The 121,896-nt window shown below is 39.6% G+C and overlaps 6 protein-coding genes and 1 long non-coding RNA gene across 12 annotated transcripts; 1 reads left to right on the plus strand and 6 right to left on the minus strand.

Moving 5' to 3' along the window:
- The first annotated feature begins 626 nt into the window (after positions 1-626).
- On the plus strand, positions 627-9,898 carry LOC130922140 (oxytocin receptor-like). Its single transcript, XM_057846696.1, has 2 exons — positions 627-1,581; positions 7,031-9,898. Exons 1-2 carry the CDS (start codon positions 753-755, stop codon positions 7,237-7,239), a joined length of 1,038 nt encoding a protein of 345 aa, XP_057702679.1. The 5' UTR covers positions 627-752; the 3' UTR covers positions 7,240-9,898.
- A 2,065-nt stretch (positions 9,899-11,963) lies between these two features.
- Positions 11,964-46,352, minus strand: crbn (cereblon). Of its 3 annotated transcripts, none has more exons than XM_057846677.1 (11): positions 46,204-46,352; positions 45,879-45,994; positions 45,590-45,792; positions 44,028-44,177; positions 38,066-38,225; positions 34,864-34,926; positions 34,695-34,779; positions 34,455-34,570; positions 25,738-25,802; positions 22,585-22,716; positions 11,964-12,565 (listed from the first exon to the last, which is right to left on the minus strand). In XM_057846677.1, the coding sequence occupies exons 1-11, from the start codon at positions 46,274-46,276 to the stop codon at positions 12,535-12,537; spliced, it is 1,194 nt and encodes a 397-aa protein (XP_057702660.1). In that variant the 5' UTR covers positions 46,277-46,352; the 3' UTR covers positions 11,964-12,534. The 3 variants fall into 3 exon arrangements, with proteins under 3 accessions (XP_057702660.1, XP_057702658.1, XP_057702659.1); XM_057846675.1 differs by lacking the exon at positions 11,964-12,565 and adding an exon at positions 14,207-18,988; XM_057846676.1 differs by lacking the exon at positions 11,964-12,565 and adding an exon at positions 14,208-18,988 and having other exon boundaries at positions 38,075-38,225.
- Positions 46,353-48,042: 1,690 nt separating this feature from the next.
- LOC130922130 (uncharacterized) lies at positions 48,043-49,380 on the minus strand. Its single transcript, XR_009064459.1, has 4 exons — positions 49,299-49,380; positions 49,173-49,199; positions 48,744-48,766; positions 48,043-48,352 (listed from the first exon to the last, which is right to left on the minus strand). It is a non-coding gene; the product is annotated as an uncharacterized LOC130922130 (long non-coding RNA).
- Positions 49,381-51,566: 2,186 nt separating this feature from the next.
- Positions 51,567-63,003, minus strand: LOC130922424 (proliferation-associated protein 2G4-like). The gene is made up of 13 exons (XM_057847185.1): positions 62,766-63,003; positions 61,872-62,000; positions 60,260-60,365; positions 58,716-58,785; positions 58,531-58,623; positions 58,382-58,445; positions 53,924-54,002; positions 53,702-53,780; positions 53,153-53,286; positions 52,966-53,060; positions 52,767-52,894; positions 52,480-52,533; positions 51,567-52,364 (listed from the first exon to the last, which is right to left on the minus strand). The coding sequence occupies exons 1-13, from the start codon at positions 62,845-62,847 to the stop codon at positions 52,302-52,304; spliced, it is 1,176 nt and encodes a 391-aa protein (XP_057703168.1). The 5' UTR covers positions 62,848-63,003; the 3' UTR covers positions 51,567-52,301.
- An 8,764-nt stretch (positions 63,004-71,767) lies between these two features.
- apof (apolipoprotein F) lies at positions 71,768-74,791 on the minus strand. The gene is made up of 2 exons (XM_057846393.1): positions 74,610-74,791; positions 71,768-74,413 (listed from the first exon to the last, which is right to left on the minus strand). Exon 2 carries the CDS (start codon positions 74,389-74,391, stop codon positions 73,144-73,146), a length of 1,248 nt encoding a protein of 415 aa, XP_057702376.1. The 5' UTR covers positions 74,392-74,413; positions 74,610-74,791; the 3' UTR covers positions 71,768-73,143.
- Positions 74,792-75,922: 1,131 nt separating this feature from the next.
- c1galt1lb (core 1 synthase, glycoprotein-N-acetylgalactosamine 3-beta-galactosyltransferase 1, like b) lies at positions 75,923-85,539 on the minus strand. The gene is made up of 4 exons (XM_057847119.1): positions 85,146-85,539; positions 84,750-85,040; positions 80,617-81,281; positions 75,923-79,821 (listed from the first exon to the last, which is right to left on the minus strand). The coding sequence occupies exons 2-4, from the start codon at positions 84,958-84,960 to the stop codon at positions 79,534-79,536; spliced, it is 1,164 nt and encodes a 387-aa protein (XP_057703102.1). The 5' UTR covers positions 84,961-85,040; positions 85,146-85,539; the 3' UTR covers positions 75,923-79,533.
- A 2,647-nt stretch (positions 85,540-88,186) lies between these two features.
- os9 (OS9 endoplasmic reticulum lectin) lies at positions 88,187-106,068 on the minus strand. 4 transcript variants are annotated; one of them, XM_057845139.1, is made up of 15 exons: positions 105,852-106,067; positions 105,320-105,502; positions 100,612-100,675; positions 100,464-100,540; positions 100,099-100,197; positions 99,649-99,850; positions 99,260-99,409; positions 95,853-95,968; positions 95,294-95,354; positions 95,082-95,164; positions 94,796-94,993; positions 94,330-94,531; positions 90,546-90,716; positions 89,623-89,732; positions 88,187-89,350 (listed from the first exon to the last, which is right to left on the minus strand). In XM_057845139.1, exons 1-15 carry the CDS (start codon positions 105,999-106,001, stop codon positions 89,213-89,215), a joined length of 2,004 nt encoding a protein of 667 aa, XP_057701122.1. In that variant the 5' UTR covers positions 106,002-106,067; the 3' UTR covers positions 88,187-89,212. The 4 variants fall into 4 exon arrangements, with proteins under 4 accessions (XP_057701122.1, XP_057701121.1, XP_057701123.1 ...); XM_057845138.1 differs by having other exon boundaries at positions 95,294-95,357; XM_057845140.1 differs by having other exon boundaries at positions 95,294-95,357; positions 105,967-106,060.
- Positions 106,069-121,896: the final 15,828 nt, after the last annotated feature.

Genomic DNA, 121,896 nt, shown 5'->3' on the forward strand with positions numbered 1-121,896 from the left:
TTTCTCAGAACACCGGCCCTCACAGTCAACTTTCCTTTTTTTGTTTATTGTCGCCATTTTAGAAAATTTGGGGTAAAGTGTCACACGGATTGATGTCACTCAGAGTGCTGCTACCCTCTAGTAGGTAAATGAGGAACAGCATTTAGTGAAAGCTACTTCATATGCTGCTCAATTTATTAAGTCTATGTGCGGGCCAGATGTTACGGGTTTTATGACAGAAGCTGCAGGCCGGATGAAATTTGACCACGGGCCGCATTTGGCCCCCGGGCCGGACTTTGGACATGCCTGATTTAAAGTAATATTCTGGCAACTTCATAGTGAATATGGCAGTTTTTTTTTTTTTTTTTTTTTTTAATAAAACAACACCAGTAATATTTTTAGGGGTGATTGAGATTATTTTAGGCATCAATCCTGTTTTTAACCATGAAACAGTGGGGGTAAATGGAATTTCACGCAAGGACACATTTAATGCTGTTAATGAAATGATGTTCTTGTTTCAGATTTTGAGCATGAACGGAAGCTCCACCCACGGGTCGGCGTCACATAAGTCAGAGGAGCGTGCACACGAACACTTGATGAATCAGATGAGACCTCAACTCATTCACACTCTGCACCTCAGACGACTTTTTGGAAGTGGTGCAAAGATAGCTCCAATTCTGTTCGTGCGACGACTTTTCTACACTTTAAAAAAAATATATTTGCATGCAAGCTGAGCATTTTTGGTCACATCATTTCATCGTCTAGCAGAGAAGATGTCAATGGCGATCAACGACAGCGAGCAAGCGGACCCGAGGGACGAGACCCTGGCCCGGGTAGAGATTACTCTGCTTGCCATCATCTTCGCCAGCGCAGCCGTCCTAAACGGCGTCCTGCTCCTGGTACTGTGGCGGCAGCGCAAGCACATGAGCCGGATGCGCGTCTTTGTCTTCCACCTCGCCTTGGCCGACCTGGTGGTCACTTTCTTCCAGGTGTGCCCACAGCTCATGTGGGACATCACGGACAGGTTCATCGGACCGGATCTGGTGTGCCGCCTGGTGAAGTACCTGCAGGTTTTGGGCATGTTCTCGTCCACCTACATGATCGTGGCCATGACGGTGGACCGGTACCAGGCGGTGTGCAACCCCATGGTCAAGTTCCAGCAGACGCACAGGCGCGTGAACGCGGCCGTGTGCGCGGCTTGGGGGGTTTCTCTGGTGGGCAGCCTGCCTCAGGTGTTCATTTTCTCCCGGGTGGAGGTGGCGCCCGGCGTGTTCGATTGCTGGGCCAAGTTCGTACAGCCGTGGGGGCTTAAGACCTACATAACTTGGACCACCGCGGTCATTTTCATAGTGCCCGTCACCACGCTCGTCTTCTGCCAAGTGCGCATCTGCAGGGCTATCCAACAGAATCTGCACCGGAGGGCGCGACGAGGCGTGGCCGGCCCGCTGCCCCCCAGGGCCAGCGGCGTGGCCGGCATGTCCAAAGCGAGGGTGAAGACCCTCAAGATGACCGTGGTCATCGTGCTGGCATACGTAGTATGCTGGTCTCCCTTCTTCACCGTCCAACTCTGGTCCGCTTGGGACCCGAATGCACCTAAAGAGAGTGAGTTCTACTCTATTAAAAAATGAATAAAACAATGAAATATTTATCGTGCATGGAAATGGAAAAGTAGTGTCAGAAATGTTGAGTAGAGGTTGAAATACTGAGCGTCATTTTACACAGCTGGCTTAAAGTATTAGCACCCATGAAATTCTGTCAGATAATGCTGAATTTATCCCAGAAAATGTTTGCAATTACAAATGCTTTGGTAGTAATATATTCATTTATTTTGCTTGCAATGAAAAAACACAAAAAAAGAGTGAAAAAAAAAAAAAAATCATTATCATTTTACACAAAACTCCAAAAATGGGCCAGACAAAAGTATTGGCACCCTCAGCCTAATACGTGGCAGCACAACCTTTAGACAAAATAACTGCGAACAACCGCTTTCGGTATCCATCAGTGGGTTTCTTACAATGCTCTGCTGGAATTTTAGACCATTCTTCTTTAGCCAACTGCTCCAGGTCTCTGAGATTTGAAGGGTGCCTTCTCCAAACTGCCATTTTCAGATATCTCCACAGGTGTTACGGGATACAGGTCTGGACTCATTGCTGGCCACTTTAGAAGTTTCAAGTGCTTTCTCTCAAACTATTTTCTAGTGCTTTTTGAGGTGTATTTTGGGTCATTGTCCTGCTGGAAGACCCATGACCTCTGATGGAGACCCAGCTTTCTCACACTGGACCCCACATGATGATGCAAAATTTGTTGGTATAGTCTTCAGACTTTATAATGCCATGTGCACAGTCAAGCAGTCCAGTACCAGAGTTAGCAAAGCAACCCCAAAACATTAGGGAACCGCCACCATGTTTGACTGTTGGGACCGTGTTCTTTTCTTTGAATGCCTCTTTTTTCCCCCTGCAAAATCTATGTTGATGCCTTTTTCCCAAAAGCTCTACTTTTGTCTCATCTGACCAGAGGACATTCTTCCAAAATGTTTTTGGCTTTCTCAAATAAGTTTTGGCAAACTCCAGCCTGGCTTTTTCATGTCTCTGGGACCTAAGTGGGGTCTTCCTGGGTATCCTACCATTGAGTCCCTACTACCTACCTACCTAAAGCTCTACTTTTGTCTCATCTGACGAGAAAACATTCTTCCAAAACATTTTGGCTTTATCAGGTAAGTTTTGGCACTGGCTTTTTTATGTCTCTGGGTCAGACGTTGGGTCTTCCTGGGTATCCCAGAGTCCCTTTTCATTCAGACGCCGACCGATAGTATGGGTTGACACTGTTGTACCCTCGGATTGCTGGGCAGCTTCAACTTGTTTGGATGTTAGTCGAGGTTCTTTATCCACCATCTGCACAACCTTTTGTTGAAATCACTCGTCAATTTTTCTTTTCTGTCCACATCTAGGGAGGTCAGCCACAGTGCCATGGGCTTTACATTTATTGATGACACTGCGCACGGTAGGCACAGGAACATTCAGGTCTTTAGAGATGGACTTGTAGCCGTAAGATTGCCCAAGCTTCCTCACAATTTTGCTTCTCAAGTCCTCAGACAGTTCTTTGGTCTTCTTTCTTTTCTCCATGCTCAATGTGGTACACACAAGGACACATGACAGAGGTTGAGTCAACTTTGATCCATTTTAACTGGCTGCAAGTGTGATTTAGTTATTGCCACCACCTGTTATGTGCTGAAGGTAAGTAACAGGTACTTTTAATTACACAAATTAGAAAAGCATCACATGATTTTTCAAAGGGTGCCAATACTTTTGTAAGGCCCATTTTTGGAGTATTGTGTAAAATTGTAATTATTTAGTTTTTTTTCCCATTCTCTTTTGTGTTTTTTCATTGCAAGCTAAATAAAGGAAGATATTACTACCAAAGCATTTGTAATTGCAATCATTATCTGGGAGAAATTGAGCATTATCTGACAGAATTGCAGGGGGGAACAGATAACCCCCAGAACTGCAGACCAATGGTTTGAATGATTTAAGTAAATGCCCACTAGATGTTAAACAGAAGATATATACAGTCATCCCTCGTTTTTCGCGGTTAATGGGGACCAGAACCCACCGTGATAAGTGAAAAACTGTGACGTCGCGCCCCCCCCCCAAAAAAAAATTGTTGTGTGTGTTCAATGTATTTATTCAGATTTAGTATTGGAAAAAGATACATATACGTAAGACATGTTTTTTCACTTTTTTCCCAAAATATAATTTTAAAAAAAATGTACATATATTTTGATAATTTTTTTAAGAACCCCAAATGTAATAATTATGCTAAGCTTTAAACAGGTTACTGTCCCACAAAATTATTTTTAAACAAGTATAAAGTGTAAAAATGCTTGTCTTTATTAAAAGCTTTATTGAGTGAGTCCACTCAAACTGCTCACTTACACACATCGAGTTGCCAGAGCAACTGTTTAATAAGTTAAACGATGACTGACACATGCAAGGCTTTGAAGTTAGTGGGTCTGGTGAGATCAGACCCAGACATCTGTCAACATCATTAACTTTAATAAGCAACTCCAGTGCATGGGCTGATGAACAAAGAGCAGGGAGAGGGAGGAGGGCGCGAGAGTGAGACTATGCGATCGACTCAGGACAGCACATCTGTGTTTTGTTTTTTTTAATTAAAAAAAAAAAAAAAAAGCCGCGATGGACAGAGGGCGCAAAGTTTGAAGCGCGAAGTAGCAAGGGATCACAGTATTGAAGTCAGATTTTGAAACATGTGTGCCTCATTCATTGAAACTTGTGTTTGTTGTTTGACCGCACCCTGAGACTCCCAGTATTTGTGTGTCGACTGTTTTTATTAAAGCCTCCTGAACAGAAAACGAATGCATGGCGTTGAGGGTACAAGATCGAGAGCCAACGCCAACAAATAGCCATTTTAACTGGCATATACTAGTATACTGATTTTCACAGACTGAAGGCCTGTAAAGTTGCAACTTGTAATTGTTGTTCTTCTTGTGGACACTAATTTTAACATTCCTTCTCCGCATTCGTAATCCGATCGTCATGAAACTTGTTTGCTATGGAGCATGGGCCATTTTTAATTTTGTTGTATGAACACTCATTAATTAATTGCAGACTATGGCTGTAGCTTAAGAGTTAGAAAGGAGAGCATGTGCGCTGTAGCACACTTGTAATTGTTATTAAATGCACTTGTAATCTGATTTTTTTCTTCCTGTAACTGGATACAGTCACGTTTTTGTGTACTTTTTTCTGTATTCTGTTACAGCAGCAAATCCGAAATCTGAGCTATCATTTGATCATTAGTGCTCACATACGTGGAAAAAAATTCAAACATTGGATAACGACACAATTGAACAAAATCAAATAATACTGTATATTGTTTGTAAAGGTTTAAAACTGCATGGGATCATACCGAGGTGTTGGTAGTTGCCTTGTGAGGTGAGTTTGTTTCCTCGTTTGTAAATCAAATGATATTTAAAATACCTTTCCAAAATGGCATTTACTTTTGGAGAATAGCACTAAATTCTTTTTCAAAGAATATTCGCTGATCTGATACTGCCACCAGAGTTTACACTTGCAAGTCAAAGTAAAAAATAATCAGCCAAACGATGCCAATATAACTCAGTCTTATTATGAGGCACCACTGCTGAAATCCCTTTGGGTGCCCAAAGATGTATTGTCCGATGGTGCATCCCACAACTATACAGTGGGGCGAATAAGTATTTAGTCAACCACCAATTGTGCAAGTTCTCCTACTTGAAAAGATTAGAGAGGCCTGTAATTGTCAACATGGGTAAACCTCAACCATGAGAGACAGAATGTGGAAAAAAACAGAAAATCACATTGTTTGATTTTTAAAGAATTTATTTCCAAATTAGAGTGGAAAATAAGTATTTGGTCACCTACAAACAAGCAAGATTTCTAGCTGTCAAAGAGGTCTAACTTCTTCAAACGAGGTCTAACGAGGCTCCACTCGTTACCTGTATTACTGGCACCTGTTTTAACTTGGTATAATATATTTATCGGTATAAAAGACATCTGTCCACAATCTCAGTCAGTCACACTCCAAACTCCACTATGGCCAAGACCAAAGAGCTGTCGAAGGACACCAGAGACAAAATTGTAGACCTGCACCAGGCTGGGAGACTGAATCTGCAATAGGTAAAACGCTTTGGTAAAGAAATCGACTGTGGGAGCATTTATTAGAAAATGAAAGACATACAAGACCACCGATAATCTCCCTCGATCTGGGGCTCCATGCAAGATCTCACCCCGTGGCGTCAAAATGATAACAAGAACGGTGAGCAAAAATCCCAGAAACACACGGGGGGACCTAGTGAATGACCTACAGAGAGCTGGGACCACAGTAACAAAGGCTACTATCAGTAACACAATGCGCCGCCAGGGACTCAAATCCTGCAATGCCAGACGTGTCCCCCTGCTGAAGAAAGTCATGTCCAGGCCCGTCTGCGGTTCGCTAGACAGCATTTGGATGATCCAGAAGAGGACTGGAAGAATGTGTTATGGTCAGAGGAAACCAAAATAGAACTTTTTGGTAGAAACACAGGTTCTCGTGTTTGGAGGAGAAAGAATACTGAATTGCATCCGAAGAACACCCTACCCACTGTGAAGCATGGGGGTGGAAACATCATGCTTTGGGGCTGTTTTTCTGCAAAGGGACCAGGACAACTGATCTGTGTAAAGGAAAGAATGAATGGGGCCATGTATCGAGAGATTTTGAGTGAAAAATCTCCTTCCGTCAGCAAGGGCACTGAAGATGAGACGTGGCTGGGTCTTTCAGCATGACAATGATCCCAAACACACAGCCAGGGTAACAAAGGACTGGCTTCGTAACAAGCATTTCAAGGTCCTGGAGTGGCCTAGCCGTTCTCCAGATATCAACCCCATAGAAAATCTGTGGAGTTGAAAGTCCGTGTTGCCCAACGACAGCCCCAAAACATCACTGCTCTAGAGGAGATCTGCATGGAGGAATGGGCCAAAATACCAGCAACAGTGTGTGAAAAGCTTGTGGAGAGTTACAGAAAACGTTTGGCCTCTGTTATTGCCAACAAAGGGTACATAACAAAGTATTGAGATGGACTTTTGGTATTGACCAAATACTTATTTTCCACCATGATTTGCAAATAAATTGTTTAAAAATCAAACAATGTGATTTTCTGTTTTTTTTCCACATTATGTCTCTCAAGGTTGAAGTTTACGAATGTTGACAATTACAGGCCTCTCTAATATTTTCAAGTGGAGGAACTTGCACAATTGGTGGTTGACTAAATACTTATTTTCCCCACTGTATATATTACCCCACACAACTAACAAATTTATAAAAAATAAAAAAAATTCCAATGCCATAGACAGTGATAGATGGCCAATCCAGTTCAAATGGATTACACGTCTATAGCCGCCAATGACACTGAAACAAACGGAAACTGAGCATCATCTTTGTAAGTCAAGAATTTTTGCTACAATCTCAGTACAGTATATTTTGCACATGTACCTAATGTTATGACCTATTGTCATTGCAGCTGCCACTTTCACCATCCTGATGTTGCTGGCCAGTCTCAACAGCTGCGCCAACCCCCTCATTTATCTCCTCTTTAGCGGTCCGCTTCCTCGGCGTCTCCTAAAGCCGGCGTTCCAGAGGTGCTCCTTCGCCAAGGACTCCACGCATGATGAGGCCACGCTTGTCAGCGCTTTCTACACCAGTTTGAAAAATTTTACCAATGAAAAGTGAAAGACAGGGCGGGTGGAGGCGGATGGTGTCGATGCCTGCTGCATGCCGTGCAGATGTTAATCCTCCACAATTTGTGGACTGGAAAGATATCATTTGTCAATGACACGGGATATTTTAAATACAGCATCTCTCGGCCAAGCACAAGTGGGTGGCCTGTGTGGAGAGTTGTGTTCCAGAAGCAGGATGTTAGATAATGACAAATGCAAGCAAAGGGCATCTGTGCCCGCATGAGGTGCCGGAAAAGAAAAACAGACTCCATAAATGTCGTGTTGCATTCCTTTGTTGTAGTGTCACTTGAGAAACAGAACATTTGATGGTGCACTTGCACACTAAAGGCGCGATACAATGGTGGTTTGAGATACAATTAATTTAATTTGTGTCAATGCTTACAACACAAAATACTCGTATCTCAAAATCTAAATATTGCACTTTATTGGAATATGTTGAATGTTAAAGACAGACTTCAAAATGATATTAACGGGGCACCTTCCCCACATCGTCCCACACTCCACTTCAGTCGGTCACAGTTATTCTCTAACACATGCAGCGACCCAACTAATTAGGTTGAAAAAGTACAAAAGTTGTACCGCATTCAAACAGGATGAATTGTCTCAGGAGTGATTTGTCCGAGGATTCAAGGTAATTATTATATTTTTCGTACCATACATGCATTTTGAAATGTTGTGAAAAAAAATCAATGGGAGAAATTAACCGCTATGCCATTGGCGTTATAATTCGCAGTATTTACTTAAAATAAATGCTAAGTGCCCGTTTTTTTTTTGCTTTTAACCAAGAATCGAGACTGTTTTACGTTCATATCGATAAAGAATTCAGGGATTTAAGCATGTATTCACAAGAATTTTCAACGTAAAATACTCTTTGTGGTGATAAGGCAGCGCCACAGCAGCTTAAAGACTAGTAGCTTATTCGACATATTTACGTCAAATAAATGCTAACTACCCTTTTTTTTTGCTTTTAGCCAAGAATTGAAACTGTTTTACGTCCATATCTATAAAGATTTCAGGGATTTAAGCATTTATTCACAAGAATTTTCCACATAAAAAGCGCTTTGTGGTGATAAGGTGGCACCACAGTGGCTTAAAGACTAGCAGCACATTTGACATATTTACGTCAAATAAATGCTAACTGCCCGTTTTTTTATGCTTTTAACCAAGAAACGAAACTGTTTTACACCCATATCTATAAACAATTAAGGGATTTAGGCATTTATTCACAAGAATTTTCCACGTAAAAAGCTCTTTGTGGTGATAAGGTGGCGCCACAGTGGCTTAAAGACTAGCAGCACATTTGACATATTTACGTAAAATAAATGCTAACTGCCCATTTTTTTTCTTTTCTGCTTTTAACCAAGAATTGAGACTGTATTATGTCCATATCTACAAAGAATTCAGGGATTTAAGCATTTATTCACAAGAATTTTTAACGTCAAAAGCTCTTTGTGGTGATAAGGCGGTGCCACAGTGGCTTAAAGACTAGCAGCACATTTGACATATTTACGTAAAATAAATGCTAACTGCCCATTTTTTTTCTTTTCTGCTTTTAACCAAGAATTGAGACTGTATTATGGCCATATCTACAAAGAGTTCAGGGATTTAAGCATTTATTCACAAGAATTTTTAACGTCAAAAGCTCTTTGTGGTGATAAGGCGGTGCCACAGTGGCTTAAAGACTAGCAGCACATTTGACATATTTACGTACAGTAAATGCTAACTTGACCGTTTTTTGTTTTTTTCTGCTTTTAACCAAGAATCGGACTGTTTTATGTCCATATCTATAAACAATTCAGTAATTTACGCATTTATTCACAAGAATTTTCAACATAAATAGCTCTTTGTCTGTTTCCACTCGGTCAGCTTTGACAGAGATAGGCCCCCTATTAATCATCCCCGCGTCCCGTCAATATATTATGAAGTCTGTGGTAAAGAATTGACCAGTTTGTGTATCGGGGGAAAAAAATATGTGGCTCTTTCTGTTGTGCGCAACTTGGCAACTGGGGGGGAGGATGCAGTAAAAGTCATAAGATGCAAATGATGTAGAGTATTACGACACCTCTAAGTAAAAAGCAGTCATATTAGTTGTTTTCCAACAGGGATAAAGAATATATGCCTGTGAGTATTGTTATATTACGTATCTTAATGTGTTCCTACAATTGGTGTTCAATTATCAATTGCTTTGAGTGTTAAACGGGCTGCACAAATGCCGTTTGTTAGCCTGATGATGCCGTTTTACATTGTTTGTCAGCAAGCCAAGCGTTTGACAGTATATTTATGTTGGTAATGGAAGTAAACAGTTACAGTGTCTTCTTCTTGGGGAGAATTGCGGCAAATTGTTGTTTATGGTGCTATGATTTCTTTTCACTATCGCCATACACTGTACAGACCCTAATGTTTTTTTCTTTGCCAAAAAGAAATCGGGATACGACTGCTGATATCTTGGAAAACTCCGAAGTCGGGACACTTGTATATCAAGGCACTGCTTTAAGACAGTCAATCAAGCATGAGCACTATAACCAAAAATGCTGCAATTTTGAGACAGCCTGCACTGGACTTTGTTGCATCGGCTTATAGCCCTGTGCATGATTCATTTTTGATAATTATTACAAAACAGCAATTAGACCATGACATAACACCCAAATAAAATTGTCTCATGAACTTTAAAGTGTTGCTTTTGGAGTCCTTTCTTTGTATGATTGCCATCAGGGTTAGAGAGATTGAACATTTTTATTTCTGTTACTAAATTCCAAGTATACAGGGCCTCAGCAGCCATTTTATGATTACACATTTTGATCATCTTGTCTCGGCAGTGGAGATAAAGTGGATATAAAAATTGTTATAAGTGTGATTGAAGCTGTTTGGAATCAACAAAAAACATTCAAACTCATGTCAATTCCCTTGTGTTGAATTGCGCTATATACAGTAACTAAATTTGCCTTGCCTTTACTCATGTGAAATGGAAGTCAGCAGCACCTTTTAAAGTGCCTCGTATCGAGGCAAAGTAATGTGGTCGTTTCAAAATGCTCAAGGCGTAAATCTTATTGCTTCACAGTATGTTAAGAGTAAACTACAATTAGGAGCCTGGGGCCTCTATTTTATAAGAATTGTTCACTATTTGCAGAACTGTTGCTTGTTGAGTTGAATTCACTGCCATCATACGGCACATTATCTCAAATATCGCTTGCAAGTCAAAGCAAAAAAAACATCTCTAAAAGCTAACATGTACATGTCCCTCACATTTCGAGGTACCATTGCTGAATTGTTATGCTTGGTCATTGCTGAGATTTACTTTCTTACGTACAGTGGGGCAAATAAGTATTTAGTCAACCACCAATCGTGCAAGTTCTCCTACTTGAAAAGATTAGAAAGGCCTGTAATTGTCAACATGGGTTAACCTCAACCACGTGAGACAGAATGTGGAAAAAAAACCCATAAAATAACAGTGTTTGATTTTTAAAGAATTTATTTGCAAATCATGGTGGAAAATAAGTATTTGGTCAATACCAAAAGTTAATGTAGATACTTTGTTATCTACCCTTTGTTGGCAATAACGGAGGCCAAACGTTTTCTGTAACTCTTCACTCTTCGCTTGGTGTAAAGAAATCAACTGTGGGAGCAATTATTAGAAAATGAAAGACATACAAGACCACTGATAATCTCCCTCGATCTGGGGCTCCATGCAAGATCTCACCCCGTGGCGTCAAAATGATAACAAGAACGGTGAGCAAAAATCCCATAACCACACAGGGGGACCTAGTGAATGACCTACAGAGAATTGGGACCATAGTAACAAAGGCTACTATCAGTAACACAATGCGCCGCCAGGGACTCAGATCCTGCACTGCCAGACGTGTCCCCCTGCTGGAGCCAGTACACGTCCAGGCCCGTCTGAGGTTCGCTAGAGAGGATTTGGATGATCCAGAAGAGGACTGGGAGAGTGTGTTATGGTCAGATGAAACCAAAATTGAACTTTTTGGTAGAAACACAGGTTCTCGTGTTTGGAGGAGAAAGAATACTGAATTGCATCCGAAGAACACCATACACACTGTGCATGGGTGTGGAAACATCATGCTTCGGGGCTGTTCAAAGGGACCAGGACAACTGATCTGTGTCAAGGAAAGAATGAATGAGGCCATGTATCGAGAGATTTTGAGTGAAAATCTCCTTCCGTCAGCAAGGGCATTGAAGATGACACGTGGCTGGGTCTTTCAGCATGACAATGATCCCAAACACACAGCCAGGGCAACAAAGGAGTAGTTACGTAAGAAGCATTTCAAGGTCCTGGAGTGGCCTAGCCAGTCTCCAAATCTCAACCCCATAGAAAATCTGTGGAGGGAGTTGAAAGTCCGTGTTGCCCAAAGACAGCCCCAAAACATCACTGCTCTAGAGGAGAGGAGAATGGGCCAAAATATCAGCAACAGTGTGTGAAAAGCTTGTGAAGAGTTACAGAAAACATTCGGCCTTCGTTATTGCCAACAAAGGGTACATAACAAAGTATTGAGATGAATTTTTGGTATTGACCAAATACTTATTTTCCACCATGATAAATTCTTTAAAAATCAAACAATGTGATTTTCTGTTTTTTTTTCTTCTCACATTCTGTCTCTCATGGTAGAGGTTTACCCATGTTGACAATTGCAGGCCTCTCTAATATTTTAAAGTGGGAGAACTTGCACAATTAATGGTTGACTAAATACTTATTTGCCCCACTGTAGCTGTAACAATGGACACACATCACCAAACTGTTTCATAGTGCATGAAACTGGAGGGAAACTCAAGCACGAAAACCAAACGAGACCACTCTGTACTTTTAGACCCTCATTCTGCCCCCATTTGCAGTACACCTATTGCTCCATGTGGTTACACTCTCTGCAAGATACACCACTTCAAGTCACCATAAAACACCTTATAATTCTGTCTTTGTCATGATGCAAACAAGTGAAGCGGAACCTCCACAAGTTGACTTAACTCTACGCCTCCACAGATGACTGAGTTGTCTGTTAATTGAAGAAGTTGAAGTTGAGAGGACGAAAATATTTTTGAAAAGATGCAGGCATATATTTAAAGCAGAAAGACCTCAGTTTCACCATATGGATTGTTAGCAAAGTTAAGGTAGAGTATTTTATTGTTTTTGCTTTATGTATCCTCGCAAGGCAAATTTACAATTTGAAATGACATTTTACAGTGCTAATAAAGATTTTATGTCTGCGACAGTTTGATTATTTCCTTTGGGAGACATAGTTTTAAAATGCATCCTGAAACAGGTTGTGTTTGACTGACCTTAGAGGTTCCACTCACTGAAGTTGGAAAAGCTGAAGAAAAAAAACAAGATTTTCCAGTTAGTTCTCCCGAACATACCCAACATACCATAATTGACTGAAATGTAGATTTCATTATATTGAGAGCATAATACTGTATCGCTTTGAATGAATGAAAAAAAAAAAAGAAAAAATTAAATTCTCTTCTTCATTGCCAGGCTGCCAGCCCTATCAGTTAAAATGAATCGAACCTTGCTACTGTATTACAATAAAAGGTGTACATTTAGTAGTGAACACATAGGCTAGCACTGGTTCTTTCCATTTTAGGAAGTGAGGGGAAATTCACACATCTCCAGGTCATTTTTCACATATTTTGTTTTGGAAGTCTGTCAATAAACACAGGTAAAGCGCATAGAGGTCACGTTCCGTTCTCAAATGATGATGATTATGATGACACAGTCTGACAGGGTTTGAAGTTAACTGCTGCCCGACTGCCCAGGGCAAGTAAAATATACAAATTAATAAAGGTTCCAAGGCAAGAAGACTAAACTTAGAACATGTCTGATCAGGCAAGGGAAAGAAAACATATACTGTATATTTTAAGCCGTGTGCGTACTGGCGGTAATAGAAAACAAACTAATATACACTGCTCACATAAATTAAAGGAACTAAATGTTCCTTTCATTTTTGTGAACAGTGTATACTGCACTGTAGATTTCACTCACACTCCCCACACTCCGCCTCAGTCGGTCGCAGTTATTCTCAAACACACGCAGTGATCCAACTCTTGATTTGGGTTGAAAAAGTACGAAAGCTGTACCGCATACAAACAGGAAGGATTGTCTCAGAAGTGATTTGTTTGAGGATTCAAGGTCATTGTTATGTTTTTCATACCATGCATGCATTTTAAAACGTTGTGAAAAAAATAAATTGGAGAAATTAACCTGTAATGCAACGGTATTGGCGTCATAATTCGCAATATTTACGTAAAATAAATGCTAACTGCCCGTTTTTTTGCTTTTAACCAAGAATCGAGACTGTTTTACATTCATAACGATAAAGAATTCAGGGATATAAGCATTTATTCACAAGAATTTTCAACGTAAAAAGCTCTTTGTGATGATAAGGCGGCGCCACAGTGGCTTAAAGACTAGCAGCACATTCAACATATTTACGTAAAATAAATGCTAACTGCCCGGTTCGTTGCTCTTTTAACCAAGAATTGAGACTGTTTTACATCCATATCTATAAAGAATTCAGGGATTTGAGCATTTATTCACAAGAACTTTCAACGTAAAAAGCTCTTTGTGATGATAAGGCGGCACCACAGAGGCTTAAGACTAGCAGCACATTCAACATATTTACGTAAAATAAAAGCTAACTGCCCGGTTCTTTGCGCTTTTAACAAAGAATCAAGACTGTTTTACGTCCATATCTATAGAATTCAGGGATTTACGCATTTATTCACAAGTATTTTCAACATAAAAAGCTCTTTGTGGTGAAAAGGCGGCGCCACAGTGGCTTAAAGACTAGTAGCGCATTCCACATATTTACGTAAAATAAATGCTAACTGCTGGGTTTTTTTTTTTTTTTTTTTTTTTTGCTTTTAACCAAGAATGGAGACTGTTTTACGTCCATATCTATAAAGAATTCAGAGATTTACTCACAAGAATTTTCAACGCAAAAAGCTCTGTGTTTCCACTCAGATTAATCGGCCGTACGCCCCGTGTCCCGTCAATACATTATGAAGTCTATGGTATATATATATAAAGCTGGGCACGAATCAGCAGTAACTCGATTTGTCATTTGAGTGGGAGTGGAAAAGTGATCAGAGGATCCAAAATGAGATTATTGATGCGTCTAAAGAACATGTAGCCCACGCAGTGAACATAGGTGAGGACGGCTCATGATGATTCCTTTTGGAAAAAACAAAAACACCAAAGTTGACTATGTTGTTATGGAAATATGTTAAACAGCTAATGAGCATGAATTTACTGTCGAAAAGTAAACAGTCTGTGTCCCTGACTTTCAATTCAAACAAAACAAACAAAAAAGTTGGTGCACTTGTATTTGACGCTCACGTGGACGACAAAATATAGCAAACTCAGGCCCGTGGGCAAGAATTGGCCCACAACGTAATTATGGTTGGCCCAAGTGATCATATTAAATGTGTATTAGAGCTGGCCAAATGAAAGTTGGAAAACAGAACCTTTGTAAAACAGATTATCTATTCACTAATGCAATCGACAGACTTGTCCTGTGTGCAATGTCAACATGGGTGTAACGAATGAAGCATGGGAAGGTCTTTTCTATGAAGTGAGGCCCATCAAAGTAATGATTAAAGTTAGATTGTTAATAGCGTATAAATTGGGTTTCGAATGAAATACTGTATTGGCCCAAATATAAGACGGCCCTGATTATAAAACGACCCCCTCTTTCTCAAGACTCAAGTTTGAAAAAGAGACTTTTTGAACACCAAATTCATTTTTATACAGAAAATAATTACATCCTAAACAAATAATTATAACAATATATTTGAGAGAAAAAGCATGTTATTTTGCCTCATTCAAATCTTAATGTCTGAACTAAAGATACACGATAATATCGGTCGCCGATAATTATCGGCCGATAATGGCAATTATGACGTCACACAGATAATCCAGATAATAAAAAAATTCAACCGATAATGCAATCCGATAATTATATACTTGATTTAGCCTCCAAATGTACACAACCGAAGAATTCAGCACGCCGCCTCCTCAACCCCTCCCCTCTCTGAAGCCCCTGAGGGAGGAGGGGTTGAGGAGGCGGAGTTACACGACAAGAAATAGTTGAATATTATGGCGGCTGTTACTAAAAAAACGACGCTCTCGCCATCTGCGGAACGTACCTTAGAAGTTCCACGAGGCCGAAAGAAAGCGTCCTCATTCAAAACCACTAACCCAGCTTCCATTTAAAACTGCATCACAAAGATTTTTGGAACGAATACGAGGCTGCTGCTCGCGGGAATGCTAAAGCTATTGTAAACACAAAGTTAAACTACGGGGCTTGTGACGATACAGAGTCGGGTTGTTTGGGAAAGCAGCCCAAGGCGGGTGGTAAACTCGCGTCTAAGGCTAAAAACCGGCACGACTGGAGACCGATAGTCGGCAAGTAGCCGTCTTCCGACGGAGCCCGCCGCTCTGGCCGGTCCGGCAGGCCGCCGCCGCCTCGCCGTTGGCGGGGCGGGCAGAGCCCGGTTCCCCGGCCTCTGGACCTCCGGCGAACACCCCGGTTTCTCGAGCGTTCCCTCACGCCGTGCGAGCAGAGCCAGGCCCCGAATACGCCACGGCGAACCGGCCGGTGCGAGCGGAATATCCGGTACGAATGTAGCCGCCGCCGAGACGAGACACGATTTTTTTTTTTTTTTTTACCGAAATGACCCGAGAGCCAAAGCCCTGGATAAAAAAATAATGCAGTTTATACCACCACCATTCTTCATGAAAAACATGCCAATCACATTTTCACCACGTACATTTGGAAAAGTGATGTCCAGTAAGCAAGCTTATCATGACGGCACAGTGGTTACATGATAATTTAAACATGGAGAAAACGAAGTCAGCCAGTCAATAATGCATTCAGTATGTAAAATGACGAGCGGTCAGATGACTTTGTAACGCTGCCTTTATTTTCGGCTTAACAAAACTCAGGCACAAAACAACACGCACGGAGATGCGAGCTCCAACTCCATCCAAATAGTACTGCCGTGTATCAGTTTAGCTGCTGTAAACCAAATGTCGTGAGTGCCGCAAATGTAAACAAAGCGCTGCAGGATGGGTACGTGACATCTCACTCTTTTGAGTTAATCATTTTCACAGTGTGCAACAAAGCATATAACATTAGCAATCACTTTTCAAATTAATTTAACTTATTTGTCTGCTCAATTACAGTCACAGTAGATAATCAAAACTTATTGGCACTTATTAACACTTACCAATTTAAATATGCACATTCCTGTTGTAATGAAATAACAATAATATTCTGTAGCCACAAATATTATTCAAAATCTTTTCTTCTTCCAAGTTTTTTTTTAGGATGAAGTATAATAATGTATTGCTTAAAATAAGGCTGTTAAGATTATTTTCAGCTAGCTATTTTTCTTCCATGAAATCTGAGCGAAATACACTTGAAGCGCTGGCAGATAATTTCCCTTATTTCCAATAGATTTACACTTAAAACTGACTAGTTTTAAGGAGGTATATTTTGCAGTGTATTAATGTTATATGTTAGGAATGGCTTACTTTTAAAGGCATTTTTATGCAACTTAGGTATTTACTCTAAGTAATTGTTGCCAAAAGTTTACCATTACACAATGTCAGACAATCTATCGTTATTTAGATGTTGGAATTGACAACTTGTTCATATTCTATGTTGAAAAAAAGAGCAATAAATTATATTTTTGCACAGTAATATTTTCTTTTGTGTATACTTTAAAATTTTACATAAATCTTTTAATAGAATTATCAGATTGACATTATCGGTTATCGGTTGGAATGAGGAGGAAATTATCGGTTATCGGTATCGGTTGAAAAATGCATTATCGTGCATCACTAGTCTGAACATTTAAATATGTAAACTAAAGTGCAATCACATTCGTAAATGAATGGCTTCTGGTTTTTGAAATGTAAATAAACCAATCTATTGTGCTAAAACAACAAAATTGCAATAACTGCATTAACCATCAAAGTGAAGTCTAACTGTAACTGTAGTCTTGAAACAAATCTGAATAAGGAAAAACATTGCAATAAAATAATGCAAACTGGTTAAACTGAAAGAGTAGCGGAGATCTGTCATGACAGAACATCGCTTCAATGATATCTGCCGCCATCTAGCGTCGTGAATGGGAAGAGTAGCTGAGATCTGTCATGACAGAACATCCCTTCAATGATATCTGGCGTCATCTAGTGTTGTGAATGGGTATAATGTCTAGACCGTGAATATAAGATGACCCCCTCTTTCTTTCAGTGTTATTTAAATGCAAAAAAAACACTGTCTAATATTCGGGCCAATACGGTACTCTCTTTTTGGGGTTGTTTTGTTGACGGCCTATGAAAAAGATTTCCACAACAGCCGAAAACCAATCATGTATTTCAAATTTGGTTGTGTTTACGACAATAACCTTTCCTTGTTTCCAATGCGGTCTTTAAGCAGAAGCTGTATGTTTTAATTCGAAAAGTATTAACATACTTTTGTAGCGAGAAGGAAAAGCATGCAGAATTGCTGTCAATTTAAAAAAAAAAAATTTTAGTTGAACAACCGCTTTTTACCAGTTTTTAAATTTGGCCCACTGTGAATTTGACTTTGACATCTCAAGCACAACCCCCCGCTCCCCCAAAAAACAGCATATTGACATCCTAATCAACGGGACATTCTGCATTCAGTGCAATTTTTATTAGGATACTTTAAGGATGAACACATAACCAGCATCTTGCAACACATTTTGACAATGCTGAAAACAGCAGTATTACATCCTCAAGAGAGTCCTCTTACATCATAGTTTGCAATCGCATCATTTTGCCTTTAATCAACATACTGTACACTTGTTGTTGCTTTGAAAGCCTTAATCAGTAGCAACATTTTAAATGATGGATAAATACTTACCTTCATCGAACTGAGCCTTGACCTTCAAAAAGGGTCATTGCTACCATTAGAGCACAAAGCACTCTCAATTAAAAAAAAAGGCCTCGACATGTATTTGCCCATTACTTGTCATCACCGCCTCATCTACATACAAAAATACAACCGCTTTAGTTCTGAGGTTCGAAATTATCCATTTACCGGTAGTCAGCTTGACCAGACTCAATCAAACAGTGTCCATGAAATGCTTCATAAAGCACAAATTGCTTTCTCAATGGGCATTCCGATAGACTGTTTGCACAGTACAACGGATTCTAATGAGTGAAGCAGACAAGCTCCAAAACCCTCTGCCAGGTTGGAGGACAAAGCTGGAGGGTCTAAGCACAACCCCATGAGTCTGCAAACAGCTGGCCATGATGGAGCGGCATGCTCAAACGACCACAAATGAAAGCGGGCCTCTCTGTCTTCACGAGTGCATTCACATATAAAGAAGCTTTAAGAACAACCCGTCATCCTCCTATAGCATATGCTGCTGAAGTGCCACGTAAAGGTTGGATGACCTTTCCCACTAATATGATGGATTTACTGCCAAGGGTGACAGCATGTGATGATGTGATTACTTGGAGGCGACACAACCAGACAGGAATTTGTACACAACGGGGAAAGAAGGTCAGATGTCACAGGCAGAAGAGACGAGAGCCGTCGTGCTCGTCGTCGCCCTCGCTAGTGGGGATACGGGGGAGCATGGCTGAGCGCGTCAGACCCCAGAAACGAGGCGGAGACAAGTCCTTCTTGGTCGCCGTGAACTTCCAACCCATGTGGGAGCCGCAGCTTCGGCATTGGGCTATTGTCCAAGCGTACCTGAGCAGGAGAGGTGTGTTGTATTCAGACAATGTGTTTAAAAAGCCTTTTTTTTTAATGTGCCGGTCTATACAGTAAATGTCACAAAGTTTTACTTGCTTCCATCAATGCTCGTAATCACAGTCGTTTGATTATATAAGGCTTTTTGTTCAATAGGGGGTTGGCGTGAGCGCAGACTTTGATGTGGGCAGCTGGCGCCGGCACTATGCCCTTACAATTAAATGAAGAACAGCGTAATAAATTAGTGATTTTTCCCCCTCTATCAAATTAGCGAATGAACATGATTTTGGGTTGGTGTTGTGTTGATGTTTTTGTGCAATTACATTGAAATATAAGCTATTTTTAAGACTTGAAAATGCTAATTTTAAAGATGCATGGATTCCGCTTGATGACTATCAAAGTTTGCTCAGGTTGCTTAAAAGGCACTATACAGTGAAGTAAATAAGTATTTGAACACCCTACAATTTTGCAAGTTCTCCCACTGAGAAATCATGGAGGAATCTGAAATTTCCATCTAGGTGCATGTCCACTGTTAGAGAGATAATCTATAAAGAAAAATCCAGAAATCACAATGCATGATTTTTAAAATTTATTATTATTTATCTATTTATTTGTGTGATACAGCAGCAAATAAGTATTTGAGCATGTATCAGCTAAAATTCTGTCCCTGAAAGACCTGTTAGTCCGCCTATTAAAAGTCCACCTCCACTCCATGTATTATCCTGAATCAGAGGCACTTTTTTGAGGTCAATAGCTGCATAAAGACAGCTGTCCGCCCCATACAATCAATAAGACTCAAACCTGTAACATGGCCAAGACCAAATTGTACACCTCCACAACAAGCATCTTGGTGAAAAAATGTCCACGGTTGGAGCAATCAATACAAAATAGGAGAAGCTAAACATGACGGTCAATCTCAATCGGAGTGGGTCCCCATGTAAAATATCACCTTGTTGGGTCTCAATGATCCTAAAAAAGGTCAGCCTAGAACTACATCACAGGAGTTGGTCAATTACCTGAAAAGAGCTGGTACCACCGTTTCCAAGGTTACTGTTGGTAATACCCAAGACGTCATGGTTTAAAATCATGCATGGCACGGAAGGTTCCCCAGCTTAAAGCAGGACATGTCAATGCCCTTCTTTAGTTTGCCTATGATCATTTGGATGATGCAGAGGAGTCATGGGAGCAAATTTAGTGGTCAGATGAGAGCAAAATAGAACTTTTTGGTCGTAATTCCACTAACCGTGCTTGGAGGAAGAAGAATAATGAGTACTATCCAAAGAACACCATCCCTACTGTGAAGCATGGGGTGGTAGCATCATGCTTCGGGGTGTTTTTCTATAGACCCTACCCACCGACGTCACAAAATCACGTGATCGTTGTATTGTTCCGCCCCCTTGTCCGTCATTTTGTGTCTGTATTATCAATGGCCTCAATTGATCGAGCAATTTATAATGCATTTCATGGAAGACCCGGTGCTTTTGGATGCCGTAAACTCACTGGATGCGTTGCATAAAAGGCGTTATGTGGAAAAGCTTCAGTTTATCCATTCGCCAGATCCATATTTGATGCCTAAATCGATGTTTTTCGACCCGCTGTCTTCGCCGTATTTGCCTGACATCTGCTAGCTACCCTGATATTTACAACTGTCTTGTCCACACAAAATCAGCCTATTCTCACGAAAGTTTGAAAAACTTTAAGAGCTTGGAGGCTTATAAATACTTCGTTGCTGGTTGGGTGAAACAGGTCCTCGTCCACGAAAATTCGGCAGGAATCTATCTTGTGCTTGGAAAGGTGAGTTACGAAATTTTCAATTCAAAATCTTTTGTTCTTGCTAACATCCACTGTCAAGTCTAATGTATTTCATGTCATTTGTCAATGGAGCTAGGGCTTTTAATGTTTATATGGTTTAGCAATAGCACTCTCACTACATACATACGTGTATGTTGTCGGCGATTAGCCTAGCAGTGATCTTAATTGTGGTTGTCAGCCCAAAACCCTCTAAATATATATTAAATGCATCTTACCTGATATAAAATGACTACTACATAATCTGTGGAAATCGTTTGGAGCCCAGTTTTCTCGTCGAATTGCAGCAGCCCATCTCGCTCTCTCCTCTCCGGGTCTCTCGGAATCCGGTAGAACTTCAAGTCTCTCCGTCTATCTTCTCTGTTATTGCAACCGACCGCCACACACGCCTTCACCATTTTGATTATTAATGTTAACGAGCAGAAAAACACGCCGTAAATAGGAGGAATGTACGTAGCCGTAACAGGTAAACACGATGTGTTGACGGACAATTGGGCGGCACCAGTCAGGAGGGCGGAGTTGTGACGTCACGTGGGTAGGGTCTATACATGGGACAGGATGAGTGCACTGTATTAAAGAGAGGATGACTCGGGCTTTGTATTGTGAGATTTTGGGGAACAACCTCTTTCCTTCAGGCAGAGCATTGAAGAAGGGTCTCGACTGGGTCTTCCAACATGACAATCACCCGAAGCACACAGCCAGGAAAACCAAGGAGGGGCTCCGTAAGAAGCATATCTAGCATGGCCTAGCTAGTCTCCAGACCTAAACCCAATAGAAAACCTTTGGAGGGAGCTCAAACTCTATGTTTCTCAGTGACAGCCCAGAAACCTGACTAATCTAGAGAAGATGTGCGCCAAGATCTCTCCTACAGTGTGTGCAAACCTGGTGAAAAACCACAGTAAAGGTTTGATCTCTGTAATTACAAACAAAGCCTACTGTACCAAATATTAACATTCATTTTCTCAGGTGTTCACCAAGTTGCACCAGCCATAAAATGCTCAACGAAGAGGAAAAAAACATATAAAAGTCGCACTGGAGTATAAGTCGCATTTTTGGGGGAATTTTACTTGATAAAATCCAAAACATAGAACAGATATGTCATCTTGAAAGGCAATTTAAAATAAAAATACAATAGAGAACAACATGCTGAATAAGTGTAGAGTGTGATAATGTTACATGATGCATGAACAGCGAAATGCGAACGTGGCCGGTATGTTAACGTAACATAGCTATTAAGAATTATTCAGATGACTATAGCATAAAGAACATGCTAACAAGTTTACCAAACCATCAGTGTCACCCCAAAACACCAAAATAACATGTGAAATGATATAATAATGTGTTAATAATTTCACACATAAGTCGCTCCAGAGTATAAGTCGCACCCCCACCCAATTTTTTAAAAAATTGCGATTTCCAGTCCGAAAAATACTGTACTTATTTACAGCTGTATCACTTGAATACATTGTTCTAAAAAATATACATTCTGATTTCTGGATTATCTCTCACAGTAGAGACCCCTCCATGATTTATAAGCTGGAGAACTTGCAAAATAGCAGGGTGTTTAAATACTTATTTTCTTCACTGTTCATCCAAGCTGCTATATAATACATACATGCTGTGAATGTAAACAGATTCTTGCAAAGCAACAGATTATGTGTCTTTAAACTGGTTATAGCGTGTAGCTTTTTGCTACTAAAGCTTGTCGGCACTTCTGAGTCATACACACACAAGTTTTCGTATTAATTTATCACAGCGGGTGCGGGAGCAACACAAGAGCAAGTTACCCTGGAAACCAGCTATGGAGTGTGGATGGCCTGCCGACCAGGTTGAGGTTTTGAGCCTTGTAGACAGTCAGAGTCTCATGGACGTAACCGTGTGGATTGACATAGGCAGCCATGGGGCCATACAGGGACAAGCTGGAGGATAACAGACGCAAATCATCAGGGGTATCCAAAAGCGCAAATACATTTTTAACTCATTAAGTTAATAGAGACGTGAGATACTTAAAGTCCGTTTTCTGATTATCACCAATGTTTCAATTGCCACGTTTACATGGAGCCAAATATTCCAATTACAATCGGAATATTTGTTCAAACCGAATAAATGTGTTCCATATAAACACCTCATTCGGAATGAACAGGCCCAAACCGAATGGAATTTCATTCCGATTCACAGGGGTGGAATATTCCTTTTCCCAAACCGATTAGAAGTAAAATTATATCATGTAAACAGGGAAGCGGAATGGTGTCTGGTTGCGTTCTTTCTGCGCATGCTCCGTACTGACGTGGTGACGTCACTCGGTGACGTAAGTAACGTCACTTGCAACATGGCTTCCAAGCACACGCACAGCGCACCCACACAACTTTTTAAATGAACGGCGTATCATTCTGAAGTTTTGTTTCCACTCGAAAAGTTAAAACAGCAGCTGATCTGACGATCGATCTCCATGTTTTGCAACGTGATGCTTTGTTTTGATTAATCTGCGCATGTCAGACGGCAGTTGTCAAACGTCCTTTCGGAATAAAGGCAGTCACATGTAAACGCTGGATCGGAATAGATGAAGTGACATGTAAACAGCTGATGTGAAATTTCCACTCGGAATGATTTGAATCGGTATGAATAAAAGTCAGCATGTAAACATGGCTAGTGATAAAGCAACCCGTAACACTAAATGAAGTACTCGAAATTAGTCATAATGGCAAAAAATGTGAAGAGGAGTGCAGCATTTATATTTAAAAAAAAAAAAAAAAAAGTAGTAGCTTGGTAGTATAACTTGCTACAGAATTTAAATGACCATTCCCCGCCTCCTCAAGAGGGGACCGAGCTATAACTAATGCTGTTTTTAGTGTTTTTATAGCACAACAAATCACGCTATTGACAGTGTTAATGTTGTACTTGTCCCCATCCTTCATCTTCTAGAACTATTGATGTATATTTTACAAAAAAAAAAAAAAAAAAAAAAAAAGACAAGCTCCACGTTTTATAAGAAATGTCATTAAATCTGTTCCTGTTTAAACCAAACATACGCAGTTTGTTTTTCATTTAAAAAGTGAAAAACCAACATTAAAACCACTTAGACTTGTACATTTATTTAATTCCGCAATTATCATCAGCTCCCTGGAGGGCAACCATAACTACAACGTGGCCTGTGATGAAACAAGCTTTTCACACGGCAGGTTCAAGATACAACTTCAATTTAAAAGTCAACATTTAATGAAACATATCCATCAAACACATAACCGGTCATTGAAAGCAATTATTCTGAATGGATACAAGTGCATGCAGTTCAGCCATAAAGGCTCCAGTGCATGTCTGGACAGTTTCAAAAAAAAGAGTGTGACACAAATTAAGTGTCACGTCGGCGTTACATAAGGTTGAGCTGCGTTATGATCTAACTTCAGTTTCCTGGCGAAGTAATCACGTCTGATGTTACTATAATTTGGCTGATGACAGCCATTAGGAATGTCTACCTAAAAGTGCGAAACAATTCTAAGGGAAGGCTGGTTAAAACTGACCATTAGCAGATCTCTAGGATAAAATTACCTTGTCTGTAAAGCAAGCTTTTCATATTATGGAAGAGGACTTTGTGACTATACATGCCATGTTTTTTATTTTTTTAATTTAACTGTATTACATTTTTGCTGTTGTATTCAGCCAGGTCAACATTGCAAATATGAATCAGATCTCAATCACTTTAAATAAATAAACAGGTGGGGGGGGGGGGGGGGGGGCGGGGGCAATCGATCGGTGAAGACAATTGACAACCCTGCTGCCATGAGACATGACTGGGGTACTTTTGTGTGACTTTTCGCTTCGAAAGGCGAGAATAAGACTTTGAAATGCCGCTCGCTTCTGGTTAGCATGCCAGCTGTCTAACACGTCTCCTGGTTTGTTTACGCTCTGCAGGTCAGGGAAATGACAAAAGCCGGACTAACTCCGGTGGCATAAAATATCGTTCGGGAGGTGCAAGAAGTTGACAGTTTTAACCATTATGGAGTAATTTTGCCATGTCGTACTGAATAAATGCATTTTGAATATTTCATAGTCCATTTAGCACAAGACTGTTATTTGTCATGACCATACCCTTTGTCTAGCAATTGGGGAAAAATACTTAGATAAAAAGAATATCCTGTAAAAATATTGGAGTGGAGATTTAAACAATGGCATTTTGCTGCTCTCTTCGTCACATTTTCCTCTTTCTGAATAATTCCCCCACAATGGGCTAAATTCCAAATCAGATGAAATTGTTTCACGAGAGTGATATAATGACAGGCGTAGCTAAACGGCAGATTAAAAGACCCAATTTCTCGTCATCTGCGCCTTGCCAAATTGTTGAATGTAGTCGAATCGTCTCAAAATATGATTCTAATTCACATAATAATGCTATTTTAAGATTTTTTTATGCTGTCACAGGCACTTAAGCATGACATGAAGCTAAGGAGTCAGGATTGGCAACATTTCTGCCTTAAGTATGATTATCACCGACTTGTTCCAATTTCCCTAAAAAACAAATAAATAACCCCCCCTTTCCAAATGCCTTTAGTAACATTCCATTAAAAATAATTCATGCTACACACTGTAGCATGACTGTAGCCTACAGTACTAATGTTGCAGCAGTGGCTAATATTACCTTTTTTACAGAGCGCTTAGTCCGCAACTCAAGTGTGAATGTGAGAGAAAGGTTTAAGAAAGTGAGGCTTTTTTCAAATCTGGCCAGCAGTTTCCAAACTACAAACTCCTTTAAGCGCTACTTTTGATATAATGAATAAATAAAAATGGCTTCCACTGGGAAGACTGCTTCTCTGGTACTATTAGCACAACTTATGACTTCAGGTGATGAGTAACATCTTGTAAAACCTGATCAAATAAATGTTATGTTCTGCTGTAAAAACACAATTGAGAGACTTGAATATCCTGCAAAACACATCTCGCCTCACCTGAAAATCTCTTTCTTGGTAGTGATTTCCGTGTCTTGGCACTGCTTACAGCACAGTGATGTGCACTGAGGAGAAAAAAAAGAACATGTCTTTTAAAAAAATTGCTATCTTTCATGCGACATTCAATAATGTCCCCTTGGATAATACACAATAAGAACTTGAAGTTTGAACAAAATACAAAAGTATTATTTAAGGTTACAGTGGGGAGAACAAATATTTGATACACTGCCGATTTTGCTTGTTTTCCCACTTGCAAGCCATGTAGAGGTCTGTACAGGGTGACCCAAAAAAAAGTTTACACTCAGTTGACTGCTTGTTTAAAAGCCATTGAAACACATCTAAATAGGTTGTCATGCTTAAGTGATTCATTAAGGTCACTCAATGCAGCTGGTAATCTCTCGTCTCCACAATTCCTGTGCTTCTGCTGAAAATGAAGAAAACTTTAGCTGTACCTGAATAGCTGCGTGCCGGTCTGACACCTACTGAGATTGCAGCAAATCTGGGAATATCCAGATGTGCAGTCTACAAAATTAAAAAGAAGCTGAAAGATACTGGAACAGCCTCACGAAAACCTGGGTCTGGACGTGCCCGATCTGTGCGGACCAAAAAGTTGATTGACAAGGTCAAACGGCGCATCAAGACAAATCCTGTGAGGTCCATGAGAAAGATGGCACGTGAGCTTGATGTGAGCCGCTCATCAATGCAACGGCTCATCAACAATGATCTGAACATGAAGTCCAGGGCCAGAGTAAAGGTTCCACTGCTTACTGAGGCGCAACAAGAAAGTCGGTTCAGTCGGTCCAAGGTGTTGTTGAACGATGTCAAGCATGCTGCAGCAGGTCGTGCAATCTTGTTCTCAGATGAAAAGATTTTCACTGTGAATGCAATCCTCAACCGCAGAAATAACCGATGGATTGGAGGTGGTCCTTCAGATGTCCCTGATAATGTAAAGTATACCAACACTACAAAACACCCAGCTTCTGTCATGGTTTTTGGCCTCATCTCATCAGATGGAAAGAAGATGCCTCCAGTGTTCATTCCTTCAGGAGTGCGCATCAACACAGACAAATATCTGGCTATTATGAATGATAAAGTCAAGCCATGGATCCTTGCCAACTACCTGGATAGGAATTATGTGTTCCAGCAGGACGGTGCACCAGCACACACCTCCAAAAGGACTCCGGAATGGTTGGATGCCAACTTGCAGGCATTCTGGTCCAAGGATATGTGGCCACCCCAGAGTACAGATCTCAATCCCCTGGATTATAGCATATGGGCAACTGTGGAGGACAGTGCCTGTAAGAAGCCACACCCTTCTGTGGCAGCCTTGGAGAGGTCCATTGTTAGATCTTGGGAAAAGATGACAGCATCCTACATAAAGAAGACCTGTCAAGCGTTCCGCAGGCGCCTGGAGGCTGTTGTGACACTTAAGGGAGGACACATTGAAAAATAGAGTGTACTGTAATGTTCTTTACAATAATGTATAATTTGTGATTAAATTCTAATTCTAAGATTAATAAACATGGCATTTAAGTTGTATTATGGCAGTGTAAACTTTTTTTTGGGTCACCCTGTAATTTGTATCATAAGTTCTCTTCAACTGTGAGGGACGGAACCTAACACAAAAATCCAGAAAATCACATTATATAATTTTTAAATAATGAATTTGTATTTAACTGCATGAAATAAGTATTTGATACATTACCAATTAGTAAATATTTCGGCTCTTAGTTCTTTTTTAAGAACCCCTCCTGTTCTCCACTCATTACTGGAAGTAACTGCACCTGTTTGAACTAGTTACCTGTATAAAAGACACCTGTTCACATGCTCAAACAAACAAACTCCGACCTCTCCGCAATGGCCAAGACCAAAGAGCTGTGTAAGGACATCAGGGATAAAATAATAGACCTGCACAAGGCTGGGATGGGCTAAAGGAAAATAAGCAAGCAGCTTGGTGAGAAGGTAACAACTGTTGGAGCGATTATTAGAAAATGGAAGAAGTTCAAGTTGACGGTCAATCTGCCTCATTCTGGGGCTCCATGCAAGATCTCACCTCGTGGGGCATCACTGATCATGAGGAAGGTGAGGGATCAGCCCAGAACTACACGGCAGGACCTGGTCAATGACCTGAAGAGAGCTGGAACCAGTCTCGAAGAAAACCATCGGAAACACATTACATCCTCATGGATTAAAATCCTACAGCGCGCACAAGGTCCCGCTGCTGAAGCCAGTGCATGTCCAGACACGTCTGAAGTTTGCCACTGACCATCTGGATGATCCACAGGAGCAATGGGAGAAGGTCATGTGGTCGGATGAGACCAAAATGGAACTTTTTGGCCCAAACTCGGCTCGTTGTGTTTGGAGGAAAAAGAAGGATGAGTACAACCCCAAGAACACCATCCCAACCGTGAAACATGGAGGAGGAAACATCATTTTTTTGGGGCTGCTTCTCTGCCAAGGGTACAGGACGACTGCACCGTATTGAGGGGAGGATGGATGGGGCTAATGTATCGCCAGATCTTGGCTGACAACCTGACTGCACCGTATTGAGGGGAGGATGGATGGGGCTAATGTATCGCCAGATCTTGGCTGACAACCTCCTTCCTTCAGTGAGAGCCCTGAAGATGGGTCGTGGTTGGGTCTTCCAGCATGACAACTTGCATGACATGCAGCAGGCAGCAGACAGCACACCCAGATGCCTTCCTCATCCTGGCTGGGGATTTCAACCGCGTGAACCCCAAGAGTGTATTTCCGAAAATACACAAAAACATAGACTTTCCAACTCGTGGCAATAACATCTTGGACCAGGTTTACACCACCCAGAAAGGAGCTTACAAGGCCCTCCCCCTCCCCCACCTCGGTGCCTCTGACCACATAACTGTGATGCTAATTCCAGCATACAGACCACTGGTTAAAATCACCAAACCAGTCCGGAAAGAGGTGCGTGTCTGGCCAGAGGAGGCAGTGGAGGAGCTCCAGGACTGTTTTAACACCACAGACTGGGATGTGTTTAAACAGGGTGCCACTTACAACAACATCACAGACCTCCAGGAGTACACTGACGTTGTCACTGCTTACATCACAAAATGCATTGACGATGTGACAGTGACAAAGACCATCTCTGTTTGGGCCAATCAAAAACCATGGCTGACAGGAGCGTTCCACAGGCTGCTGAAGGCTCGTAATGCTGCCTTCAGAGGAGGGGACGAGGAAGGCCTGAGGACAGCTAGGGCTAACCTGTCATGTGGAATCAGAGAAGCCAAGAAACAGTACGTCAGGAGGACCGCTCATCACCTCAGTGAAAGCAGGGATGCACGGAGCCTGTGGCAGGGGATACAGATGATCACGGACTACAAGCCCCCATCACAGACCTGTGACAGCTCCACTTCTCTGCTAAATGTTCTAAATGACTTCTTCGCTCGCTTTGAGGCACAAAACAACACGCCGGCACAGAAAACATCACCTCCTCCTGGCGAACAGGTGTTAACACTGTGCCCTGACGCCGTGAGAAGGACACTTAGCAGAGTCAACGCCCGCAAAGCCTCTGGTCCTGACAACATCCCGGGACATCTTCTGAGGGACTGTGCTGGTGAGCTCACAGATGTCTTCACAGACATTTTTAACATCTCCCTGAGCCAAGCTGCTGTTCCCACCTGCCTCAAAACCACCACTATCATCCCGCTGCCGAAGAAGTCATCGCCCTCAAGTTTCAATGACTACCGTCCGGTAGCACTTACTCCCGTCCTTATGAAGTGCTTTGAATGGCTAGTGCTGAAACACATCAAAACTGTCCTCCCACCTTCCATGGACCCCCTCCAGTTCGCGTATCGGTCGAACCGCTCGACCGACGACGCCATCACCACCACCCTCCACTCAGCCCTCACCCATCTGGACAATAAGAATGCCTACGTCAGAATGCTGTTCATTGATTTCAGTTCAGCATTCAACACAATCATTCCCCAACAGCTCATCATTAAACTGGACCAGCTGGGGATCAACACTTCACTTTGCAACTGGCTGCTGGACTTCCTGACTGGGAGACCTCAGGCAGTCCGGGTCGGCAGGAACACATCCAGCACCACCATATTGAACACTGGGGCACCCCAAGGATGTGTGCTAAGCCCCCTCCTCTTCACCTTGCTGACACACGACTGCACAGCACTGCACAGCTCCAACCTTCTCGTCAAGTTCGCCGATGACACGACTGTGGCGGGCCTCATCAGCAACAACGACGAGACCAACTATCGGAGCGAGGTGAGCCGCCTGGCCCTGTGGTGTGACCGCAACAATCTCTCTCTAAACGTGGAGAAGACAAAAGAAATTGTTGTGGACTTCAGGAGAACACGCCCTCAGCATGCACCCCTGACCATCAACGGTGCTGTGGTCGAGAGGGTGAGCAGCACCAAGTTTCTGGGGGTGCATGTCACTGAAGACCTCTCCTGGACCACCAACACCGCATCACTGGCCAAGAAAGCCAACCAGCGCCTCTACTTCCTCCGCAAATTGAGGAGAGCCAGGGCCCCGGCCCACATCATGCGGACCTTCTACAGAGGTACTATTGAGAGCATCCTGACCAGCGGCATCACTGTGTGGTACGGAGCCTGTTCCAGCTCCTGTAAGAAGGTCCTCCAGCGCATGGTGAGAGCCGCTGAAAAGATCATGGGTACCTCTCTCCCCTCTCTTGGAGAACTGTATACCTCTCGCCTCACCCGCAAAGCCCTCTGCATTGCGAGAGACTCCACCCATCCATCACACAGCCTCTTCAGCCTGCTGCCATCAGGCAGGAGACTGTGGAGTCTGCGAGCCAGAACCAGCAGACTGAGGGACAGTTTCATCCACCAGGCTGTCAGGATTCTCAACTCTCTCCCTGCTCTGCCCTCGCTCCTCACATCCGCTCCATCTGGACTCTGACTTCCCAGTCCCACTTCACAAGCAACAGTCATTTTGCACGCAGTCACTTTATAATAGGCACCTTAAAACAGTTACTTTATACTCACTTTATAATAGTCATTTATAAATAGTCATCTAGTCACTTTATATAACCCTTTTTGCACAATCATACATGTTGGTATGTATGTATGTATGTATACGTGTGTGTGTGTGTGCGCGTGTGTGTGTATAGGACAAAACATTTGCACTATTGCAGTCTGCTACTTTTCCAGTACCTGTTTTTATTTCGTGTGTTTCACATTGTCAGATTGTACAGTTGTCTATTTTTATATATATTTCTTTCTTTTATTTCATTTTTACTGCCACTGAGGTTAGAGAGTCACGCAATTTCAATTCTCTGTCTGTCCTTGCACATGTGGTAGAATTGACAATAAAGCAAACTTTGACTTTTGACTTTGACTTTGATGACAACGACCCAAAGCACACAGCCAAGGCAACTAAAGAGTGGCTCGTAAGAAGCATCTTAAGGTCCTGGAGTGGCCTAGCCAGTCACCAGATCTGAACCCAATAGAAAATCTATGGAGGGAGCTGCAAGTCCGTGTTGCCTGGCAGCAGCCCCGAAACCTGAAGCCTCTGGAGAAGATCTGCATGGAGGAGTGGGACAAAATCCCTGCTGCACTGTGTACAAACCTTGTCAAGGACTACAGGAAATGTTTGGTATCTGTAATAGCAAACAAAGGTTTCTGTACCAAATATTAAGTTCGATTTTTGTGATGTATCAAATACTTATTTCATGCAATTAAATGCAAATTTATTACTTAAAAATCATACAACGTGATTTTCTGTTTTTTTTTTGTATTAGATTCCGTCCCTCACAGTTGAAGAGAACTTATGATACAAATTACAGACCTCTACATGGTTAGCAAGTGGGAAAACCAGCAAAATCGGCAGTGTATCAAATACTTGTTCTCCCCACTGTATATAGGAGAAAAGATTTATCAAGTCCAAGCTACAGATTATAGGTGTTTTGTTTTTTTTCATGATCTTATCAAGCCCTACTTCAAGCATGTGTGCATCGCACATCTCTGAGTCCAAGAATAGCCAGCATAGAGGAGAAAGTGAGAATAATATGTTCCCATTACAGCTGCATATTTCCTTTAATTACACGGTAAGGCTATCTGCGGTAACCGCCAGGCTGAAACAACCATGCTTTTTTGTGTAATACCTTCACTTTACATTGATCTGTGCTAACGGTGAGCATTCGAAACAAGTACTCCCAAAATAAACTACGTAAATGCATAATTTATGCTGTTGCCAAATTTCACAAACCAGTTCCTATTCAGAATGTTTTCAAATTAGCCTATGTAGTCTTCCTTTTTATTTATTGCCTATTTTCTTTTTATTGATGTATTCATATTTAATGCAGTGCCTGGCTCATGTATAGTCTCTAAATGCAAATTCAGGCACGAAGGTGTCAACATTTAAAATTAAAAAGGTCAGGTGATTTCAAATCAGACAAGGTATGAATAACTAGCAAGCCATGAAAGAATAGGAAAACAAAAAGAATTTACACCCAAGCATGGCTTTTTAAAAAAAATAAATGCAAGAAATGAGACACGCACAGACAAAGCAGGACAACCAAGGGCAGGGCGTTTTACTTGGCATGAGGGTATTGAAGTGGTGAGCAGAGGAAGCTGAATGCAAGATAATTATCGCTCGGACAAGAAAAAAAAAATCTTGTATCAAGGTGATAAAACTTTGATATTCTAATTTAGAAATGAGCATCCGCTTAAGTAAATGTCCTTTAATTATAGTTGTATGCTGCTAAAATACCAAAGATTTAACAACTCAGACATCACATTTATACTTCAGCATAGTGATTATATTAAGTTACAAATCACACATGAATAGACTTAAATAATTAATAAATAATAACTGTCAGGAAAAATCACTCCAGTCAACTACATACTACACCCATATAATGATAATATAGATCCTATAATACAACACGACAATATTTTCCAAACTTTAAAGGAGGGATACTACGAAAATTAACATTTTTAATTACGTAATTACAAGCAGTTGGGTCTCTGAAGTTCCTGTCGACCATCAAGTGTGAAATTAACGTGTCTGAACATCTGCTTCGCTAGAGGGGATCTCAGAGTGTAAAAGTTGTAAATAATGCCACAAAAAGTGGCTAGATCACTGCTCGGTGCTTTTTTTATTTGATTGTTCTCTTGAAGCGATAGATAATCGATTAAATTTAGTTGCAGCTAAGTTGTCGACACCATGAGGCTGCACACAATGCCCTTTCTATGCCCTTGGTCGTCACAGCAACAAAAGTTGTAATCGGCAATTGCGTGAGAACAAACAGCTGCTTCAGAAGAAAGTAGTGTTGCACCGATACCATTTTTTGGGCCCGATACCGATACAGATACCTGGCTGTGCAGTATCAGCCGATACCGATACCATTCCGATACCACTCTGTTTGCAAAAAAAAAAAATATATATATATATATATATATATAAATGCGTATAAGGGATGCAACGATACAGTTAAGTCAGGGTTCGGTACGATTTTCGATACAATTCAATACATTTAATGCTCTGAAACAGAAAATACAACTGTTATTACTATTTTATTTTTTTTGCTAACAAGCAAAAAAAACAGTGCCATCATATAAACAAGCATTTTAGTGCATAATATTTATGTGCTTACTTCTTACTCATCTGAAGAAAAATTGCTGAGAAAAAAAAGTGCTGAGAACAATTTTTACTGTTTGTAAAGTGGGTCACACTGTTGATTGCTGCAGCTCTCTTAGCAGCTATATTTACCATATAGGCAAAACATCCTATTTGTGGTCCGAACCCATCTGTAACATGTACTGAATTAACAGTATTTGCAGCATTATCTATAGTCACTGGTATGGGTTGATTTGGCCTGCCTAACTTCCATTCAGTCATGGCGGTTTCTATTTAATCAATGTAGTCTATGGACTACGCGTCGCTCTGGGCTCACGCAGCTTATGGCATGGGATCTAATGTAGTATATCTAGGTTGCTATTTGATGATATCTAGTGTGTGCGTGTGAGAGTTGGCATGGGATTTAACATAGGACATCTAGATGGCTCTTTGATGATATCTAGTGTGCGCGCTGCGCCGCTTGAGTGTTTTCTGGCCACAGAAGTCACTTCTGCTCATTACTGCACAACACCGGCATATTACAATCAACTTTCATAAACAGGACGAGTTTGAAGTACGGCGCTCTTAATTTGCCCCTCATTGTTCATCATGAAACCATGAGTTTACTTAGTCTCCCACGGTATTAACCTTTCTGATCCCACCGGCGCTACAACAGCAAGCGTTAGCTTACACATGCTAATCGTTTGTGAATACCATGTTAAATGAGCAGCGTAACATCGCGGATATGCGTTGTAGTGAACATCTGTAATATTGAAGACGGTGTAAATTTCGTTTGGTAATTTCGAGACAAAGACATACAGATTCATTACAATATAGGACGGAGCACGTCCCTTGTAGGCTTAATACAGGACGCGTACTTTTGTTTCTGAATACGGGACGATGCCGTTTTTCGATGACAGTTGGAAACCCTAGCTGCTGCTGCTGGCTGTGTGCTGCAGGTGGCACACCTCAGCAATGGCGGACGGGGTACTTCGGTCGTTTTGTTTGGATAAGTCAAAACAGTATATCTTGTTTACAGCGGGCCTCGAAATGGAAAGTCCAAATTCTTACACTACCATAATGATCACGTAATCACTAATAAGTGAGGTTGTGGTGTTAATTTTCTCTTTTTTTTTTTTTTTTACCCGATCCATAATGTCCACCTCACAGCGAAGCCTCTGAATAGCACTGCCAATCTTCAGCAGCTGGAGCCTGAGCGAGTCGTCTATGGGCAGACAAGCCGCCACTCGGTAGGAGAAGTCTGACAGTGACCAGACAGGAGAGGAGGAAGGAAGGAGAACACAGAGAACACAAACAAATGACTGATTGCATGCGTGTGTGTACATATCTGCTATGGTTGTGCAATCAACAGAGTTAGAACTGACCTATGGCATTCGTAGGGAGAGAGTCATCCTTCAAATTCTCATCCCACTCATGGAGTTGCTTCTTCACTCGGTTCATGAGCGACTCCTGCAGGGAGTGAGGAGACCACGGGATTTACATTCACATTTAAATTGCTGATATTGGCTTGACAAATTACCATTAGCCTCTTACAGAGTCGTAGAGGGCGTACACCCATGGTGGCCACGGCGTTAGACTGGCACAGTGGAATTTCCTCTGAGATAAAACAGCAGACAGCCATTAAGATAAAAATATCAGACCATAGGCAAGGTTACAGTACTAATGAATGCTTATTTGATGGGATGATAGGACCGAACTAAATTTGTACTTTTCATTTATTTTGTTGTATTGTTTATTTATTGTTGTAATGTAAAGTTGTACGGTTTGCATACTTTAGACTTTCTTGCGGAGAAATAATGCAGTTACCTGAGGTGATGGTTGTGGACATGCAGAAAGATCCAACTGAGGATGTCAAACGCTAAAACTATTGTAATCTTGTAAGATTATCCTATAATATAATCTTTACGTCTGAGGTGTGTTAATACTGGATTTGTCCAAATGTCAAGTCTCTTTAACAAGTCGGAGTCAACAAGGAACATATCCAAAATAACGACCAAAACATTTGTTTGAGAGGGCTAAACTTAAGAGACATGATGCCATAAAGTGTGATATAAAGCGCATTGTTGCCAATCAACGATGTACACCGACAGTGTAACACGGAAGTGGTTGTAAATAAAAACTAGCATTTTACACCAAAAGTAATTTTTTTTGTACAAACTGGATCCCTGAAAAGCTGGGACACAACGAATTATAAGTAAAAATACAATGTAATTAAGTAGCAGTGTCAAATTTCATTAATTTATTCAGAACACTACGTAGGTAACAGGTCAAAAATTTAAATTGAGAAAGTGTGTAATATTAAGTGGAAAAATATGTTGATTTGTTAGGACAAGGTATAAACTTCATAATTGACATTACACATTCCCCACTCACTGGGCCGTCCAACACTCCGCTTCATTTATTAGTAGTCGGTCACATGCAGCGATCTAACACCGGATTTAGGTTGAAAAAGTACAAAAGCTGTACTGTAAACAAACAGGAAGGATTGTTTCAAAAGTTATTTATTGTTATTCAAAATTATTATATTTTTTTGTACCATGCATGCATTTTGAAACGTTGTGAAAAAAAAAATCAATGGGAGAAATTAGCCACTACAGCATTGGCATTATACTTCACAATATTTACGTAAAATAAATGCTACCTGGACGTTTTTTTTTTTTGCTTTAGACTAAGAATCGAGACTTAGGGTTAGGGTTAACCTAACCCTAACCATTTCTATAAAGAATTCAGGGATTTAAGCATTTATTCACAAGAATTTCCAACGGAAAAGCTCTTTGTTTACATATGGCGGCCACTAATTTCCTTACTGACTAGCCTCATAGTTCGCAATATTTACATAAAATAAATCTACCTGACCGGTTTTTGCTTTCACCAAGAATCAAGACTGTTTTACGTCCATATCTATAAAGACTTCAGTGATTTAAGCATTTATTCACAATAATTTTCAACAGAAAAAGCCATTGTGGCAGCCCCCTTATCATAACAAAGAGCTAACAGACTAGCATATTTGTCCGACATATTTAGGTAAAGTAAATTCAAACTGTCCTGTTTTTTTTTTTTTGCTTTTAACCAAGAATCGAGACTTCCAAATCTATCAAGAATTCAGGGATTTGAGCATTTATTCACAAGAGTTTTCAACGGAAAAAGTTCTTTGTTTACATGTGGCAGCCACTAACTTCCTTACTGACTAGCCTCATAGTTCGCAATATTTATGTAAAATATTTGCTACCTGCACATTTTTTGGCTTTTAACCAAGAACCGAGACCCTTTTATGTTCATATCTACAAAGAATTCAGGGATTTAAGCATTTATTCACAAGAATTTTCAACAGAAAAAGCTCTTTGTTTACATAGTGTATGGCGGCCACTAATTTCCTTACGGATTCGCCTCATAGTTCGCAATATTTACGGAAAGTAAATGCTACCTGCACGCTTTTTTTTTTTTTTTTTTGCTTTTAACCAAGAATCGAGACTGTTTTATGTCCATATCTATAAAGAATTCAGGGATTTAAGCATTTATTCGCAATAATTTTCAACAGAAAAAGCTCTCTGTCTGTGTTTCCACTCGGTCAGCTTTGACGGAGACAGGCTCCCTGGGAATCGGCCCCGCGCCCCGTTAATACATTATGAAGTCTATGGACAAGGCTATTTTCACTAATGTGAGGTATCCCCTCTTCTTATAAACATCTGCAGTTTTCTCAAGCTTAGGAATGTGAATTGTGTCCCATTGTTGTCTAATATAGGGCCTCTAACTCTTCAACTGTCTTGGGCCTTTGTTGCACCTTCTTCGTTATGATGCGCCGATCTGGACTGCAGGTGGCCTATTTCAATACACGGATACTTTTCCTACTCAGCCATGTTGTTGTTATTAATGGTGGGTGTGGTCCGGCAATATCATGTTGAAAAATGCAAGGTATTTTCTGAAAGACTCACATTTTTTACTCACAATTTGTATAGTGTCCCGACTTTGTTGGAATTTGGTTTGCATAAAAGTAAGAATGAATAGGGGTACGAAAGTATTTTTCTTTTCTTGACAACATTTCGACTCTAGTTCCTGTTAGATGTCATTTTTTATTGTTATGTCTGCAGTCTGCTTGGCACAGATACAACATTTTTAAGGAGGCTGAGTCAATTTATTTACATATCCCTGTATCACCAAAAAAATCACCTTGTTTGTTCCACAGTTTACATTAAAATTTTAAATAAATGAATAAAAAGTAAATAATATTCACCATAATAACAATTACAATTGTAAATAAGAATGTATTACCGCGATGAATGCCAACCAACTATAAAGGGTAAATTAAACTAGCTTTTTCCAACATATTTTTGAGCCAAGACACCTATTTTCACATTTCACACAAAACATTTGAAAGGAAGTACTGCAAAGCCTGTATTTGATTAAAAGTTAAAAATATATATACTGTACGTAGATGTGTGAGTACACAGCTTAAGGGACTTGTGTGAAGATGTCTAATCAGCATCTTGACATACCACAACTGAGGTTTTTGGATTACACTTGCTACATTAAATTTATGCTTTCATTCTGTGGTGGGCTAAACATAAAAAAACCCATAAGTGTACAGCGTTGCATTACATCATACAAGATGGTGGCTCCAACACTAACTTTGTCCTCAGATTTTTTTTCCTCAGCTGTAAGGGCATCCCACTTTAGAGGTGGTAATTGAGTTTATTTTGAAGTCATCTTGACTTGAAAATTATAGCAAATCACACACCAATGTTACCTGTTTGTAGTTACTCAAGCAGCATTCAGCCCGAGTTGGGGGATTTGTGGAAGGGTGCACAATAAGCCTAGAGAGGGGTGTCAGCTGAACAGCAGATAAAGGATCTGGAAGGACTCTTTCCGGAAGGATCTGCACTTTGGCCTGTCGAATCCTTAAAAAAAAAAAAAAAAAGAATAATAATAATAATTTAAAAAACTGTTAAGAGTCTACACATTGAAATAGTTTCACTTTGGATGCAAAATTGGTGCATGTAGAAAAATTTTGCAAATCTTTCTGGAAACAAGATCATTAACCACTGAAAAAGTTTCACCCAACGTGAGTGCATATCATCCAATTGTATTTAATATTTTTTTCCTGGATTGACAGCTCTTTTTGTCATCTTCACTGGAGCCAACAAACGGTCAGGAGCATATTTTGGTCAAGGGTAATTTGTTAGCATCATAGGCGCCACCAACAAATTGCGGAAATGGCTATCAGCTGTTAAGCTTCACTGACTTCATCAAACTTTGTGCTCTGGATAGACATCATGACGACAATATGTAAAAAGGGTCATTTTTCCTCATAGATGTCAGTGTGGTAGACAGAGCATCAGGAAGGATGGAGGATAATAATAAACACGTAGAAAAAGTGTGACAACATGACAATTGAAATAAAAGCACTATTGACCTGCTATTGATCTTTTTAAGAAATATGTCCCCTCGTGTGGGTTGGGTTGTCATACAATAAACGACAGATTGGGCATGTTCTCAGGTGTGACTCAATCTAAAATATGACTTCAAACCAACTCTAGAAGATTTCTGTGTTGGAGTGTTTCTGCCCTCTAGCTGTCAATTTTAATAGTAACACCTGAGATTTGCAAGTCCTTTCAAGTGTCATAATTGCCTGCATAAATCAGAATTTAACAATCCATTTATACGACCTATGTGGGCTTTCAGTGCAAGTTTCAAAGTGCAAGGATGATTCCTACAATTAATTATTAGGTGTTAATCATGAATATTTATATTAAAAAAAAAATATATATATATATATATATATATATATATATATACATATATATATATATATTATATATATAAAATAAAATAAAAAGAGGAAGACCATTATTTTTATGTACAGTATGTTTGTTCCTCACATTTTTTTTTTTAACAAACAAAATAGAGCGTACCCTCTAAGGCAGGGGTCCCCAACCTATTCCACTAAGGCACACTGTGGGTGCAGGATTTCATTCTTACCAAACAAGATGACAACACTTTTTCCCCAATCTGGTGTTTTACAAGTGCAATCAGTTGATTGCAGTCAGGTGTGGCTTGTTTTAGCAGAAGCCTCATTGGTTCAACTGTCTCTGCTGGATCGGCTGGAACAAAAACCAGGACCCACAGTGTGCCTTGAGGACTGGGTTGAAAACCCCTGCTCTAAGGTGCTATAATGTTTATAAGTATATTTCGACATTGTTAACTATCATTCAAGTACAAAGAATCAACACTATAGACTAAAACTAAAATAAAACTGCTCACCCTTTGGGGTCTGGCAGACCAATAGCGAGAGAAAAGGGATGTGTTTGCAGAAGTGTACTATCACCTACTGGTGTTTTATACGCTGGAATTCGTGTTGAGTGTATCGCAGAACACTGCATCTTGTACTTTGCGGTGAGGAAGTTTGTTGCTATGCAGAGTTTAAGTAATTTTATGCTCAACATTGTAGGATGTGGAATAGAAAGTACAGAGATCCCTCGCTACTTCGTGCTCAAACCTCACGCCCCCAGTCCATTGCGGATTATTTTCAATTAAAAAAATTAATTAAATAGAATATTTTATTTAAAAATGTTAAGATATATGCATGTATACATGTACAAAACAGTTTTATATTGTATATAATCCTTCTTATATCATAATTATTACATTTGCAATGCTTAAAAAACATTTATTAAAAAATATGGCGGAAAACACAGACAAGACAGAAAAAGTAGTTTCTGCTCTTGCACTCCTCCTTAAAAGAAACTGCAGTATTTTAAGCCAAAACAACTGTTGTTTGATATAACAATATGTCTATATGCTGCCATAGCAGATTCATGGCGCATTAAGCCCCCAAACTATTTTTAATTTGTCCATTTTACCCTGAAAACCCCCATTTACAGACGTCGCGCAACCGCTTTTGTTTCAACCTATCCATAAAAAGTATATTTATTATTCAAAATGTCTGTCATTTTTAGCTTAGAATCATTAATTCATGTCTAATATTTAGATTAAAAAAAGAAAACGATTTTAAAAAATTATTCACTCGCATATTTTAAACTTTTAAACAAATGACGTCACAATGAAAAATTTGGCGTCTGTAAAAAAGTCACGGATATCTACCTCATAACCATCGCTTAATTGTATTTTTTTTGTTACTGTCGCATTTTCCCCGATATGTTAGATGATAAATAATTGATCCAAACAAAGAAAAATTGAAAGATAACGTTTAAAAGGGTAACTATATGAAAAAGAAAATCTCAACCACTCCTTGTTGTCTGCGATCTCTGCATCGCAACCCGTTATATCACCATGTTTCACCCATAAAATCCCCCAAAAAATCCGGCTGTGGCCATTCACAGCTGTGTCTTGACACTCGGTGATAAATGCTACATGGAGTTTTTGGATAGAAACAAGGTAAGTATGCGATAATATCTCGTTAAAATCGTGGCGTCTTTAAGTCTGGTCTCGCGTGCTCTCGCCTCCAGTTAGGGTTTTGCTGTTTAAAAAAAAAAAAAAAAAATTTAAATACCCTCCTGTTCAAAAATTTTCTTCCCCCAGAAAATTGAGATTTTAAGCTTTCCAATGATGTATCACGCGTGCAAATCGGACAATTTTGAAATTTGGACAAATTGGGGGTCTCTGAGTGGAACTTCAAGTCACCCAAGTGTTTTCCGCCATATACATAGACATATACATATAAGGGTGTATTTTTTTATTATACTTTGAGGAAAAAAAAAATCTCATATGTATCTTTTTCCAATGCTGTCAAATCTGAAATTTCTGAATAAATATATTGAACACATAAGAAAAAAAAAGCTCCGTCTCTACTTCGCGGACTTTGTATTTTCACTGGAGTAGGAGGGGCTCCCCATTAATCGCGAAAAACGAGGGATCACTGTACATGTTTTTAAGCACGATAAAAATGTGCTTTTTGCTGGCACGCTTCTTTGAATAAGCCACAATTAAAATCCTATATTTTTCCCCAAAATTGACAGTGTGCCATATGATCCAGTACACATGATGTAAGAATTCTCGCTGTACTTTATGACCTCAAACCCATTTTGTTGAAGCATAACTTTATCATACTGCTCTATTAAAGTGCTAAAGACACACATTCATTAAACCCTTAAATAAAACATGTAATAAATGAATCAAAAAGGTAATAATTACAATGTTAAAAGATGTGGCACGGTGGCCAAGTGGTTAGCACGTCCGCCTCACAGTTCTGAGAAAATTGGTTCAATCAAGCCTCCCAGTGTGTAGTTTGCATGTTCTCCCCGTGCCTGTGTTGGTTCTCTCCGGGTGCTCCGGCTTCCTCCCACATCAAAAAAACATGCATTGTAGGCTGTTTGAACACTCCAAATTGTCCGTAGATGTGTGCAGGAATGGTTGTTTGTCTCTATGTACCCTGTGACTGGCTGGCAACCAGTTCAGGGTGTACCCTGCTTCCTGCCTGCTGTTAGCGAGGACAGGCTCCAGCACCACCGCAACTCTCATGAGCAGTTCAGAAGATGAATGAATGTTTAAAGTTAAAGAACAAGTGAGAAATGCAGTACAGTGATTCACTCGTGCACCTTTTTTCTCAGGTTTGCCTTACGTATGACAATGAACTCGTTCATTTGGTGGTGCATTTTCTGGTCTGTAAAATACAGCAAGCATATACAGTGGGGCAAATAAGTATTTAGTCAACCACTAATTGTGCAAGTTCTCCCACTTGAAAATATTACAGAGGCCTGTAATTGTCAACATGGGGAAACCTCAACCATTAGAGACAGAATGTGGGAAAAAAAAAATAGAAAATTACATTGTTTGATTTTTAAACAATTTATTCTCAAATCATGGTGGAAAATAAGTATTTGGTCAATACCAAAAGTTCATCTCAATACTTTGTTATGCACCCTTTGTTGGCAATAACGGAGGCCAAACGTTTTCTGTAACTCTTCACAAGCTTTTCATACACCGTTGCTGGTATTTTGGCCCATTCCTCCATGCAGATCTCCTCTAGAGCAGTGATGTTTTGGGGCTGTCGTTGGGCAACACGGACCCTCAACTCCCTCCACAGATTTTCTATGGGGTTGAGATCTGGAGACTGGCTAGGCCACTCCAGGACCTTGAAATGCTTCTTACGAAGCCACTCCTTTGCTGCCCTGGCTGTGTGTTTGGGATCATTGTCATGCTGAAAGACCCAGCCACGTCTCATCTTCAATGCCCTTGCTGATGGAAGGAGATTTTCACTCAAAATCTCTCGATACATGGCCCCATTCATTCTTTCCTTTACACAGATCAGTCGTCCTGGTCCCTTTGCAGAAAAACAGCCCCAAAGCATGATGTTTCCACCCCCATGCTTCACAGTGGGTATGGTGTTCCTCGGATGCAATTCAGTATTCCTTCTCCTCCAAACACGAGAACCTGTGTTTCTACCAAAATGCTCTATTTTGGTTTCATCTGACCATAACACATTCTCCCAGTCCTCTTCTGGATCATCTAAATGCTCTCTAGCGAACCGCAGATGGGCCTGGACGTGTACTTTCTTCAGCAGGGGGACAAGGCTGGCAGTGCAGGATTTGAGTCCCTGGTGGCACATTGTGTTACTGACAGTAGCCTTTGTTACGGTGGTCCCAGCTCTCTGTAGGTCATTCACTAGGTCCCCCCGTGTGGTTCTGGGATTTTTGCTCACCGTTCTTGTTATCATTTTGATACCACGGGGTGAGATCTTGCATGGAGCCCCAGATAGAGGGAGATTATCAGTGGTCTTGTATGTCTCCCATTTTCTAATAATTGCTCCCACAATTGATTTCTTTACACCAAGCGAAGAGTGAAGAGTTACAGAAAAGGTTTGGCCTCCGTTATTGCCAACAAAGGGTACATAACAAAGTATTGAGATGAACTTTTGGTTTTGACCAAATACTTATTTTCCACCCTGATTTGCAAATAAATTCTTTAAAAATCAAACACTGTTATTTTCTGTTTTTTTTTTCACATTCTGTCTGTCATGGTTGAGGTTTCCCCATGTTGACAATTACAGGCGTCTCTAATCTTTTCAAGTAGGAGGACTTGCACAATTGGTGGTTGGCTAAATACTTATTTGCTCTACTGTAGATGGCATGGACCATATAGCCTGGATTTTAACTCATTGGCGACAGCCATCCAATTTTTTTTAACAGAAGTTACTGCCATCAGTGGTAGTGAAAAGATGGCTGTCAATGCCACTGCCCCCCACTTCAAATTGACTGCTGTCAATAGCAGCTAATGAATTAAATTATTGTTGGGGGAAAATGGCTCAAAGCAAAACCAAACTTATACCATTATTGTGTGTGATGTCACAAAACTTGCATGATATTCTCCTTCAGGAACATTTCATTTGATATTTTTGCATGATGAAATTGTACTTATGTTTGTAATTGACATACTGTAATTACTGGCTTTGCTCATATTATGCCAAGTTGCTAAAACATTTCTTATATCACATTAGTTCACATTTTTTCTCTTTGTCATAACTGGTACTTTCACGTAGACTCATCAGAAAAACAACAAACAACCAAAAAACAAAAAAAACGCAGGTCACACCTGTATAGTTTGGAGCTTTGGTGCTTTTGGTAAAGGATTGCTGATCAGTTATGAGGAATAATTTGAGATGAACTCGATTTTTATAGAGATGAAAATGAAAATTTAACAGATCCAAATTTCGGCTTATGATTGATGATACATTTTAAACTTACCCATCTGCTTGAGTTCTTATCTCGTGAACTTTAAATCTCTGTCTCCCCACAGCTTTTACTTTGACCGTCTCGATGCCGTACTCCTGCTCTTCCCGGTATGCGTAGATTTCTGCTGTAGTTCCGAACTCTGCCTCTGGCTCACCTGCATCACTGCAAAAATTGAAAATGAATATAGCGTACCGCAAGAATGCTATTTTTAGAGCGTGACGTCACCATCGTAACGCGGAAGTGGGACATTTTCGACACGCCCTCGCATACAAACCATGTTATTTCTGCTTATTTTCTCCGGTAATCTTTCAAAAAAAAAAGAACATGCCGATCAAGCACTTTTAATATGTAACTTGTAGAAACGACTCTAGACATTACGACATATGAAGAATGTTTTTTTATGTACCCCGAAACCAAAAACTCGGAGGAAAAAATTGTGAAGAATGGATCAACTTGCGCAGACGTCCAAAAGACCAGTTTAACGCCAGCAAGGTGAAGCCATTCACATTTATTAAATGCAGTACACATTTTGTTGGGGGCCATTGTCCTTTAGAGGATGAAGAGGTAAGCCATTTTGATATTTTTAATGTATTTTTAGCGTGGCATTTTGCCATGCGGCTTTTGTCTTGACAATGAATGACCTGAAAAAAATAAAATGGTATCTGACTGCCACTGTTTCCTTCTCTGTAGAAAAAAAACAACTTTAGTAAGGAGGAAGTGTAAATAAATTATAGAATTAAGATTTGTTATTAATGAAAAAATTTAAAGTATTCGTTGGCTGTCACCGAGTATCATTTGTGATGGCTACACAAAAATAGCAATGTAAATTACCTCCAAGAACTGTCAGAGATGTAAGACGACCAGAGGATATAATATATAATAAAGACAGGGCATATGGTGGTAAAGGACAGATTGTTGAAACATGAGAATGTCATTGTCAGTGGCGTAAGAAAAAGGTGTGGATAAAAAAGCTAAGGCTAAGCTTAGGTCAGCTAAGCTTAGGTCGGCTCGGCTCTTTTTTCCCAGTCTTTTTCAGCCCTCGACACTCAAGCCATCTCTTTAACTGAACATTTGTATGTTCTTCCACATCTTTGCCAGTGAATGTGGCACCAGGGACATCATAATCGGACAGAATTGGTAGGTTTAGCTCAGTAAATATCTCGTTCGTACACTATTTCCATTAATCTACTATTGGGGACAAACAGGAGGCTGACCTGCCAAGCCACAATTGCTAACGTGAATATTAATGAGCAAAAGTGACGTGTGGCTTGCGGTACGCCATTGACCTGCTTACTGATGTTAAATCAATGTAGCTGCACGATAGGTCAGTTATACTGTTTCTAGGTGTGAATGTATGTAAAGGTGGTTGTCTATGTGCACCCTGTAATTGGCTGGCAACCAGTTCAGAGTACCCAGCAGTGATCCTCGTAACGATACGCGGTAATTATAATAATTATGAATGTGTCTGTTGTGTGACAAACTCCCTCTTCATACGCCCCCTTTGCACTTTGAGCAGCTGCCCCTCCAAAAATCTTAGCATGGCTTTATGTATGAGTAGTACAATGTCCATGTACCTGTGGGCGAGAACAGCAAAGGTTCGATCCCTCTGAATGACACTCCTCATCATGCTGACCTCCTGCGGTCTAAAGAGCTGCAGGGGAAGGGTCTGTCCAGGCACGAGCATCACAGCGGTGTGGGGCAACACGGGGATTGTCTGACAGCTGTCATCGTCGTGGACGGTGCGGCCGTGAAACTCCTCCATATCCGAGCCCAGGTACTGTCAACACAAGATTGGGTTGACATCAAACAAATGTGTTTGGGGGGGCAAAGAGAGGTGAGAGGAGAAGCTGTTTCGTCACTTACAGCGTGAGAAGTGGGTAGACTGGGATCGAAAGTGATCATGCTAGGCTTGGTTGCCTCCTCGTTGTCACGGTCTTCAGTCTCCATGTCATCTTCCTCCTCTTCCTCCTCCCCGTTGCCTATTTTTGTGACAAAATAAGGAACATAAGTCGCTCAAGAGGAAAGCTATAGCGAGCTCTGAGACGAAGGCAGCTGAAGAACGTGCAGAGTTGTGATTGAATGTGACTTGTTATTGCGATAAAACGAGCCAAAATTCTATGATGGATCAAATTTCTTCCCGGGAGACGACGAACAGAGAATTTCTAGAGCCGCCGAATTAACTGCATACCTGGAAAAAGCAGTAGCTGGTTGCCCATGTTGTCGTTAATGTTGTCTTCGTCGCCACCTCTATCGTCAGCCATATCCTTGTTTACAATGCCAACTCTTCTTCTACGGTATATTTTGCAACTCAGCAGCGCCGTGGCTCACGAGCGCTGCTCTCGGCCGGGTATGTCGTCTAAATACGGTAACCGCTCGTCTCAACTATCAATATTTACACGTGGCCAAAAGTATTGGCCAATTCTGTCAGATAATGCTCAATTTCTCCCAGAAAATAATTGTAATTACAAATGCTTTGGTAGTAAAATCTTCATTTATTTTGCTTGCAATGAAAAAACGCAAAAGAGAATTTAAAAAAAATAAAATCATTATCATTTTACACAAAACAAAAGTATTGGCACCCTTTGAAAACAGCACCTGTTACTTACCTGTGGCACATAACAGGTGGTGGGTGGCAATAACTAAATCACACTTGCAGCCAGTTAAAATGAATTTAAGTTGACTCAACCTCTGTCCTTGTGTGTACCACATTGAGCATGGATAAAAGAAAGAACAAAGAACTGTCTGAGGACTTGAGAAGCAAAATTGTGAGGAAGCATGGGCAATCTAAAAGCTACAAGTCCATCTCCAAAGACCTGAATTTTCCTGTGTCTACCGTGTGCATTGTCATCAATAAGTGTAAAGCCCATGGCATTGTGGCTAACCTCCCTAAATGTGGACAGAAAAGAAAAATTGACGAGACATTTCAACAAAAGATTGTGCGGATGGTGGATAAAGAACTTCGACTAACATCCAAACAAGTTCAAGCTGTTCTGCAGTCCGAGGGTACAACAGTGTCAACCCGTACTATCCGTCGGCGTCTGAATGAAAAGGGACTCTACGGTAGAATACCCAGGAGAAGGCACCCTTCAAATCTCAGAGACCTGGAGCAGTTGGCCAAAGAAGAATGGCCAAAAATTCCAGCATCAATGAGTAAGCAACTCATTGATGGATACCGGAAGCGGTTGTACGCAGTTATTTTGTCTGAAGCTTGTGCTACCAAGTGCTAGTATTAGGCTGAGGGTGCCAATATTTTTGTCCGACCCATTTTTGGAGTTTTGTGTAAAATGATTTTTTTCCCATTCTCTATTGTTTTTCATTGCAAGCAAAATAAATGATTACAACCAAAACATGAGTAATTGCAATCATTTTCTGGGAGAAATTGAGCATTATCTGACAGGATTGCAGGTGGTACCAATACTTTTGGCCAGCAGTGTATGTGGACATCCCTACTCATGCCCAGGGTTAGTAAATATCACAATAACCCTAATATTGTGAATGCTGCGCACGTTAAGCCATTCCTCTCAGTAAAGGTCACTGCCGGACTAGTTATTTCTAAATTGAACTTACATCATTTGTAACCATGTTGGTCCGCGGCAATAGTTCAGTACTTAAAAAGCCAAGGGAAGATCTTTAAAGCAAAAGGGCAGGAAAAATTACGTTATATCTAGTCATATAGTTGACATTTCAAGATTAGTGCAGCATTTAGAACAAATTGAAACTATTCTGCTGCCAACTGACATTATATTCACTTCCTTGCCTAATGTTTTAACTCAAGTGCTTATGCATTGGTAATTTCTCTTTACATGGTGGTTGTCAACCTACAACCACAGCTAAAATTTTGATTACATTACATTTATTGAAGCCACAACACAATAACCATTACAGATATTAAACGTCATGCATTTAGGATAGAATGCTGTAATGCAAGGTATTTTATGCAGTTTATAAAGGCATCATCAATAACTTTTAAGCTGACATAACAGAAATCCATTTTTAATAATGAGGTGACCAATTAAAAGAGGCCTACTTGTAGCAAAGTTTGAAACAGTGTTCATTTATTGTTCAATACACCACATGACATTTGTTGGACAAACAAGATGTTTAATGGTCCATGAACCAAAACGGCTGCAGCTCTGATGTCTATCGTCAGGTCAGTGCCCTCTTGCAGACCAACAAGGGTGGGTGGATGGATGGATGAGGAGCGTGGTGGCCAGAAACCAAGTTGGAAACGTCCCGTCCATCAGAGTCAGTCACACAAGGAAGTCAGACGGGCTGCAGCTGCCACGATGAGGGCTTACTTTGACCTCTGCCTCATCTTTCTCCTTTTACGCTTCAGCCTGAGAAGCAGAAAGGGATATTTTAGGTCTTTTTGGTTTTCAAAGCAGAATACTCGTCTTGTTTTTGTTGCACAGTATAAACCATTACTTAAATGTCCACACTAGAAGCCATCTTAAGGACTAACAATATTTAAGTTGTCTTCCAGTATTGATTCCTTCGCAAGACATGACAGTGACGAAAGCTTGGAAGGTCAACATTTGTAAATGCAAATTGTCAAGCCACCACCACCATTAAAACTGTTTGAAATTACACCAAATGACTAAATGCAAGTTTGAAACAAAATGATCACTTTCATGATCGAGTTCAACGTTATTCCTCAGCGATTTGGCATGCAACAAATCCAAATGACGCTTTGTTTAAAATAAATAAACAAACATCTTTCTTGCTTACCTGCGCATGCGCTTCTTCCTCCACTGCAAGAGAAGACATCGTTATTGTAAACCAACACGTGCAATACATGTGTTGCATGCCAGTTAGGGAGCATTTCAAGTCGCAAAAACAAATTAATTCAATTTCCAAATACAGTAGTTTCCTTTATCACACGATGCACATGCCCAAATTAGAAGTAGAACCTTCACTTGTTCAGTACACCTAGCATACAACACAGTGGGCCCTGCAAGCATCATTAGCTTACGCGTTGTGGCGCCAGAGTGTACTAAACGGTTAATTTAATCCCCACAACAAGTATTTGAAGATATCGATGATAACATGACACATTTAGGCAATACATTGTTCCCTGTAACTAATACAGTACTGTACATAACCTCATCGCCTATCGTTTCTTGTGTTTCAAAATGAGAGACAGGGAATCGATTTTACCTTAGCTCTCATCGTGTGGAGAAGGATCTGTTCAAAAAAGGAATAATACAATGTTAGCGTTTATGGATGGTGATCAAACTTTAAGGATTGGCTCGGATTGCGTTGAGAAGAAACAAACTTCAATACCTCGCTGCGAGAAGAGAAATGGAAAGAGGATGTGACGACAAAAAGGGGTTGTATTTATAGTAGTAGTAACGTCACATTAAAGCGCTATCTATTGTCTACTCTTGCATGACGGGAGGTGTAGTTTTTCACAAAATATGGCAAAATACAGCAAACCCGACGGTAGTGAACTCTTCAAATACCCATTAGTGTTTTAAAAAAGCGTTTTGTGGTTTGATTTTGGTCACCACGTACGTGAATGTGAAAGTTTTGGCTTCAACTTTGCGCCCAAGAGGCATTTATGGAACTTTTTTTTTCTTAATAAATATACCCTGCTAGGCTCTTGCCGCTCAATTTCTCCCAGAAAATGAAACGCTTTGGTAGTAGTATCTTCATTTATTTTGCTCGCAATGAAAAAACACAAAAGAGAACGAAAAAAAATCAATTATTATAATTTCACACAAAACTCCCGAGATAGGCTAGACAAAAGCCTGGGAGCGTGTCTGCTAGTTTGGGCACGTGACTGACAAAGACCGATTGGCACCCTCACAGTAATACTTGGTAGCACAATTTTCAGACAAAATTACTGCGAACAACTGCTTCCGGTATCCATCAACGAGTATCTTACAATGCTCTGCTGGAATTTTAGACCATTCTTCTTTGGCCAACTGCTCCAGGTCTCTGAGATTTGAAGGGTGCCTTCTCCAAACTGCCATTTTCAGATCTCTCCTCAAGTGTTCTATGGGATTCAAGGCTGGACTCATAGCTGACAACCCTATAAGTCTCCAGTGCTTTCTCTCAAACCATTTTCTAGTGCTTTTTGAAGTGTGTTTTGGGTCATTGTCCTGCCGGAAGACCCATGACCTCTGAAGGATACCTAGCTTTCTCACACTGGGCCCTACATTATGCTGCAAAATTTGCTGGTAGTCTTCAGACTTCATATTGCCATGCACACGGTCAAGCAGTCCAGTGCCAGAGGCAGTAAGCAACCCCAAAACATCAGGGAACCTCCGCCATGTTTGATTGTGGGTACTGTTTTTTTCTTTGAAGGCCTCGCCCCCCCCCCGTAAACTCAATGTTGATGCCTTTTCCCAAAAAAGCTCTACTTTTGTCTCATCTGACCAGAGAACATTCTTCCAAAACGTTTTTGGCTTTCTTAAGTTTTGGCCTACTCCAGCCTAGCTTTTTTATGTCTTTGGGTCAGAAGTGGGGTCTTCCTGGGTATCCTACCATAGAGTCCGTTTTTCAGTCAGACGCTGACGGATAGTACGGATTGACACTGTTATACCCTCGGACTGCAGGGCAGCTTAAACTTGTTTGGATGTTAGTCGAGGTTCTTTATCCACCATCCGCACAATCTTTGATTGAACTATCTCGTCAATTTTTCTTTTCCGTCCACACCTAGGGAGGTTAGCCACAGTGCCATGGGCTTTACACTTATTGATGACACTGCGCACGATAGACACAGGAACGTTCAGGTCTTTGGAGATGGACTTGTCACCTTGAGATTGCCCATGCTGCCTCTGAATTTTACTTCTCAAGTCCTCAGACAGTTCTTTTGTCTTTCTTTTCTCCATGCTCAATGTCGTACACACAGTGAAACAGGATAGAGGTTGAGTCAACTTTAATTAATTTTAACTGCCTGCAAATGTGATTGTTATTGCCACCACCTTATGTGCCACAGGCAAGTAACAGGTGATGTTAATTACATAAATTAGAGAAGCATCACGATTTTTCAAAGGGTGACAATACTTTTGTCCGGCCCATTTTTGGAGTGTTGTGTAAATTTTTTTTTTTTTCAATCTTTGTTTTTTCATTGTAAGCAAAATCAATGAAGATATTACTACCGGAGCATTTGTAATTATAATCATTTTCTGGGAGAAATTGAGCATTATCTGACAGAATTGCAGGGTTACCAATACTTTTGGCCAGCAGTGTATATATATATTTTTTGAACATTAAAATTTGAAAATGCTCCATGGTGAATTCTTAATGCCAAGATGTGGAGAACCTGTTAGACTCAGATGTTTCATGCAGTTTTGCAGTCATTCATGACTTTTGTGCTTGGGTTAAAGACACCATTAGAAATGCACGAGAAGAGTTGTAAATGATAGGCGTAAATGTGCCTTTATTGAAAACAAAGGAATATGAAAAAGTTTGTCATTATTTGAAAATTCGTTTGCCCACTGACTGAGCTACAATTCAAGAGTGCACATTTGGACAAACATGGACCTACAATTTCTCCACTCCCCAAACATGACGTGCTCTTTTCAGAAGCTCAAAACCTGCATAGCTTCCACTCATTATGATTTAATGGCAGTAAATTTAGCATTTGTTCCCATACACCTGTTTCCCCTTCTAATTCTCAACTTGCAAGTGGAACTATTCTTTGAAAAACACAATCCTGAACAGGTTGATGAACACTTTGTCTATGACACTACAAACCTTGAAAATATTCTTTGCATTGTACACTTGTGGAACTACTATCCTCACATTGTCAGTTTTCATGAGTGACAAGCACCAAATGCAACCCTTTACCGCACTTCCCTTTGAATAAATAGCATGACATACATAGAGATGTTTGTGAATTTGATTCATCGGGAGAAACATGGTCTCAGACACTGTGTATTCCAATTGGATATGTGCTGAAAGCAACAGCTCCAATATTTCTTTAATCACATTTGAAGATCAAAAACACACTTGGTTAGTTCCATTAACGCCCAATGTTGGCTTAAAATGTTTTAGAGGTTGGGTGTACCGTAAATAGGACGGTGAGTGGGGATTCATTTTTAGAAAAAAAGCACACTCACTTAAAGTAATTATATCCTTTTCTGTAATGCAGTAAAGGGTTAGGAATTCAAGCGTTCATGAAACAATGTCACTTATGAAATAGTCACTTCCAGTTCCCAAGCTTGCTTTTATAAATTGGACACAAAGGGAAATCAGCTCTTCAGAACAACTGGAGGACAGCAGGGTATTTTTCTGGCTCTCTTTGGGCTCTTCTTGCATGGGTGTGAAGACAGTTATTCATTCTGCTGCCTCTGTTTCCTCGCTTGGCTGACCTGCTGCATTTTCTGCTGTCTTCGAAGCCTGAGGGAAGTTACAGCAAAGAAGCAGATGAGCAAAATATGGCTACACCGTGCTTTTTTTAATAGTCGACAGTGCTTAAAAACTAAAATATCTAGTGGCCCATTTTAAAAAGTACCTTCTTTTTCTTTTTCTTTTGTGTTTTCCTGCTTGCAGAGCTCTGTAGTAAAGTCTAGATAAGAGACAAGTGTTAGTATCAAATATTTCCTCAAACAGTATATCATGTAAAGCAAGCTGCATGCATACTGGCAGTTTGAGCCTTTTCTGTAATTCAAGAAAAGTCAAGCAATCAAGCTTTTCTATTTGTTTAAACATGTATGGAGTCAAGATGTTCATAAGCAATGTGTGTAGCCTACTTAACACGACCAATCAAGCACATTGTACCGCTCAAACGCTCACTCGTACCCTTAGCTCTACGTCCTGGACTTCATGCTCTGACTTGTAGAGTTCCGGTTCAAAAGGCCCGCTGGTGATCCTGTGAGGCCCGTTAGCCATCAACAGCACTGTGAACTTAAACTGAGCTACAAATTCTCCTGAACGCAAAAGATCAATGAAAAAAAAGTTCAATTGAATGTTAAAACATGTCAATTGGGAAAATCATTACCCTCTTTCTCGTGTAGGATGCTAAAGGGCTGCAGCAACTCATGCTTGGCACATTCAACTACTCCCAGCCGGGCTTTGGCTTCATCTTCAAATGCCCTAACAGGAATAACAGGACAAAGACATCTAGTACTGAATCCTATTTTGGAATTGAAGCAGGTGCTAGTAGGATTTAATTTTTTTTTTCTTACCTGAGCGTGAAGGGCATAGCATCAAAGCGCCGTTCCACCTCACTGAAGAACGTACGTGAAGTCTTCATCTTCAGGCCATACTGCTTACTAGGATCCCTCTTATAAATGGTGGTCCTCAAACCTCCATCTCGGGCCTGGCAGTAGATTTGATGAAAATGTTAGTTTTTAGCACACAGCACACCACGCTAATCAAACCAAATGCACAGGTTTTCCAAGAGGTAGAAATAAGTCCTTGTAGAGTACGTTTACACGTGCATTTTCATGTTCACAAATTTTGAACTAGGGGCAATTACGGGAAAGCGTATTGTGGGTTTTTACTCTTTGTGTGTGAGTGAGGTGATGTGTATTTTCATACACACGTAAACACACTTTACAGTTACTGCAAAGGTTTATGCAAACAGCATGGCGAAAGCGCTCATACAGAAAACAAACGGCAGTGTTAATTTGAAAATTGGAAGGATCTAATAAATGCCAATGATGCACCTCTTGACTCTTGTGTATTCTGAGAAATCAAGAGCGTTGGCTTGCCTGCAGTATTAAGTCACTTACCTTCCCTTCTCCAGTGCTGACTAAGACATCCACAGCGTAAACTTCATGGACCTCGAACTCTGCCTTTTCGTGATCCTTCCTGGCATCAGCAGGACAGTCGAAAGGTGAGGTACAGCATTCACATTTAGTACATTTTAATTGGCCAGACAAATAAATTAATCTTATTAAACGATGTATTCTACTGGATTTAAAACTAAAAATCAATTCAAAAGAAAAAAACACCTTTGTTGGTCTGTTGGATTCTGAATAATGGTCTTCTCTCCATTAATAACATGCTGCTTTAACTGATGAGACAGCATACCTGTAAAACAAAAGATAAGAATTTGTATTCCAATATTCCCATAAAGCGATTAATGATGCAAAGAGGTAGGACTGGGCGATTTAGAATGGAAAATAAGTTTCCTGATTTCCATAGGAGGAAAATGTAAATTAATGACATTAATTAAAGAAGTTTAGGCGGATTTTTCCCTTTTGCTGTAGTACCTTTTTAACCCTTTAACACCGAACGTGTCGGCAGCGACGCGTTTACCCATGTCGTCTTGGAAGCTTCGTCACGCTGTAATTACGTCACCCACGTGCCGCTGGTTGGTCTCATTTGAAAGTACGGAAGTTGATGTCCACACCAGTTTTTATTTGAAGTCAATCGACCAAGAAAAACGGGAGATATTGTCATTTGAGTTTTATAGTTTTATTGCACTCATAAATATGCATTAAAACGCTGCATGGACCATGTATCTATCTCCATATTTCCATCATTTCTTGTCCTTTTTCAAAACCTAAAGAAGCACAAAAGACTACATATCCCAAGAGTCGTTGTGATGTCAAGAAGGACGAACCGAATGTGGACATTTGTTGAAAAAAAAAAAATTAAATACATTTCCGAGCGAGGCGCCAACTCAGGAAAAGGAGGCATGCTGAAGCAAACAACGGCCAGTTTGAGCGAGCGACTTTGAAACGTGCAGAATGAATCTAAAACTAAATTTAGCGCAAGCTAATGCATTATTTCATTAACTCAAGGAAGAAGATGAGCCGTATTTGCCGTTGTTTTCCTGGGATGAGTCGGCGTTTCAACGAGTAGAAGTGACAGGCTGACAGCAGCGCGCAAACGGGACGGAGTAAGCTGTGTGACGTTGTGTGTGACGCAGCTCCGTGACCTGTTCATGCAGAAGCTTTATTGAGTTCGCAAAAAAAAAAAAAAAAAAAAAACAACAAAAAAACTTTATTGGGTCGTATGCCAGAAAAAGTTGAATTGAACTGAACTACTTTTTTTAAATACTTTTTTTCAATGTTATATACATTTTTCTTCAAGAAAATTTTATAAAGATGAGTGTTCGAGAAGCTTGGTTGCATGTACGTAAATACTTTAGATAAGGTGATGGGTATAATACCTAACTTCACAAAGAGATATCCTACAAACCCTTTTTGTGATGATATATATATATATATATTTTTTTTTTAATATATATATATATATATATATATATATATATATATATATATATATATATATATATTTTTTTTTTTTTCCCCTCACTATTTTGCACTGTATATAACCCGTTTTGACCATAGTATGTGTAAAGGCCAAAAACGCCTATGACCATACTTGCTGTTTGTGTTGAATTGTCAGACATAAAACTATTCAATCTTATTTTTTTCTATTGAATGTTTATCCTAACAAGTAGAATAAATATTATCAAGCTTCAAAACGTTTGGTCCAGCATGTTTGGTTGTCAATGGGACATCAACATTACAAATTTTGAAAAAATATTTTGGGATTTTTTTTGTCTTTTTGGGTCCAAAATGTGGATTATAATTGGTCAGTGAAGAAAACAACAGTTTGGACATGAAGTTCAAGGTGTCCTTAAAAAAGGGACCCAACTTGGCCATTGTGAACAATTGTTTCTTTGAAATATAAAGGCAACATCAAATGCATGCAAATTCGGCCAAAATAGGCTTAGGTGTTAAAGGGTTAAAAATGTTTTACAATCTAAATCGACAAAATTAAAGTCAATAAATTAGCAAAATCTATCCTTGATTATTGTAGTAGAAGTAAGAAGTTTATAGTGAATTACAATTGCTAAATTTGGTTCTTATGTTTGATTCAATTGGCTGTCATGAATTCTGGTGATAGATTACAACATTTGTTTTAGAACCCAATTTAGAGGGATTCAGTGTGGGGGCTGTCGGAGTTGACTGTAGTCCTCAGACCAGCACAGGCACAAATCCAGATCTTTTACGAAATGGGTATCTGTGAGTAGAAACATTGAAAATATTTTCCCAGTTGAAACCGTTGTTTAGAAAGCTCTCTTCGGGCGTATTCACACCAGGAAAGACGATAGTTCGCTTTCTTTGGTCCGCACATTTTTGATGCGGTTCTTTTTCGCGTTGCAATTTGAGCAAGCGACCCAGGATTTGACAACAAACCTAAGCATGTGCAAAAATCCTTCCATCATTGGACAAAACTGTCTGGGTGGGGTAACACTAAATAAGGAAGTAACCAATCACATCATTCTCAAATAATGCAAACGTGATTTGTTTTATTCAGTTACAATCTTTTGTGGGAAATTTGAAGCATCAGAGTACTTTGATGCCACGTTCATTTTACAAGCACAGTAGTCATTCCGCTCCTCATTGCTCCACATACAACCCAGACTCATATTAGCCGACGTACTGCTAACCACAGACTGTGGTGCTAACCAAACAACATTTCCTGGAAGGACGCCTGCTACGTGCAAAAAGGTATGTGATTTCAGCTTTAGTCCGGACCACGGTGCGGTTGCTTTCACACCTATAGTGAACCGCAGCACAGTCCACTTGGAAGCGAACCAAGACCACCTCTCCGGCGAGGACTCAGACAAAACAAACCAAACAGGGCAGGTATGAATACACCCAAAAAGTGTATTCACACCTGTCCTGTTTGGCCCAGACCAAACCAAAAAAGTTTGTGGTGTGCACCTTTTGGGCAGGTGTGAATACAAACCAGCAAACTCTGGTCCGGACCAAATGTGTTAAACTTAAAATTGTATTTTACATATAGAAAGAGACAGTATATTAGGGAATAATTATTTCTATTAATTTTAGGAAGTTATGAGTGTTCTGAGTTCGAAAGAGCTGTGAAGTTGGACGGGAATTTTCATGATTATATTAATCGCCCAGCCCTACCAAAATCAGGCATGAAAATGGGTCAGGGGTTTAATAAGGTGAGAAGGGTGTAGAGGAAATATGTTCCGGTACACTGTACAACCAGGGCTGTCCCAAACGACTAATTTTCTCCCGATTAGTCAGCCGACTATTTTTACGATTAGTCAACTAGTGTAAACCCCCCCCCATTTTTTTTTTTTTTTTTTACTAATTTAGCAATGAAATTTTTGATGACGCTTATTCACAAAAACAATTTAGAACACTTCAATTCTGTTTGGAACATTTATATTCTTTATTAAAGTACAAATAAATAAACACGTGAATAAATAACAACTATAAATCACAAATAAATGATGAGGTCAAATGCTGGTAGCACTAACTAGTGCAGAAGAATGGAATTTAAACAGATTCAGAACACTGACTTTGCCTTTCCAACGATTCAAAACAATTCTTAAAAAAATATCTAGCATTAATATTATAGTATAATACTGTATAAAATAGCATTATAATAATGATTCATTGCCAATCCGATTTTTCATAAAGGGTGTCCTTTTAAAGCTATTCTTATTGTAGAATCTGAATTCTGAAGTATGTGGGATTAATTCCAGATATCGTTATTTATATGCCGAACATAACATGCAAAAAAAAAAAAAAAAAAAAAAAAAAAAAAAAAAAAAAAAAGCACTTTTTGTCATTGCATGTGGTGTCAGTAGTAACATTTTTTATTTTTCATTTTTTCGTTTGCAAATGCTGTTAACCAGTGATTATTCATGTTTAGAGTGTCACCTTAAAACCACAATTTTGCGTTTTGGCGGAGACTGACAATGTTTTATAGCAGGCTAAAGTGGTTAGTAGGTTGTCTTTTTTCCCCCATTAGCCTCAATGTAACTAAGCTAACGTTTACAGTGCTTAATATAGATGTGTTTCCTTATTTTGTATGTCTGAACTTTAATTCTACGGCGTGTTGATGACCAGTAAACATCTGTGAAAAGAACTGGAGTCTCATATGCCATCAACACGCACGTGCACACGAATGCACAAATGTATGCACGCACGAACTCGGCGATAAAACACAGCCGTGAAAATTACCACCCTAATTTTTAGTTACCGTGCAATAAATGGACTTATTGCATATCGCGAAAGGCTTAGCCACTTCGATAAAAAATGTCGTTGTTACTTCGATGGACTCGCCTGTCGTCTTCCAAAATTACAACTGGGTGACGGCGCTTTAGGTATTCATTCACGGCCGACATGCAGCCAAGCTTGGCATTGAAGAGACAGGACACAACAGTGTACCCTCCTTTGTTGCATTGAAATAAGTCACTGTTTTGGCCACTGTGGTGTGCTTTTTTTTGGCTTTGTGCAGCTTTCCCCACTTGCATACCAAGCGTCCGACATTAAAAAAAATCTACCGACACACCCCTCCCCTTAAAAATGTTCTGCTCGGATTTACACAATTCACGTAGGTCACTCTTTTTGACTTCAAAACGGCGAATTTCGCTGAAAGGAGAGATTTTCATGCCCGAAAAATGTACTTACCCTCGATAGGTGAGCATTTGAATGATTGGGAGATTTTGCCCCAGGCCTCTGTCACTTGAGTGTTCTGTATTGCATCCAAATGAAAGCATACTGTATATTATTTGAGAATATTTGAGAATTTATTACTCTTTACTGTGTATCAACTATACCTGGTTGCCAGGTTTAACAAGGCGAAGAGCGGCTTCAGCGCACAGATGGGCTGCTTTGATGACATCAGCTTTGCGGCCTGTGATGGGTTTCTCCTGCAGTGAAGTCAATACGTTCAAGGCATGCTCCTCAAAGATGAAGCCAAATAATAAAAATGCACTGTGCTTCGACAGTTTACAGTCTTCACCTTCGACGCTCCCACTACAAAGCTGTGAGCAACATTGGCAATGAAGCCGTCTACGTGAACGCCGAGGTCGCTGCAAAAGCAAAGACAGAAAATTAATATTATACACATGTACAGCACAATGTTTTAAGTCTTGAATTCATCAAAAGACTATACAGACTATAAGCAGCTAATTTCTTCCACCGTTTTAAGCCTGCAGCGTTAATAACACAGCATATTAGTTATGGATTTTTACGGGCGAACTAGCTACTTTGTTTTATTCATTCATTTTGCTATGAGGCCCAGAGCGCCATAGTGACATTCCCACTTTGGTTGCATCAGAGTTTCTACCAACTAGCGCGAGTGCTCCATTATCCAACAACATTCTTGAGTTTCTGAATGGAGCAGTGCGCACTCGGACTGCATTGTCGAACGCACTCTTAATGATAAGGAGAGTTATTTACAGGTAGTACACGCTAACTTGTTGTCAAAAACATTGTTGCCACCACAGAAGAAAAGTGAAAGGCTTGCAGAGCTCTTCAGTGTTAAACATTGGGTGGTTTAACAGAGTTTGTTTTTTTGTTTGTTTTTTTTTAATAAATAAAGAGTAGTCACAATTTTCTATGATGAACCTGCTATGCACACTGTTAGACAAATTCATTTGAATTCTGCCTTTCCTTCTTGGAATCATAGCAAAAAAAAAAAAATTCAAGTTAAGTACAGTATTTCTGTGATTTCAGACTGGTTGTGAACACACCAGTGGGACATCTGACACAGTTGATTGCCCGCACGGGCGATGGCATGTGGATGATAAGGACACAGCTGGGAATGAGGACACAACTTGGCATGTTGATTTATGCGAATTTGGCTAATAAAGTAATATCGTTCTGAGTAAGTAACCCTCTTGTTATTATTAGGAAAAGGGGAAGCCACAATCTTTGATCCATGGATACTTTACAGTTCTGAGTTCTCAGAGTACGATGTAAACTGAGAAAGAAGGCATTTAAGTTTTCTGCACCTGATGCAAATTGTAAATATGAAATCAAAATCTAAAATTAAAAAAAATAAGCTTCAAACCCTTGTTACATTGAATGATTTTAAAGTTCTGGTGAAATCCTAACAGTTTACCTGGTCAAGTATTATGTTTGCGCAAGTTTTAACACTGTTAATATAATCTCGTTTTGTTTTTATTTTGACTGGTCGGCTGCCCTCTTGGCCAGGTCTTTCTTGTAAAGGAGATCTTTGATCGTAATGGGATTAACCAGGTCAAATAAATAAATATTAAAACTTGGACACCTGCTGCTAATGGACTGGTGCAGTTTACTATGCATGATTGTTTTTCTTTCTTGGATTTGATGCAATTTGGGTGGTGTGGCTTATAGTCAGGTACGCTCTGTAGTACAGAATTTACTGTAACTCAGGACTAAGTAGGCATCAACTACTCTATTTCCTCACATAGGGGCAATGAGTTTGAATGGACTTATTTGATAACAAACGCGCAGGACACAAAAAGGAGGGAGAACAAAATGATTGAGACCCAGAGAAGGAGGAAAGTGCGAGGGACCTACATTTTGACAAGATCTCCATCTTTCAGACTGTAGTCAGGGTCACTCTTCAGTGGGGAGAAGTGGCAAACACAGTTATTGACAGAGACGCTGGTAGGAAAGGCAATACCTAAAAAAGAAAGAGCTGCGTAAATCACTATCTAGACTTTCGAAAACACGATGTATCATCAGTTACTAATATTACAAGAAGCTATGATTAAATTATAATGTAGTTATAATATTAATGGTTATATATATTTTTACAAAAATGTGTAGGTTACATTAGTAAGGGCATCCTGTATAAAAACACAAAAATCACGTAAGTGACTATCACAACCCTGACACGAAACTATCAAAACCTATTTCACGGCTCACAGTTAACATGTTTTCAAAGATTTTTACCTGCCGTGCCAAACTTCAACTTACCCTGTTGAGTCATGTTAAGCGGCCAATACACGCGGAAACTAATCTCAATATAGTTGATATTTTCAAGTTTGCCCTACACGCTCTATATATTGTATACAATATTCAGTTTTTGCTAGGGGTGCACAATATCCATTTTTTGAAAGAGATACCGAGAACTTCCTGCACCTCAAGGCCGATACCGATACGATGATCGATAATATATAATTTTTCAATGTATATTCACCTGAGTTTTTGAACACCTGTAGGTCAAAAATACTAGTGCTCGATTCAGCATAGATTTGCCTTTGACCGAACCAGAATTTTCATGATGACATGGTATAATGAACAAAACAAAGACAGTAACAAAACTTTGCATACTGGAAAATCAGGAGTGGAAACAAACGCACACATCACAATCCGACACAGTGCCAAAAATATTATTAATAGGGCCGATAATATATAATGTTATCGGATTTATTGGGGTGACGTCATAATTCCTATTATCGGACCGATAATTATCGTGCACCTCTTGTTTTTGCCCAGCTGTCACAACAGACGGACCAAAAGCGCTGGCTCTCGTGTTTTAGCCTTGAAGCAAAAATACAAAAAACAAACAGAAGTACGTCAAAAATTGGTCACAGCAGTGCGCAAAATTTGGTCATACCATAGTGTTAGAATTGATGGAGATTTATTTGATGAACATTCATAAGCAAACAAGATACAGTTATGTGTACTGTCATACAAAAATTCATTTTGCGACTTCATTTTGCTCACGAAAGTTGACCTAAAAATCAAACATTAGCACTGCGTATCTGGTGACAAAATGAAATAAAACTGCAGCATGCTCCATATCACATTTTGAAGCGTAAGCACATTCGTACACCTTAAATGATGAGACCTGAGATATGGCTCAAGGATTGGAGATTTCAACAGGTTAAGTCCATCCAATCTGATCCGTGAATTAAACTTGTATCAGGATGCAATATTGGATCGGCCCCATCTCTAGATTGGATTGTGATTGCTGTCAATGTCAGTAAAACGTGATTATTCACTGCCAGCCCTCCCAATTCAAATGGATTGGACTTCTATGGCCATCAACGGCACTAAATGAGTTGAACACGTTTTCACTGTAAAACTTTACCCTCTGCCAAATTCATAGTGTCTACCAAATATCAGTAGTTAACACCACTGTTAATGTCAGACCCTGGCCTACAGTATATGGTTGCCTTACCTTTCTTCATGTCCTTCTCCTTCTTGAAGACCTTCCCAGTTTCTGCCATAATATAGGTGTCACCTTTCTCACACAGGCTGAGCACAGACACCCCAGGCTTGGCTGTTTCCAGAACCAGACGCAGTGCCTCTGATGGGGAGGAACAAGTGAGGTAGGAGGCCATTAAAATCAAGAAGCAGCACAAAGGTGAAAAAAAGGATCTGCACCTGTGCAGTGTCTGTAGGGGGAAATAAACTCCACAAATTCATTTGAATCATGATGTCATCGACTTCTGACTTAGTTTAAGTGGATTGTTTATTCTGTGTTAAAACTATACTCATTATTTTTACTGAGCACTTGAACTGAGTTGTTAAAACGTGCGTAACACCAACATTCCTTTTATAGCTGCTCTTGTCGCAATTCAGTAGAATGTACAGCTGTGCCAATTGCAGTGGACGATGAGTGAATATTCATCACCATTACAGGACATGACAACCTACCAAATACACGCATTGCACTCGGATCTGTTGCATCCATAACCTTATGCTAATTTTGGACAACTTTTACTATGCACCTCAAAATTCTTTTATGTTAATGTGTTCCATATGTAAGTAAAAGTTGTCAAGAAATAGTTTATAGTTGTATAGATCATGTAATAGTAGTAGTTAATCACGTTGGAGTACATTTGGATTTTGCACATTAGTTGAGTGAAGGACCTAATCTATATGTTATTAACAGAATGGCCCCAAGAAAAGTGCTTACATTAGTAGAGGTTGAAGAGCCTTGCTTGCACCTGCTAGCTGCTAGTTAGCATGCTATGGAGCTAGCTAGGGCAGAATACGTGTGCCTCGCATGTAAACCACATGGCAGCATTTGTACAGGCCACCATGAGTAGCATACACGGCGATTACTTACGGTTGGCTATGTCGCCCCCCATCTTATACTTGGTGACCACTAGGTCCTCAGCAATGGTCTGCTCCTGCTCGTCGTCGGACATCTCGACAGATATGGTGTTGCTTGTCGAGCATAAAGCGCCAAAAATCCCCACGGCTCCGCTCCGGATAGGTGTCGACGATCAACCTCCTCTGAGAGCTCTCTCAGCCGGGTTGCCGCTGAGCCACACCGAACCCCGCCAGTCGCCAGGACGGCCCCCTTTGCCCCTCCCACTTGAAAATGTTGGTACTCCGTCACGATGACGCCAAGTACCCGCCAAAATGTGGGTGATAGACACCAGCACGGCACGAAGTCAGATTGACGAGACGCGTCAGCGCGTCTGCCATATTGTATGTGGCATAGGCAAACGCGTTTTGAACTTGTCTGCTTGCCTCCAGAAGTTAGAACCAACATTTTACAATCTACAGCCTTAAAAAGATATTTCATGAAACTGTAATACTTTACTTGCGGCAATCATAAAATTGTATTATTTACAGCTGTCTATCATCTTAATTTTAAGCGTTTTTTTCCTTGAGTTCACTGCATCCAGCAGAACACATGTATTTTTTTTCTCTGCCCAATCTAAGATTTCTGCCATATCAATGTATTGCCAAGAGGTCCCTTTAATAGCTTATATATATGAATGTCAACTTGATTCACGATAGAAGTACTGTGGTTGGTTTCTTCATATGAAAACTAATGTACAAATATGAGTCCAATGGAAATTTACGTCCACGGAATCACATTGGATACACAGCCACTAGATGTCACGCTTCACCGTTTTTTTCCCCTGAATCCCCGAGAATCCTGTAATGTTTTTACAGCCCCCTAATACTTGATTGAAATTTAATTATTTACACAAAATATATGGTTACAAGTATATTTTCCGCACTCTTTTTAGACTCAGTAATTTAAAGTATATTGACTTACCTCACTGACCAATTACATCACTCATCTGTACATTTAAAAATCTAATGAGGCCTTAGCAGAGGTGGGTGGGTCATTATCAATATACGGTGCCTTTGAGAACTTCCAACTTGCCCAAAAAAAGCTGAGATTTTCCATTCAACTTCACATTTATAGTATCAATTACCTGTTGTACTGTTAGGAATGCACGTCGGTCAAGCTCCCACACTTTTTTAATAATAACTACAAGCAGACAAAGTACACGTAAACAGCAAATTATGTCAACTCTGTCATGGACAAATTCAAAGCAGAATAAATATATTCTAATTGCATAGTGATTATAAAATGTATATTTTCAGGAAGGTTTTTTGTCCTTAACTACAGCCTACGTTTTGTTTAATTGGAAAAGTATTTGGATAATAATTAAATTAGGGGAAATTATTTGATTTTCCTGAAAATCAGCAAAAATTCTACATTCTTTTCTTAATAAAATCTGTCAACAAAGATATGTGGTCAAATTTTCAGCTGATACTATAAGGCCCTTACTTGTTCATGCAGAAATCGCACAAAAAGTTTGCTAACTTGTGAAAAAAAATGCATTATTTTCCTAGAATATAAAAAATAACAGAGTGGACAGTAAACTGACAGGGTTGACCTAGCATGACAGAGTGGACAAATTGTGAAAGATCGTTGAATGAATCAAATAATTTAAATGTAAATATATATACCAGAGGTCCTATCCCCTTCAGATGGAACTACCAGAACCTACCAAAACACCAAAATGAGCCATAATTGTGGCATTCTACAACTTAACTCCATGGATGATTCTGCTGAATCAGCCAAACATTGAACTGTACAATGAGATGGTAAATTGCTGAATAATGATTGACCTGAAGAGAAACAAATGAACATAACTGAACACCAATGAGGCACATCTATAAACAAATTTTATTTCTGCAGAGGCATGGCTCAAGATGGTTCAATCTGTACAGAGCGCTTGTTCACACCCTGTGGTTCTGGTATTCGGCAAAGTACCTGCCAGTCATGGTACCAACAAATGTCATCCCAGGTACTTGGCCAATAGAACTTGTTTATGCCACATCGGTGCATGCACTGAACTTTCACACTGTGCCCTTAGACCTCTCTGATGACATCTGAATATGCTTCATTGTCATTATTAACGACACACCAGTTTCCAATGTGTTTTACCGCAATCATATTTGGTCTCCAAGTATTTTCTGATGTCTTTCCACATGATGGGGACTCGTTAGATGAATCAGCAGGAGTGACCTCTTAAATGCTTGGTGGATTCTCATGGTGTCCTTTATGGCAGCTATTGCAGGTACTTCACTTTTGGATACAATATCCTTTTCTGAGATGAAGAGCAACTCGACAGATGTGTCAAGGCTTTTCAGCTTGTCATACTAGGTCTGAGCATCAGGGATATCTGTATCTGCTGAGCTCTTGAGGACCCCACCCACAGCATCTGGTGCCCCTTTGCCATGACTTGCCGCAAAGTACATAATTCCATGTCATTTCGTTGAATCCATACTAGTAGGGCTTTGCTGAGAGGGAAGTTATATGTCCTTTGTCGATACCGCATAGCAGGCCCATAACTGATAAAATTATTGTGACGTGTAGGTGTCGTTCTCTCACTACCTTCAAAACTGGATCGAGGTGGGCCCAGACTGACAAGGGATCATGTCTTTCGGAGGGTCATTTGGAAGCCCTTTCTTTTTCCAGATATTCTCTTCTTCTTTCAGTGTCAGCACCACGACTTTCCTGATTATCTCCTTACTGTCTTAGCTCCTTTTGATCTCGTACCTTGAAAATTTCAACACAAAAAGTGTAACTTAACCAATTTAATGGGGAGTAAATCTGCCTTGCCCAATCAAACTAGGCTTTCTGTAGTGCTGCTCTGATCCATTTTTACCATGTCTAGCATGACCCATTATAAAATGTACGTAATAACTCATCATATTAGCACGTTGACATTATCAGTGTGTGGCTTAAACTTTTAAGAACCCTGTCCACCCTGTCATGGAAGCTTTGCTGACAGGGAGGACAATGACAGGGTGGAGATTTTTGTCTAATATTGGTATTTATTAACCACATAGTGGACCTTCAGTGCGCAAAATGGTTAAATTAGCAAGTAGACTGTGGACGTATTTACATACAGCTTTCAAATATATCAAATGTTTTTATAATAATTGATATTTTATAATGACAGAGTGGACAGGTTAAGCTTGACAACATCTGACTACACACCTAATATGACAAAAATTGCGAAACATAAGTGTAAATACATACTCAGCAACTAGCCTCTGTTTTAGTCACCGATAAAGGAAGACAAAATTGGTCTTGTGACATCACTGAAAAAATCAGCAGGTTTTCTAAAGAGGCAGTTTTCCCTAAATGACAGGGAGGACAATTTTTTCAGGGACATTGTATTTTTGGGAGAAAATGTTAAATATTTTTATGAAAGTAAGGATATGCATGGTCAAAATGACCAATTCTATCAAATAACTTGCTGTGGCAATAAGTTAATATGTAAAAACGTTTCATTTTTTATCATTTAACCATTTATTACACACACTGAAGTTAGCAGTGCAGTGTGTGGAACATGCCAAAATGGAGTATATCAAATGGAAAACGTACACATAAAATAAAGGAAACAGATTTTAAGAGACATATTGTTGTCCAGATATGTGTGAAAATCTTTGTTCTCCCATAATAAGACATAAGATTTTAATTATTTGTATACATTTTCATGATAACTGGGTGTTTCTGATGAGGACACCAAAAGGCACTTTATATTGATAATGACCCGGGTAGTAACGCGTTGCATGTACTCCGTTACATCTACTTGAGTAACTTTTTGATAAAATAATGTACATCAAAGAGTAGTTTTAATAAGCCATACTTTTTACCTTTACTTGAGTAGATATGTGAAGAAAAAAACTCCGCTCTTACTCCGCTACTTTGGGCAACACAAGTGTCGTTACATTTTTCCTCTTTATCTTATACAGTGGGGAGAACAAGTATTTGATACACTGCCGATTTTGCTGGTTTTCCCACTTGCAAGCCATGTAGAGGTCTGTAATTTGTATCATAAGTTCTCTTCAACTGTGAGGGACGGAATCTAATACAAAAATCCAGAAAATCACATTGTATAATTTTTAAATAATACATTTGTATTTAACTGCATGAAATAAGTATTTGAAACATTACCAACTAGAAAATATTTCGGCTCTTAGTTCTTTTTTAAGAACCCCTCCTGTTCTCCACTCATTACCGGAAGTAACTGCAACTGTTTGAACTTGTTACATGTATAAAAGACACCTGTTCACATGCTCAAACAAACAAACTCCAACCTCTCCACAATGGCCAAGACCAAAGAGCTGTGTAAGGACATCAGGGATAAAATAATAGACCTGCACAAGGCTGGGATGGGCTACAGGAAAATAAGCAAGCAGCTTGGTGAGAAGGTAACAACTGTTGGAGCGATTATTAGAAAATGGAAGAAGTTCAAGTTGACGGTCAATCTGCCTCGTTCTGGGGCTCCGTGCAAGATCTCACCTCGTGGGGCATCACTGATCATGAGGAAGGTGAGGGATCAGCCCAGAACTACACGGCAGGACCTGGTAAATGACCTGAAGAGAGCCGGAACCACAGTCTCGAAGAAAAACATCGGAAACACATCACGCCGTCATGGATTAAAATCCTATAGCGCATGCAAGGTCCCGCTGCTAAAGCCAGTGCATGTCCAGACATGTCTGAAGTTTGCCACTGACCTTCTGGATGATCCAGAGGAGCAATGGGAGAAGGTCATGTGGTCGGATGAGACCAAAATTGAACTTTTTGGTCTAAACTCGGCTCGTCGTGTTTGGAGGAAAAAGAAGGATGAGTACAACCCCAAGAACACCATCCCAACCGTGAAACATGGAGGCGGAAACATCATTTTTTGGGGCTGCTTCTCTGCCAAGTGTACAGGACGATTGCACCGTATTGAGGGGAGGATGGATGGGGCTATGTATTGCCAGATCTTGGCTGACAACCTCCTTCCTTCAGTGAGAGCCCTGAAGATGGGTCGTGGCTGGGTCTTCCAGCATGACAACGACCCAAAGCACACAGCCAAGGCAACTAAAGAGTGGCTCCGTAACAAGCATCTTAAGGTCCTGGAGTGGCCTAGCCAGTCACCAGATCTGAACCCGATAGAAAATCTATGGAGGGAGCTGAAAGTCTGTGTTGCCCGGCAGCAGCCCCGAAACTTCAAGGCTCTGGAGAAGATCTGCATGGAGGAGTGGGCCAAAATCCCTGCTGCAGTGTATGCAAACCTTGTCAAGGACTACAGGAAACGTTTGGTATCTGCAATAGCAAACAAAGGTTTCTGTACCAAATATTAAATTAGATTTTTGTGATGTATCAAATACTTATTTCATGCAATTAAATGCAAATTTATTATTTAAAAATCATACGTGATTTTCTGTTTTTTTTTTGTATTATATTCCGTCCCTCACAGTTGAAGAGAACTTATGATACAAATTACAGACCTCTACGTGGCTTGCAAGTGGGAAAACCAGCAAAATCGGCAGTGTATCAAATACTTGTTCTCCCCACTGTAGATTAGATTTTTCCAGCAATGCCGAGAGTAGCTCTACCAAGTTCACCGATGAGACGTCGCAACAATAATCACGACTCCATTATATCAATCAGACACAAGCTGGCCATTCTATGTATACGCCTGCCTGTTCAATCATGTGGTGTCTTTAAAGCACCATAAAAATGAAGAATTTGACATGCAGCGCTGCCCTCATCATGATTTGATAGCATGGATTTTAACCTCTCTCCCCGTTTTTATTTGACACCGAATGACCATGGAAAACCGGAGATATAATTCTTTTAAATTCATAATAGTAATTATGAAGGAACTATAGTATTCACTATTCAAAAGAGGAACTATTTTCTCCACCAGAGGGCACTCATGCTTTTTGGTCGAATAATGCATCATTTTTTCCCCCTTTGGCTTCATGTGGTTATGTAATGGATTATTGTACAGTGTCACTATAACAACAGTTCATATAACTTGTGCTGTGAAAAAAATACCATCGTTAAAAAAAAATGTGAGCAGGTATTAACAATATTACTCATTACTTGAGTATTCTTTTCACCAAATAGTTTTTTACTTGTACTCGAGTACATTTTTGGACAACTACTTTTACTTGAGTTATACAACCCCTTGCAAAAAGTATGGAATCACCAGTCTCGGACAAGCACTCACTCAGTCATTTTATTATGTAGAACAAACTCAGATAAAAAGCTTGAAATAACTAAGAATTAATTCAAAAGTGCAATTTTTTTTTTAGCATTCAGAAACACTAAAAGAAATGAATAAAAAACATTGTGGTGGTCAGTAAATGTTACTTTTATAGCGCAAGTGCAGGGGAATAAATATAGAATCACTTCATTTTGAGGAAAAAAATATGGAATCACTCAAATTTGAGTAGAAAATAGACACACCCAGTCAATTTCCTTTCCTTAATTGGGCCCCTGCCTCAGATTAGATCTGCTCGTTATTCAGCAGTTTAAAACAGTGCAGTTATCACACCTTGGAGGGCCGCTGGACCAAGTGGATTCACAAGAATCATGGCTCCAACAAGAGAGATGTCTCTTGAGACCTAGGAGAGGATTATCAAACTTCTTGAAGAAGGTAAATCTACACGTATGGTTGCCAAAGATGTGGGCTGTTCACAGTCAGCTGTATCAAAAATCTGGACCAAGTACCATCAGCACAGGGTGACCAAACGTCCTCTTTTGCCCGGACAAGTCCTACTTTCACGTAGTATCCTAGTCGTCTGGGCGGGTTTTATAAATGTCCGTTTTTTAATTATTTTTCACGGGACCAATTTGAAGAGAATCCCTCCGACCGCTGGGTGGCAGCACCTGCCTGCGATGACATGGCTCCTAGTAGTAGGGAGGGAAGGAGTAGTTCTTGTTTTTGTTGGCAGTTTCCCCCTATCATGAGGCATTACCGCCATCTACTGGGTTGACGATTTGGCCACAACGCCTAAAGTTTTTTACGATAAATACGTATATAATGGCAACTGTTGACTTCTGTCGGAGCTTTGACTGTAAAATCCCGTTTGGTCTCGCATCGTTGTGCTGCCAATGATTGTAAACTTTTATAGCAAAGTTTGATTTTTGCTTCAGCTAGCTATCAGTAAGCTAAACTGCGCTAGGAATTATGGGAAATGTAGTTTTGAACTGCTACATTTAGAAACATGCTGGTTGAATAGTTTGTCAGTTTATTTTGGTTTTTGTTTGTGTAAAATCTAGAACATTGAATGAGAATATCAATTGAATGGGAATAAAAATTTATCAAGGACAATTGTCGTGATAGTAATTTATAAAAATGTTTAGTTGGCACATAGCCTACTGTGTGTATGTGTATTGACTGGACTACATTTCTATGGGTCTGCATTATATATTATACGTATGTATATATTATTTATTTATTTATTTTAAGTCATTATTTATTTGTTTTCACGCTGCATTTTTCCATCCAGAGTGAGGGGGCACACTTTAAATACATTAAAGTGATATAGGTGTCTTTGAGTGAACTTCGAGTAAAATTCAAGTATCTTGAGGCCGGGCTGAGTGTCCTCTTTTTTGGACATCAGAATATGGTCACCCTACATCAGCATGGCAAGGTTGTTAAAGTTAAGCGTATTGGTAGACCAAGGAAGACATCCAAATGTCATGACAAACAACTAAAGGCCCTATGTCTTGAAAACAGAAGATGTACAACAAGACAAATGAAGAAGAAAAGGGAGGAAGCTGGAGTCAAGGTATGTGACAGAACTGTGCAAAATTGCCAAAAGGAAATGGGATTTTCATACAGGAAAGCAAAAAGGAAACCATCATTGACACTTAAACAGAAAAGAACAAGACTGCAATGGGCTAAAGGTGAGGCAATCATGGACTGTGAATGACTGGGTGAAGGTTATTTTCAGTGATGAGTCAAGAATCTGCATTGTACAAGGTGATGATGCTGGAACTATTGTCTGGTGCCATTCCACTAAGATTTACAAAGATGACTGCCTGAAGAAAACATTAAAATTCCCTCAGTCCTTGATGATATGGGGCTGCATGTCGGGCAAAGGCACTGAGGAGACAGCTGTGGTTAAATCTTCAATAAAAGCACAAGTTTACATTGAAATTTTAGACAGCTTTCTTATCCCTTCAATTGAAAATATGTTTGGGGATAATGAAACCATTTTCCAAGATGACAATGCATCATGCCACAGAGCTAAAACCGTTAAAGCATTCCTTGGAGAAAGACTCATCCAGTCAATGTCATGGCCTGCAAAAAGCCCATATCTCAACCCTAATGAAAACTTGTGGTGAAATTGAAAAAAATGGTCCACAGCAAGGCAATGATCTGGCAACTGCAATCAAAGACAGTTGGCACCAAATTCATGAATAATACGGTTTGTCATCAAGTCCATGCCTCAGAGACTGCAAGCTGTCATAAAAGCCAGAGGTGGTGCAACTAAATACTAGAGATGTGTTTTGTTAATTCTTTCTTATGGATTCTATATTTATTTCCCTGCACTTGCTCTATAAAAGTAACATTTACTGACCACCAAAATGTTGTATTCATTTCTTTGTGTTGCACTTTTGAACTAATTTATTATTTTGTCAAGCTTTTTATCAGAGTTTGTTCTACATAATAAAATGTCTGAGTAAGTGCTGGTCTGAGACAGGTGATTCTATACTTTTTGCTAGGGGTTGTATTATTTTGAAGTAACGCTACTCTTACTTGAGTAAAAAATTTGGCTACTCTGGGCCTTAGGGGATCATAGCTTGCCCCACGTTTCTTGAGCCACATTGCTTGACCTGCACGTTGAAATTCTGCAATTTGAAAATACCGTTCACTGTACAGTATTCATTTTGTAATGTGTATCAAGCATGGTGCTTTGCTCCATTGATGCTTGTTTAGTTTCATTGAAATGTCCAATACATATAGCCTAACTGAAATCAAATCCTTTGTCAGAAAAGTAACCAAGAGACACAAATATGCACAGGTTTATTATGGACTTAATTACTCAAAGAAAAACATTTGACACATGTAGCTGTATTCAGGTCATCTACTTTCCTGTAAATTACAGAATTGTGACGGAAAACAAGGTAATATATTAGGGATGTACCGAAATGAAAATTCTTGGCCGAAAATGAATATGAGTAAACAGAGGCCGAAAACTGAAAGCTGAAATCTGAACCCAATTAAAAATATTTTTATATTTAAAAAAAAAAAAAAAAAAAAAAAAAAGCTATTTATTCATTTTCTCAGAATTTTAAATATATTAATATAGACATTATTTGGTACTGATGTTTCAACAATGCACAACATAAAATAAGATTAAATTACGAATTTTAATTTGTTAAAACTTGACCCACAAATCAAAAAACGATAATGTACATATATTTGAACTGCTTAAAAATCCAATTCTTCTTCAGGTAAAGTGGCAGGTTTTTTTTTCAATGAAAAGTAGCTTCTATGCTTTAATCACTGTTTTAAGCTCTGTTCATCTGCTCATCGATAACATGAGCTGCAGCGCTGAACAGTCTCTCGCTAGTAAGGCTGCTTTATGCCCACATTCAAGTAGTACGCTTTATAACACTGGTCAAGTGACGTTGCTACAAAATAAACAGCCTTCGATTAGACCCCAGTGAAAAGTGTTATTTGCTAGGAAGACGAGTGAGTGGTGTAATTAAGAGATTCATCGGGGAAGCTTAACGCGTTAGTTAGCTGCTTAAAGGAGGCAAGAGGAAGTTCTCAGTGAGCTGGTCATTTATACAGTACTGTACGAGTTCAAATAAGAGCTAGTTACAGTGCAGTGCATTATTTAACCATCAAAATAGCAATTCTGTACCACTAGTCCACACATCAGAAAAATGCACTAAATAGAATGTGATTAGAAATGACAGTCGGCATACAGGTGCACTTCAATTTGCCAGCCACTTCAAGCTCAAAGGCCATTAGAATATGCTCCAACTCACATGGAACTTTTGTGAGGATAAGCTGCAGAGCAAATGGATGGTCCCTCAGGTATCAGCTAATGTCTGAATTTCCGCTAAATAATATCTATTAAACAACTCACCAGCTGAAATCAACTCACAGTACTTTTTTTCCCCAAGTCGCACATTTGTAAATATGGCCGCAGAGAAGGCTAAAGGCTCTGAAGGGCCTAAGGCTCTTCATTGGTCTAATACAATAGAAAGGTTCTTTTTTTACTACAGGTGCTGTTGGAGGATGCTTGATTTTCTGCAATCCAGAAAACAAAAAGAGTATTGAAACGTTGTAGGAGTTAAAAACCGATCAACTACAAAATACTGTACAATGTAGTAGCGAGGACACAAGCGAGAAGATGGTTGTCCTGGTTGGGTTTGTTTACGGAACAGTGAAGACACCCTCCTCCCTGCTGGACTGGTTGACCAACACATCTTCATGCTTCAAGGAGCCAAGTAGGTACTTGACCCCGGCCTTGACGCCCGTTTTGACACCGGCTCCGAGTGCATAACCGGCAACGCCTGCTGCACCGCCTGTGGCGACAATAAGGGCGTCTGTGCCGAGGTCGACAGCAGTGAGTACCGCTCTTTCCTTTGCAGTCTCAGAGCAGTTGACTGATGCGTAATACACCGCAGTGCCCAGGTTGTAGAGGGTGCTGACTGCGGGGATCCACTCCACCACTCGGTATACGCGCTCCTCTTTTTGGTTTATGCAGCCTTTCTGGAGAGTGCGTCGAAGACGTCGAGAGGAGGCGTTATTGTGTGAGAGCTCTGTGTTACACTGATGGATCCAGCAGTCAGTGGCTAGAGAGGGTAGGATGCGACTCCCTTTCTTGAACACCGCTTGATAGCGTCCAGGAAGTCCACCACTTGTGATACCAGAACAAGCAACACCCAGCTTTTCACAGGCGTGCATTGCCTCCTCCAACCCACCGTTGCTGCCCTTGACAACTACTCCAAGCAGGGCTGTTCCATTAACCCAGGTCCAACCTTTGCAATTTTGCCTCTTCTTAATTCGTTCCAATCCCTTTCCCAATGTGGCTAATTGCTGAATGTTGAACATGACAGCATCTAAGCCTGCTTGGTCACTCTCCTGAGTGGATGTTGTGGCTTCAGATGGCAAATTTGTCCTCCTCTGGATCAAGTTTGCTACTTCAAGGAGGAGTTCGTCAGTATCGGCTACTCCTAACAGGTCATACAGCTTGACAACAAGGGTGTGCGCTTCCTGTGCGCAGTGTGCCACCACCAACACTGGGACCAAAGACAGACCCAGAAGCTCCTGAGGGAACCTGGAGACAAAAGGGTCATCCAGACCACTGACGGAAAGCAGCTCCCCACAGCTTATATTACTCTCATTGTAGGGCTCGGTAATCATCCCTTGTAGCTTTGACTTGAGGAGGGAGACTATGCTTTTGGCTGAATTAAGGCCCTTCTCTGAATGTGAAAACCTTGAGTCGGGATCCGATGGGAGACTAAACTGTGGCTGTTTTTCAGAATATCGTTTTTCTGTCACTCCAGCCGCATGGATGTCAGTTGTTGGTGACCGCAGAGAATGTTGCACCCTGCAGAAAGCTTGTTCATTCAACAAGAGCTGAACCAGTATCATCCACTTGAATTTGGAGGACATCATTTTGATCTTTTGAAAGAAGACACTAAAGTAAAGGAATAAAAGAGATGCAGTCAATATCCTCTGTAAATGTCCTTGGCAAGTATGGGATCAAGTTATGGGGAATACCCTGCAAAAACTAGCACAACGTTAATTGCAAGATCAAAAAAAGCATTTTATCTGCTACTTACTAGTATATTAGGTTTAACCATGTTCATTTATTATTAAAACAGTTTACCTACCGCAGCTGTAAGTGGAGTCCACACGGTAGACTGGAATAAGAATGGAAAAACTCCTGCTTGTAGGATTTTTCTATTCGTCCCCCTTATGGGTTTGCCTCAAATTCCAAGCAGCCTTTCTGTAAACCACCAATGGGAATCCCTTTCTTTACAAGACATCCCAAAGCCCTCCTTTCAGCCTCAACTGTCTGTTTTATTCACTCTTCCCTTTGGCCCCATAGCAAACAAGGGAGATGAGGTCTGGAATATTGATTCATGTGGGGAAAGTCCATTTGTTTTTAAGGCAGTTTTGTTTGCCTGTCCTGCTTGCTTTTCATCCCCTCACCAGGTTTTGTTTTTGACCCAAATACTTGAAAGCACTCTTCACTCATGCCGCCAGCTAATTTATTTCCCTTAGTTTGAAAGGGGAGTGAGGCATATGGGGGCCTAGCAGAGTTAAAGGTCTTCAAAATGCATACACTCAGTCATTGGAAGTGTCTGTCTTGTCATTTCTCAAATGTCTTTTGCCATTATATTGTTATCGGTAAAAGTAGACATTTGTTAAAGAGAAAGAACTATTTTGTGCATCTTAGTGGAAAGAATCTTAATAAATATTGGGGGGGGGGGGAATCAATTTTTCTGATGTGTAACCATGAGGGGGAAAGCCACAATTTCCACAATGTGCCTTCACACCATGTGGTTCGATATTTAACAACGCAGTTATTATTTTAGCTAATCAAATAAGAGTATCCCAAATTGCCTGCTATTTCTCGTGGTATCATTATTACCCATTATCACATGCACGTATCTTCAAGCCTATTAGTATGCATGTGTGGGTAGAACTGATGTCATAGTTCATTATTTTCTGTTTTCTGAGGTCTAAAAATTAGTTTTTTGCAGACTTAATCCTCTGAGAGACCTTTCAGATACTTTTTTAACTAGGTGATGCCTCTCCATTTAATATTCTAAAAATAAACAAGAGGTATGGTTTATATTGTCTGAAAAGTCATTACACATAAAAAATTGCCCTTTGTAGAATAATACAACATATAATTGTTTTTTATGCTCGATTTCTTTAAAAAAAAAGAAAAAAGAAATATTACTCGGTTTCTACATCAATATCAAATCGTATCGCTTTCAAACTTTAAAGGTTTTAAAGGTATCACCATTGCATTGAATCCCAACCTTTGTATCTAGATTTGTACTATATCGGCAGCATCTCAGATTCTCAATCCTATTTAAGTCTAAGTGCAAAGAAAGAGCCCAAGAGTTCCTATTAATTACCTTTGAATGTTTACATGTTTACCATAACCAATAAATGAAAAGTCATAAAATAAATGTACAATAAAATATTCTTTATTTATAGTGATTAAGGTAGCAGTCACACAAAACAGTCTGACCACACACTCGCTTTATAAAATACTCATTTGAAAATGATCATAAATACATTGCAAACATAAATAGGTCACTGTACACCTTAAGAACATTTGTTATTGGGAGCCGATTGTCAAGAAAACAAAAATAAATTTGACGGTAAAAGAAGAACCAAATGCTTGTATCTGTATGGAACTGGCTCAGAAAGGTGCAGATATTGTACTTGAGAAATGATGGAATGTGACACACAGTAAAAGGCTGCTGACTATCTGCACATTTGAAGTCATCCAAGTAAATTAGCCCCCCCAAATTGGTGCCTGTAATTGTTCAAATGCTCCTGCTAATCACACTTTTATCAATCATAAGCTTTTCTACAGCAAAAAAAAAAAAAAAAATTTCCAAATCAAAGTACCTTTACAAAATGTTGCTCCTTTACAAGATGAATACAAAACACGTCTGCAGATTGCCTATAATGAAGACGTTACAAAAAATCCACCATGTTCAAAACTTGTAATGCACTCATCATACACAGAAAACTAAAGTGAAAAACTTGTGTGATCTTGGACAGAGGCTGTGCAGGTAAAGTTCCCTAAGGCATTTTAATAGGTAATCACACATCAATCAATTTGAGTAAAATAGCTAAGTTAGACTCCAGAATACATACATTCAGAGGGGGCTCTTTTTGGAAAAATACATGACAAATTATATTTTGTTTTTAAACAGCACCTGCAACTTTACTGTCCGCAGAATCATGTCCGGTTTGACAGTTTAAATTGCACGAGCAATCAAAAAAAAAAAAAAAAAAAAAAAAGAAAAAAAGCCATCACGCACATCATTAATCAACATTGCAGCAAAACGTCCTCATTTAAATGGAAGTGAATCACTGGCATGCTAAGACCGTGCTCATTATGGGAAGGCTTAAATTCATTCGCCAGTATCATCAAGGTGACATTACACTGCAAATGCACTCCTTTCGAGTTCTCCTTTTCCACAAGTAATGCCAGCCAAGCATGTGACATGACCCCCAGAGACGGATCTGCATCCTTAAAGTGTACAGTTGACCAAGAACATTTACTACTCCTGATCAAACAACAGATGTTTAGTTGTTGTCAGTCTTTGTAGTCTGAATGGAAGCTTGACACATCTCAAACATAGTGCATCTTGAGGTGTCTATAACACATCGATTTGTTGAGATCATTAAAAACGTTTATGTCATAGCTACATCTTATATCTACTGTCATGTCCACAAAGCATAAGGGGCACGCAGCCAATCTGGCACTTTCCTGCCTGAGGAGGTAGTATCAGAGCCGTTGAAGAAACAGGACTTATTCAGGGATGGACCCCAACACCAGTACTGCCCAAGGAAGCTAAATAATTTTAAAGTCCGTGTAAAGTGAAAATATGTTTGAAACGTGACAAACCGGAGAGGAAAGTGTTTAAAAAAAAAAAAAAAAAAAAAAAAACGTTCGTACATTCTCTCCATTGTCAAACAGTGCAAGTGTGTCTGCTTAATGTACTTTGTAAACCACACCCTACACCAGCGGTCTCAAACCGACTCCACAAAGGGCCGCAGTGGGTCCTGGTTTTTGTTCCAACAGATCCAGCACAAACAGTTCAACCAATGAGGTTTCTACTAACATAAGCAGCACCTGATTGCAATCAACTGATTACACTTGTAAGAAACCAGATTGGTGAAAAGGTATTTGTCTCGTTTGGTTGGAATGAAATCCAGTACCCCCTGCGGCCCTTTGAGGACCGGTTTGAGACCTGTGCCCTACACAATTGAATGGATGTAATTCTTTGGTTAACCAAAACGTCGAATATTGTAATCCTGTAGATATGCTGCTTTGTTAAAAAGAATTATTTTCATTCAAATGTCTGTTGTTTGACCAATAAAATGATCAAAAACGTCAAAATTGCTTTCGTATTTTTGCTGATCGTGTTTAATGTGTACATATGATATTAAATTGATCCAAGGTCCTCGATTCATTAATTCGTTCATCTTCAAATCACTTAATCTCACAAGAGCCACTGTGGTGCGAGAGCCTATCCTAGCTAACTATGGGCAGTAGGTGGGGTACATACTGAATCGGTTATACAGAGAATATAGTATCACGTCCAAAGAATCAATATGATTGAGATATTGGCGATTTAAACCTTTAAAAAATTGTCAAGACCTGGAAAAATAAATGATAAATCCTCCAGCTTCTCTTTTTATGCTTAAAAACAAAAATAGAATTACACTTACATTACCAAAAGTGGCCCACTTTGCAGACTAAATGTCACGACAGATGGAAATAAAAACGCCAGTTTCAATACCTCAAACCTCATAAAACATTTGAGAACAAAACCTGAACACAAAATGTTTGAGGCGGCGGCTACTGCCAGTTATGTCATGTGCTTTCTCAAATATACCTCCATATTTCTCATTTTTTTTGTTGCAATATTATACATATTGTAATCACATACGTAGATGTTGCTCTTTGGTCCTTTAAGAGCCATTTAACTCAAGTTTTAGTTTATTCACTTACTCTCACCCATATAAGGTAGGCAATAAAAAAAGTTATACTGGATTATTTCTGTATGTATCATTTTTCTTCCTTGTTTAACAAAGGTTTTTAAGCAGTATGGCGGTATCAAATATGCTAAACAGATTTTTTTTTGTTGTTGTTGTTTTTTACTGTGTGGTATCGGTAAAGTATCTGCATAGGCTAATGCTGCACATGGTATCAGAACAACACTACTCAAAGATGTCTCTCCGGGTTGTCATGGGGCTTTTCCTCTCTGCTATATGCAGATGCTCAAAAGTGGCCACGCCAACATGAAGCCCCTCATTTCATTTTCACTTTACATGGTCTTTATTATGAAGAGATGTCTTTTTAAATCAAGGTTTTATACAGTCTGTTCTCACTTTTCCAAAAGTTTAATACACCGTCTCAGCTTCCATTCGCTGCTGATGGTCTCACTGAAACAAGGGTACTCTCATTTTTATAGTCAAGAATCAGTCAACATCATCATCTTGTTACTGCTGGCTTGTGCATTCAAATGTGAAAATTTTGCTTTGTCTTTGTTCTGTTTCCCTCGCACTTTGTTTAGTCGAGCACGGTCATTTCATGGATAGGAGTTGCACATTTCAGTCATCTACAAACTCAAGAATTGTTCATTAACTTTCCGGATTGTTTGCTCAAGAAGATATATTCAAAGGCCCATCCCTATTTAGAAACAGCTGAATACAATATGATTAAATGTGCCAACAATGGTAGCACATTCATTTCAAATGACACCTGCTGCAGTTCACAGAACAGTTGTTTGGTTAGTTCAAGGCGTGGGGCAGCGATAAAAATGAATGTGAGAATCAAGTCCAACCTGGTTTGTCAACTTAAATATTTTGAACAATAGCACATCTCTAGCTGGTAGACAGGAATATAAAAGGTGCTTTCACAGAATGCAGCTGAATTAGTCTGCATAGCATGACTTGAAAAACTAGACAATGCAGGAATAGACGATCAAGACTATTAAAATATGTGACAACAAATTCTTCATAAACCAATCGTTTCTCACACCTTACATCATCTTACTGTTGTTTGGCTGCTGAAGGTAGAGAATCACCTGATTTCTTTCCACTAAGTGCAGTTTCTTTTTCTCCCTTTTCCTGAGAAAAATCATTGCTCTTTTCTTCAGGAGCAGCAGCAGCATCCTTGGATTTTAACGACTCATAGGAGTAGCCGAGTGGGGCCGGAGGCTGGTAACGGTATCTGTAGCCAAAGGCACGCAAGTGATAAGTGTAGTACTCCAGTAAATACATGTTGCTGTCGTACATATAGTGGAAGGACACAGACATGTCCGAGCAGCAGTTTGGACCCTGGGGAGAAACAAATTATCAGAGGGCAGATACGGAGGAGTGCACAAAATCCAAATCATCATCTAATTCTTACCACGAAATTAACATTGCCTAATCAATTAGCTATTGCTGGAGCTATTACATTTAGTGGAAAGATCCAACAAAAACAATATTAATGAAGTCATTCTTTATTGTTAGTTGATCTATATTACTTTTTTTCTTTAATGTTAATAAGGACAGAATTATGCAAGGTATAATCATAATAATTTTATAGAGAAACGATACTATTTACTAGAGGTGGGAATCTTGGGGCATCTAACAATTCGATTACGGTTACAATTCAGGGGCTACGATTAGATTATAAATCGATTATTGATGCACCCCTCCAACCCCCCCACTGTATCACACATTCTGTATCAGCAACTTTAAAATACATTCAATTAATTTAATGTTGTGAATCAACTGTTAAAGTTGTTAAAATTGCTCCCGTTATTCCATAATTTCCTTTCGACAAGTGAAAGTTTTCAAACTGTTTCATCATTTAAAGATGGATTCAAGTCAAGATTTTGCCGATTAAGGAGTATTTTAGACAAGTAGTTAATTAGGTTCGCTACAACAGCCTTTCAGAGAAGTCTACTGCTTTAAGTTTGGGGCTGTTTACTAAAGCCAGCAAGTCTTGTCATTTCGCATCTAGTTTTTTATACATGTGCTAACGCCACTGAGTCCGTCATTTCGCATCTAGTTCTAGATACATGTTATATCTACTGTTGCAATATGTGGACGTAGTTTGTAGCAACGTGGGCGTCCTTTACTTACCTGTGAGATTGGGTAGTAGCAATAACTCCAATACCAGAAGCTCTTGGGAAAAACAGCAGTGAGATGCTGCTCAGGGACAAAGGGATGAAATGTTTCCCGTTGGACAGTGTCTCTGGAGTCTCCTGCCAGCACCCCAATTTTCTCCAAGCACTGGCCAATTGCTAGGTCCTCCACCGAGCTGGTGTGAGCACACTCTTTTTTTTCAAATGCTTTCACATATCGTCGCAGAGCCTCTTTACTCAGCACGTAGCCCGCACCACCGCTCATGTAGCCCTGCTTAGCAAAGGGCTTGAATCTTCGACCGAAATAAATGGGTTCTTCTGGGGTATGGTTTGCAAGGACCCAACGCAGATTGTCCACCATTACGAAGGTGTCGTCGTCGGCCTTTAGGAACCAGTCGGCTTCATTTCCATGATGCTCGTAGACGTATTGGAAAGCTCTGATGGTTTTCCAGTAAAGCTGATCGCGGCCCTCTTTTGTGTCCAAGCCCACAGTTGGGAAGTTTGGATCGTCCACAGAGCTCATAAAGATGACAATGTTGCAATGCCGACTCCATGTGTCCTTCACGTAGCGAGCCTTTGTCGCCAAGTTATTGGGTCCAGTCATCACCCAGCAGAGAACACGTACTTTTTTGTAAAGCTCATCTGCCATTCTGCTGTCCTCATCTGAAGAAAATAAAGAACAGCATATTTTAGAGTTGGGAATTTTTGCCATTAGGCAGATTCCACAGGTTTTGATACACAAGTTGCTATTTGATACAGAGACAATTTATAACGGTTCGATTAGGACACTGTTTGATAGTATGTAAGAATGTGAGAAATGTTTTTAATTTAGATGACGGTGATAAATAAATCAATAGAATGCCATTTTATATTTTAAGTATTTTCAAACAGATAAAAGACCATTTAATACTGAGCACTGTTTAAGAAATAAAAACATCTCAAGCAAAGTGTATTGAAAACAACAAAGACTTTTGCTGGATGGGTCTAAAAATAATAATAATTAATTAAAAAAAAAAACATCCACGCAGTAAAACAGTCCAGTTTCTAATGGTTCGACCACTATGCAATTGGGTAGTGCAGGTAGGTAAAAAAAGGTTAAACTTTCTACCTGACCATATTAGTTGTTGAAACACTGGGGAACTGTCCACGAGGATCTAAGCAGTTCACCACTAGCTGAAATGTTTCATGATTAAATGTAAATAGTCAGAATCTACTTTTTGCCTTTTATATCCCTTTTCCAACAAAAGAACGAGGGTGCTTGTTCGGTTCTAGTGCTCGTGCCATGATTTGTTGTTCGAAAGACGTGCTTCCTACGAAATGGTTGAGTGATTCTCATGTCTTTGAAGACTTTAGGGATATAATCATGAAAACCTGAAATAGTTCATTTTTCTTTGAACGATGGGTGATTTGTTGGTTCTAATGAGGTGCTCCCTAAGAACCGGTTGAGTGATTCTCATGTCTTTGAAGATTTTAGGGATATAATCATGAAAACTTGAAATAGTTCATTTTTAGTTGAAAGATGGTTATGCCTAGTATGTGGCTCAGTCCAAGATTTGTTACCGAAATAGTGTTTTGTATGTTTTTTAACTGATTTGAAGAGTCATAAATTCATTACTGTAATGCATCCATGAAAAGCTTTGATGCTTTCACCTCAATGCAGCATCACAAATATTCTATCAAATTCAGAAAAAAAAAAGTTATTATGACATATAATGCACCACAAAAGGCAAGACAAAAGATGGCTACAAGGTAAGATTGTTTGGCTTTTTTATACTGTTAACAGTTAAGTTTATGTTTTTACATATGCCTACTTCCCCACAATAGGTGATCATTACTTACCATAATGTGTAATATTACATGTTTTTAGGCTTTAACCAAATAGATATTTTACTGTAAATACCATATTAGAGAGCTCAAACCGAAAAAAAATTACTCAGTTATCATAGCCTTGCTATTTTACGCTAGCTTTGGTAAATATCCTCCATAACGCATAGCTTTCATGCGAATCACCCAGCTGCGTTTTTCCATCAGCAAGGAGTCAAGTTGGAGTCCATACTCCATGTCCATACTACGTACTACCAAGAAGCAAACTCACTAAAACAACATCTCTCCATCTTTGATTGCAAGAAGATATTGCAAAACAATTTGTCAAGTTTCTCTTTGTCAATGCTGCACACAGCAATACAACTGAGTCATGGTTGACTGCAACTATGTTTTCACTCTTTGTAACCACAGTGTACCTCAGCTAATGATACTGGGGCATTTCTGTCAATAGTTTTTAAACTCGGTCAGTTTCTTTCTTCTTCAGTTCAGAATCTTTTGCAACATTAATTAGAATTAGGCAAGAGCTTTCAATTTCTTTCAGAGCTGTGATTAGAACACCTACTTCACTTCGTTTTTTTTTTTTTTTTTCCTTTTCCCCTATTCTTCTTTGCAGGCAGATGTATCCGTGTGCAACATGCAAGCAGACGTATCTGTGTGCAACATTGTAGTCAAATATCCAAGCTTGAAGCCTGGAAACTTGATACACAAATGGTAAATGGTAAATGGTGTTATACTTGTATAGCGCTTTTCCACCTTTCAAGGAGCAACATAAAGTTACAGTTTTAATGTCGCGGTATTAAAAAGGCGGAATCTGTGGATGGGAAGATTATTTGGCGGCAGTTGTCCCAGTTAATCTTGTAGACAGTTGATCCGTAACACTGTGCAACCTAATGAGTCGGGTCACGGAACGAATTAAACTCCTAAATTAAGGTACCACTGTTGGGCCTTGGCTCAACGGGACATTAGAGAAAACGGATTCAGCAGGTTGGTATAGTGTTAAAAAAAAAAAGAAGAAAAACTTTTTTAAATGACATTACCGGTATCCATGTTAATAAAAACTCATTTAATGAAACTCACAATGAATAAAGTGTTACTTAAGAGAAATTAAAAACTTCAGTTACGTCTACCTTAAGTCTTTAGTTAACATGATTAACAAGACATTTTTTCAGAAGTGTGGATATACAAATTTAATGTCCATATGCCACTAACGTAGCGAATATTACATTTGATGTGTGACTCATTTTACTTTACTACCTGACTGAAGTATAAAGGAGCTCATACTAGAGGGGCAGCGACAATGACATAATGCGGGGGGCAGGCATTTTTAAACATGCTCAAAGATGGACTATGGACAATCACATTTAAAACAGTCTCTTCTTTATCTTTTGAGGATTACACTGAAAGGAGATCAAACACAAAATAAGAAAAAGAGACTAATTACAGATTCTGCACCTAAAATTTGTTAGAAATAGCTGTCAGACCTCAACAAATATTGTCTTCCCCAATGTTATTGTTGGGTAATGTCTGAACCCCAGCTGGGTCTCCCGGGCGAGGGTGTCAGATGTAAGACCCGAAACACCCTTATGACCCCAAGTACATCACTGACGATGTGTCCAGGTTGAACCACAGGGTGTATTCACGTATCAATTGAGTAATGTCTGAAGTTGCACATTCTATTTTCCCCCTCCAAACCTCTGTCCACTGTCGATTTTAACATTGCTGTTGTAAGGAGAAAAAAACAGTACGCTTCTCATTGCTAGACATTGTTTTTTTTCACTGATCTCTTATTTTAGAACGATGTCATACTTTTATTTGCATAAATAAGCAAATATTTTTCTAATAAGCAAATATTTTTCTAACGCAACAATTCCGACAATATTTAGTACAAATCAATTTGACATTTAACTCATTGACTGCCGTTGACAGCTAATGACAAACAATCACAGCAGAAGGATGAAAAGAGCTACATTATTCGATATCTATCATTGTCAATGGCAGTAAAACAATTAATGTTTCAAGGAATAGGTTCAGGAACATGCAACTTCACCTTAGCAAGAGCCACGGTCATTGCTAGTGTTATTTACTTTAGTTTGTGTCTGTCACCTTGCTTTCAAGATAAAATGACAGGAGGCACAAGGTGTGCCTCGACCTCTGCTGAACCCACCGACTTGTCAAAGCTCGAGGGATTCCATCAAAGTGCAAGTAAGTGTAGGTAACAACCACGGTTGTAAAGGTAATCAAGGCACAAATTGTGTCTAGTATCGACCCGCCACTGCTTACCCTGTTTATGTGAAGAGAAACATTTACCTGTATGATGAGGGTGTTTGAGATTGAAGAGGGCAAATCTCTCTTTCTTCCACCTCTGTTCATCTTGGTGGTCGTGGTGTTCAACCAATTTTCGGACTGGTTGCACAGAAAAAGTCTTGTCGTAGCCTACTTCCCGTAGAAACAGGTAAAGCATAACGAATCCCACCGTAAAACCTACGCAGAGTGACAATCTGGACGCCAGGGACTTCATGCTGGGAGTGAGACAAGTATGTCGCCGTCAGCCAAGAGCTTCAGGGAAAGTACAACTAGGGTGAGTGTCAACTCCCAATTCTGCAAGGAGTGGTTTACAGTACTTAAAAGCCACGCGTACTGCAGACAACATATCAGCCGTATCCTTCAAACCCGCGGAATATTCAGATCACTCGACTACAGTACCTTACATCCTGGGTTATAGGAGTGGTTATTTCTTGGGTGACTTGCCGCCTTAAAAATGTCACTAGACTGTAACCGCTGGCATGAAGGAATACGAGCAAATTATCTGGAACAATGAAAGCATACAGATAAACGGAACACGAGGTTAATACTTTGACGTTAGCTAACCGGCTAGCCGTGAACGCGACAGAAGTTTGCACAAATGTGGCAGATTTGATGTTCGTCGAGCGCCCAGCTCATTGTATTGCTCGGTAGAACGCTGCGCTTATGTTTGGCTATGAACACACAACGAGGTGAAACTAATGAAGCAGCAAATAGCTCTTAAAAGTAAAGCAGATACCACCACCAGTTGTCAGGGAAAATATTTCCGCTACTATGACGTCATTCGCACCGCCCCCTTGAGGACCACGTGGACTCTTCTGCACCTGTCAAGTGGGTCATTATACAGTACAGCATATTCGACAACAAAACAAAGTATTCAAGAATTAAAATGGTCGTAAAAAGTATCTGCAAATTCTATGGTCGTACAGGCGCGAGTAGATTTAAGTAAAACAAAATGATCCCATTTATTGACAGTCTGGAGGCCTGCTTAAAAAATATTCCTTAACCCTTCACAGAGCAAGTGACTGTTTTTCATAATAATAAAAACAAAACAAACAAACAAAAAAAACAAAACAATCTTTAACAATATTTAGTATACATTTGGAGCCGTAAAGACCCAACATGTTATGTATACATTAGGGCTGTCAGACGATTAAAATTTTTAATCGAATTATTAATAATCATTATAGTATTTTAAAATTCTAATATACAGTGAGGAGCAGAAGTATTTGCATCCCTTGTGATTTTGCCAGTTCACCCACGTAGAAAATAGGTAGAGGTCTGAAATCTCAATCATAGATGCATTTCCACTCAGACACATAATCTTAAAAAAATCCAGAAATCACATTGTATGATTTTTCAAAAAAAATATTTATTTGTAACTTACTTGGGTTCATAAGTATTTGTACCCATTAGAAAATCTGTGCTAATATTTAGTGCAGAAGCCTTTGTTTGCAATCACAGCGGTCAGACGCTTTCTGTAGTTCACCAGGTTTTCATTCATGGAAACAGGGATAATGGCCCAATCCTCCCCACAAATCTTCTCTAGATGTCAGGTTTCGAGGCTGTCGTTGATAAACACGAAGTTTCAGCTCCATCCAAATATTTTCTATTGGATTGAGGTCTGGAGACTGGCTAGGCCACTCCAGAATCTTGATATGCTTTTTACGCAGCCAATCCTTGGTCAACTTGGCTGTGTGTTTCGGATCATTGTCATGTTGAAAGATCCAGCCAAGACTCATATTCAAGTCTCTGACTGTGGGAAGGAGGTTGTGGCTCAAAATCTGACAATACATTTCACCATTCATCCTCTGCTTTATACAGTACAGTCGTCCTGTCCCCTTTGCTGAAAAGCAGCACCAAAGCATGAGGTTTCCACCCCCATACTTCACAGCGGGGATGGTGTTCTTGGGATTGTACTCATCCTTTTTCCTCCACACACGAGTAAAGTTTGCACCAAAAAGTTCTACTCTGGTCTCATCTGACCACATGACTTTGTCCCGTGGCCCCTCTGCATCATTCAGATGTTTTCTGGCAAACTTCAGACGGGCCTTCACATGTACTTGCTTCAGCAGGGGAACCTTCTAAGCAATAAATGATTTTAAACCATTGGACCAGCGTGTTCTAGTAGCCTTTGAAACTCTCTCTTCAGGTCATTGACCAGCTCCTGTCGTGTAGATCTAGGCTGAGCCCTCACTTTTCTCCCCTTTTTTAAAGAGATTTTACATGCAGCCCCAGAGGTGGATTATCAATCATGTTTAGCAGTTTCCATTTTCTAACAATTGCTGCAAATGTCGATTTATTCTTATTTATTGTCCCCGAGCCTTTTCCAGCTTTTTTTCTCTGGTGTCTTTCGAAAGCTCTCTGGTCTTGCCCAAGGTAGCAGTTGGATTATGACAATAATGGGCTCAAAAAGGTGGTGGGTGGGTGGTCACTCATGGGGTAAAGGACTTTTTTAAGGTAGACTGACAACTCTGAGTGTCATAATTATTGCCGGTTTTCAGGGGTACAAAAACAACAACAACATAGTAATATACTGGGGTTCTTTTTTTAAATCATACAATGTGATTTCTGAATTTTTGGGGGGATTATGTCTCAAATTTGAGTGGACATTTGAGTGGAAATGGATCTATGATTGTAATTTCATACCTATATTTTCTAAGTGGGTGAACTTGCAAAATCACAAAAGGTGCAAATACTGCTCCTGTTTTTTTATGAAAAAAAAAAAAAAAAATTAAAACAAAATTAGTACAATGAAAAAAAAATGTTTATGTACAAATTGGCCTTTGTTTATTAAATAAAAACTGAGGGGATTGAACATTTTGGCCAAGTACACTACTGTAATTTAATGTTGGACATGATGGTGTTACTCAAGTACTTTTTAAGGTGATAGTTGATGTAAAAGGTTAAAGAACAACCGGCTTGGGATATTGTATAAATTATGGCTGTGTTTATTTTACAAATTTTTGTATATAGAATATAAGATCATTTATCTGAGATGTAAGTTTTGAATATGCATGTAAATAGAAAAACTAACCAACAAGAAAACTATCTTTGGGATGAATGGATCTTGTATTTTAATAAAGATACAGGCGGTGTATTTTTTTGTTTGCGTAGACAAAAATAGACTATTTTTTATTATTTTTGGAAATACAATGAGTTTTTGCCCCATCCCTGTGTATATACACACACCCACACAGTACCTATCGTACATTTGTAATAAATTCATTATTCAAAGCGTTTAATGGGATTGTAATGATACTTTTATTCCATACAAAGCTGTTCAGGTAGACCCAATTTATTTCATTCAGGTTCCGCAAGCCTACAAGTGCAGTACAGGACCATGAATACTACCAAAATAAACATTTTTTTCATTTTTCTTAGAGCAGAGGAAGACAGTCAATTACTTACTCCTACTGAAGCAAACGCCACTGTTTGTGCTAAAACATTAAAAAAAAAAAAAAAATCAAAACATATATACAGGTCGACCCATAATTATTCCAAATCCTCAAATTTAACCCTTTAGGTACACCAGTGATACATTGGGAGAATGTATTAATTTGTGAGAAAATTCAGAAAAAGCTGAACTGAGACTACTGGATTCTCTTTATTTGCATTACACATTTTATCGTCGTCATTTTCTGTCCAGTTTCCTGGTGGTGTTAACATGACATTTTTGTCACCAGGTTCGGCTGGTCAATGACATTCAGTGGTAAGTCTCATAAATAGGGGACTACACAATTTAGAAGTGACTTTTGACTAAATTGGAAATATCTGCCAAACAGAGCCCAGTTGCCTCGACTCAACTTTTACTGATTACCATAACCTCATTGACTGAGAACTTCGACATTTTTTCATACATCATATTCATGGAACTTTCCACAATTTCAGTTATTTAAATAACAATGACAGAACTAAATCAAACCACAACAGTGAATAGTTATGTTTCTCATCCATTTGCCAAACCATAGGAAGCCCTTTGTTGGCATTAGTGTGAAAATCCTAAAGTGCCACAGCATGTGTAATGTACACGTGTTTGCCAAGTTCCTTCCCATGTAGTATCATATTCATCAGTAGAATATAAATGACCTGTGCAAGCATTGAGGTGTAGTGTTGTCCACCACTAGGGCACTCTTTGTATATTGCAACCAGTGACAACCATGCCAGATAGGTAGCATGACTGATTTAAATATTTATACAAAAGGTTGGCTTTGTCCATTTTCTGTTTTTTGCAGCCATTTAGTGAAAGGAAAAAAAATTCAAGTAAAGCGGACAGTGATTCTTTTGCACAAATTAAATCTATGTGCCCGCTAAAGACGTTTTGCAGGTTCTGGAAGGCGCGAACGTGAAGTCATATCACCTGCCGACTTTGTAAGATTCATTTTGTCGATTGGGGACTGTGCTTTGTGGTCTCCCCAAGCTTGCTGGCCATCATCTTCACCACAGTGGCACGCAGTGTGCGAGTGACCTCACAAATCCACGTCGTCTGAATCAGAGTTGCTGGAAGACTGTGAATCCTCTTGGCCCTCGCCCCAAACAAACCTATAGTTGTTCTCTAGCTCCTGTTGTCTCTTTTGCTCTTTGTGAACTTCTTCCGTTCCTCCAGTCTTGGCCACAAAAAGAACAAAGTATTACTCCATAAGCATTAAACTATACATCGTTAGGTCTGTCTCATTCAAGGGCCAATGATAATTGACACGAATGAGTTAAGCAGGTCAAATGAGATCCTGGAACAATCAGAGCAGGTATTTAAACTATCAAGTATTTCTATTGTCAATGGCACTGAACAAGTTAATGGTGGAAAGACACACAATACATCCATATAAGGGTTACTCTGCTGAGATTTAAAAATAAAAGTGAAGGCTATAAAATATTTTACCAGCAGGTTTATGAGGAGCTCTCGGAATGATTTTGTGTCTTCCTCAGTCAGCCACTGATCACCTGTCTCATCTGCATGCTTTCGCGTCAAGATTTTTACTTCAATTTTACCTATAGAGAAGATAACAGGAGTGGAGTTAAGGTGGGTTCCTATTAAACTTGAGCACTCACTCCAAAAAATCAACACTTATCTAGAATGAGGAATGAATGAGAGAGGCAGAGCACACACATGGATGACTTTCATTCAAGCAACTATAGGAAAAACAGAATATACATCCTGGTAGTCATAATACTAAAATATTCAACTCGATACTTATTAAAATATTCAATTCAATTTTCGATACTACGCAAATCCCCCTCCCCCCCTTTTTTTTTTTTTTAAATAAGGAAAATGCAACAATATCCTCCATTACCATCACTATCAAAAGTAGGGCAACATCAAAATTTCCCCATGATAACAAATTTATGGTGACCTGTAGTCTTGCAAAAACAAATAAATGAATAATACAAATGTAAAAAAAAAATAGAATGTCAAGGAGTGGTACTGTGCAACACTGAAATGTTAGCTGGATTTAAAAAAAAAAAAAAAAATTCAATTTTTGTCACTATAGAAACTACATGACAACTAAGATGGGTGGAGTATCAATATTTTTACAATCAAATATCTTATCCATAAACATTTTGGTTTTGATATTTCGATACTTTTGACAACCCTACTTCCTGGTTTAAGTGCTACGCATGCTTCAGGTATTATTCACCAAATTTCCTTTCAATAAATAATTTGAAGACGAAAAGAGGAGAGAACCATATTTTGGTCATATCGCGCTTATGTTTTAAGATGGCCAAAGTAGGTTAAGGAAGCAAAGTGATTAGAGACAGAGAAGGAGGGGAAAAGCCGTAAAGTTTAACACTCCCCATTCATACCTTCGGCCTTCAGTCCTGCTTTCTCTAGCTGTTCTTTAACCACGTCCTTAATGTGCTGCCATTGCGGATCTCCTTTTCCCAACTCCTGTACTTTGAACTCCCCACCAGAGCTGCTGCCTGTCTTATACTTAGTAATTTTGATCTTAACACGGTCATCATCAGCATCTTGGTCTGGGGTGACGAGACAAAAGAGGGACAACAACTGGCTGTCAGGTACAAGGTGTGAGGATTTCACGGAGACGTGAGCACGAGAGGACATTCTAAATCGAGGGCTGTGTTTACAAACACAGACAACCGATCGTGCGGGTTAAAGTCAGCAAAGGACCAATCGTCAGATGTTTCTTTACGTTTGCCCTACATTGTGTTGGCATCTAATCCATGTGTGTGCCTCTTCTGGGATGGAATATTACAACCAGGTATGATGTGCACATGGAGGAAGGTAGAGGCCTTGTCCACATAAAACTGAGTGTCTCAGTAAACTAAGATTTGGCCAATCATACACACACAAACTGGCTGCAGCCCGTCTAGGGGAGTCAGGGCAAACTGCCCGTATGTGTGTGTGACATGCACGGACAGTGCGTGCATGCTATCGATCCATATAAACTGTGAATATAAGCCTGAACGGGGATTATTTATGTCTGTTATTTGTGTCCTCCTTTTGAAAAGCAAAATATGATAGCCCTGGAATGACGGATGGCTTGTCATTTGTTTTGATGCTGCGCAGCGGCGCGTCGGACTGCGAATTAGAGCGCATGCGTAATACTTGAATGGTCTCAATGGACAAAGGCAGTCTGAACGGGCACGCAAAAAAAAAACTGATATGACAAAATAATCGGATTTGTGCATTAAGACCTGTAGTATGAACGTAGCCTAATTGAATGAGCAGGGACAAACAGCTTGGAGTCAGAAGTACGTGCGCTATTCTCAAACCTGAATGCACCCCGAGTCTTGGATGACAAATCAACAGAGCAGAGAGTAGACACAACATGGCTGGTAGTTTCTTCAATTTATTCAGAGTTGAGTAAGTAACGCACCACTTTTGACCAACACTGCTATTTAATATGTCATTATTATCATTTTAAAAATTTAAGTGACGGGTAAAAATAGATTATGACCGGATTTTTATCACCCTGTCAGTCAAAATGACAGACAACGAAAAAGTCTAGCGCAACCTCTGGTGACAGCTATCAGGAAGGCAGGAAATGTGAGAGTTTAAATGGTTCAGTTATTCATAAGTTAATTGCAGTTATTCAGTTCAATTATTTACAAGTTCAATTGAGTTTGTTTCTTTTATATTTAAATTTATTGTAAATTGTATTTTTCAAATAACTATATATAGTACAGCTGCACGTCTAGTTTTAATATTTAATATTTTTGTTTGAAAATTTTTAAAACTTTTTTGCTGTTTTGCAGTTTTATATTTATTGTTATATTTTGTGTAAACAACTCAGGGGACTAATGCACTTGCATTTTGTTTATTTGATTTAATGTTTGAGTTCAAACATGTTGACAACTTGTTTGTTGTTTAACTGAGGTTTTTATTTATTGTAATAGTTTGTGAACAACTCTTATTTGTCATAATTAATATCTTTGTTCTAATATTTTTACAACTTTGTTGTTATTTTACAGAAGTTTTTATGTATTGTAATATTTTGTCAAAAACTCAGGGAACTAATGTACCTGCTCTTTTATTTGTCATTCAATGTATTTGCTCCTGTTGAAGTGTAAAATACAGTGTTCAATAAATGATCTATTTTGTGCAGACATGGCTTCCTGGATCCCTTCATACAGCAATCTTCATCATTCACAAATGAAACGGTATTATATGAATACACTGTGGTAACGGTGTGTCATCCAAAGTATTTCCAAACATCTATTCAAGTCATCTAGTGAAAATTTCTTTAAAAAAAGATATGTATATATTTTTCCTAATATCGCAATATAATATCGCAAACCCCCCCCAAAAAATCGCAACAATTAGGCTCGAGCGTTTACGGGATCGTGCGAGATTTGCGACAACGCAGCCATTTCGGAAGCACGTTTGCATCATGGGACATTTAAACTTAACGGCAAATACAATTCAACTACGAGTGCCAAAGATGGAAAAATGTAAGGAAAACTTGCCAGTTCGATACAGAGACAAACTTGTTACCACGGCGAAGGACAGATATGTGAGCAATTTTAAGGATGTGAACAATGTTGACCCTCACGAGCAAGCCGAACACAAATGGAATAAAGATGTCGACAAGCTTCCACCACTACGCGAAATGGACATCGTGCTGTATTTAGTGTATGTTACTACACTCATCAGCAATTCCGAAACTACAAATCGCTACAAAGCTACAAACAGTTTTGCTGCGGATGGGTGCAGAATCTGCACATTATGACCATAGCAAACGGCAACACCATCTTTCTAGCAAAGGTAGGCAATGTGTGTTTACATTAGTCTGTGACCACGGATGTACAAATTTTTTGTTGCAGAAAATGTAGCCTGTGTACAAATTCTTTGCCACTCTCTCACGTCAACATATTACAGCTTTTTCATTTAGCAACGACAGGAATTAGGTCTTATGAAGACAATGCACATGTATGCATGCTAGTTGTTTAGCTGTAGCTATAGCTAACAACAGGCCGACTTAGGGCATAAAGTTACCGAAATTTGCGTAAACAAACGAAATTAACTTACCGGAGTGGAAGTGCATAGAGCAAACTCTGTGTGTAACTGGAGAATCAAACGTTATGCCCTTCCTTCTGATCGAGGCCACCCATGCCATTCTTCGACGTTTGGTAAGTTCAGATATGAACTTTCCCTCGCCTTTTCTCCATGTAGGGATCCGGAAGAAACGCAATGGTGTTCCGTCGAGCTTTACATTCTCCTTTCTATTCAATCGGTTGTTGCAATTCTTTACCGCACAATAATTTCCAACCATTTTTAAAGAGCGACCTGTGTTGAAATGCCTCACTGTTTTTGTTTCTCGCTTCCAAAATGGCGATAGCGGCGGAAACCTCGCGAGTGCCACGTCATACGCTCGAGCCTAATAGTTTTTTTTCCAATATCGTTCAGGCCTAGTTCCTACAGACCTACGGGAAATACCCTACCTCAGAGCAGAAGCTAAAATAATTATAGGAACTTGAGGTCTTGCCCCCAAGTTCCTACATGCGCAAACACATTAAATGACATCATCGGTCTTGAAAAGGTTATAGATCATAGATTGATATGTCATACATCATCACACACTAAATGTAACTCAGTGTTAGCATAGCGTTTGCATTTGGGTTTAGAGTGGTGAGCATCGTATGATATTCTTGGGCAACTTTATTTATTTTTTTAAACATACAGTTCTTGGTATCCAGGTGGGTATAACTGAAATTGACTTTTTTGCTGTGAACTGTGCATTATCATCATGAAGTATTTGTTGTCCTTGTAAACGTCACAATTTGTGCTCATCCGTCAATGTTCATTCAAAATTGAAAAACTTTTGTTTTTGGACTAAAAACCTTATAATTTTACAGACAAAAACCTTTTGAGTAATCGCCGACTAAAACTAGATGAAGATGAACACATTTTGAAATGACTAAAATATGATTAAGACTATTTTCATCCAAAGACGAATATGAAAAGGACTGCCTGTCTGCGAGTATTACAACTATGCTTAAATAAAACACGTGCGCGATTAATTTGGCAGTATATTTAGTATTACAAAAACCCTGGCTTCTATATGTGGACAAAGCCTGAGATGGAGACAGAGAAAAAGTGTGACATCAGTCAATCAGGCCAGGTTACCGGGCTTCCTTGGAACCAGGCTGGGACTTCCCCGTGCTGGGTCGTTTGCCTTCGGTGCCCCTGTCGTTTGCTGCTTAGGTTCTTGCTCCTCTTTCCCCTCCAAATGATCAAGAAGCTTATCGAGCGTCGTCTCCAGTGCCTGTGTCGCCTGAGTGCGATCAAACTCCCCCTTCAGCCCTTCTGTCTCCAATTCTTGCTGTGCCTTCAATACAAAGTTTTTTTTATTGGTGGTGTATTAAATGGGGCCTATTTGAAATGCTTTGAGATTGTATAATTTAAAACAAGCTGCTTTTTTAAAACCTTAATTTTGTTGTGCCTCTTGACCAATGACAATAAATGAATTTGTATTCAAGTCTCATTCCGATGTGGAAAATTGTTTTCAATTTGAACAAATTGCCTCACACATGGGAATCGTGTGGAGTTTGTGATTTGGTGTTTTCATTGTCGTGTTAATTTCATCCTTTACCTCATTTATGATGTTATCAAACTCGTTTTGCATCGTTTCCTTAATCTCGTTAGTCTTATCAACTGGTAAAGAGATGTCCGCCATTTCATCTTCAAACTCCTGAAGGAGCCGTTCATCATCATCATCCTCGCTGTCATCTTTTCGGCTCTTTATGGATCCGCTTTTCTCGGCTTCTTTGTTTGCATGTTTTTGTGCTTTCTACATAGAGGGGGGAAAAATGCTGCACTGAAGTGAAATACACAATCACTGCAAAGATTTATACTGCGCTGATAGGTAAGAAAACAACCTTTCTGTTACTCTCCTTGAGATGCTGGACAAATTTCATTAGGTCTGATGGGTCAGTGATGATCTTAAAGTTGAAATTTTCGGCTGAAAATTTTTTTTTAGAAAATAGTAAGAAAACATGTTAAGGCCTCACTAACAGTGTAACCAGTGTAGCTTCTCAAGTGGTGATTATATCAGTAGCTGCAAGACTGTTAGTAGAGATATAAAATGTACCTTCATTTCCATCATCTATGACTTCATTTTCTACGACTGAATTTAAGCCATCATCATCTGCCTGCTGAGAAAGAAAATAAGTTTAGAAGAGTATAGTTAAATTACTCCTTCCAATAGTGAATTAACATGTATTTATATTACTAGTGAGTGTCAATATTAGGGAAAGAAACTTCGTACTTGTGGTTTCCAAATTATGTTGTGCTGGTTTTGTGTCTGAGTTGTATTTGTGTGCAGCACTTTGGTTCAACTGCAGTTGTTCTCGATAAAAATAGAATTGATTTTTTGGAATGTTGTGAGTATTGAGGAAAAAAGCCACACAAGCAAACTCCATTCACAAAGCTGAAGATCTGATTCAAACTCAGAACCTCAGACATGCTAATCACTTGCTGCCACATCAACTGCTTCAAACTAACTACAGAAGGAAACAGTAATAACTGGAAAAATACGACAAGCATAATATTTAACAAAGAAGTGTGCAACGGTATTTGAGCTTGCATTGGCACAATTGGATAATTAAACAAATTACAAAATTTAAAAAATTGTACAACCAAATGCATACCTCGCTGTCATCATGGGAAGTGCTTGTTTTTGAAGTCCCTGGTTTTGTATTTCCCTCTAATATCTGAGAATCCACTAGGTCTTCTGACTCTACATCCTCAGACATGTCAGTAGTATCTGTTTAATAATAAAGAAAAATATATATAATACGATTAATCAAAAATAGTTTATTACATTGAAAATGCCTTGATAATAAAAAATTTGAGACATTGTTTACCAGTAAATATTCTGATTCTGTATTAATTGCTAAAAGACTACATTTCTTTTGGGTGATTAATCAAGTTATTTACATAAAAATAATAGTTAAATATTATTCATAGTCCAACTTTTCTTAGCACAGCTGTGGGGTCCAATCCACATTTACAGCTAAAATGTTAAATCCATCGTAACGTGATTTGCATATGGCAAGGCAAGGCAAATTTATTTATATAGCACAATTCAACACAAGGCAATTCAAAGTGCTTTACATCACACGAAGATCATAAAAATCCCTTTTAAATCAATACTACGTAAAAACCAAGACAAAAGATCGCGTTTAATCACAAATAGAATAAAAATAAATAAATAAAAATAAAACAAAAATAAAAATAAAACAAAAACTTCTACTAATAATAATAATTGAAATCAGCAATGGAGATAAGCACAAGAGGAATAGAAAGCAGGTAGATTGAAATATATAGCCAGTTATGGATATGCAGTGCTAAACAAAAGCGTTTTTAGCCCTGATTTAAAAGAGCTAACAGTTTGAGCATACTTCAGACGTTCAGGTAACTTGTTCCAGAGGTGAGGAGCATAATAACTAAATGCTGCCTCACCCTGCTTGGTTCTTGTTCTTGGAACATGCAGAAGACCGGTTCCAGACGACCTTAGGGGTCTAGATGTCTCATAGGAATCTAACAAGTCAAGCATGTATTTTGGTCCAAGGCCATTAAGAGTTTTGTAGACGAGAGGTAGTATTTTATAGTCTATCCTTTGACTCACTGGAAGCCAGTGCAGCGATTTCAAAACCGGTGTAATGTGGTCCTGCTTCCTTGTATTTGTGAGGACTCTAGCTGCAGCATTCTGTACTAGCTGCAGCTTCCGGACTGATTTTTTATCAAGACCTGTAAATATACCGTTGCAATAGTCCAATCTGCTGAAAATGAATGCATGCATAAGTTTTTCCATGTCTTGTTGAGTCAGAAGCTCCTTAATTCTGGTTATATTTTTTAGGTGGTAATAAGCGGATTTAGTGACGGACTTTAGATGGCTATCAAATTTTAGGTCTGAGTCAATAATTACGCCAAGGTTTCTGACTTGATTTGTAGCTGTAAGTGACATTGTGCTAAGTTGCCTGCTTATCTTTGACCTTTCCTTTTTTGGCCCAACAATGATCACCTCTGTCTTCTCCACATTTAACTGGAGAAACTTCTGGCACATCCATTCATTGATTTGATGAATGCATTTACTCAGGGAGACTAAGGGACTATAATCATGTGGGGACACAGAAATGTACAAGTTGTGTGACATCTGCATAGGCGTGATAGGAGATGTCATACTGTTCCATTATCTGAGCTAATGGAAGCATATAAGATGTTAAATAAGAGCGGTCCAAGAATTGACCCTTGAGGGACTCCACACGTGAATTTGGTTCGTTCTGACTGATAGTTTCCGATTGACACAAAGAAATCCCTATCATGTAAATAGGATCTGAACCACTGAAGAATAGTGTCAGTAAGCCCTACCCACTGTTCCAATCTGCTGAGTAGTATGTTGTGATCAACCGTGTCGAATGCGGCGCTGAGATCCAATAGTAACAGAACAGATGATTTGCCTGCATCGGTATTCCGACGAATATCATTTAGGACTTTGATAAGCACGGTCTCGGTGCTGTGTTGTGGCCGAAATCCAGACTGAAATGAGTTAAAAAGATTGTTTTGCATCATAAAAGTCTGGATCTGTTCAAACACAACCCTTTCGATAATTTTCCCCAGGAATGTCAGATTTGATATTGGCCTGTAATTGCTAATGGTTGAGGCATCCAGATTAGGTATTTTTAGGAGAGGTTTTATTACTGCAGTTTTTAAAGTCTGTGGAAACTCTCCTGATTGGAGAGAAGTATTTATAATCTGAAGTATGTCTGGGGCTATGCAATGAAAAACAGTTTTGAAAAAGTTTGAAGGAAGGATGTCAACGCAGCATGTTGTGGGCTTTAATTTTGACACAATTTCTGTTAAAGTGGCATAGTCCAAGAGGCTAAACTGTCTAGGATTGGCGTGGGGGACATTTTGGGAGGCATTTAGTGTAACAATTGTTAATCTGGAGTTGCACACAGTCTGTCTAATCTTTAGTACTTTGTGTGTAAAGAATGCTGCGAAATCATAACAGGACACCTCAGATGCCAATTCCTGAGGTATTGATGCTTGTGGGTTTGTCAGTTTGTCAACAACAGAAAATAGTGTTCGAGTATTGTTGGTGTTTCTACTAATGATCTCTGAAAAATATGACTGTCTAGCATTTTTCAGTTCCTGGTTGTATTTGCGAAGACTCTCTTTGTACATATAAAAAAAAACTAGTAGTTTGTTTTTTCGCCATCTGCGTTCTGCTCGTCTACAATCTTGCTTTTGTTTTAAAGCTAGTATGGCATTTCTCCAGCGTGACCTCTTCTTTCTTGACAAAGTTTTTGTCTTAATCAGGGCAATAGTGTCAATTACAGTCATCACACTGGAACTGAAACTATTTACAAGTTCTTCCACTGGAGCTGTTGTAGGGGTTAATGGTGAGGCACAGGCCTGTGTGAATAACGCACAAGTGTTATCACTTATGTAACGCTTCCTAATCACCTCTGTTTCCCTTTTCAGAGGATGGACAGGGGTGGTCATTTTAAACATAATTCAGTAGTGATCAGACAGAGCAACATCATTCACTGTGACCTCAGAGATGTTAAGACCTTTGGATATTATTAAGTCCAGTATGTGCCCTCTGTTATGTGTTGGAACTGTGACATGCTGAGATAAACCAAATGTATCCAAAATATTTAAAAGCTCTCTAGCACATCCTTCTTCAGGATTATCAACATGAATGTTAAAGTCAACCACTAAAACAACACAATCAAAGTCCATGCAGACAGAAGACAGTAATTTGGTAAACTCATCAAAAAACATTGTGTTATACTTTGGTGGTCTGTAAATTGTTACCAAGGCAGCTCTGCAAGGGCTTTTTAGCTGAATGACAATATATTCAAAGGAATCAAACTGACCACATGAAATATTCGTGCATTGAAAACTGTCCCTGATCAGACTGGCAACCCCACCTTCTTTCTTATGGGTTCTTGGCGCACTATGAGCTATATGAGTTAATAATAATTATAATAATCTTTTATTAGACAACTATAAAGTAATGTTTGGTACAGCACAAATGAAGATGAACCTTTCTTGTGAAACGTGTCCTGATCATTGATGGCATCTGGAGAGCTTTCTTCTACGGTTACGTCCACCGCTGCCTCCTCATTCCCAGCCAACATCTCATCAATGCTCCTCAACTCCTCAGAGATTTGCTCCACTTTACGCTTTGTGTCCGCTGGGAATAAAAGAAAAAAGGGGCGGGTGGCACAAATAAAGGCACAAATAAACAAAACACACAGCTTTTCAAGCAGAACACAATTTCAGAAAACGTGCCACATAGCTACTCATCAATAAAATAAGACAATCCAAACCATTTGAACTAAGAATTATTAGGTCAGTGACATTTCAGTGAGAAATTTGAAAATAAAAGCAAAATGCTCCAAAAGCAGTGATTTAAGATTTTGGCCAACTCACAGACTTGAGCTTTGACATAGTCCATGTACTGTTGTGAATTTAGTGCCGGCTGGCATACGATCCCCTGGGGCTTGGCAGTGGATGGAGGGCTCAGTAAAGGATGCTGGCACGTGCGACTTGTATGAATGGACAGCACGTAACGGCATGACTGTGGCTCATCCACTCGCGCGATGTAGTCACCCGAACCCTCTTCACATACAAACTGAGGGGGGGGGGGGAAACACAATGCTACTCTTTGACCTCATCAGGTACATCCATTATCCATTCATCCATCTTGTATCGTGGCTGTTCTCATTAGCTTTACAGGTGAGTCTATCTAGCGGGGTAATAACCTGGTTTTGTGGCCAGTTTACCGCAGAGTACATAGTGACAAAGATAGTTATTCACATAAAATTTCACTACATGAGGGCTGACCTACACCAATGCAAACTTAATGTAATGTATATTCACCCGAACTTCAGCCTCCCTGGGATTCCCATTGATGTCACACTTAGAGCCATTTACATAGGTCTGACTGTGGAAGCGTTTTAGTCTGTGCTGTTTTGACGTCTGAAACATAACCACAACATATTCTCGTTAGGGATGCACTTATCCTAATTTTTCACTTTCAATCCTATACCATTGCTGTACCTAAATCGGGATATCTGATGATCACAATTTAATTTCAATCTGGAATCCAAACTATGTTATCTTTGCATTGTTTTGTGATGTCATATCTTACGTAAATCACTTTACAGAATGTTGTATGAATAAAGTTGAGTTTATTAACTACTATTTTCATCAGTCAGGGAGACAAATCTAAAGATAACCATTACCTTTGCGGTTTCATTGCTCCAGTCAAATTCAGTCTCATAATAGCCCAGGAAGAGAACGTCTCCTTTGATTTCGGAATCTGACAAGTGAAAAAAATCTAAGAAAAACTCTTGACAAAATAATGTGGAAAAAAATTTAAAATCTTCTTACCTTCAAGGTGGTACTGTCTGATATGCTGAGTATAGCAGAACTCATATGTCCACCAATCTTTTGTCTGATGAAATAATTAAGAGTAAATGATAGACCAACAGCAAACAGTTCCTGATATAAAGTGTTCAATATAAATGTATTTTATTTTACTGTTGTCAATTCATTAAAAATAAAAGTAACAACACACCAACTTGTTTGATAAAATAAAACAATGACACTGTACATTTGGTGTCTTGTTTTTTTAATGATTGCATGACAGCACAAAGTCCACAGGGGTGTGCGGTGGGTACTAATTCGCCTGCGTTCACATTGGAGATGCACACATGCAAGATAATGAATGGCTACAAAATTCAGAAAAACCTGTGTGTAATCACAATTTTATGAGTATGAGAAGGCTTATGGACATACACCGTCAGTACTCCTGGCTAAAGTCATTTAAGATACCTAACTCTTTAGTTGCCAGTTTTTACTCCATAAAATATTCAGTTTTGATGTCATTTTTTTCAAAAAGCTTGTATTATGAAAATTATATTAAAGGCATACTGTAATTAATAAATTTGTGATGGGAGTGAATGTCTTCATCTAATTTGCACAGTGCATCATAGCTAATTTAAATTTAACACCACTGATATGACTGGGTGAGTATGAATAATCTCTGACGTGCTGTAATAATCCAACAATTATTATATTATGAAAGGCCTTGCCTTTAATGGTTTGGTGTGTGGCATCTTTCATTGTTAGGCACACCACAGACCTACTCCACATTGACTTATCCCCCTATGATATTATTCGTCCCTCACGCTAACCTAGCTTAGGCATCATCAACGTAATGCTACATCAGAAACATAAATACCACTTCTAACTGTTCTGCGTTTAGCAACACATTTTCTCCCATAGCTTGCATAGCATAGCGTTGTCTGCAGCTGTTTGTACGTTTGTTTAATATTTATACTGCCCCCCTCAACATTAGCAGTATTTAGACAAGTCCTACTATCCGCACAATCTGAGGCAGTAACTACAGTAGGCACCATATTTGCTTCTATGGCTTGGAATTTCAGCAAAGTTGCTTGTCGCAATTTTGTGACATGACACTTAAAGGGTTAAAAGTCCATAGGTAGGAATTCAAGTTTTGATGCTTTCCTTTGTCTATGCCGGGGGTCATCGACCTCTGATACTGGTACAGCCATTTGCGCAGTCTACCAGAGACGAAATAAGAGTCACTTGGATTTATCCATGGTTAGCCCGCTAAGAGTCGAATTACTCGCGCTTCGGTTTTTGTGACACATATTGTTTGTGACAAAAAAAATGTTTGTTTTTTTTTAGCCGCACCTTCATTTCCAAATTTACAATTACTTTACATTTGAAAAATGAACTAATTGAGAAAAGAGCCAAATGCTGCTCTGCAGCCACTCAAAGCAGACCGTTGGACAGTATAGTATCAACAAAACCGGACCTCGGGGCCACCTTTTCTGTCGTGTTTTCCATGTCCCCCTCCTCCAACACACCTGAATCAAATAATCAGGATCATGATCAGACTACGCCTACACTAGGACAGATAATTTTCTCCAAAGTAATTTGCCGACTATTTTTATATCTGTCCACACTTCGCTGCAAGGTACGCCCGCATTTGCGTAAACTTTGCACGCATAGAAAGGAGAAGCCTCATGTGTTACGTCATCGCCCGCACGGTTTACCTCTGAACCGGAAACTCATTACTTGCCCGCGGCAAATTTCGAAGTTACTACACCTTCTAGACCAGGGGTGGGCAAACTATTCCACAAAGAGCCGCAGTGGGTGCTGGTTTTTGTTCATACCCATCATGAGGACAGCCGTTTACCAATCTGGTTTCTTACAATTGCAATCAGTTGATTGCAGTCAGGTGCTTCTTGTTTCCACTGAAACCTCATTGGTTAAACTGTCAGTGCTGAATCAGTTGGAACAAAGACCAGGACCCACTGCGGCCCTCGAGGACCAGTTTGCCAACCCCTGTTCTAGACACTCATTATTTGTGATCACTGTTTTTTTCATGATCACAATTGAACGCATCACGCAGGAGCGAGAGTGAAGGGAGAGCACGCTCGGCTTTTATGAGCAGGCGCCAAATTGTGATTGAAATAAATCATTATAAAACAACGAAAGCCTGACCTCGTTACTTGGGATGTTAAAATCGATGCTCAGTTGCGCTCTCACCACTTGGAAAATAAAAAATAGAAGCATATGGTGTGGCGCTGCGTATATTTCCTGGAAGCCACAACCAGGACTGGTTGTGCATAAAAGTGGTGATCCTGGAAGTGGCGACTGTTTTGACAGGCAGAAATGTCTTGGGAAAAAAACTGATCGCGCGCCTCTTTGACTGGGGGTACCACGCAGGTCACTTTTCGGGGTTTAATTTTCCTCTACGCATTTTTATATATAGTACTCATGTACGGTCAGCATGGAGTTGGGAGGGGCCAGCCCCGCAGCTGGCTGATCGGAGACAATCCAGGAGACGAGCTCTGTAAAAAATGGTCATCTCTACCTCATCCACGATGGGAGGACCCCAAATGGGCACTGAATTGAAGCATAATTATTATTATTATATTATTGAGACGTAGTTTGAAGGTTCAAGAAAAATGTGTGGAAAAGAAAAGAGGAGCAGGAATGCCACGTCGTGATCGTCCGCCTCCATTGTTTACGATGCTGTCATTCTGCACTAAAATCAGCGACTGCATGACGTCCCTTCCTGAGTATCCGAATGTTGTACAGCATGTTGAGTTGAGTATGAATATTGAATGTTGAGACAGCAAGTCCATATTAGGCGGCGTGTAGGCGGCGGGTAACATTACCAGTCTACAATATCAGTCTAACAACTAATCCGGATAATAGGCATACTAGTGTAGCCGACATGCCATATAGTCAGGGGTGCACATATTTTTTTTGCCCAGGTTCTCAGAGGAGGACCTGGAGATGTGACTTGGTCCTCATTGAACTTGAGAGCCCACCCGCCGAATGCGATAAAATTATGACAAGCTTTACTTAGAGACAATTACCAATTACCTTTAATTAATTATATTAACTATTAATGCTTGATTATCAACTAGCACAACAAAATTGCCATTACTTTGAAGTGAAATGTAAAGAAATAAACATAAAAGCTCTAATTCAAAATAAAGGGCATTATGTGGCTCCCACATTAACTCCAAGCCTTTGTAAAAGTGGGATGTCCTCCTCATAAGAGCTCATTGAACGTGCATGTTTAGCTTTGTGAAATGCGAGCAAAAACACGTTTGTCAGTGCATGGCGCTGTTCTTCATTAACTTTATTCCGCCACTTGTCCATAGGGCGAGTGGGGTCCTGTCTGACATCGATAGTTTGCTTAAGTGCAACATGCTCTGTTTTTTTCGTGCTTTTCAAAGTTTGGATGGCCGAAATTCTTTGACCCTACATAAAATGCGCTGCTCTTATCAGCGACATTGGGATTCACACGGCAAATTTTGTACCACATTTCCGTGCGAGCATCATTTGCTTCTAGCCATGGTACCTCCTGCAGCCACTTTTCAGGTGACGTGATTTTTGCCATATCTGTTTCTTGGCGTGCTCGTTCAGACTGCCTTTGTCCATTGAGACCGTTCAAGTATCACGCATGCGCACTAATTTGCAGTCCGAGATGCACTCAGCAAAGACACCCACATGCGCAGAAGCATCAAAACAAATTACACATGCTAGCTGTATGTCATGCCAGAGTGATCATATTTTGATTTCCAAAAAGAGGACACAAATAAGACATTAATAATCCCCGTTTAGTCTTATATTCAAAGTTTATATTGACTGATAGAACACATACACGCACATACGAGCCTTGACGTGTGTGCGTGAAATTACGTGGGTGCGTCAGTTTGCCCCGACTTGGCCATGTGTGCAATAATGAAATATTGCTCATTCGGCGCACAGAATGAAAATCGAAAATTGTAAGGCTTATCCTTTTCTTCAATTATTTTTTTATGATTGTGGCCAAGCCCGCTTCGTGCTTGAAAGCAGAGTTCAAGCTAGGCGCTAATGCCTACATGGCTGCCTCCCTCCACGTCTCTTGCTCTTTGCTGATGTAATTGCTGCATGAATTCCGATTTGGGAGTCTTGATAGTTCAGACCGCCAGTCACATTCTGAAAAAAATGTGTCCCATATCAGATTTGAACCACAAACGAAAGTGACTCAGATCGGATTTGAAATGGTCGAATTCTATGCGAGTTCTATTCTATACTTGTCCCGTTCAGACCGTCAAGTTAATGCCTGACTTGAGTCGGAAAAACACGAAAAAATCGGATTCATGCATTAAGACCTGTAGTATGAACCTAGCCTAAATGGATTGGGCGTCGTGCACCGTAAATGCAGCCTTAGAGTTAACTGAGACTATTATGGTGGAAGATTTTGGTAGCAACTTGTTGGTTCCTTTTTATTTTTTTCAACATTGACACCTTTTTAAAACGTTATCTTAATTATTGGCAGGAGCATATCGATAACCTTTTGCGATATAAAGTATCACCATATATTACCATTTCGATATTTTGTCACACCCGGACCCGGACCCTGAACGATGGCTCACCATGTGAGTGAAACAACTCAATTATTCCTGGGGAACCCAACATTTATTTTAGCCAGCTATTGTGCTGTCATGTGAATACGCTTTAGATCGATTTCAGAATACTGTATTATAGAAGAATGTTCACTAACCAACACAAGACAGGGGGACTCTCGCATGGGGCTAAGTAGATCAGGGATTTCCGGCCCTGTGTACCCTTGAGAATCAGGATCGGACACAGAGTCCTGGTGAAAGCGGACCGCCTGGGCTGGAAGTCGACATTCATACAGCTGTTTGTACTTGCTGGACACCATCATGACCTCGTCCGTCTTGGTCTAGGCCAGGGGAAACAATGATACAAATTGACATTGGTCCGTGTAACATGAAACTTGTCTAGACATTGATTGGTAACGTCGCTTTACAGCGACACATGATCAATATAAAGTTTAAAGGAAGCGAGGAAGGGGGAATCTGTTGCGACAGCTGTCAAGTGGTCGCTGCGTTGGTAGAGTTTAATTGAAGCCAACTGAAAACACATTTTTGCCCATGTAAAGGCACAGCAAAGTAAGTAAGTGTGCAAGTGTGGGTTGTTTCAATTTAATGATATAACTTAACAAAAATCGTGATCATAGCTAGCACTACTACTAATAATCCATAGCTCCTTAGATAAATACCCTTACTGACCTGGCCCATGATGACAGGATCAGGAAGAATCTTGAGCTCATATTTCATCTCGTTCAATTCTTCCAAGTTTAAAAACGCCGAGACACAAGCTAGTACTAACAATAAGAAAACGTACACTTTATTTAACAGCCGTACATGGTTTGCAGCCATGATTGACTCGCGCCTCCACTCCCCCTCTTCCTATTCCTCCTTCTCTTCTTCGTCGCTGAGGGCTTCTTCTTCTACGCTTCCTGATAAAAGGAAACATTTCTCTAATTTCCACATTTGAAATTTGTCATTAAAAACACACTAAACAAATCAATTATCACTCTCTTAAAATTAAAAACGTTATAATTTGTTGTATTACGATTTTACTTTGTACAGACATTGCTGGTTTGAAAGGAACACGCCACAGCCAAACAACTAAATTGTGATTTCACTCGTGCGGGGGAAAACGAACAACTAAATTCACTTTAAAATAACAACAACAACAACAAAAGCGAGACTAATAGAAATTATTGCCGGTATGTTTTGTGTTGTTCTTAAACCATGTGACGTCCATTTACCCAATCCGGAACAGTGCGGTGACTGTTTGCTAGATGTCCGATACGCCCTATTAACGAGAACGTGCGTCGACATATTTTGACCATTTTGCGTCGGGTCCATTTGAGAAATATAACAGTGGATGGCGCTCACACTTGCATAGAAAAAGCTACGAATTGTTACTTTTTCAACCAATTTTCAAACAGCTTGTTTTTTCACAAACGTTACAAATGCGGTATATGTACTGCCAGTTAAATTATTATTTTTCAAAAACTAGCCCTAATCCTAGCCACTTTAATATGGTTTGTTGTAAACCAAATCGTTTCTAAATCAGTCCTAAATTTTGCGAGTTTAACCAATTTACCGGAGAAAATGCCTCACTTTACCTCCACTACAGGAGCCTGCCATAAAAGTCCCCCGGCTATGAAGCAAGGAATAGTAACGCTTATTCCTAAACCTGATAAAGACCATAAAATTATTGACAATTTCAGCCCTATAACATTACTTAATAATGAGTATAAAATTTTAACTCATATATATGCAAACAGGCTTAAAACAGGCATCACTCAGATAATTTCGGAAACACAATCTGGATTTATTAAAGGGCTTCAATCCATAACAATATACAACTTGTATTAGACTTGATTTAATATTGTGGTGACCCTTTTGTTTGACATAATTCACCCACCGTACTTGTGTGTCTGTTTGGCCGAGCGCGTTACCGGCTGTGTCACAGTCACGTGACAGAGACTCTATCAGGGGTGGGCAAACCGGTCCTCCAGGGCCGCAGTGGGTCCTGGTCTTTGTTCCAACTGATTCAGCACACACAGTATAACCAATGAGGTTTCAGTGGAAACAAGGAGCACCTGACTGCAATCAACTGATTGCACTTGTAAGAAACCAGATTGGTGAAAGGCTGTCCTCATGATGGGTATGAACAAAAACCCGCACTCACTGCGGCCCTTTGTGGAATATAAAAGAGCCGCGCGCGTTCCGGCTCATGAGGGAGAGTTAACGTAACGAGAGTTCACAGAGAGTAGCACGAGCTAACAGCAAAGACTCTTAACTAAGCATACCGCTTCAATATAGTCATTTAATTGAAGATGAAGTTTTTATTTTATTCTTAGATTTTTTTAAAGCATTTGACACAATTGAACATGATTTCATGTTCAACACTTTCGAACTATTTCACTTTGGAGATAAATTTTTTTAGCATAATCAAATGAATTTGCAAGGAGTGCAGTCATTTCACCACAAGGTACTTGTCCAAGATTCTCAATAAGTAAAGGAATTCAACAAGGTGGCCCCATCCCTCCTTTACTTTTTATTGCAGCAGCAAAAATGCTTTCCATTCTTGTCAAAAATGCAGACTTTAGGAAACTAACGGTGTGTAGCAGACAATTAGCAATTAGCCAACTAGCAGACGATACAACAATTTTCATTGAAAATTTGGATCAAGTCCCTTAAATCTTAGATACAACTGAATTCTTTTCAAAGGCATCTGGATTAATGTTAAACCTTAAAAATGTGATTTGTTGCCAGTGCATGATTCTCATTTGAAAACAATTCATAACATACCAGTAAATTAAACAAGTAAATACTTGGGTTTACACATTTCTAAGGGTGTTGACATTTTAAATAACTTTAGTATTTGGAAAAATGTAGAAAAATGTAAATCACTTTTAAATATCTGGTGTCAACGGGACATCTCTATCATAGGTCAAATATTTCTCACGAAGATGGAAGGCATTTCTATATTCATTTATACAGCCTATTCTCTACCACTTTCAAGAAAAGTGATCAAATCAATAAATCAGGCTAATTTCAATTACATTTGGAATAGGAAAGCACATTATATTGGAAAAGGCACTTTGATTAAAGATGATGAGAAAGGAGGCCTTATTGATGTTTATTGTATTAATGGCACTTTTAAAATTAATTGGTTGCAATCCTTTTTGAAAAACCAGAAAAATTATGGTTTCACATTCCAAACGGCATTTTTAACCAGTTAGGAGGTATTGAATTCCTTTTGAGATGTGATTTTGACCTTAAAAAAATTCCCATAAAACTATTTACGTATCACCAACAGGTTCTGCAGTATTGAAGAATGATCTATGAACACAATTTCAGTCCCCACTGTACCCCTTTATGAACTGTCGATATATTCTGTTAAAGAATAAATCACTGATTTATTAAAATTGGCTAGAGGGAGGAATTTGGTCAGTGATGCACCTCTTGGATGACTCTGGAAATATAGCACCTTTTGAAAGCTTATTTTCCAAATATAATTGGATTCATAAAAAGCAGTATCGAAAACTTATCAAAGCAATACCCCAGTCCAAGGGCGTAGGTTTGGTCTCAACATTGGTAGGGACCATATAACAGCATAACCGGCATGAACACTTTTTGTTGGGGACGGGACATTAATGAGACCATACAGATTGGGTGATATGAACCTAATTAATTGATCATTGCAAAATAAATCTGTATTATACTTACTTTCATAAGTATTGGTTCAGGTGATACACCGTTTGATTCAAACCTTTGTTTTCAAAAACTACTAAAGAAACATTTTTTCTGGAATAAATATCTTTGCAAATTTAAAGAGCAATATTTGAAGACAACTTAAATTACAGAACATACACAATACAAACATGTTAATGATATCTAAACTATCCAGAAATACAAAAAATAATCATTTGCCACTCAACATTGTCTGTCTAAATAAAGAAATTAAATATAACAGAAAAAATGTCATAGTCAGGAAATAAAAAAATAAACAAAAATGGAGCCTTCCTTTAGGTAAAACACTACTGCTTTTGTCCACAAGCACAGCCAAGCTCATCAAAAAAATGAAAGCTACAGTGGCTGCTGCTGGCCGAAAAAAAACCCCCATCTAATATCCCTTCCCTGTGAAAGGGGTGGAGGAGGCGGCATGTTGTCGACATGTTGTGTTTTTGTCAGGGCTGTGAGTGCATGTGTGTATTGGGGGGGCAAGTCGTCAGCCAATCACACGTGTTTTGGGGAAAAAATGGACTGTGTCATTCAGCAAGTGAAAAGGGATAAATGTAAGTGAACATAATGAAAATAATTCCATTAATAATGGTTGGGTCACTTCTGTTCTTACAACATACGGGAAGACAATCTAAATCACCTATATAACAGAACTCATATAATGCAAATAAGGTTGCTTAAAAGTTGGTGGGGACAATTTGAGAATCCTGAAAAGTTGGTAGTGTTATGTCCCTACCGTCCCGATGCTAACCTACGCCCTTGCCCCAGTCGATTATTAAGTTATCTTATAATTTGTTTCAAATGAAGCTGGAGTCAACACTTCCTTCGCTTTTGATAAATGGACACAATATCAATGATTCTAATTTACCCAATGTCAAAATTCAGATTTTTTTTTTATGGACAAAATGTACCCATTTTCGTCAAACAGAACTTCAATTCTGCAATTTCTTTCTAAGAAAGATGTTGAAATTATGAGATCCAAATTCTAAGTTTCCAATTTCACCAAAGGCAAATGAAGTCCATTATAAAATTGTAAACCGAGTGTACCCCTCTACAGAATTTTTAAGGCTCAGTTTTAATTTGGACCACAACAACTGTATTTTTTTTGTAATGAAGACATTGAGACGACTGACCATTTATTTTTTCACTTTGTAGGATTGTGTAAAAGCTGGACTTGGCGAATACACTAAAATTCTTCTTTTGCTTTTTCTTATTTGTTTTAATTTTTTGTATATATATTATTTATTTTAATTCATATTTTTCGCTTTATTTTTCTTTTTTTTTTACTCAGTTATTTATGATTGTAATTTCTGATGTTAGATTCATGATAATTCATTAGGCTTGTCTGTTATGTTTAAAGTTGTTTAACAATGTACTATGCCACTTATGTTGTAATGTTTGTGTGGTTGTTTAATAATAAAATTTTAAAAAAATATATATATTTTTTAAAACTATGTCTCATCAAGACATTACGAAGATTGCCAAATGGCAAGCAATTCATGGGAGGATATTGTTCAAAATACGAGGCTGGAGGTCAGCCAGCGATTGAATTAAAAAAAAAACTAGGCCTGCAAGCAGGACTGAACGGGCCCTCGCAATCTAGCGCAACTCGGACGTCACGCAACTCGGACTGTGTGCAGGTCAGGGTGGTGGCAGATCCTCCTCTCTAATCATCTCATTAGAACCTAACATGCTCGAAAGTCGCCTATTTACATTCCCACACCCAAGAGATAAAAACCCCTATTGGAGAGAGTACTACAAAAAAGGAGCCACTACTGAGCTGTGCAGCCAAGCCCTTATTCAAAACCAAAATTAATCTTCTAACTGGGCCAATTCGACCAAGTGTGCCAACTATTGTGGCTCTATAAGCTCCCTGAGTCTCTGAAAAAAAATATTTCCTTTAAATGGCGAACAAAGGGTCGTCACGGCAACAGACAGAGACACGTGGACATGGGCCGTAAAAAAGTATTTTAATAGGTCTTGAAACTACAATGACCAACATGAAAAGAACTGGACATGTTTTGGAAAAACGAGTGACTTTCTATCGCCACTAGTTGGCGCTGTAGGGTTGATGCAAATGACCCCTACAAGGCCCTTCAGGGTATGACTCTCAACAAGCACGGGAAGTTTGGCGCAGATATCTTGTATATCTGCCGAGTTATGACTGTTCAAAGTTTTTGGAGAGAAAAATTGTTGACAGTCATTTTCACTTTCCTGTTTGGACCCCTCCGCTTCAACGAAACTTCAATATTTTTCATCAGGCACCTGAAGACAGGTCTTAAGGCTTCCCTTATGCAGCTTTGAGGTAGATTGATTTTTTCCCTTTAGAGGAGGAGTGTGTCCCGTAAAAAAGGGCATTTCCTGTTCCCACTAGGAGGCGCCAGGCACAAATGGTAAATTTTCAATCCAGTCCTGCTCAGGCTGTTATACCTCACACACATGCCAGATTTAAAATAGATTGAAGGTTGTATGAGGGAGTTATCAGTCATTTTCCGAATTCGGTGTTTTGGCGAAAAAATGGAAGAATTTGGCGCCCCGCCCAGGTCAGGCCCGTGAATGAAAACACACCATTTTTATAACTTAAGATTTCATATGCCTCATGAACAGTCTCACCAATTTTGAGAATGATCAAACTAATTCCCTAGGTGCCAAGGTGTAAAATGTGCACACTGTAAATCGATAAAAAGTTCACATTCAATCCAAAATACCCGATTTCCTGTAGGATTTGGAATGTGTGTGCAAGAGACTTTTTGGAGCAGTTTTGCACAAAGTTTTGACTCTCCAAATTTCATCACTCTATGTTAGAAAAACCTAAATGGAGAGGCCTTTTTGAAAATTTCAAGGGGGCGCCACTGAGCCATTTTGTTAAATTGTTTCGTAACGTTGCAAGATTATCGAACGTTATCCAAAGCCGCATGTATGTGCAAATTTTGGTGAGTTTTTATGCATATTCAAGCCTCCAAATGTAAACTCTTACTGTGAACCCACGAAAATTTCACATTCGATCCAAAATACCCGATTTCCTGTTGGATTTGGAATATGGGTGCAAGAGACTTTTTGGAGCAGTTTTGCATAAGGTATCTACTCCCCAAATTTCCTTGCTCTATGTTGAAAAAACCCAATAGGAAAGGCCTTTTTTAAAACTTCTTTCTGTCGCCACTAGTTGGCACTGTAGAGTTGATGCAAATGACCCCTACAAGAACCTTCAGGGTATGACTCTCAACAAACACGGAAAGTTTGGCGCAGATATGTTGCATATCTGCCGAGTTATGACTGTTCAAAATTTTTGGCGAGACAAATTGTTGACGGTCATTTTCACTTCCAGTTTGGACCTCTTTGCTTCAACGAAACCTCAATATTTTTCATCAGGGACCTGAACACATGTCTTGAGGCTCCCCTGAAACAGGTTTGAGGTCAATAGATTTTTTTCCCTTGGAGGAGGAGCCTGTCTCGTAAAGAAGGCCATTTCCTGTTCCCACTAGGGGGCGCCAGGCCTAATGGGTAATATTTCAATGCAGTCGTGTTCAGGCTGGGATATCTCATATACATGCTAGAAATGAAAAAGATTGAACGTTGTATCACGGAGTTTTTAATCATTTTCTGAATTTGGTATTTTGCCCAAAAATGGCCGACTTTGGGACCACGCCCAGGTCAGACCCTTGAGTGAAAACTCACCATTTTGAAAACTTAAGATCTCATATGTCTCCTGAATAGTCTGACCAATTTTGAAGACGATCCAACTATTTTCTTCAGCGACAAGGTCTCAAATGTAAATCGATAAAATTTCACATTTGATCCAAAATTTCCGGCTTCCTGTTGGGTTTGGAATATGGGTGCAAGAGACTTTTTGGAGCAGTTTTGCACAATGTATCGACTCGCCAAATTTCATTGTTCTACGTTGAAAAAACCTAATAGGAAAGGCCTTTTTGAAAATTTCAAGGGGGCGCCACTGAGCCATTTTGTTAAATTTTTTTGTAGATTATCAAAATTTACGCAAAGTTGCATGTATGTGCAAATTTTGGTGAGTTTTCGTGCATGTTCAGGCCTCCAAATGTAAACTCCAACTGTGAACCGATAAAAATTTCACATTTGATCCAAAATATCCGATTTCCTGTTGGATTTGGAATATGGGTGCAAGAGGCTTTTTTGAACAGTTAGGCATAATGTATCTACTCCCCAAATTTCATTGCTCTACGTTGAAAACCTGAGAGGAGAGGCCTTTTTGAAAATTTTAAGGGTCAAGGGGGCGCCACTGAGCCATTTTTTGACATTTTTTCAAAATGACACAAGATTATCGAATTTTACGCAAAGCCGCACGTATGTGCAAATTTTGGTGACTTTTCGTGCATGTTCAGGCCTCCAAATTGGCCATTTTCATTTGCCCTGAAAAAAGAATAATAATAACTAGGCCTGCAAGCAGGACTGAACGGGCCCTCGCAATCTAGCGCAACTCGGACGTCACGCAACTCGGACTGTGTGCAGGTCAGGGTGGTGGCAGATCCTCCTCTCTAATCATCTCATTAGAACCTAACATGCTCGAAAGTCGCCTATTTACATTCCCACACCCAAGAGATAAAAACCCCTATTGGAGAGAGTACTACAAAAAAGGAGCCACTACTGAGCTGTGCAGCCAAGCCCTTATTCAAAACCAAAATTAATCTTCTAACTGGGCCAATTCGACCAAGTGTGCCAACTATTGTGGCTCTATAAGCTCCCTGAGTCTCTGAAAAAAAATATTTCCTTTAAATGGCGAACAAAGGGTCGTCACGGCAACAGACAGAGACACGTGGACATGGGCCGTAAAAAAAGTATTTTAATAGGTCTTGAAACTACAATGACCAACATGAAAAGAACTGGACATGTTTTGGAAAAACGAGTGACTTTCTATCGCCACTAGTTGGCGCTGTAGGGTTGATGCAAATGACCCCTACAAGGCCCTTCAGGGTATGACTCTCAACAAGCACGGGAAGTTTGGCGCAGATATCTTGTATATCTGCCGAGTTATGACTGTTCAAAGTTTTTGGAGAGAAAAATTGTTGACAGTCATTTTCACTTTCCTGTTTGGACCCCTCCGCTTCAACGAAACTTCAATATTTTTCATCAGGCACCTGAAGACAGGTCTTAAGGTTTCCCTTATGCAGGTTTGAAGTAGATTGATTTTTTCCCTTTAGAGGAGGAGTGTGTCCCGTAAAAAAGGGCATTTCCTGTTCCCACTAGGAGGCGCCAGGCACAAATGGTAAATTTTCAATCCAGTCCTGCTCAGGCTGGTATACCTCACACACATGCCAGATTTAAAATAGATTGAACGTTGTATGAGGGAGTTATCAGTCATTTTCCGAATTCGGTGTTTTGGCGAAAAAATGGAAGAATTTGGCGCCCCGCCCAGGTCAGGCCCGTGAATGAAAACACACCATTTTTATAACTTAAGATTTCATATGCCTCATGAACAGTCTCACCAATTTTGAGAATGATCAAACTAATTCCCTAGGTGCCAAGGTGTAAAATGTGCACACTGTAAATCGATAAAAAGTTCACATTCAATCCAAAATACCCGATTTCCTGTAGGATTTGGAATGTGTGTGCAAGAGACTTTTTGGAGCAGTTTTGCACAAAGTTTTGACTCTCCAAATTTCATCACTCTATGTTAGAAAAACCTAAATGGAGAGGCCTTTTTGAAAATTTCAAGGGGGCGCCACTGAGCCATTTTGTTAAATTGTTTCGTAACGTTGCAAGATTATCGAACGTTATCCAAAGCCGCATGTATGTGCAAATTTTGGTGAGTTTTTATGCATATTCAAGCCTCCAAATGTAAACTCTTACTGTGAACCCATGAAAATTTCACATTCGACCCAAAATACCCGATTTCCTGTTGGATTTGGAATATGGGTGCAAGAGACTTTTTGGAGCAGTTTTGCATAAGGTATCTACTCCCCAAATTTCCTTGCTCTATGTTGAAAAAACCCAATAGGAAAGGCCTTTTTTAAAACTTCTTTCTGTCGCCACTAGTTGGCACTGTAGAGTTGATGCAAATGACCCCTACAAGAACCTTCAGGGTATGACTCTCAACAAACACGGAAAGTTTGGCGCAGATATGTTGCATATCTGCCGAGTTATGACTGTTCAAAATTTTTGGCGAGACAAATTGTTGACGGTCATTTTCACTTCCAGTTTGGACCTCTCCGCTTCAACGAAACCTCAATATTTTTCATCAGGGACCTGAACACATGTCTTGAGGCTCCCCTGAAACAGGTTTGAGGTCAATAGATTTTTTTCCCTTGGAGGAGGAGCCTGTCTCGTAAAGAAGGCCATTTCCTGTTCCCACTAGGGGGCGCCAGGCCTAATGGGTAATATTTCAATGCAGTCGTGTTCAGGCTGGGATATCTCATATACATGCTAGAAATGAAAAAGATTGAACGTTGTATCACGGAGTTTTTAATCATTTTCTGAATTTGGTATTTTGCCCAAAAATGGCCGACTTTGGGACCACGCCCAGGTCAGACCCTTGAGTGAAAACTCACCATTTTGAAAACTTAAGATCTCATATGTCTCCTGAATAGTCTGACCAATTTTGAAGACGATCCAACTATTTTCTTCAGCGACAAGGTCTCAAATGTAAATCGATAAAATTTCACATTTGATCCAAAATTTCTGGCTTCCAGTTGGGTTTGGAATATGGGTGCAAGAGACTTTTTGGAGCAGTTTTGCACAATGTATCGACTCGCCAAATTTCATTGTTCTACGTTGAAAAAACCTAATAGGAAAGGCCTTTTTGAAAATTTCAAGGGGGCGCCACTGAGCCATTTTGTTAAATTTTTTTGTAGATTATCAAAATTTACGCAAAGTTGCATGTATGTGCAAATTTTGGTGAGTTTTCGTGCATGTTCAGGCCTCCAAATGTAAACTCAAACTGTGAACCGATAAAAATTTCACATTTGATCCAAAATATCCGATTTCCTGTTGGATTTGGAATATGGGTGCAAGAGGCTTTTTTGAACAGTTAGGCATAAGGTATGTACTCCCCAAATTTCATTGCTCTACGTTGAAAACCTGAGAGGAGAGGCCTTTTTGAAAATTTTAAGGGTCAAGGGGGCGCCACTGAGCCATTTTTTGACATTTTTTCAAAACGACACAAGATTATCGAAATTTACGCAAAGCCGCACGTTTGTGCAAATTTTGGTGACTTTTCGTGCATGTTCAGGCCTCCAAATTGGCCATTTTCATTTGCCCTGAAAAAAGAATAATAATAATAATAATAATAACTAGGCCTGCAAGCAGGACTGAACGGGCCCTCGCAATCTAGCGCAACTCGGACGTCACGCAACTCGGACTGTGTGCAGGTCAGGGTGGTGGGAGATCCTCCTCTCTAATCATCTCATTAGAACCTAACATGCTCGAAAGTCGCCTATTTACATTCCCACACCCAAGAGATAAAAACCCCTATTGGAGAGAGTACTACAAAAAAGGAGCCACTACTGAGCTGTGCAGCCAAGCCCTTATTCAAAACCAAAATTAATCTTCTAACTGGGCCAATTCGACCAAGTGTGCCAACTATTGTGGCTCTATAACCTCCCTGAGTCTCTGAAAAAAAATATTTCCTTTAAATGGCGAACAAAGGGTCGTCACGGCAACAGACAGAGACACGTGGACATGGGCCGTAAAAAAGTATTTTAATAGGTCTTGAAACTACAATGACCAACATGAAAAGAACTGGACATGTTTTGGAAAAACGAGTGACTTTCTATCGCCACTAGTTGGCGCTGTAGGGTTGATGCAAATTACCCCTACAAGGCCCTTCAGGGTATGACTCTCAACAAGCACGGGAAGTTTGGCGCAGATATCTTGTATATCTGCCGAGTTATGACTGTTCAAAGTTTTTGGAGAGAAAAATTGTTGACAGTCATTTTCACTTTCCTGTTTGGACCCCTCCGCTTCAACGAAACTTCAATATTTTTCATCAGGCACCTGAAGACAGGTCTTAAGGTTTCCCTTATGCAGGTTTGAGGTAGATTGATTTTTTCCCTTTAGAGGAGGAGTGTGTCCCGTAAAAAAGGGCATTTCCTGTTCCCACTAGGAGGCGCCAGGCACAAATGGTAAATTTTCAATCCAGTCCTGCTCAGGCTGGTATACCTCACACACATGGCAGATTTAAAATAGATTGAAGGTTGTATGAGGGAGTTATCAGTCATTTTCCGAATTCGGTGTTTTGGCGAAAAAATGGCCGACTTTGGCCGCCCGCCCAGGTCAGGCCCGTGAATGAAAACACACCATTTTTATAACTTAAGATTTCATATGCCTCATGAACAGTCTCACCAATTTTGAGAATGATCAAACTAATTCCCTAGGTGCCAAGGTGTAAAATGTGCACACTGTAAATCGATAAAAAGTTCACATTCAATCCAAAATACCCGATTTCCTGTAGGATTTGGAATGTGTGTGCAAGAGACTTTTTGGAGCAGTTTTGCACAAAGTTTTGACTCTCCAAATTTCATCACTCTATGTTAGAAAAACCTAAATGGAGAGGCCTTTTTGAAAATTTCAAGGGGGCGCCAGTGAGCCATTTTGTTACATGTTTTCGTAACGTTGCAAGATTATTGAACGTTATGCAAAGCCGCATGTATGTCGAAATTTTTGTGAGTTTTCGTGCATGTTCAAGCCTCCAAATGTAAACTCCTACTGTAACCCGATAAAAATTTCACATTTGATCCAAAATACCCGATTTCCTGTTGGATTTGGAATACGGGTGCAAGAGACTTTTTGGAGCAGTTTTGCATAAGGTATCTACTCCCCAAATTTCCTCGCTCTATGTTGAAAAAACCCAATAGGAAAGGCCTTTTTTAAAACTTCTTTCTGTCGCCACTAGTTGGCACTGTAGAGTTGATGCAAATGACCCCTACAAGAACCTTCAGGGTATGACTCTCAACAAACACGGAACGTTTGGCGCAGATATGTTGCATATCTGCCGAGTTATGACTGTTCAAAGTTTTTGGCGAGACAAATTGTTGACGGTCATTTTCACTTCCAGTTTGGACCTCTCCGCTTCAACGAAACCTAAATATTTTTCATCAGGCACCTGAACACATGTCTTGAGGCTCCCCTGAAACAGGTTTGAGGTCAATAGATTTTTTTCCCTTGGAGGAGGATCCTCTCTCGTAAAGAATGCCATTTCCTGTTCCCACTAGGGGGCGCCAGGCCTAATGAGTAATATTTCAATGCAGTCGTGTTCAGGCTGGGATATCTCATATACATGCTAGAAATGAAAAAGATTGAACGTTGTATCACGGAGTTTTTAATCATTTTCTGAATTTGGTATTTTGCCTAAAAATGGCCAACTTTGGGACTACGCCCAGGCCAGACCCTTGGATGAAAACTCACCATTTTGAAAACTTAAGATCTCATATGTCTCCTGAATAGTCTGACCAATTTTGAAGACGATCCAACTATTTTCTTCAGCGACAAGGTCTCAAATGTAAATCAATAAAATTTCGCATTTGATCCAAAATTTCCGACTTCCTGTTGGATTTGGAATATAGGTGCAAGAGACTTTTTGGAGCAGTTTTACACAATGTATCGACTCACCAAATTTCATCATTCTACGTTGAAAAAACCTAATAGGACAGGCCTTTTTGAAAATTTCAAGGGGGCGCCACTGAGCCTTTTTGTTAATTTTTTTCAAAGATTATCAAAATTTACGCAAAGTTGAACATATGTGCACATTTTGGTGAGTTTTCGTGCATGTTCAGGCCTCCAAATGTGAACTCCAACTGTGAACCGAAAAAATTTCAGATTCGATCCAAAATAACCGATTTCCTGTTGGATTTGGAATATGGGTGCAAGAGGCTTTTTTGAGCAGTTAGGCATAAGGTATCTACTCCCCAAATTTCATTGCTCTACGTTGAAAACCTGAGAGGAGAGGCCTTTTTGAAAATTTTAAGGGTCAAGGGGGCGCCACTGAGCCATTTTTTGACATTTTTTCAAAACGACGCAAGATTATCGAAATTTACGCGAATCTGCACGTATGTGCAAATTTTGGTGACTTTTCGTGCATGTTCAGGCCTCCAAATTGGCCATTTTCATTTGCCATGAAGAAAGAATAATAATAATAACTAGGCCTGCAAGCAGGACTGAACGGGCCCTCGCAATCTAGCGCAACTCGGACGTCACGCAACTCGGACTGTGTGCAGGTCAGGCTGGTGGCAGATCCTCCTCTCTAATTATCTCATTAGAACCTAACATGCTCGAAAGTCGCCTATTTACATTCCCACACCCAAGAGATAAAAACCCCTATTGGAGAGAGTACTACAAAAAAGGAGCCACTACTGAGCTGTGCAGCCAAGCCCTTATTCAAAACCCAAAATTAATCTTCTAACTCGGCCAATTCGACCAAGTGTGCCAAATACTGTGGCTCTATAAGCTGCCTGAGTCTCTGAAAAAAAATATTTCCTTTAAATGGCGAACAAAGGGTCGTCACGGCAACAGACAGAGACACGTGGACATGGGCCGTAAATAAGTATTTTAATAGGTCTTGAAACTACAATGACCAACCTGAAAAGAACTGAACATGTATTGGAAAAACGAGTGACTTTCTATTGCCACTAGTTGGCGCTGTAGGTTTGATGCAAATGACCCCTACAAGGCCCTTCAGGGTATGACTCTCAACAAGCACGGGAAGTTTGCCGCAGATATGTTGTATATCTGCCGAGTTATGACTGTTCAAAATTTTTGGAGAGAAAAATTATTGACAGTCATTTTCACTTTCCTGTTTGGACCCCTCTGCTTCAACGAAACTTCAATATTTTTCATCAGGCACCTGAAGACAGGTCTTAAGGCTTCCCTTATGCAGGTTTGAGGTCGATTAATTTTTTCCCTTGGAGGAGGAGTGTGTCACCGTAAAAAAGGGCATTTCCTGTTCCCACTAGGAGGCGCCAGGCACAAATGGTAAATTTTCAATCCAGTCGTGCTCAGGCTGGTATACCTCACACACATGGCAGATTTAAAATAGATTGAACGTTGTATGAGGGAGTTATCAGTCATTTTCCGAATTCGGTGTTTTGGCGAAAAAATGGCCGACTTTGGCACCCCGCCCAGGTCAGGCCCGTGAATGAAAACACACCATTTTGATAACTTAAGATTTCATATGCCTCATGAACAGTCTCGCCAATTTTGAGAATGATCAAACTAATTCCCTAGGTGCCAAGGTGTAAAATGTGCACACTGTAAATCGATAAAAAATTCACATTCAATCCAAAATACCCGATTTCCTGTTGGGTTTGGAATACGCATGCAAGAGACTTTTTGGAGCAGTTTTGTACAAGGTATTGACTCTCCGAATTTCATCCATCTACGTTGAAAAAACCTAAATGGAGAGGCCTTTTTGAAAATTTCAAGGGGGCGCCACTGAGCCATTTTGTTACATTTTTTCGTAACGTTGCAAGATTATTGAACGTTATGCAAAGCCGCATGTATGTCGAAATTTTTGTGAGTTTTCGTGCATGTTCAAGCCTCCAAATGTAAACTCCTACTGTGAACCGATAAAAATTTCACATTTGATCCAAAATACCCGATTTCCTGTTGGATTTGGAAAATGGGTGCAAGAGACTTTTTGGAGCAGTTTTGCACAAGGTATCAACTCCCCAAATTTCCTCACTCTATGTTGGAAAAACCCAATAGGAAAGGCCTTTTTTAAAACTTCTTTCTGTCGCCACTAGTTGGCACTGTAGAGTTGATGCAAATGACCCCTACACGAACCTTCAGGGTATGACTCTCAACAAACATGGGAAGTTTGGCGCAGATATGTTGTATATCTGCCGAGTTATGACTGTTCAAAGTTTTTGGCGAGACAAATTGTTGACGGTCATTTTCACTTCCAGTTTGTACCTCTCCGCTTCTACAAAACCTCAATATTTTTCATTAGGCACCTGAACACATGTCTTGAGGCTCCCCTGAAACAGGTTTGAGGTCAATAGATTTTTTTCCCTTGGAGGAGGAGCCTGTCTCGTAAAGAAGGCCATTTCCTGTTCCCACTAGGGGGCGCCAAGCCTAATGGGTAAAATTTAAATGCAGTCGTGTTCAGGCTGGGATATCTCATATACTTGCTAGAAATGAAAAAGATTGAACGTTGTATCACGGAGTTTTTAATCATTTTCTGAATTTGGTGTTTTGCCCAAAAATGGCCAACTTTGGGACTACGCCCAGGCCAGACCCTTGGATGAAAACTCACCATTTTGAAAACTTAAGATCTCATATGTCTCCTGTATAGTCTGACCAATTTTGAAGACGATCCAACTATTTTCTTCAGCGACAAGGTCTCAAATGTAAATCGATAAAATTTCGCATTTGATCCAAAATTTCCGACTTCCTGTTGGATTTGGAATATAGGTGCAAGAGACTTTTTGGAGCAGTTTTACGCAATGTATCGACTCACCAAATTTCATCATTCTACGTTGAAAAAACCTAATAGGAAAGGCCTTTTTGAAAATTTCAAGGGGGCGCCACTGAGCGATTTTGTTAAATTTTTTTGTAGATTATCAAAATTTACGCAAAGTTGCATGTATGTGCAAATTTTGGTGAGTTTTCGTGCATGTTCAGGCCTCCAAACGTAAACTCCAACTGTGAACCGAAAAAATTTCACATTTGATCCAAAATATCCGATTTCCTGTCGGATTTGGAATATGGGTGCAAGAGGCTTTTTTGAACAGTTAGGCATAAGGTATCTACTCCCCAAATTTCATCGCTCTACGTTGAAAACCTGAGAGGAGAGGCCTTTTTGAAAATTTTAAGGGTCAAGGGGGCGCCACTGAGCCATTTTTTGAAATTTTTTCAAAACGACGCAAGATTATCAAATTTTACGCGAATCTGCACGTATGTGCAAATTTTGGTGACTTTTCGTGCATGTTCAGGCCTCCAAATTGGCCATTTTCATTTGCCATGAAGAAAGAATAATAATAATAATAATAATAATCCTTTGCATTACAATAGGGCCTTCGCACGCCTAGTGCTCGGGCCCTAATAA

The sequence above is a fragment of the Corythoichthys intestinalis genome, chromosome 9, assembly GCF_030265065.1.
Source record: "Corythoichthys intestinalis isolate RoL2023-P3 chromosome 9, ASM3026506v1, whole genome shotgun sequence".
NCBI classification, from domain to species: domain Eukaryota; kingdom Metazoa; phylum Chordata; class Actinopteri; order Syngnathiformes; family Syngnathidae; genus Corythoichthys; species Corythoichthys intestinalis.

Excerpts from the sequence above, each read along its gene's own strand:
- LOC130922140 (XM_057846696.1), top strand. The coding sequence starts at position 753 with ATGTCAATGGCGATCAACGACAGCGAGCAAGCGGACCCGAGGGACGAG. Across the intron at positions 1,582-7,030 it reads CCCGAATGCACCTAAAGAGA|CTGCCACTTTCACCATCCTG; the intron begins GTGAGTTCTACT and ends TTGTCATTGCAG.
- crbn (XM_057846675.1), bottom strand. The coding sequence starts at position 46,276 with ATGGCTGACGATAGAGGTGGCGACGAAGACAACATTAACGACAACATG. Across the intron at positions 44,178-45,589 it reads TTTGCTGTTCTCGCCCACAG|TGATGCAGGTGAGCCAGAGG; the intron begins GTACATGGACAT and ends CAATTTTTGCAG. Across the intron at positions 18,989-22,584 it reads CTCCATAGCTGGTTTCCAGG|GTACGCTTGGACAATAGCCC; the intron begins GTAACTTGCTCT and ends TCTCCTGCTCAG.
- LOC130922424 (XM_057847185.1), bottom strand. The coding sequence starts at position 62,847 with ATGTCCGACGACGAGCAGGAGCAGACCATTGCTGAGGACCTAGTGGTC. Across the intron at positions 58,624-58,715 it reads TTGTAGTGGGAGCGTCGAAG|GAGAAACCCATCACAGGCCG; the intron begins GTGAAGACTGTA and ends ACTTCACTGCAG. Across the intron at positions 58,446-58,530 it reads TTGTTAAACCTGGCAACCAG|AACACTCAAGTGACAGAGGC; the intron begins GTATAGTTGATA and ends GATGCAATACAG.
- apof (XM_057846393.1), bottom strand. The coding sequence starts at position 74,391 with ATGATGTCCTCCAAATTCAAGTGGATGATACTGGTTCAGCTCTTGTTG.
- c1galt1lb (XM_057847119.1), bottom strand. The coding sequence starts at position 84,960 with ATGAAGTCCCTGGCGTCCAGATTGTCACTCTGCGTAGGTTTTACGGTG. Across the intron at positions 81,282-84,749 it reads CAAACACCCTCATCATACAG|ATGAGGACAGCAGAATGGCA; the intron begins GTAAATGTTTCT and ends TATTTTCTTCAG. Across the intron at positions 79,822-80,616 it reads GCTACTACCCAATCTCACAG|GGTCCAAACTGCTGCTCGGA; the intron begins GTAAGTAAAGGA and ends GTTTCTCCCCAG.
- os9 (XM_057845138.1), bottom strand. The coding sequence starts at position 106,001 with ATGGCTGCAAACCATGTACGGCTGTTAAATAAAGTGTACGTTTTCTTA. Across the intron at positions 105,503-105,851 it reads ATCCTGTCATCATGGGCCAG|ACCAAGACGGACGAGGTCAT; the intron begins GTCAGTAAGGGT and ends CCCCTGGCCTAG. Across the intron at positions 100,676-105,319 it reads AGTCCCCCTGTCTTGTGTTG|ACAAAAGATTGGTGGACATA; the intron begins GTTAGTGAACAT and ends TTATTTCATCAG.